The sequence below is a fragment of the Cervus canadensis genome, chromosome 9 (assembly GCF_019320065.1).
Source record: "Cervus canadensis isolate Bull #8, Minnesota chromosome 9, ASM1932006v1, whole genome shotgun sequence".
In the NCBI taxonomy this organism is placed as follows: domain Eukaryota; kingdom Metazoa; phylum Chordata; class Mammalia; order Artiodactyla; family Cervidae; genus Cervus; species Cervus canadensis.
In genome coordinates, this window is record NC_057394.1 from 69611151 (window position 1) to 69726660 (window position 115510).

General features: G+C 40.5%; 3 protein-coding genes across 4 annotated transcripts; all 3 read right to left on the reverse strand.

The window, feature by feature from the left end:
* Positions 1 to 258: 258 nt before the first annotated feature.
* NEK5 (NIMA related kinase 5) lies at positions 259 to 53507 on the reverse strand. Of its 2 annotated transcripts, XM_043477691.1 has the most exons (23): positions 53391 to 53507; positions 47004 to 47100; positions 41218 to 41315; positions 38206 to 38289; positions 38048 to 38118; positions 36882 to 36968; positions 34671 to 34725; positions 33186 to 33386; positions 33026 to 33107; positions 28852 to 28985; positions 26988 to 27172; positions 26388 to 26454; positions 25460 to 25576; positions 23949 to 24035; positions 21166 to 21258; positions 16826 to 16906; positions 16533 to 16601; positions 13839 to 13965; positions 9283 to 9417; positions 7447 to 7584; positions 6532 to 6555; positions 1691 to 1784; positions 259 to 1024 (listed from the first exon to the last, which is right to left on the reverse strand). In XM_043477691.1, exons 1-23 carry the CDS (start codon positions 53505 to 53507, stop codon positions 754 to 756), a joined length of 2514 nt encoding a protein of 837 aa, XP_043333626.1. In that variant the 3' UTR covers positions 259 to 753. The 2 variants fall into 2 exon arrangements, with proteins under 2 accessions (XP_043333626.1, XP_043333625.1); XM_043477690.1 differs by lacking the exon at positions 6532 to 6555 and having other exon boundaries at positions 16826 to 16912.
* An 11995-nt stretch (positions 53508 to 65502) lies between these two features.
* On the reverse strand, positions 65503 to 85259 carry NEK3 (NIMA related kinase 3). Its single transcript, XM_043477913.1, has 16 exons — positions 85163 to 85259; positions 82367 to 82537; positions 81588 to 81681; positions 81396 to 81493; positions 79803 to 79886; positions 79052 to 79119; positions 78867 to 78953; positions 76633 to 76687; positions 75287 to 75487; positions 74824 to 74896; positions 73013 to 73059; positions 69914 to 70016; positions 69098 to 69214; positions 68687 to 68821; positions 66554 to 66680; positions 65503 to 66097 (listed from the first exon to the last, which is right to left on the reverse strand). Exons 2-16 carry the CDS (start codon positions 82481 to 82483, stop codon positions 66016 to 66018), a joined length of 1488 nt encoding a protein of 495 aa, XP_043333848.1. The 5' UTR covers positions 82484 to 82537; positions 85163 to 85259; the 3' UTR covers positions 65503 to 66015.
* Positions 85260 to 92276: 7017 nt separating this feature from the next.
* Positions 92277 to 112985, reverse strand: CKAP2 (cytoskeleton associated protein 2). Its single transcript, XM_043477912.1, has 9 exons — positions 112827 to 112985; positions 111686 to 111770; positions 101371 to 101449; positions 100391 to 101250; positions 99509 to 99713; positions 97908 to 98078; positions 95919 to 95988; positions 94006 to 94261; positions 92277 to 93525 (listed from the first exon to the last, which is right to left on the reverse strand). The coding sequence occupies exons 1-9, from the start codon at positions 112894 to 112896 to the stop codon at positions 93270 to 93272; spliced, it is 2052 nt and encodes a 683-aa protein (XP_043333847.1). The 5' UTR covers positions 112897 to 112985; the 3' UTR covers positions 92277 to 93269.
* Between the last annotated feature and the right edge of the window lie 2525 nt (positions 112986 to 115510).

Below are 115510 nucleotides of genomic sequence, written 5' to 3' on the forward strand. Positions count from 1 at the left end.
AAAAAATGTCAAAAATCATGGTTTTATAAAATAACAGATTATTATTTTAAATGAATGAGTCTGTATATTAGTTTTCCATCACTAACAACAAATGACCACAAACTTAGTTAAAAACAACAAAAATGTATTATCTTACAGTTCTGTCAGTCAGAAGTCTAAAGTGGATTTCATGAGGCTAAAATCAAGGTGTTGGCAGGGCTGCATTCCTTTGGCAGGCTTTTGGGGTGAAAGCTTTTCCAGCGTCTAGAGAGAGGCTGCCTACATTCCTTGGTTTGCGGCCCCTTCTTCCATCTTCAAAGCCAGCAGTATCAAGCTGAATCCCCTCAGGTGCCACCTCTCTGGTTTGCTTCCTCTTCCACCTTCAGAGACTCTTGTGCTGACACTTAGCCCACCTGAATAATCCAAGATAACCTCCCTATTTAAGGTCAGCTGGTTAGGAATCTTAATTCCACCTACAGTGTGAATTCCCCTTTGCCAGGTAAAATATTCACATCTTTGGGTGTGCTTGGGGTTGGGGGGGAGTCACGTTACTATGCCAACCACATACATAATCCGAAAGATTTCTTAATAGGAATGTTAAAGGAAAAATAGGAATTTCTACATTCAAAAGTTAGTCCTACTGTCTAAATTGAGAGAAAAACTAATAAAGCATTGGGATTACTGGAAAACCCTTACAATAAATGAATATTTATGACTTGTTCCCAAAGAGACACTATAACACACACAAACATCATTTAAAAAAAAGCTCAACAGTCACAGTTGAATATTTTGACTGGTGGTTGATATTCCTTGATCTTCATCACCAACACAAATTTTGTCATCAGATGGAATAAAAATACTCTCCAAACCTTCATTTAATTCTGAATATTTCTGCATGCCTATCCCCTCTGTTTTTTCTAAGTTTCCAGCATCTTTAGAAGAACTAGAAACCTCTTCTCTTTTTTCTGCCTCATTGAAAGTAGCCAGTTTTTCCAGAGATTCTACTACTTCATTTCTCAATTCATCTTCAGATTCTTCAAAATTTCTGAAATAATAAACAGTAAAAATATACTTTGTGGTATCAAAACACTGATGAAGACATGTGAAAATGTATCTCTTCCTAAGCCCCACTCCCCAACTGAGCAATATGAAAATTGCTTTTTCACCCAGGTTAATAAATTGTTTATCAGTCTGGTTTTTCTTAGGATGATTAACATCCAATGTTGGGAGAATCAATATTTTGTTAAGCCAGACCTGTGTTCTATAACCGTTACGATATTTATTAATACCTATTAAACTCTTATGTTTAAACGAAGAGGCAGGAAGAGAAAAAAGATAATGAAATGTCTGCTATATATTGAGCCCTTCCTATGCCAGTGACTGCCCTAAAGCACTTCACATATACTATGTTTCATCTAATAACAATACTTGAGGTAGACATTATCATCATCAATTGACAAAGAAGCTGGGCTCAAAGAGATTTTGAAAAAGTGCCCAGGCTCTCACAGCCACTACCCAGAGACCCACCCATTCTGAAAGGGTAGGAATCGGACACGACAGCAACTCTCACGCACACGCACACATGCACACACTGGTCTCCTTAGCTGGGTCTTTGAGGCTATCTCTGATGCCTCGACAGCAGCATTTTAACTTTTTACCATTTTTACTATATTCCGTGCTTCATGTAGGCCTCTGTGAATGATCTACTTACGTATCATCGTCATCAGACCTTGGATCTGGTTGTTCTGCATCTACTTCAATGTCAGAGGCCACTTCCACCTTCCCCTCATCTTTCAGTGGTCCCACTGTTAAATAAATGACAGAGATTAAAGCATCCCAGCCTATACACCTCATGAGGGGCATGCACCTAGCGTTCTGTATTGAACATCAGCCACAATGGTAAAACCTTTGAATAATTCCATTAAAGCAGAGAATAAGACAGATAACAATGGACAGCAACTATTCCACGTTGTACTGAAAGTAGCAGGCAACGCCACAAGAGAAGAAAAAGGAAGTGAAAGGAATAACGATCAGAGATGAAGAGACAAACTAACCCCACTTTCGTGGTAGAAGCTTTGATTGTATAGAAAATTTAAGGAGATCTTGTAAAAATGTAAGACTTGCTAACATCACTTGTGCTCAGTCATGTCTCGACTCTTTGCAGCCCCATGAACTGTAGCCCATCAAGCTCCTCTGCCCACAGAATTTTCCAGGCAAGAATACTGGAGTGGGTTGCCATTGCCTGCTCCAGGGGATCGCTCCGACCCAGGGATCAAACCCCTGTCTACTGCATCTCCTGCATGGGCAGGCAGATTTTTCACCACTAGCGCCACCTGGGAAGTCTGCTAACATTATTGGACCACCCTTCACTGTTTTTATACACAGTATTCAGCTTATGGTTACAGTAAATCACTGATGTCTGCAGGGAAAACCCAAAGCACATACCCACAACTTTATCTTTTTTTTTGGTGAGGGGGTGAATTCATTGTTGTTATTTAAAGTGTACTTTTGTTCCTCTTGGGTAAAAGATCAGACTGAAGATAGTAAAATATTTCATTTCTTTACAGGAAGCAACATCCCCTCAACAGCTCTAAGATTTCAATGATTATAAGGTACATTTATTTTATACACTAATAACAAAGAAAACGTTCCCAATAAAATGGCACAATGTTTTCTTAGCCCTTAAAATTTATATTTTATAAATATAAATTACTATAAGAACTCTTTTAGTCTTAAGCACACATCTGGAGAAGAGAATGGCAACTCACTCCAGTATTCTTGCCTGGAGAATCCCATGCACAGAGGAGCCTGGAGGGCTACAGTCCTTGGGGTGACAAAAAGTCGGACGTGAGTGAGCAACTAACACTATACTACTACTATATAAGCACGCATTTTTAACCTTATGTCACTCTTGTATATTCATAAAAATGAAAATATAAGGTGGAATTAAAAGCAGAGATTTTTTGTTAACTGTTACATGATAACTCATGTATACACTCACAAGTAGAAATTTCACCACACTGTAATTAAAAGTTACCTATTTTTAATGAACACACACAGTTCATCCCAAATCATAGCTTGTATCACTTCCTAAAGTGCATGAAATAAATGAAGTAGATTCATACATCTCATTTATGAGTTAGTCTGGCTACTAAAACAGTCAGAGTATTCTTCTTGGTATGGGAATCTGATAGTTTTATTTTTACTTTCCTGTCTCAAGAAGGCAGTTTTAGGAGGCTCTTATTTTTGTTTAACAGGATAGAAGAAAGAGTGAAAGGCTAACTACAGAAATGTAAATCAGCTGTTATCAGGATGTGCCACTATGATGTTACCAAGGCAACTATGTAGCCTGAAAATGGACACAAGAAAAGCAGAGGTTACCTTCCCACCAAGGATTCCCTTGGAGTGGCTAAACTATAAACAAGATTACTGACCTGAATTAACTATGCACATGTTAAAAAAAAAATACTTGTCCTCCTTAAAACAGTGTAGCTTTTACTAGTAAGATTCATTTAAAAGGACTTTATACAGTCTTACTATTTTAAATTTTCAAAATGAGGACAGGGAGACAGAACAGACATGTGGTCACGGCGGGGGAAGGAGAGGGAGGGGTCAATGGAGAGTATCACTGAAACACATACATTATCAGATGTAAAACAGCCAGTGGGAAGTTGCTGCATAACATGGGGAGCTCAACCTGGTGCTGTGGGTCAACCTAGAGGGGTGGGATGGGTTGGGGGATGGGAGGGAGGTTCAAGAAGGAGGGGATATATGTATCCTTTTGGATGATTTATGTCGTTGTATGGCAGAAATCAACACAACATTGTAAAGTAATTATCCTCCAATTAAAAAGAAATTAAATAAAATTAGGACTAATTAAACATGTACTTGATAATCTTTCACTTTTAAATGGAATTTAGAACAAGATGCATCAAAGGAGTTTATTTTTAAGAAACTGGATGTTTAAGCTAAAGATATGACAGAGGATATACGAATCGCAGTTAAATGTGTGACAACGAATGCTTAAATGCCTTCATAAATTGTGTCTATTACACATATAATCAAAGTTATTAGAACTTACACATGCAGACAGTCTTCACAAAGAGTCTACAGAACCGCAAGAATAATTTTTAATGCTGTAATTTCCTTATCCAACTTGACAGCCATATGGCCACTGGCAAACCCATGCCTTTACATAAAGTGATAGTAAAAACTATGCTATGGCTGTATTCTCATTCAGAGAGACGGCGTCACCTACTAAGTTCTGGACATGGTAGCAGGCACTACGGATAGAGCGTCGGAGTGGGGTGGTGATCAAGACAAAGCTCTCAGAAGCTATAGCCTAGCAAGGAAGAAAGATATTTAAACAGAAAATTAACGTGAACTTGATTTTTATGATCAGAGAATTAGTGTCTTGTGGGATACGAGGCAGGGAACCCAATCTCAGATGAATACAAAGGAGACATGCCCTGATGTTTTCTCAAGCACTTAAACCAGTGGTTACCTAAGACTTCCCTGGTGGTCCGGTGGTTAAGACTCTGTGCTCCCAATGGAGGGAACCTGGATCCAATCCCTGGTCAGGGAACTAGATCCTGCAAGATGGAACTAAAACCCAGCCAGACAAAAGAAAAAAAAAAAAAAAAAGATTTTAAAATATTAAAAAAAAAAAAAATAAAACAGTGGTTGCCTGTCAGTGGTACACAGCAGCAGTTTAGCTGAGATCCAGGTTTTTCACAGCAATCAATAAAAATTCAAATAAAATCACTACTACATCTTCCTATGGCCTGAATTTACACAATACAAAAAGGAAATGTATTTCATGCACTTAACCAATATTTGAGTGTGCACGAATTTCAGTGTGACACTGAATGAACGTGAAACTGTCAGAGGTAGCTAACAGAAAAGTCAGAGGCAGTAGACAAATTTGAGGAGCTACAGAAAGCTTAGTAGAAATTTTTGGATTAAAGGGAAGCATGTCAATCAAGTTACTGGCTCTTGAACTCATTCATCCAAATTATTAACTTATTAAGAATCTTCTATATTCCAGACACTTCTGCCAGCTCTGTCTGGCTGTACAGGGAAAAGTGTGGAGGGAAGGGTAACTGCTGATAAAACATCGAGACAAAAGTGAGCAGGAATTCCATCAGAGAGGAATCTTAAGGGAGGATTACTTTGGCAAAGGGAAGAAGGCTTGCATTCTAAACAGAAGGAAGAACAGGTGATGAGACGTGCCAGACGCTCTGACGTTTGTTGGGAGCGGCCATTTGCTCTTAAAGGCACTTAGAGTCTGCAGAATCTGGGTTTTATCCAGAGGGTGAGGGAGAATCTTTTGCAGGATTTAAAGCAGAGAAAAGACTTGGTCCTTTTTAGTATCAATATTATCTGGCAGGGGTGCAGTGTGCGTGTGCATGCTTAGTCGCTCAGTTGTGTTAGACTCTTTGTGACCCCATGCATGAATCATAGTCCACCAGGCTCCCCTGTCCATGGGATTTTTTCAGGCAAGAAAACTGGAGTGAGCTGCCATTTCCTCCTCCAGGGGATCTTCCCAATCCAGGTCTCCTGCATTGCAGGCAGACGCTTTACCGTCTGAGCCACCAGGGGAGTCTTTACTGTCAAGTCACCAGGGAAATCCCAGGAGTGCAGAGGGATAGCTAAAGAAAGATGACCAGAGACAGGAAGTCAAGCTTGCTACTGGGATAGGAAAGATGAGGTGAGGCCAACCAGAGTTAGAGGCTGAAAGACCAATGAAAAGTCCAGCCAGGGACTTCCCTGGTGGCCCAGTGGCTAAGCCTTCTGCACTCCCAGTGCAGGGGGCCCAGGTTTGATCCCTGCTCAGGGAACTAAATCCCACATGCTGCAACTAAGAGCTTGCATGCTGCAACTAAAGATCCTGCATGGCAAAATCAAGACCTGGTACAGCCAAATAAAAAAATAAACATTAAAAGAAAAAGCACAGTTGGAGTGGGAGGGAGCGCCTGCTCCCTTAACAGGTTACAAAACAAAATACCCATGCTTTGCTTTGAACGCCACCCTGAGAGGCAAGTTCCTATCTTGTGTCCCACTTGTTGGATCAGTTACTCATGTATGCCTAATGTAAAGCCGTCCATGCAAAAATACAGTAAGTTCATGAATAAATTCATGTGGCATGCAAGATCATATGAAGAGTTTTCTATGACTCTTTCAAAGAATCGCAGGAGCAAATGCAAGAAGACACACCATAGCCACCAGCATGTTGCCATCAGTGTTCTGAAAGAAGGGCACCTCCATCCTACCTGGTCTGGGACCCCAGCCCTTGGCCTCCAGTCTAATCCAGGCCAGCCCAAAGCTTCCTCCCAACCCCCCAGCCTCCAGCCCCCTCTTACAGACAATGCCTTTATCCCAGGATAGAAGGGGAGGAAGCTGACCAGCAATCACACTGCAGCCTGTGATTAGAAGTTACTAGAAAGAAAGCCTCGAAGACAGAGAACCATTTTTCCTCTCTCTCCCCACCCTCTCCACCCAAGCCTTGAGTTTTAAGTGTGGCAGCTGAGATAAGTCATAACATCGAAGGACTCCATCTACTCAAGGACCCTGGCCCTTCTACTGCGCCTAGATTTTAGTCATACCGTCTTTCTCAGTCTCTCAGGTGGGTGGATCTGCAAGTCCTCCCCAACTGAAATGTTCCTTCGTCAATAAAATGCCGTCCATTCTTTAAGACTCACCTTTCACAGAGATTCCCCTTTTCTTGCACTTCACACACTGGCAGACTCACTCTTCAGAAACAGTCAGCTATTCCTCTTGCATTATTCTCTATATACTTTCTTGTTGTTCTTTCACTTTGTAAACTCTCATCAGCCTCCATCACTCTTGGGTTGGTACCCAGGCCCCCCTGCCCCCTCAGCCTTGCATCTCTGAAGCCCCAAAGCCCCGCCTGGGCAGGTGTTCTTTGTTTGACACCTGCATGTCCCGGTTGGTTTTTCTCGTGGCAGTTCACACCAGATCCTCACTGTGACGCAAATTCCCTCAACCTTTAGAAAACAACAATTTCTGAAGCCAGCACAAGCATAAGCTTGCTGAAAGTTAGAGGGAAAAAAAAAGAAATCCCCAAAGCCAAAATAACTATATTAAGATGTATTTTATTGCCCACCACATGGTAATTTGAGTCTGCTGAATAGCTGTCAGATTAAATGGACTCTGTCAAGTAGAGCTAAGCCCTAGCTCATCATCTACAAAGCCACCTGCCCTTCCTACCTAATTTTCATCACTCATCAACCGATCCCGTTACAGAAAATGATTCCACTTTTTTCAGAAGTTCAAGTCTTTCATTAATGCATCTGGAACAGGCTTGGACAAAGTAAATCAGCTTCTGAAAAGGCTTTGACACCCTCTCAATTCTCTCTCCAGGCTATTCTTATCCCCGTCCTGCATTTACATGTCTGACAAAATTCTGCAGGGGACTGGGGATGTACTTAGAAGTAAACTACATACCACATTCTCCATCACTGGCAGAAAGTGAGCTGCTGGTTAGCTGTGCTGCTGCCAAAACACTCAGTAAAGTTCCCGGGGCTTCTCGCCGCCACCGTCTCCTGTTTTCTGGACCGCCTTCAATCTCAATCACTCGGCCGTCTGAAAAGGAGACTGGATTAGTGACAATAAAAATGCTTCTTCAACGGAGCTTTTAAAATCACAGAATGTGAGAACCTTGGCGATAACCTAATCCCACCCCTCATTTTATGAGTAAAGAAGCTAAGAAAACTTCAGTGACAATATGACTGTCACAGAGCTATTGGGCAGGAGAGTCATTTTTTGCTTTGCAAACTGGTTATTTTGGTATGTTGACATTTCTATTCTATCATTTATTTTAAATTCAGTTTCCCTTCTTATTGTTTCACTGGCTTAGGATGGATTATGTTTACTATGTTTGCAAGCCCTTTTCTGTAAATTTAACGATATATTTTGTTAAGAGTATAAACATGGGTCCATTCACACACTTTTAGTTACTAACTTCAGTAATACACTTACAGACTTCAACTTATGGACATAAATTTCAGCTCTCCCTCAGCCCCACATGGGATTTCCAGGTGGTGCTAGAGATAAAGAACCAGCCTGCAATGTAGGAGATGTAAGCGAGTTTGATTTCTGGGTCAGGAAGATCCCCCGGAGGAAGGAAAGGCAACCCACTCCAGTATTCTTGCCTAGAGAATCCCACAGACAGAGGAGCCTGGCAGGCTACAGTCTATAGGATGGCAAAGAGTCAGACACCACTGAAGTGACTTAGCACACATGGCCCCACGTTATCAAGAACATAGGAAATAAGCAATAAAAATCTCCACCACCTGTAAGATCACACCCAGGTATTGCAGAGACTCTCTGATGAGGAAAGACTATGCCAGAAGCTCAGATGTAAACAAAAGAAGTTAGGTTGAAAATACCATCACATTCTAAACAGTCCCAACACTGAAACAGCACATTGGCTTACAAAGCAATTTAATGTGTATCTTTGCACTAACTCTCTAAACCTTGTGGGATAGCTAATATTTCGATTCTGATATTACTGATGAAAAAAAATGACCCTCCAAGACATTGCAAGGGAGTTATTGGGCTAGCACAGGAAAGCAAATGAAGCCTCCTTGAGAGGGAGGTGGGAGCCTGGATCTTTCCTCCCTCACATTCTCACAGCTACAGTGGTCAATTGTCTAGAATAATTAGTAGGCAAGTCTCTGCAGAGGTAGGACGTGGAAGTGTTAGTTGCTCAGTCATGTCTGGCTCTTTGCAGTCCCATGGACTGTAGCCCACCAGGCTCCTCTGTCTATGGGATTTCTCAGGCAAGAATACTGGAGTGGGTTGCCATTTCCTTCTCCAGGGGATCTTCCTGACCCAGGGATTGAACCTAGGTCTCCGCATTGCAGGCAGATTCTTTACCGTCTGAGCCACAAACCTAATCTAAAACAGTGTCTTTTGACAAGTATTGGATACAAATCTATAGGGACTATAGGGCTTCCCTGGTGGCTCAGATGGTAAATCATCTGCCTGCAAAGCGGGAGACCCGGGTTCAATTCCTGGGTTGGGAAGATCCCCTGGAGAAGGAAATGGCAACCCACTCCAGTACTCTTGCCTGGAGAATCCCATGGACAAAGAACCCTGGTAGGCTACAGTCCATGGGGTTGCAGAGTCAGACACGACTGAGCAGCTTCACTTTCTTTCTTTCGTTCTTATAGGGACTATACTGAAAAGTGAGAACTATCAGGTCAGAGTGAGCACTGGCATTTGGGGAGAATACAGCTGTGTCTGGGGCCTCTGTCTCCTCTTGCCGATGATTTTCACCCTCGGGCATGGTGGAGCAGGTGGAGCAGGTGGAGGTGACATCGGCCGAGGCCATCATTTGCGGCAGAGTCTGAGGGGCTCCTGGGGCCCACTGTCTCCTGTGCCCTGCAGCCGTGGCATCCGGAATGCACAACTCTGGGTATAAGGAAATAACTGGTTCATTTCAAAGCAGCAAAGCGTGACTAATAGCACCAAATGGTTCTTAGGAAACCTGGAATCCATCAGCTGGCACATTCAAAAACAAGTCACCACCATCCTTCTATACAGATTATCATGGACTGAATGTTTGCACGCCATCCCTCCCTGCCTCCCCGCCACCAATTCAAATGTCCAAACCTCATGCCCAAGGTGATGGTATTAGGAGGAGGGACTGTGGGGAGGTGATTAGGTCATGAGGGTGAAGCCTCATGAAAATGAGTAATGCTCTTATGAAAGAGGCCCCAGAGCGCTCCCTCATCTTTTCCACTAAGGGTTGTTGTTCAGTTGCTGAGTCCTGTCAGCGACCTCATGGACTGCAGCACACCAGGTTTCCCTGTCCTTCACTATCTCCTGGAGTTTGCTCAAATTCATGCCCACTAAGTCGATGATGCCATCCAACCATCTTATCCTCTGTCGCCCCTTTCTCTTCCTGCATTCAATCTTTCCCAGCATCAGGGTCTTTTCCAATGAATCGGTGGTCTAAGTATAGGAGCTTCAGCTTCCGCATCAGTCCTTCCAATGAATATTCAGGACTGATTTCCTTCAGGACTGACTGGTTTGTGAGGACATAGCAAAAAGATGGAATTAGACCCTCACCAGACCCTAAATCTACCAGCATCATGTTCTTGGACTTTTCAGCGTCCAGAAATGTGTGAAATATTGAATAAATGTTGTTAATAAGCCATCAAGTTTATGGTATTTGTTACTTCAGGCCACTGAACTTATAAGTTCTAAAGTTATAAATAGGTTTAAAATTGTTTCATTTTTATCATTAACATTTGATTGACAAAATATATTTGATGCTAAAGAAATATTAACAGCACTGAATGAACAAATTATTGAGGCCTTATGTGAACTTCAGTAGTTTCCACAGAAATGCAACTATTCCATTACTTTATTTTTTGGCCACACTGTGGCATTCGGGATGTTAGTTCCCCAATTAGGGGTTGAACCTGTGCCCCCTGCAGTAGAAGCGCATATTCTTAACCACTGGAGCACCAGCCAAGTCCCCGACCTTAATTTCAAAAGTAACACGGTTTTTTAAAAATTTGTTACTATGTTTCATTATAGGAAATTTGGAGATCAGATAAAGAAGAAAATGAAAATTTCCATAATCACACCGTCCAGAAGATGATTACAATTTCAGATTTTCCTTCCTGCATATTATTTTTGCTTCGTTTTGAAACAAAAAATGGGCCAAATACTACATATCCTTTTATAATGTGTTCTTTTCAATTAGCAAGATATCCTATCTGAATTATTAAATATTGCTCTATTAAAGCAAACTGGGTATCCTGTTTTATGGATACATTTTAACTTAAGTCTTTTTTGCTCGATTTTTAGATTGCTAGAATTTTTTACTATGATAAACAACACCATAATGGACTCATTTTTTACATTTATGGCTATTTTCCCTAGGTAAAATGTTGAAAATGACAATTCTAGGGGCTAGCAATATTTGTTTTACCAAAGCCTTTCATTGTTAAAGTTGAATCTATTACTAATTTATTCTGTGATTTTTTTCCCTACGTATTTTGAATAGCGAAGTCTTCCCTATTCAAAAAATACTTACATTTTCTTTCACTTTATTTTCTGACATATAGCTTCACTTTTAACATATAAACTCTTTGATTTTAGTTTGGAATTGGTTTTGCTGTATCATTATATAGAGTCTGATTTCACAATTTTCCCCAAATTGTTAACCAATTAGTTCTAGAGCATTTATTTAATTCTTTTATTTAATTCTTTTATTTAATTCCCATTGACATGATGTGACTTTTAGCATATGCTAAATTATTATACATACTAGAGTTTGTTCCTAAACTTTGTCTTTTTTCACTAATTTTTTAAAACTTTTGCTGCTAGTATCATATTGTTTTAATCACTGTAATTTCTATAATACAGTTTGATATTTGGAAGACAAGTACCACTCACTGCTCGTCTTTTCTAGATTTTTTGGCTAGTTAAGAACCTCCAACGGACTTCCCTGGTGGTCCAGTGGTTAAGGATCTGTGGTCCAATGCAAGGGACAGGGGTTTGAGCCCTGTTTGAGGAACCAAGATCCCACATGCCGTGGGACAACTAAGCCCTCAAGCTGCAACTACTGAGCTCGAGCACTACATCTAAGACCCGACACACCCACAAATAAATAAATATTTTTTAAAAAGGATCTCCAAGATTCTGCACTCTGCCAAGATCTGGTTACACCAGAAAAAACTCCGATCGCGCTTCTGATTGAAATTGCCAAAAATCCACATATTTATTTGGAATGACTGTTTCTAATATATAACAGCATTGTTGTTGTTCAGTTGCCCAGTCGTGTCCAGCTCTTTTCTCTACATTTATTCCGTCTTTAACTACCTCAGAGAAGTTTTATGCTTCCTTCACTTGCTCGGCATGATTCTGGTAGAGTTTATTCCCAAGTTATAAGTACACACACATACACACTCACACACATATTCGCTATTGTTACTGTCAATGAGATCTAAAGACCAGCTCGGGAAAATATGTGCAATAGGTGTTTCAGGCAAAGGTTCAACTTAAATGAGTCTTATGAAGAAAAAAAAAAACATGCCATATTCAGTAGAAAAATGGATAAAGGATATGAACACATAATTTACAACAGAAAGACAGGTGTCAATAAACACATGGTTTATAAAAACAAAAAACTGTTCAGCCTGAGTAATAATTACAGGAACCCAGTTTACATTGAGACCATTTCAGTATCAAACTAATGATTAGTATTGGGGTTCAAAAAGCAGGTTTTGTGCCTCCTTTCCCTGGTTCATGACAGTTCTGTGATTGTGAGGGCAGAGCCAGCTATCATTCATCTCTGAGGTCCCTTCCAACCTAGCACAGTCTGGCAGGAGCTGGGGATTCTCTGTAAGATGCCTGCTGAATTGAATACAGATTTTTCCAGGTGGAAGTGAGGCAAAGTATATTCTTCTAGGAAGAGGAAACAGCTGAGTCAGGCTGTGTAAATGCTCACATAGCTGCAAGAGAAGATGCGGTTCCAACAGGCTGTGTGGATCCCATCATCAGTGCAGGAAGAGAGGGGGGTGATCGAGCAGGATCAGGCCATGCAGCATAACATGTGTTACTTTGTGCAATGAACTGTATCCTATGAGCATTATCAAAACAAAATTTGAGCAGGGGACTCTACTCATATTTCATTTTGATAATGCCTCATTTCCACCTGGAAAAAAAGTATCTTTATTCGATTCAGCACAGGGAACTCTATTCAGACCTCTGTGGTGATCTAAATGGGAAGGAAATCCAAAATAGAGGGGATACATGTGTACATACAGCTGATTCGCCTTGCTGTACAGTTGAAACTAACACACCATTGTAATGCAACAATACTCCAATAAATATTAATTTTAAAAATTTGAGTAGGATAATAATACAACAAGATGACTATAGCAATATTTACAGAATGAAAGGGAAATACTAGAGAAAAGGAGGATGCATAGGAGAGTAAGGCAACTCAGGGGAAGGGAAAGGGAATATTAGGGAAATAGCATCTATTAAATTAAGCACCTAATATGTCCATTTTCACGTTAGCCTTCACAATAAGTCTGTGTGGCAAGCATTAGTATCCTCATTCTTAAGAGGAAACTGAGGTTCAGAGTTTTTGGGGTTCTTTTTGGCCACACAGCACATGAGATCTTAGTTTCCCAACTAGGGATAGAACCCCGTGCCCCTGCATTGGGAGTGTGGAGTCTTAACCACTAGCCTACCAGGGAAGTGCCTGAGATTCAGAGATTTGAGGTAACATGTGGAGGGCTGCACAACCAGAAAGCGGCACTACCAGCTGGGATTCGAACTCTGTCTCCAAAGCCCATGCACTTCCTACCACATACACTGCTGAGACAGGACAGGGCAGAGAGAATGAAGGAGGAGGAGGGAGACCCAGGGACGTCTCAGGGTAGAAACCACCCCAGGCATGACAGCAGGAGCGTCAGTCTGGTGAGGACATCGCCCAGAATAAAGACTCCCTGGGAAGAAAGGGCTCAGAAGATTGATCGTACACACACTGAGTCTGAGATGACAATGGGACTTGTCCCTGGAGCCATCCAGGAGACCCTGAGAAAGACAGATGAGTGTGGAGCTGCTGGTGGAGTGGAAGCTGAGGGGGCAGGTGAAACTGCCCTGGGAGCAGTGCGGAGCAGAGAGGAGGGTGGGTCTCGGGGGCTGTGATCTCTGCAGTGGGTGGAGTCAGGCCAGGTTCTGCCCAGCTCAGGGAGGGGTAGGGGGCAGGGGACAGTCAGGTCACAGGAGATGAGTGAGGAGAGAATATGAGATGGGTTATCAACAAAACAGTACCTTCTCATCTGCAGCCTTCAAGGGACACATACCTGCTTCTGGGCAACAGAGGTTTTCAAATGCTTTGTCTGTATAATCTTCCTGCGCCTTCATACATTTATGTTCCAAGAACTTCATGCCATCCTCAGAGGTCAACGTTTCATTCAGCATATCCACTGCCTAAAGCAATTCCACAGGGTTTCATGAGAAATAAGCCACATTTTGGGGGAAAAAGTCTAAAAATTATTCTGTATTCCCAGTAGTAGCATTTATCAAGATATGCAATGAGAATTCAATATATGTTTACTACATGAATCAGTAGGCCTTTAAAGCTGGAACTCTTTTGAAACAAGGTAGAAACAGGAATGTCTGTCCATTTCTTCTCCTTGTCAACAGTGACGAGCACTGATCCCGTGTCAACTAATTTGATGCAGACATCCTGCCTTTGATCTTATCCCCCTACTGGCTCCATGCTATGGAACTCTAAAGATGAGTTCATCCATGTCCTGCTTTAAGCTTTTTTTTTGCCAATCAGGTCCGTAAAACTGCTCCTAACATTCCATTATTAATATTAAAATGATCACTCTGTTTCAAGCATAACAAAGCAAAGAAGAACAAAGGATGGACAAATTGGTACATAAAACTTTGGGGATTCTATTCCTTTCTCTAGAAGGCCAACTTTGAAAGTGAAAGTGTTATTCGCTCAGTCATGTCTGACTCTTTGTGACCCCGTAGACAATAGCCCGCCAGGCTCCTCTGTCCATGGGATTCTCCAGGCCAGAATACTGGAGTGGGTTGCCATACTCTCCTCCAGGGGATCTTCCTAACCCAGGGATCAAACCCCGGTCTTCTGCATTTCAGGTGATTCTTTACAATCTGAGCCATCAGGGAAGCCAACTGCAGCACCTCATTTCACAGCACTGGAGAATCGGTCCTCAGCTTCCATTCCAGACCCTGGGTCCCCAGAGCTGCTCCCTCTGGTACTCACAGCTCCGGGACACATAGAGCCTAGCGGTTAGAGGTGAGCACTACCTACCACCATTCCACTGAAGTCTTTATATAGCAAAATGCTGGTAAAATCTCAAAACTTAGTGGAGCACAGAGGATTTTTAGGGCAGTGAAAATACTCTGTATGACTCTATAATTTTACTCTAAAATTTAAAAATATTATTTATTTTTATTTTATTTCTTAAACTTTTTATTTCATACTGGAGTATAGTTGATTAACATTGTTAGTTTCAAATGCATAGCAAAGAGATTCAGTAATATACATAGATGTATGTATTCTTTTTCAATTTCTTTCAGTTATACATATAAATGTATCTATTCTTTTTCAATGGTTCTATAATGATGTCATTCTACACTTGTCAAAACCACAGAATGAGTGAACCCTAACATAACCTATGGACTTTGGGTGATTAGCATGGGCCAGTGTAGGTTCATCAATATGCAATGAGTATTCAACATATGTTTATTACATGAATCAACAGGATTTTAAACTGGAACTATGTCGGAACAAGGCAGAAACAGGAATGTGTCTGTCCATTTCTTCCCCTTGTCAAAAGAGATGAGCACTGATCATGTGGCAGCCATGAATGTTCATTTGCCATGAATGTTCCACTCTGGTGGGAGATGCTGATGGTAGGGAAGGCTGTGTGTGTGTGTGTGTGTGTGTGTGTGTGTGTGTGTGTGTGTGTGTGGCAGGGCATGGGCAAGAGCTATATGGGAAATCTCTCTACCTACTGCTCAATTTTGCCATGAACCTAAAACTGCTCTAAAACATAGTCTATTTTTTTAAAAAAATGGACCTTCATCACACACACAAACACACAAATCTAAAAGAAATGATAACATTTAAAAAGTTTTAAGCCAATAAAAAAATGAAATAAAGAAATTGAGAGAGATACACATTCATACTTAACTTTCGATAATTTAAAAGGCCAATTTGGAGAGGTGAAATGGAAACACAAATCAGTTAATTTTCATATTGGTTAGCAGCTTTAGTAAAAATATGGGATTAAAAAAAGATGCTGAAATCAAGTCATAAAATGAGGTTTGAGTGTACTGTATTCAGGCAATTATTGCTGTTTCAATGAGATCCCTAGTACATAACTGAGATTTACCCAAAGACCAGTACAAAGTTATCAATAACTAATCAAGATCCAAAATAAATGTGCGTGGTTTCAAGATACCAGCTCACTTATTTATTTTTATTTTATTTTAAACTTTTTATTTCATATTATAGTTGATTATCAATGTTCTGTTAGTTTCAAATACATAGCAAAGTGATTCAGTTATACATATAAATGTATCTATTCTTTTTCAGTGTCTAACTAGGTTGTTACAGAATATTGAGCAGGGTTCTCTATGCTATGCAGTAGGTTCTTGTTGCTTATTCAATTTAAATATACATGCTCATTTATTTTAGGTGAGTTTATTAGTTGTTGACTATATATTAATATTATGTCTTCTATTTTAATCTGGCTATAATTTAAAAGTTACTGTTAGGAGGAAAATACCTTCTTTATAATAGCAAAGTAAAATGAAATAATCCATTTATATGAATAATCTCAAATTTAAGAAGAACAGAAGGCTAAGTATTTTGGAAGACTTTTCTGAACACTAGAGATCCTTCTAGGAAGATTTTAGAAAATTTTCCCTACCCTCTATGGGAAAATTTCATGAAAGTGCTATTAAGACACTCATTCTCCCATCTCTACTAATAGAAATTTAACTTAATGGCATACCTCTTCCTCTTGGAGGGTGTTTTCATCAGAAATGCATTCATCTAAATTAATCTCAAATTTTACCCCTCTCTAAAAGAAAGCAAGAAAAAAAATCTTAGTTTTGCAATCCAATGAAAACCTTAAAATTACAACTCCCCATATGACATTACAGATACTTAAAACGATTAGTCTAACATCACAAAATAAGGCAATTCCATAAAATAGTAGGGGGTGAAATCCTGTAGGCAATCCAGATTACAAGGTGCAGAGCCCCAGCCAGATTTTTAATACGAAAAAGACAAAATGTTTATTACCTGAGCTTTATGTTTTTGTTCCAAACTTTTACTTCCCTTTATGTTCTGAGATTTAATTTGTTTTAAGTCTCTTTCAATATCCTGAAACTTAAGAGAAAAAATAAAATCTAGCATTTACTATTGATCAAACAATTATATTTTCACAATTGCTGAATTCACAGCAGGGTCTATTTACATTATTTGATTTCTTGAATGAATCTGATGGTTGACTTGAGAATAAAAGCATGCCTATTGCAAAAGAAAGTTAATGATAGTCCACTAAAAGCTTGGGCACAAGGTCCATTAACTTGAAATATTAATGCATTTAACACCAGCATTGCAACTCTATGTTGTGACAATATTTATCACTTCAGTCCTACATAGTTCATACAACCTAATCTAATTTAAGAATGTAATTTGGGGACTTCCCTGGTGGTACACTGGACAAGAATCTGCCCGCCAATGTAGGGGACATGGGTTCGATCCCTGGTCTGGAAAGATCCCACATGCCTTGCAGCAACTAAGCCCCAGTGCCACAACTGCTGAGACCCGTGGCCCAGAGCCTGTGCCCAGAGCCTGTGCCCAGAGTCTGTGCCCTGCAACAGGAGACGCCCCCGCAGTGAGAAGCCCGCCCACCTCAGCGAAAACTAGCTCCCGCTCACCGCAACTAGAGAAGGCACGCAAGCAGCAGTGAAGACTCAACGCAACTAAAAATAAATAAATACAATATTTAAAAAGAGTGTACTTTTGACTATAAGATCCTTCCCTTAAGAAGCTTATGATCTTAATCAGGGAAACAGAAAATCACACAGCTCATGATACTACAAAGGAAGGAGGGGAGGGTCTAAAAATTAATGGTCAATTTAAAGGAGGAAGAGAAGACTGTAAAAGTACTGACAAGAATTTCCAAAGAATGGCCAAGAGGTGAATTTTAGACCTTGAGTTTTCTTGGGGTTCAGTCCTGGGTCTTCTGACATTCTCTTCTGCCGGGAGCCAGCACACGAGCTCCTACCCATGACAAGGTCATAAGGGAGAAAACCTGACGGGCAAGGCGGATCAGGTTTTCAAGGATTTCGCAAAGGCTAGCTCACGGGATCCCACCCATGACAAGGTCATGGGGAGAAAGCCTGACGGGCAAGGCGGATCAGGTTTTCAGGGATTCCGAAAAGCTGCCCCCGGCGCTCACCTTAAAGATGGTATCTGTTCTTCCGATGCTTGCTTTAATAGATTACTCCCTACTTTCTGTAACATAGGCAGAAGGCCTTCCCAGATTTCTTTCCAAATAAGAATCAATTTAGAACTTTAATCTATAAGTTTTTTGGGTGGTAGTATTTTATGAGATTATTTAGGGTGAAAGGAGTGTTTTAATTTAAGCTCCTTTGCTGGTAGTTTGTTAGCCAAATGCATTTATGCCCTTGGTACTAATATGCATGATTGCTTATAATATTTTAATCATAAAATAGCATAAAGAACCTGATTATATAAAAGCCCTAATAGACATAGAGCATTTTTGAGGGGTGAAGGAGTTTTATTAGAAAATATAAGAAAAAATTATTATAAAAGTGGTTATTGGGTTAACGTTTGTTTTTGCTTTTAGTGTGCTAAGGCTGTGCTATGGAAACCATTGTTAATATAGTTACAGATTTAGAAAAAGAAGAGCTTAGCCCTAGTATTGTAACAATGAAATAGTTGTTAATTATTAGCCAGGAGTGCTAGGCAGAGGCTGCCTTATTAGAGCCGCAGAGTCTGTATGGGGTAAAACTTTTAGATAAATTTAACTGACAACTTTTGCAGAAGAACTGATGTTGGTATTAACAGGGTCATATTTTTATTATGTCGTGACACGCTGTACTGTTGCCCTATGAGACTGTAACTCTTCTGTTAAGGTCACCACAGAAACAGAAAACAGGTTTACATTCACCTGACTTACATAAAATGTTAATAAGCCCTAAGGCCAAAAGATAATGTGTAAAGATTTATTATAGAAACGAAATGCAGAAAGCATCTTGTTCTTCCTTAAGGACAAACTGATGTAATGTAAACTAACCCTGTATAGACATGAGTGAGCATCTTGTATCCTGGATACATTCTGAGTGAGGGTATATAAACTGTTGTCAAAAAATAAAAGACTTGGCCCTATCAAGGCTGGTCTCATATGTCTTCTATCTCTCGACGACACCGTTCATCCTGAGGGTACCCCCTGGAACCTGCCAAGGCTGGACCCCGGCACTCTTCCTCAATACATGAGTGGTAGTGGTGGTGGTTTAGTCACAAAGTCGTGTCCGACTCTTTGCGACCCCATGGACTATAGCCCGCCAGGCTCCTCTGTCCATGGGATTATCCAGGCAAGAATACAGGAGTGGGTTGCCATTTTCCTCTCCACAATACACGGGGGTCTCAGTAATTTCCAGGAATTTAAATGCGATCTTTATGCAATGACTCTTAAACATGTCTTTTCAGGTTTGATCTTTCCTCCCCTCTGAGCTTCAGACTCACACATTCAGCTGCCTACTTGGTACCATCCTCACCTTAACATTCACCCCACAATTTCATATCAAGCGCCCACCGCAAACCAGACACTGCCCTGCACAATGGGATGGTGCAGAACGTGAACGTCCCTACTGACACACAGCTTACATTTTACTGGAGTAAAATAGGTAAATGAGTCAGCAAAGCAATGATGTCATTTCAGAAGGTGTTAAGTGCTATAAAGAAAAGAAGATTAGAGTAATAGCCTAGAAAATGAGTAGAGGAGGACAGTAAGTCAGGAAAAGTCTACCTGGCATTTGACTGAAGCCCTGGAATGGTGCTGGACCCTGGCTAAGGATGGTCTGTGGAAAGCGTGTTCCAGGTGGAGGGAACAGCAGGGCAGAGACCTGAAGCAGGGATGTGGTCTCTCAGATCGTCCTGACTCCACATGTCCAAAGCGGAGCTCCTGAGGGCCCACCCCCCGACATACAAGCTTGCTCACCACTCTTCCACATCTTGGTAAAATGTACTATTTCTTTCAAGCCAGAAACTTATGAGTCTCCATGTGTTTATATATATATATACACACACACACACATAATGTTTAATATATATTTATAAATATAAATATAAACTTTTATATATATATATATATATATTCCCCTGGAGAAAGGAATAGCAACCCACTCCAGTATTCCTGCCTGGAGAATCCCCATGGACAGAGGAGCCTGGCGGGCTACAGTCCATGGGGTTGCAAAGAGTTGGACACAACTGAGCGACTAACACATACCTACACATAGATGTTAATTACTGCCTCTTCTGTGGACCACACCCTTTGTATGTACTTCACATCTATCAGTTCGAATTGTTATTGGTTAGTTGCCCTGCAACCCTGGGAAAGGTGTTTTCCTGCTTTGAAATATTACACGCTCTGAAATAGGACTCTGACTTCTGTTATCTTACTTACATTTGTGAGGTTGGCTGTCTGATCTGACTGTGTAGTCTAATTGTCTCAATTGCATGAGAAGTGTCATATTGCTTTGTTTCCCTTTGTACGTGCATGCTAAGTCATTTCAGTCATGTTCGACTCCTCCAAGGGATCTTCCCGACCCAAGGATCAAACTGGTGTCAAACACGTTAGACCCCGAAGCTCCATTCACCCAACTGGGTAGAAAATTCAACCTCAGTCCACTTTAGAGCTCTGGGCACTGCCTCTTGTGAAGGTCCCTGGGTTTTCACAAAAAGAAACACTCAGGGAGGCTGTTCAGCCTTCACTTCACTCAACGTGGCTTCCTCTCACCTGCCCTCAATCAAGCCCTTGGGGCACCTCATTGAAGATGAAGGGGAAAGACCTCCCAGAGGAAAAAAGAAAAGTCCTTTGTGAGCCATTTGATCATTCAGCTCTGCCTAGTTCCTTATTAATGCCAAAAAGGTAAGTTTGAAGATAAACTGACTGTCAGATTCACTGAGAGATGTCTTTGAGACTCAGATTCAAACACCATCGGACAACAGAAATTTCTCCCACTCTGGAAGCAGCTCTCAAACTTGGTTGCACGAACTCACCAGTTAGCTCTTGATGACAAGATGCCTGGGTCCCACCACAGACCATTTGGGATGGGGCCCAGGTGTTTTCATTTTTTTTTTTTTTTGATCGCTCTGTTTTTTGAGTTTTTTGTGGAGTGGCACCCCATGCAACATGCCAGATCTTAGTTCCCCAACCAGGGATGGAACCCGTGCTGCCGCATTGGAGTCTTAACAACTGGACCACCAGAGAGGGTCCTGAGTGAGTTTTTTAAACTTTCCCACGTGGTCCTACTGCGCAAGGAGGGATGGGAACACCAGGCTGGCGCAGACTCACTGGGAAACGCAGCATCTCTAACAATAACCATCACCTGCACATGTGCTTCTTCCTCAGGTGCTTCATGGGGAATGGGCAGGCCACTCTTCTTCACCAAGTAGGTCTTCCAGCTCATTTTTGAGTCCTCCTTCAACATAAATTATACACAATCAACAAGGTTGGTTCTGCGTCAGTTCTGAAGGCCACTTGCTGACCCTCGGTTGCTAAACCTGAATGGGGTCTTGTGAAGACACTGGCCTAGGGAGGATCCGGGGGTGTGGTTGGAAAGAAACCCCTTATGGCCTCTGTCCTCTATGGCCGCCTTCGGTTTCCCCCCAGGGCTTCTTTCCTGGCCTCTCTAGAAAAGTCTGCTGTCTATCTTTCCCACACGCAGGCTTGCCATCCCAGACCTGCCTTAAAAAACAGGGCTGAGGATAACACGAGGCTCTCCACCATTAACCAAACCACTGCTCTGGGCTTCCCAGGTGGCGCTAGTGGTAAAGAACCCGCCTGCCACTGCAGGTAGAGGTAAGAGATGGGGGTTCGATCCCTGGGTTGGGAAGATCCCCTGGAGGAGGGCATGGCAACCCACTCCAGTATTCTTGCCCAGAGAATCCCATGGACAAGAGCCTGGAGGGCTACCGTCCATGGGCTCGCAAACAGTCAGACACGACTGAATGACTTAGCACACATGCACTGCTCTGGTGATAAGCATGTCCAGCCTGCCCCTCCCACGGCACCCAGGCCTGCAGCTTTGTGTGGTTCTTTCAGATGCCTTCCTCCTTAGCTCTGCCTCTCCAAACTCCACTCTGCTTCTCAGACCCAGTTTGGGCCCCATCTCTCTTATTCCAGAAAATTCCTCCACCTGCTCATCCTGCTCCTGTTTACTCCCATGCACTCACAGGGCTTAATCAGATTCAGTCTTATTCCATCACTGCTTCACACGTGCATGTCTTATCTTTCCAACTATTTATGGGTAGAAGTGTCTATGCTAGAAAGGGTACAGGTTTTAGAATCAGTTGCGTGTTTGTGTGTTGTGTGTGTTAGTCACTCAGTCGTGTCCTGCATTGCAGGTGGATTCTCTACCATCTGAGCCATCAGGGGGCGTTATATAGTCTGCCTTGTAATATCTAAGTGACTTGAATTTCTCCGTCATGGAAAGTAAAGAAGATGTGGATATCAAAGCTCTAGTTCAGAGCCCAGTACATACCACTGAATTGTACCTCTGCTCATTTCACCTGGAGAAGGAAATGGCAACCCACTCCAGTATTCTTGCCTGGAAAATCCCATGAACGGAGGAGCCTTGTAGGCTGCAGTTCATGGGATGGCTATGAGTCAGACACGACTGAGCGACTTCACTTTCACTTTTTTTACTTTCATTTCACCTATATTCATTTATCTATATGCCCTCAGAGATGGGGAGAGGGAAAGATCAATTTCAGCAGTATGGGCAGTTCTACACAATGAGTGTGTAGTTCAAGTATGCGTGAGACAGGCTGTGTCCTCAATGGGACTCGGTACCCCCTGGCCTCTCATAGGAGGAGCATTCCAGGGTCCCAAGGATGTTTCTAGTGTTTAAAAATTCATGTGTTTTTCACGCAATGTGGTCTCCAGACACAGGCCAGCCATCTCATCTGGAGTTCTACTGAAAAAGCAACCACCTAAGAAATAGAAGAATGAACCTCCAATGTGTCTCCTTCAAAGGATATTTCAAAAATCATCTCAACTGTACTCAAATGTTGCCTTATGTAGACTACCCCAGCATATGAGACTATTGCAGTGTGTGTGTGTGTGTGTGTGTGTGCACTCAGTCGTGTCTGACTCTGCAACTCCATGGACTGTAGCCCATCAGGCTCCTCTGTCCATGGGATTCTCCAGGCAAGAATACTGGAGTGGATTGCCATTTCCTCCTCCAGAGGATCTTCCCAACCCAGGAATCAAATCCACATCTCCTGCGTCTACAGAATTGGCAGGTGGATTCTTTACCACTGAGCCACCTGGGATTCCGATGTAGCTAAATTCAGTAAATACTCGTTGATTTTCCTACTTCACAGGCATGAACTCACTTCCTGTATCTAATCCAGTTCTGGAATAAAGTACCTGCTTGGTCAATACTTATTGACTGACTCACCGGGAACACGATCAACCATATTTAATAACAGGCACTCTTTACTGAGACTCTCAGCCCCATCACCTTGTGTAGCCTCAAGTAAACCATAATAAAGTGGGGCTTCCATTACATCTGACAGTTTTCCTATTTAAAAAAAAGTTTGCATGATAAAGCTTATCTTTTTGATGAGAAGATCATTACTCCCACGGGCCACAGCTAATCAGCCTGTACTCTAGAGTCTGGGAACTGCACCTACCAAGTCCACACACACAGCTACTGAAGCCCACACGCCCTAGAGTCGGAGCTCTGCAGGGAAGCCGGAGCGCTGTAATGACGAGGAGCCCCTGCTCGCCGCAACTAGGAAAAACCCACACAGCAACAAAGACCCAGCACGGTCAAAAATAGTTAAATAACTAAAATTAGTTTTTAAAAAAGATCATTACTGCTAACATCTGCTCGGTTTAGTTAGCTCTGAATCAATAGAGCAACACTTCACTTCCATTTTTTAAACATTTTTTTTAATGTGGGCCATTTTTAAAGTCTTTATTGAAATCATTACAATATTGTTTCTGTTTTATGCTTTGGTTTTCTGGCCATGAGGCATGTGGGATCTAAGTTCCCCGACCAGGGATCGAACCCACACCCCCTGCCTTGGAAAGAAAAGTCTTAACCACTGGACCGCCAGGGCAGTCCCTCAACATTTCCTTTAGAAGAATGAAATTACCTACCTCCAGTTCACACCCCATCTTCTTTCTAATTTCCTTCATGTCATGGTGATACTGTTGGCGTATTTCCTCTAACTGCTTCCAATATTCCTGGAAAGCAATCCCAATTCCGAAATGTTAAATGTTTGCGAACAACTTGACAGAATACTCTCTAGACAGCCTATGATTTTATTTTTATCTTATTTTTTATTTTTGGCCATGCCTCACAGCACGTGGGATCTTAGTTCCCCGATCATGATCAAACCCACACCCCCTGCATTGGAAGCATGGAGTGTTAACCACTGGACAGCCAGGGAAATCCCCAAGACAGCCTATGATTTTAGAAATGTGTGAAATGTAGTAAGGGAAAAGTCGGTGCTCCCAAAAATGATAATCTGCCTTATACTTTGCCTGTGGTACTTCCAGCAGTGAGGATAAGGTCTCTTGGAACAATCTCTTTTGCATATATAACCCCAAATGTGTTACTGACATACAATTACTCTACATATAATCCTGTGATAGGCTGAGTTTTGTCCCCTCAAAGAGATACTAAGCCCCAGGACCTCAGAATGAGATCATATTTGGAGACAGTGTCATTGCAGAGGTGAAGAGTTAAGCTAAGATGTGGTCACAACTGGGGCAGAGTGGGTCCCTAATGCATACAGCTGCTGTCCTGTTAAGATGGCCAGGGACTTCTCTGGCAGTCCAACAGTCTAACACTGTGCATTTCTAATGCACTCGGGTTTGACCCCTGGCCAGGGAACTAAGGGCCCCGCACCACATGGTGTGGCCAAAAAATAAAAAATAATAATAAGTAATATTTTTTTAAAAAGCAGCAGACTCCTTTTAAAAAAAGAAGACGAAGACGGCCACACGAGGAGGATGCCAAGTCCAGTGGCAGAGACTGAGTTGCGTCACTGCAAGTGAGGCTATCTGAGCATCACGGACCAACTACCTGAAGCCAGCAAAAGGCAAAGACAGACTCCCCTCCAGGGTTCAGAGGGAGCATGGCCCTGCTGACATCTTGACTTTGGACTTCAAGCCTCAAAAACTGTGAGACAGTAAATTTCTGTTGCTTCAAACTGCCCAGAGTGTTGTAAAGCAGCCCGAGGGAACTAATACAAATTCCAAAAATGTTCAGGATGGACAGTTACTTGATCAGTCCGAGGTAAAGAGCCTTATGAACTCAGCTACACTGCATTCTCTGAGAAGGGGAAATACACGTCTCTGTCTCCCAGGCCCTCAGCGCGGTGCTTCACACCGTGCATCCAGCAAGGGTTTGTGCAGTGAGTTCTCTCGGGTGCCCCACAGATGCTAAAAACAATAATGCCCTGCGTGTGTGCATGCTAAGCTGATTCAGTCGTGCGACCCTATGCACTGTAGCCCACCAGGCTCCTCTGTCCATGGGATTTTCCAGGCAAGAATATTAATATCAGAGTGGGTTGCGGTGCCCTCCTCAAAGCAACACGGTATTACGGTACAAAAGACAATGAGAGAAATACAGCGGTAGCCCTTGGAAGCAGACAGTTTCTAACCTGTTCCTTCATTTCATTTCTCCTGAACTGCAGCTCCCAGAATCTAGGTCCTTCCCCATCACTTCTCAGCTTTTGTCTCTGGTTGTAATTTGGCTCAGCAGAAGACGGACGAAGACCCTATTATTAGAACAAAGTAGTTTACCAAGTGTATTTGCATGCTGAAAACATGACTTGACCTGTACCTCATCCTTTAAGCAATAATTATATTATCAATCTCACTATTTGCTAATAATTATATTGAGTTTTTTTTATAGTGAGCAGAATTTTCTTAGATTAAGCATGAAACTTTTAAAAAAGTAAATGAATACAACCATTGGTATTGTTTAGTCTAAGCAATCAATATTTTATGCTACCATGTAAGACACCTAGATTCATTTTCTGAACTGGGAAACTGTACTTGTGGAATCAAATATCCATAAAAGTTCAGCAACCCTTGGAGCTTGGGATTAGGTAGGGGAAGAGAACTAAAGCTTTTGAGCAGCTCAAAATAAGAGCAATACAAATAGGATGTATATCCAATTTCACTCAGCCCCAGAATTTTGACACTATACTTAAGGGTAAAGTTTAACTTTCATTTCAAATAAAATATGATAATCTAGAATGTGTAGAATTCAAATAAACTAGAATCAAAGAAAAGCAGCACTGAAGGGGACCTTGAAGCCTATCTACAGCTTTTATAGAGAAAGATACTGAAGTTCAGAGAGGTTGCATGTTCTGCCTAACGTCACATAGCAAGTGATGGAGTCAGGGAAGGGACTAGGCTTCTCAGACCCTAACTGAAGCCTATTCCCAATATTCTTCTTTAGCTGTTAAAAACTAGTCTTAATCTTCTATGTGGAATGAACTTTGACTTAAGGAACCATGAATATTTGTGAACAGAGAAAGCGTTAGAAAATTTCTGATGGCCTCATATTTGGTTTTTACTTGCCAATTGCTTTTCCACTTTCAGCTTATATTGTTGAGCTTCACATTTCCTCTGAAGGTATTCAGCAAGCCTTAGGAAAGAGAAATGTTCAGCTTGAGTAGAAATTTTAGCTTGTTATAGGCAGCAATTTGACTAGTAGATTTTCAGCTTCATAATGAGATTCACAAATCACCTGTGACATTCTGAGTTCAAAGTGAAGAGTGAAAGTTGCTCAGTCATGTCCAACTCTTTGCAACCCCATAGACTACATAGCCATGGGATTCTCCAGCCAGAATACTGGAGTGGGTAACCTTGCCCTTCTCCAGGGGAATCTTCCTAACCCAGGGATGAAACCCAGGTGTCCCACATTACCAGAAAGAAGAAAGCAACACGAAAAATTTAAGAGGATGAATCTGTGCCTACAGTCAAATGGCAACATAATAAGATTAGTTACATCAAACTTGAGATAAAAAGTGTCAAGGGAACAGCGAATTAAGTATTTTAAATGAAGAGTCTGGAGATTCTTCCTGGATGTTTTAGGAGAATTTGGACAGACTTCAAAATAAATGCTGATATAGCGAGATATATCCAGAGGACGAAAGCTTAAGTTAGATTCTGACATACCATTGACCTGGAGGTGGGCTGTGGCTTTCTTCCTCATCATACCTCTCCTCAACTCTGCTATCTTTCTGAGGAACAAGGCGGTAATTTGGTCTGTGCGCTCTCTTCCTCAACAAGTCAAGTTGAGCATAAAAATGATCATAATGGCCACACACAGCAGCAAGTTTGGGCCTTTCTACCATTTTTACCTGAGGGATTAAAATGAAGAGAGTTTTTTTTTAAATACAGGATTAAAATCTATAATAACTGACTGCTTGATAGTGACCATAGCTAAGACAAGGCATAGAAGTTATCTTGTTGTTCTTGCTCTAGACTTGTTTTTCAGTAACCTTACAATCCCCAAATCCTAGAACTGAAAAGTGGTTTAGAAGCCAAAGTCCTGAGGCACCAGAGTTAATAATTTTGCTCAGGTGTGAATATGAGTCATGTATACTTCATGGCTGGTGTATCAGAAATACTTAGTGAGTATCTATCCAACCCAAGATATGAAACTAGACTGTGTTATTATTTCCTATTTTTCATAAACTTATTTGTTGTTGTTCATATACACAGGAAGAGCCCCTGGAGGAGGAAATGGCAACTCACTCCAGTATTCTTGCCTGGAGAATCCCATGGACAGAGGAGCCTGGCAGGCTACAGTCCTTGGAGTTGCAAAGAGTTGGACGTGACTGAGCACACACACAATATATATGTAAGATTAAATATGAAATTATAGATATTTGACCATCTTTAACTTACAAAAATGGCATATTCACGTAATCCTATTCAAATATTAAAGTAAATGTGTAAAATCTGGCTTATCAGTCTAAATACAAATTAAACATTTATTTTAATTTGAAAGTGTCAAGTCATTTTCTTAGTTTTATGATGTTTACCTATGTACAACCCAAAAGAAGGTACTACTATTTAGTTGAAAAATGGCTAGAAATACAGAAAAGTATTGGAAGGAAAAAACAGCTTCTTTAGGATTTTCTCTAAAATCCCAAATGGTAATAACAACATCCAAGATGGTTCCTGTGGAGACCTCCCATTTCACCACATTAGCAGAAGCTTTCTGAGGATTAAAGAACCAGCAAAATGTTCTCCTAATATCATCCTCCCAGAAATCTTTTAGATGTTTTTTCTTGTTTTTTTTTTTTTTTTGCCTCCTGCAGGTTTGCTACAGAGTATTCTAAATTACAGCATACTTTCAAAATTCTTTAATAAAATTCTATCAAATAAAGGGCAATAATTTAATAGTTTCAAAAATCTATCTGTACACCAACATATTTGCTAAAATGTTTAGATAGCAAGTAAACACTTAGGAAATGTACTTCAAATAGTCCTGTAATTATACCATGAGCCTTCTTTAAGAATATAATTCTTCAGTTAAAATACAACAGCCATTTTTATGTGCCAGAAGCATTTCACTAGCAAAAACTAAAAGATTCAACACTCTGATGAAATGGATTCAAATAACTGGCATAAAGAAACTCAGGGGAAAAAATCAATGATTTTATAATAAAAATTCCTCAATTACATACAACATTAGAATCAGGAGTATGAATGCGGAAAGTTTTCTGCTGCTATTCTACTCACTTGTCCTATATAGAAAAACCTTACTTATTTAAAGAAATTAAAAGAAATTGAATTACAAAAAAAACTAATACATACAATACTTATAAGAAAATACAGCATTGTTAAAAATATATATAATAACTAGAAGTTGTCCCATGAAGTACCACTTTAATGCTAATTACAGAATTTTATTGTAAGTACGAAACTCGTGAACCCTCACATCATGACCTCATACCTCATGAACTTGTGCAAGCAGTTCTATAGAACACACCATCTGCTGAAACAACAGGAATGGTTTAGCAAGACTTACAGATATGGGTGTCTGGGCTCCAGCTGGCGGTCTGCATTCATTTCTATGTAATACATCCTTCCTCTTATTTGGCACTGTTATCCTTGATCTTGGTAGGCACTTTTCCTGGAATCTCACTTTCTGTATTTTAGAATCTTATTTAACCAAAAGAAAACAACTTCATTTAAAAAAATTTTTTATACTTGTGAGAGTATAAGCATACGGAGCATTTCATAACACGCTAAGTTCACTGTAACCAGAAGCATTTATACTCACAAAGAGAAGGGCTGATGGAAAATGATTACGCATTTTCTTTGGACGGAGGAAATCATTCTTGCCAGGGTTCCTCTACACAGTTCTCTCTCTCTCTCTCTCTCTCTCTCTCCAGTCACTCAGTCGTGTCTGACTCTTGCGATCCCATGGACTGTAGCCCGCCAGGCCCCTCTGTCCATGTGATTCTCCAGGCAAGAACACTGGAGTGGGTTGCCATTTCCTTCTCCATACATAGTTCTAGTAATATTTAATTATTTAATCATCTACTATTTAAGAATTTAGGAGTTAATATTAACATTTACAGAAACAATGTGCATAACATAATGGCGTGTTTAGTAGTTCAATTATTAACTAAATTAATTACAAGTAATTAAATGTAGTCATCAGAGCTTGGGTTATCAGGCCACAGCGTTCAGGTTTCATTGTTGTTTGAAATGGATGAGTGGGTCTTCTAACATGTTTGTATTTATCACCTTCACCCATGTGTCCCTGTTTTCCCATCTGTCCTATATCAAAAATGTAGACAATACTTTCTTTCATGCTCTACTTATCTACTTTCTAAACATTCTCAATCTAGACCAATATATAATGATGTCAAATCAAATTAAACATAGCAGAATTACCCATTCACTTTCCCTTTATAAATTTCCTAAGTTTATAATAATTTCTCCATCACAGTGGGTAATATTTCCCTCTCACGGTTCTCCTCATCCTTGAAGCTGAGATATTTGGTTATGGCTAAAAATCCTGCCATTAAATTGAATGACTTAAATTGAAGAAAGTAGGGAAAACCACTACATCATTCAGGTATGACCTAAATCAAATCCCTTACCATTATACAGTAGAAGTGACAAATAGATTCAAGGGATTAGACCTGATAGACAGAGTGCCTGAAGAACTATGGACGGAGGTTCGTGACATTGTACAGGAGGCAGTGATCAAGACCATCCCCAAGAAAAAGAAATGCAAAAAGGCAAAATGGTTGTCTGAGGAGGCCTTACAAATAGCTGTGAAAAGAAGAGAAGCAAAAGGCAAAGGAGAAAAGGAAAGATACACCCATCTGAATGCAGAGTCCCAAAGAATAGCAAGGAGAGATAAGAAAGCCTTCCTCAGCGTTCAATACAAAACAGGGGAAAACAATAGAATGGGAAGGACTAGAGATCTCTTCAAGAAAATTAGAGATACCAAGGGAACTTTTCATGCAAAGATGAGCACAATAAAGGACAGAAATGGTATGGACCTAGCAGAAACAGAAGATATTAAGATGAGGTGGCAAGAATACACAGAAGAACTGTATGAAAAGGATCTTCATGACCCAGATAATCACAATGGTGTGATCACTCACCTAGAGCCAGACATCCTGGAATGTGAAGTTAAGTGGGCCTCAGGAAGCATCACTACGAACAAAGCTAGTGGAGGTGGTGGAATTCCAGCTGAGCTATTTCAAATCCTAAAAGATGATGCTGTGAATGTGCTGCATTCAATCTGCCAGAAAATTTGGAAAACTCAGCTGTGGCCACAGGACTGGAAAAGGTCAGTTTTCATTCCAATCCCAAAGAAAGGCAATGCCAAAGAATGTTCAAACTACCACACAATTGCATTCATCTCACATGCTAGCAAAGTAATGCTCAAAATTCTCCAAGCCAGGCTTCAGCAGTATGTGAACCGAGAACTTCCAGATGTTCAAGCTGGATTTAGAAAAGGCAGAGAAACCAGAGATCAAATTGCCAACATCCATTGGATCATCAAAAAAGCAACAGAGTTCCAGAAAAACATCTACTTCTGCTTTATTGACTATGCCAAAGCCTTTGACTGTGTGGATCACAGCAAACTGTGGAAAATTCTGAAAGAGATGGGGATACCAGACCACCTGACCTCCTGAGAAATCTGTATGCAGGTCAAGAAGCAACAGTTAGAACTGGACATGGAAAAACAGACTAGTTCCAAATCAGGAAAGGAGCACGTCAAGCCTGTATACTGTCACCCTGCTTATTTAACTTATATGCAGAGTACATCATGAGAAACGCTGGGCTGGATGAAGCACAAGCTGGAATCAAGATTTCCAGGAGAAATATCAAAAACCTCAGATATGCAAATGACTCCACCCTTATGGCAGAAAGTGAAGAAGAACTAAAGAACCTCTTGATGAAAGTGAAAGAGGAGAGTGAAAAAGTTGGCTTAAAGGTCAACATTCAGAAAACTAAGATCATGGCATCCGGTCCCTGCACTTCATGGCAAATAGATGGGGAAACAGTGGAAACAGTGACAGACTTTATTTTGGGGGGCTCCAAAATCACTGCAGATAGTGACTGCAGCCATGAAATTAAAAGACGCTTGCTCCTTAGAAGAAAAGTTATGACCAACCTAGACAGCAGAGACATTAATTTGCCAATAAAGGTCTGTATAGTCAAAGCTATGCCTTTTCCAATAGTCATGTATGGATGTGAGAGTTGGACTATAAAGAAAGCTGAGCGCTGAAGAATTGATGCTTTTGAACTGTGGTGTTGGAGAAGACTCTTGAGAGTCCCTTGGACTGCAAGGAGATTCAACCAGTCCATCCTAAAGGAAATCAGTCCTGAATATTCATTGGAAGAACTGATGCTGAAGCTGAAAATCCAATACTTTGGCCACCTGATGCAAAGAACTGACTCATTTGAAAAGACCCTGAAGCTGGGAAAGATTGAAGGTAGGAGGAGAAGGGGATGACAGAGGATGAGATGGTTGAATGGCATCACCGACTCAATGGACATAAGTTTGAGTAAACGCCTGGAGTTGGTGATGGACAGGGAGGCCTCGCATGCTGCAGCCTGGACTTGCAGAGTCAGTCACGACTGAGCAACTGAACTGAACGGAATTGAAAAATCCTGCTGTTCTTATTTCACAATATTAATTGAATTAGTAATTTTTCTCTTTAATGTCTGTCTCTCTTACACATACACACAAACATACATACAGTATTTCATCAGCTGATTCCTGACACTATCACTAAAGCAGCTCCCCTATTTCTCATTACCATAAGGTATCACCTGCTTTCTTTGGGGATCACATAGTAACAATTCTCCTACTGTTACCAATTAGGTCCAAGATCCTAACTTCAGCTCAAACCAGCCTCTGCAAGAGAACTCTTAATCTCCAGTCCATTCTCTCTAGTTCAAAAACATAAGCTTCATCCCATGATTCCGTGTCTGTCTGTGACCCTTCTCTGACTTGCTACCCCTTGCCTACACAAAAGTTAAGCTTGGGTCCTACCTCTTTGAGCATCTCTTTATCAGCAAATCCACTGCTTCATCAAGTTTTCCTGACTGATGAGAAGAGAGGAGAAGAATCCTCCAGGTCATGAATGAGCTAGATGTACAGGCACACCCACAGGTCACCACTCAACAAAAATTTTTCTCCTGTTTAGAGTGTTCGTGCATGCTAAGTCACTTCAGTCATGTCTGACTCTGCAACCCTGTGAGCTGTAGCCCACCAGGCTCCTCTGTCCATGGGATTCTCCAGGAAAGGATACTGGAGTGGGTTGCCCTGCCCTCCTCCAAGGGATCTCCCTGACCCAGAGATCAAACCTTCATAGGCCAATTTGGGCAGATTTTCTAGTTGCAGCTCATACGAGGCCTTGTAAAGGTAGACTAGAATTGTCTGGGTTTAATACAAAGATGTGTTGTAGGTCTCAGGCATTGAGAGTAATAAGAAATCATGCTATTGCTATAATAAATTCATCTCATGTCTCCTGCTTTGACAGACGGGTTCTTTACCACTAGCACCACCTGGGAAGCTCTGCTTATAGTGCTCCTATTTTTTAAATGTCCACATTCAATAAATCTGGAGGAATTTCCCTGCTAATGTTGTCAACCATATACTACAAATCACTATGTGAGACACACACAATAAATATCTTTTAATTGCACAGTTAAGTCCTTCTTACCAGGGGCCACCTTCCCAGCAGGTTGAGAAGCAGATGGTCTTGCTTTATGTAAGAGTGGGTGACTGAATTCTTCGTAAATGACCTAAAATATAACAGTGTATCAGGACTCACTAGCCAGAAATCTCTGTCAAAATGCAAACAGAATCACCTCCAAACTCACCTCGGGAGTCAAGTATTTGGCAATAAGATTCTCTAAAAAAGGCCTTTTCAAAATGGAATTGATGGATGGCCGATCTCGGGGAGATACTTCAAAGAGCTGGGATATTAAGAACTGTAGGTCACGGGAAAACCGTGGCGATATCGGAGGAACATGAGCTTGACAAATCTTCAGAACCAGCTGCTGTAAGTTGTTAGCCTCAAACTGAAAGGACAGGAATGGTGATACTAAATCAGAGAAAAATTCAGTGTGAATATTTAAAGGAATACCAAGAGGGACTTCCTTGGTAGTCCAATGGTTAAGAACCTGTCCTGCAATGCAGGGGACGTGGGTTTGATCCCTGGTCGGGGAACTAAGATTCCACATGCCACAGAGGGACTAAGCCTGTGTGGGGCAACTACTGAGCCCTCCTGCTACAGCTAGAGAGTCTGTGCAATGAAAGATCTTGCAAGCCACAACTTAAGACTTGACACAGTCAAATAAGTAAATAAATAAACATTAAAAATAAATAAATTTTAAAAAGAGGAGGGAGTGAAGTGAAAGTCGCTCAGTCTGTGTCTGACTCTCTGCAACCCCATGGACTGTAGCCCGCCAGGCTCCTGTGTCCATGGAACTCTCCAGGAAAGAACAGTGGAGTGGGTAGCCTTTCCCTTCTCCAGGGGATCTTCCCAACCCAGAGATTGAACCCATGTCTCCCGCATTGCAGGCAGATTCTTTACCAGCTGAGCCACAAGGGAAGCCCAAGAATACTGAAGTGGGTAGCCTATCCCTTCTCCAGCAGATCTTTCTGACCCAGGAATCAAACTGGGGTCTCCTGTACTGCAGGGGAATTTTTTTTTTTTATCAACTGAGCTATAAGACAAGGTATTTAAAATTTTTTTAATTTTTAAAAAGTAAAATAACTTACAGAAACAAAACAATGTTAAAAGCTTTCATTAAGAGTACCAAGGTCCACCCTGAATTTTTTCCATCAACATGTAGGCAGTTATTCAATGAGACATCATATTACTTAAAATAAGGGTTTTTTTAGTTTCTTTCTTATCAAAATGTTTACTCGTTCCCCAAAACTAGAAGGTATAGGAAATTATAAACAGGGAAAATACATACAATTCCACCACCCAGAGATATATTTTCTTCTAGTCATTTAAAAAATACTACTTATTTTACAAAGTTGAGATCGTATGATATGATATGAAATTTTATATCTTGCTTTTTTAAATGACAGAGGAGCCTGGGGTTGCAAAGAGTCAGACACAACTGAGTGACTAACACTTTTTTCATGCTCTATGTACTATTTTCCAACTTGGATTTTGTACTTAATAATGTAGCTTGGATATCATCCCACGTTGGAGCTATCATCCTTGTTAATATCTTGTTCATATAAGTTTTAACAATCTAATAAAACCAAACAAACTTTTTCTTTCAGAGGTTATTTTCATTTATATACTTTTCAATAATTCAAGATAATCTGATGATTAATATACTTACAGGATGTCTGAGTGTGCAGAGCTCATATAAGACACAGCCAAGAGACCAAATATCCCTGGGAAAGATAAGAGTTTATATGCCAAGAAATATTGATAATTCTCAATTTTAACCTTTATCCTTACAGTCAATTATATTTGTGTATCTTTACAATTTTATATAGGGTGGCCAGTTTTCACAAATGCTTTCAGTACATTATCAATTCTTACTAAGACTAGAGAAAAAAATTGTAGCTTGTCAGAGTCCCAGCAGAGAAAAGGTACACAAGCTTTGCTACAATCTGATGGCTCGATACTTACTTTAACTTCATGTGATGATGTCAAAGAAAATGTGTGCGTGTATGGAATTTTGAGCAATTTGGAGGAGGGAGGAAGAACTCAAATGTGGATTACCTGATTCAACAGGTAACATTTGGTTGATTTAGAAAGGAACGTTCTACTCGAGGCTATAGACAGAACCAAAGTTAGATTAAGTGATAAACAGAGTATCTGGTACTCAATGACCTTAAAATGTGCTAAAACTGGGCCTGTGCAGGTGTCCAATAAATGACCTTTGACCTCAGAGGGCCAAAAACAACCTCCCTCAGATCATGCTAAACATTTCCATTTTTGAACATGCATCCTATGAAGATGCATGAAACCCAGCTATGTCTGCACAGAACACCAGTTACCTCACCTCCAATCCCCTTTCCCCATGCCTAAAACAACCCTGCATTGCAGGCGGATTCTTCACCACTGAGCCACGGGGAAGGCCAGCCTAAGACCATGCTGCTTCTTCGTCCCATAAATATCTCAAATCCCTCGCCTTCAGGGAGGCAGATCTGAGACTTGTTCTCCAGTCTCCTCCTCTGGCTGCCTTGTGTATAAACCCTTTCTTCCTCTGCTGCAAACCTCAGTGTCTCAGCATTTGGCTTTCTGTGCATTACGTGAATTAACCCAGTTTGGTAACGATTTACTGCTAGGATCTTCCAGTTATTCAAAGCATCAAACCAACATATTTAAAAGTGGACTTAGATGCTTAAAAAGTAATGCAAGGCAACAAAACAATGCTGCTGAGCCAGGGGTCTCTCTTTGCAGCACTGAGTGCGCTCTGCTCTCGAAAGCCTGCCCTTCCACTCTGGCTACACTAGCTGCATTCCTGGTCAGTTTGAGGCCAAACTCCTTCTCTAGGTCAGAGGACATCTCCCAAAAATGCCCATTCTTCTACTATGTGGAGAAATGTTCACCACTCTTTAGGGCTTTGCTTTTCATTTATCTCTTTCAAAGTCAGTCAAACATCACTTGGGTACTTTTCTAAACACACAGACAATGAACGCCACAAAGGAACTTGGTCTTCCTGCAAAGCCAACTAGTTCAACTGGAAGACAGCTTTGAAAAGTGAAATGCTTTCCTTCTCCTTCCATGGAAGTAAAAACTATCTTGGCTTTATCTTTTATCACTGTGTATATTAATATTACGGCTGCCCTGGAGCTAATGGTAGAGAACCCACCTTCGAATGCAGGAGATGCGGGTTCGATCCCTGGGTCAGGAAGATCCCCTGGAGAAAGGAATGGCAACCCACTCCAGCATTCTTGCCTGGAGAATTTCATGGACAGAGAAGCCTGGCAGTCTACAGCCCACGGGGTCGCAAAGAGTCAACCATGACTGAGCGACAAACACTTTCACAAACTATATTAATATTACTCCTAAACAGTAGGCTCTAGTACCGCAAACGTCAAAGCTTGTTGATTTTAAAGCTGGAAGATGCCTTAACAATTTTAACAATTACCCAGCCAACACCCCCTTTGTTGAAGATAGGGGAACTGAGACCCACACAGATCGACTGACTTGGTCAAGTCGCTGACCAATTCAAGGTTAGGATTTCTGGTCCCTAAACCAGCGCTGTGTCACCAGACCTCACTGCCTTCCACCTGACCATCTACAACACTTTCCTGCAATAGCTAAACAGTGCTTAGAAAACATGAGAATCAAATACAAAGATGCTCATCACAGTGACCTCAATTTTCAATGTTATTCTTTCTATCACTTCTATCATCAAATGAAGAGACGTATCTCTTCTCTAAATAAATTTGAAAGCTTTAGGAAACACTGAAGTGGTCAGAGGCGGTCACAGCGATCCTCATTTCACAGGTGAAGAAAATGAAATTACAAATCACCATAAGAAAGAATCCATAAGATTTTACTGAAACTTTCAAACCAAAAGCCAGCAACTCACGTTTTATTGTTGTAGGGTTTATTCTGACAGATCTCTGGGGACAGGTAGTAAGGTGTTCCAACACAAGTTCTAGCAAGTTCCATGGTACTAGCAAAGTTATATTAAACAATAAAATAACAGTGTATTACTGAAGTAAGAAAAGGCTTAAGACATAACATACATGTAAGAAAAATATATAAAAAGTAACCCCAAATTTGATGTATTCATATATTAAAATAAAGCAAAACATATAGTATATTAATAATGTAGTAATAAAATTAATTGATTTTAAGCTTATAGTTCATTTCCCCAAAATCTACACAATAAAAAAAAATTTATGGCTTAAAGACTGCATGAAAAGGTATCATTGTTATTTTGCAAACTCTCACATGTAAAAATTTCCCTCATTCCAATGATGAAAGTAATGCAATCTCATGATTTAAAATTTGGAAAACAGAAAAGTGAATAAAGAAGAAAAAAATAACCAAGAATCTTACTACCCTCAAACAACTAGTGTTAAAATTCTGATATATTTCCTTCTTGTCTTTTTTTCCATGCATATTTTCCACATAGCTGTGATTCTATTGTATTTGAAATTCATAATTCCCTTTTTTAAAATTTAAAAATTTTAAATCTAATACAACAAAGTTTGTTCTCACATTATCAAAAAGTCTTCAAAATCATAAATGTCAGTGGCTATACAATATTCAGGTACATGACTGTGCCAAGTTTTATAAAATTTAACTATCTCTCAATTTTTAGGCATTTAAACTATTTCAAATTTCAAATTATTCCCTTAGAACAAATTCTCAGAACATTTAAAATCTCTTGGCATTTATTATCAACAAACTGTCTTTTGAAACAGTTGCATCAGTATACTCTCCTAAGCACGTGTTAATTTTCCTGTTTCACAAAATGCTCACTAACTTTACATACATTTCAGTCACATCTCATTTGATCAGCTTATATCACACTATACAGCATTGCCAACACCATTCTACTATGCCAAGATGTCTCTCAAATTTTAATCTCAACGTACCATCTGAATACTTTAATATACTTATATAAACAATTATCCAAAATTATTGAGAAACCAAGCTCTTAATACCCTCTTAATTCTTCATACCTAAAAATACGTATTTTGGCTTTTATGAACAGAAGGAAAAATGATTTTTAAAAGTACTTACTTGTTCAAGACCCTTGCAATACCAAAGTCCCCAAGCTTTGCAACCATTCCGTTCTTGCTAAGAAAAATGTTCTATAAATGGAGAAAAGGCTATGTTGTTGGAGATATTTCAAGAAAATAAAAGATCTATTCTTCTTGATTTTGTCTCTGAGCCGTTACCTGTGTTTTTATGTCCCTGTGTAAAACCTTCCTGTCGTGAATATGTTTCAGTCCTAGAGAAATCTGTACAAACCAGCTCAGAATCTGTAGAGGGAACATAAAACTAGTGAGCAGTCTGGTGATCACTGAAATATCTTCAATGATAGCATGCACGAAGAGAGAAACAATGTATTTGTGTGTGTGGTTACACGAATGAAGTGAAGAGATATACCATGATACCATACTATGTTCTCCTTACAGCTGGAAAAATGGAAGTGTGAAAAGGCGATCCAAACATGTTGGTATGAAAAGGAACACTGCACGCAGAAAAAGATAAACAGGGGACTTCCCTCGTGGTCCAGTGGCTAAGACTGTGCTCCCAAAATGCAGGGGGCTGAATTTTATTTCTTAGTTATGGTTTATTTCTTAGTTATGATTTTATTTTATCTTAGCTGACCATGAGTCTTTTTATTAAACTGTTCTGCTGCACTAAGTCACTTTAGTCATGTCCAACTCTCTGCCACCCCATGGACTGTAGCCCTGCAGGCTCCTCTGTCCATGGGATTCTGAAGGAAAGAATACTAGAGTGAGTCACCATGCCCTTCTCCAGGGGATCTTCCTGACCCAGGGATCGAACCGGGAAGGTAGATTCTTCACCACTGAGCCACTGTAGACAGCTTCCCAGGTGGTGAAGAATTTGCCTGCCCGTTCAGGAGATGCAAGAGACGCAGGTTCGATCCCTGGGTCCCGAAGGTCCCCTGGAGTAGGAAAACACAACTGAGCTTACATGCTTGCACTCAGATGCCTATAGAGATTTATTTAAACAATTTTAAAATTTCAATGGTTCTTTGTCCACCAAAAAGAGAGAAGAAAACAATTGGGAAAAAAACTCTATTCCAGGTACTAAGACTCACTTGTAATTTTTTTTTGGCTGTGCTGCGCAGCATGTGGACTCTTAGTGCCCAGTCCGTGTGTTAAGTCGCTTTAGTCGTGTCCGACTCTTTGCGACCCCATGGACTGTAGCCTGCCAGGATCCTTTGTCCCGGGGGATTCTTCAGGCAAAAATACTGGAGTGGGTAGCCATTCCTTTCTCCAGGGGATCTTCCTAACCCAGGGATCGAATCCGGGTCTCCCACATTGCAGGCAGATTCTGTACTGTCTGAGCCACAAGGGAAGCCCTTAGTTCGCCAACCAGGGATCAAACCCTTGTCCCCTGCAGTGGAAGTGTACAGTCTTAACCACTGGACCACCAGGAAAATCCATCAGTTGTAATTTTAGTTCTTTCTCAATCACGGGAAATGTAATTCAAACTTATGTAGAGAAAAGTATTTTTATTAAATGTGGCAAAGTAATAGATAAGGTAAGAAGAAAGGAGGTTTCTACAACTATAGAATTTAATATTTAATATCGATGAGCATAGGGAGAATGCTTGATTAAATTTACAGAGGTTAGGGATATTGATTCTTTTTTTTTTTTTTTTAAACATTTATTTTTATTCATTTGGCTGCATAGAGTCTTAGTTGTGGCATGTGGGATCTAGTTCCCTGACCAGGGATCGAACCCAGCCCCCCTGTATCAGGAGCGCAGAGTCTTAGCCACTGGACCACCAGGGAATTCCCTGGGGATATTGATTCTTTAATCACTCACACATTCACGACATTGAACTTTAAATCAAAGAGGAAATTATCAGGGCTTTTAAATGCTAAAAGAGAATAAAGAAGTAAAGGGCTTGAAGAAAGCTGGCGGGCCATTCTTGTTCCTGCTCGTGACCGAGGCCTTTCCCTTCAATCACACAGGCCGCGAGTCCAGTTCTTCCCTGCTACAAACATCTGTCTCCTTCAGGAGTAAAAGTTCCAAGAGGGTATCAAAGGATGCTCAAGGTACAGAAGAAAAATGTGTTTGTGCTCAGAGAAAATGGGAATTGAGGCCATTACTCTTCACCTTTTCTCTTCTCTTAATAACCAATGAAACAAAAGAGCCATTGCTAAAAAGAGCTTCTATCCTCCCCAGCAAAGTGGGAAATCTATTTTAAAACAGAGTACTCACTGGTAAAAGGAAGAAGAGTGAAGCTATAAATACATCACATTTTAAGTGGCTAAGGAACATCCTCATTCACTTTTTTTTCATCCACTAAGATCTATCTCAGGGGCAACCTACATGAGACTGTCCAAAAATAAGATACCGTCCTTTCTCAAGCAAAGTTCACTCTCAAACAGAGATTCAATTTAAGTTCAATTGCAAACATGTTCTAGGCTAGGTTAATTTCTCATTTAAATGCTTTCTTCTCTGCAGTCACCTTCTGGTTTTTCAGTCTTCTAACTTTACTGAGGCCTTCAACGGCTAAGTGGAAGGTCTCTCTTGGCAAATGTCAGACTGCACTTGAAAATATGTGGGTTATTTTCAAATATCTTTTGATATTGATTTTTAACATGATTCCACAGTGATAAGAGAACAGACTCTATATGATTTCAATACCTTTAGACTATGAAATTTCTGCACCTTGTTTTATGTCCCTGGATATATTCCAGTGGTCTCCTAGTTTATAGTGACTTGAATAGAATTTGTATCCTACTATTGTGTGAAAATTGTATAAATCTTAATTATGTTGAATTAGTTCATGGTTCTTTCCAGGTCTACCATATCCTCCCATTTTAGGTATATTCATTCTGTAAATTTTTGAGAGTTTGATGTTGAAACGCCCACTAAAAATCTTAATATAGCTATTTAAAAAAATAACTGTATTAATATATAGTAGGATCATATGTAACTTTGCTCTGAATTTTCCAAGTCTCCTATAAATGTGTTATCATATTTTTCTTTCTTTTTTTTCATACTTTTCATAATTTAAAAGATAAAAAGAAAAAGAAAAAAGAAATGAACATTGACATTGTAAAAAAAAATACCAAGCCATTATTTTTATAGTTTGAATTTCTCTTCCACCAATCATGCTTCATATGAACACAATCTATTACTTATGAAATTATAACTTTAATCCACAATATAAATAAACAGGCAAATTGGAAGAGTTTCTACCTGATCTTCACTAAATAACACTCCCCGTTGTCTTCTGATCCTTTTCATGAGATCCCCACCATCACAATACTCCATCACAATAAACAGTCTGTTGTTCTCTGTAAAAAAAGGCATCATTTGATGCTGGATAGGTTTCAGATATTTACTAATTACTTGCCTTTCAAATTCTAGAAGGTGGAGAATGCAACAGAAAAATGCAGAATATAATAGCTAAACACTCTGGCTGTAGAATCAAGATGGACTGGGCTCTAATCCCACTTCGCCACTTAAATTTCTTAGCTCTGTGACTCTGGGCAAGTTATTTTAATTTTTCTGGGCTTCATTATCTCATCTGTCAGATGAAGATGATAATGTAGAGACTCCTCTTGGGATTGCCTTATCTTTGTTCACTTCATCTTTTAAATGAGTTAATCCACATCACGTACTTAGAACAATACCTGCACATAATGAGAGTTCAATAAATGTGAGCAATTATTTTTAATACATTCCTGCAGGAGACTGGAAATGTGCTATAACAGAACAGCTGTGAATCATTTTCAACACCACTAAAAGAATGATCAGACCCTTAAATTTAAGTATAAACTTTTATTTATATTGTTGAGTACTGTTGACACTCTTTTTTAAATATTTTATTTATGTATTTGGCTGAGTCAGGTCTTAGCTGCAGCACTCGGAATTTCATTGTGGCCCATGGATGCTCTAGTTGGGGCAGATGGGCTCCAAAGAGCTCAACCCTAGTAGATGTGGTGCGCTGGCTTAGTTGCTCCACAGCACGTGGGATCTTAGTTCCCCCAACCAGGAATTGAACCTGCATCCTCTGCATTGCAATGTGGATTCTTAACTACTGGACCGTCAGGGAAGTCCCAGTCAAATTTCTTTTAACTGACCTCTGCCTGACCTACATCCTAGATTGCTGGGCACCCTCCACGACTGTTGCTCCTCAAGGTTACCCTGGTGGTGACTGGACTCAACTATGCTCCCTCTGCCCTCACTGATTCTTACCAGGATCATTGCATTCATTCCCAAATCTATTTGAAAAGACCCTGATGCTTGGAAAGATTGAAGGCAGGAGGAGAAGGGGACGACAGAGGACAAGATGGTTGGATGGCATCACCAACTCAATGGACGTGAGTTTGAGTAAACTCCGGGAGTTGGTGATGGACAGGGAGGCCTGGCGTGCTGCAGTCCATGGGGTCGCCAAGAGTCAGACACAACTGAGCAACTGAACTGAACTGAACTGATACTTTCTATTGTAATTTTTATATAAAGTGATGAGATGAATGGGAAAAGATGTGATCGTTTCTACAAGAACTACATTAAATGCCGTGAAGGACCCAGTAAAAGCGAGTAGCTTAAAAAAAAAAGTCATTAAGCTAAATGCTGGGTGGGACAAATGGAAAATAACTGGGAAGCTTTCAAAGGAATGTGCACAGAGAGAATATCTGTGAATTCTTACTCCGCTCTAAAGAACAGAAACTGGAAATTATAAATTGCAGATGAGGGGCACCTACAAAACAAAGAATGCTCAGAAGTCCAGTAAGTGGATTCATAATCAAAGACAAGGCTTTGATCTTACATCAAAAGTCTGGCAAATGATCGTGCATTTACAGATTAAAATAAGTTTGTATGGTTTTCTGCTTCACCAGCTTTTTTCTTTACCAAACAACTATTAGATGGGTTCTTACTAGGTTAAGGACTTCTACTAACTTGTTTGTTTCTCCCACTAGTTTGTTCCCTAAGGAGCAACTCCACACTTGGCTCTTCTGCATTCCCTGTACCTGGCACATGGAAGGAGCTTAATAAAGGAATCGCACAAAATAAGGCTTGCCACCAACTGTTAATCTTTCTAGCATCTTGCTCTGTAGTTATCTGAGTATCCACTAAATGTCAGACTCTTCTTGCCAGATTCTATCATTTGCTACCTTTTTCTTTCAAGTAGCTTAAATCAACTTTAAAGGGGTTATCAGGGACTTCCTGGATGGTCCAGTGGTAAAGACTCTGAGCTTCCAATGCAAGGGGCCAGAGTTCAATCCCTGGTCAGGAAACTAGCACCTAAATGCTGCAACTAAGAGCTCACATACTGCAATCAAGATCAAAGATCCTGCAGGCTACAACTAAGACCCCATGAGGCCATATCAGTAAAATATATTCTTTAAAAAAGAATTTTAAAAAACAAACGACATAATGTACTTACTAGTTGTATTTACATTTATTGCCTGTCTAGTGCTAGTGGTAAAGAATCTGCCTGCCAATGCAGGAGACATAAGAGACACGGAGTCAGTCCCTGGGTGGGGAAGATCCCCTGGAGGAGGAAATGGCAACCCACTCCAGTATTCTTGCCTGGAGAATCCCACAGAGGAGCCTGGCAGGCTACAGTCCATAAGGTCGCAGAGTCGGTCATGACTGAAGCAACTTAGCACAGAGCACCCTTCATTTTACCCCTGGAATGTGAACACCACAGCTGAAGAGCAGGCAGAACCCTCAGATGACCCTAATGCACACACCCTGTGAACTCTCTCCCCTTGAGTGAGAATGGAACCTGTAAGTACGGGATATCACTCCATCATATGTCACGTTGCATAGCAAAGAGGATTTGCTGATATAATTAAAGTTACTAAGCAGCTGACTTTGAGTTAACAGAAAAAGGAGATTATACACCTGGGCTTGACCTAATCACAAGAGCCACTTAAATCTGGATCTAGATGGCAGAAACAGAGAGGTGCCGTGCTGGAGAGGGCCTGTTGAAGGGGCCGTGTGACAGGGAGGGAGGTTGGTCTCTAGCAGAAGACGACCACCCCCAGTTAATAGTCTGCAGGAAGCAGACATCTCAGTCCTACAAGTGCAGTAAATGAAATCTCCCAACAACCTGCATAAGCCTGGGAGAGAACTCTGGGCCTCGGTGAGGCAGGCCGCAGACACAGTTACCATCTTGATTTCAACTATGGGAGAACCTGTGCAAAGAATCCAGCTAAACCAAGCCCAGGCTTCTGGAGGAGCTAGAGAAATTGGGAGGCGCCTGTTTAAGCTACTAAATTCCTGTTTGCTGGTTATACAGCCACAAAAAAGAGCAGTGCGGGGACGTGGACCCATTTTGCTCATTGATTTACCCCCAAGACCCAGGCTGTGTTCAGCCTATTAGAGGTACTTGATAAATGTTTACTGAAGGAATTTAAGTGGAATTAACTGAGCCTGATGGGGACTTCCCCGGTGGTCCAGAGGCTTATGACTCTGTGCTCCCAATGAAGGGGGCCCAGGTTCAATTCCTGGTCAGGGAACTAGAAGCCACGTGCTTCAACTAAGAGTTCACATGCCACAACTAAGACCCAGCACAGCCAAATAAATACATATATAAGTATTTTTTTAATTTAGCCTTAAGAAAATCTTACTGCATTCTCCTTATTCTCCTCCTGCTGCTTCAAACTTATAAAAACTTCTACTTTCCATTGACAAACATGTAATGCACTAGAGCCGCGGTTCTTTTGTTTAGAGATGAGCTGTTGGAGGATAAACAAAGGCTTTCCCCACACTCTCTACAGCCAGGTGTCACAAGGACCTCTGAGGCTTTCAGACAAGCTCAGTGTTTCAAGTTCCAACCATCTGCCAGGCAAAACGCAAAGGCATCACAATAGCTCTGGTTTTCCTAAACACAGGGGTGCTCTAGTTATGAAAAGGAAGAGGGAGTCATAAGAAAGTTTAAGTGTACAACATAAACAAAGTCAGCAAAGATTATTGATGCTGTAAAAAAATGATCTCTCATTTGATAAGGGTATCCAGCGTAAACCAGCCTCAGATGTCCAATTCACATGGAGTAAGGACAGACTCCACTCTCCTAAATGGTCCAGGCAGCAAGTACTCATTCCACTAATGTGCCTGAGCACCAACTATGTGCCAGATGCTGAGGAGCAAGTGGTGAGCAAAAGAATCCGTTATGTTTACTGTCTTAAAGGGAGACAAATATTAGGTCAATTCCTAATGGGGTATATGAATGGACACACTCACGGTACCGCAGTGCTGGCGAGATCAGCACAGGGGACTGTAACTTGCATTGTGCTCTTAGAGAAGGCCTGACAACGAGCGGAGACTCACCAGATGGAGACAGCCACAAAAATAACCCACAGAGTGAGGAAAAGGAAGGCTGTCATCCGGTGTCATTGTAGGAACCAATGAACAGGAGCAGAGGGCACCTTATTCAGTGGCTGCCCCTTAAAAGCTACTCGGTACAACTCGGTTCCCTGCTCACCTGTACTCTCGACTCCCAAAGACCTCAGAAGTGTCCTGAGCTGTCTTTTAGAGACTGTACCCAGTTTTCATTTGTAAGAAACACAGAAAGCTATTTTGCATGCAGTGGTTTAATTTGTAAGAAACACAGTGCCCAGCAGACTGCAGAAGCTCAAAAAAATAGCTTTTAAATTTTGTTGACTGGGGCTTCCTTGGAGGTCCAGTGACTAACACACTGCGTTTTCACTGCAAGGGTGTGGGTTCGATCCCTGGTCAGGGAACTAAGGCCCCACATGCCACAATGAAGCAAAGAAACAAAACTTTACTGATTTTTATTAATATACCACTGATGGTGCTTGAAGATATCTAGGTAACATTCCTGCTCCATGAACTACTTCCAACCTATGAATTCAAGTACACACCGCCCCAACCCTCATCCCATCCCGTGCTGGGTGTTGGCTGAACTGTGGGCATACACAGCCCCGACACAGCCTTGAAACACCAGACATGCTGCCTATGTGTTTACGGTCTGTCTCTTCCCACTAGAGTGTAAGAATCACAAAGGACAGGCATTTTTGTTTGTTTTCTTTGTTCACTGATGTATTCCTGGAACCTAGAAAAATGTATACAGTGAGCACTCAGTAAATATTTGTTAAGTGAATGAATGGTCTCTGACCATTGCGTTTTTGGGTTTTTTTTTTAACCTCTGGAGTCGAGTAATGGATGAAGGCAGAAGAAATGTACTCAGGTGCACAGAGAAGAAGGCTTGCTTCCTTCAAGTTTCCCCTCTATTCCGGCCAGCGGCCTGGCTGCCTCTCTGAAAGAGGACTGCACTGCCCCATTCTCTGCCCCCACACACACAGGGACTCAGAGTCAGGGCACCTCCCAGCACCGCCCCGTCCTCAGGGCTGGCTGAGGGTCTGCTTTGCCCCCCGAATGCGAGGACACGGGGGAAGGAAGAAATGTGCCCCATCCCAGCAGGGCTCTGAAGGTGAGGACGCGCTCGGCTCCGTGTCCTGCCCTATTGTTCAGAACAGCCTGCTTCCGACCCGAGCTGCTCCTTCAGCCGGGAGCCCAGACTTCAAGTCTCCATCAGGGAATTCCCGGGCGAGACCAGTGGTTAGAACTTGGTGCTTTCACGAGGTGGGCCCTAGCGGGGGAGAACTAAGACCCCATAAGCCGTATGACGTGGCCAAAAAAGAGTTTGTAATTAAAAAATAAAAAAGACCCCACCCAACCACAGCCAGCATGTAACATGAGTGAGACACAGATGGTATTCTTGTAGGCCACTGCAAGTTCTTACTGAAGCAAAGCTAAGACAACCATTATTAACTATTTGAGGGAGTAAAAATTAAAGACAGGTGGGAATACTTAAGGAAATTTAGGAAAACTGTCTACAAAAACTCAGTTGAGTATAAATCAAGATGATGAAAAATAAATTTAAGTAAATGGGACAATGAATCCAGTCACAGAAATTAATTTATACACAGTTCTCAGGATCCTATCTTATATGGATATCTACATGCTGACACTTTATTAAAATACTTTAAGAATATAAGAAGTCAAACCTTGAAATGAACTGAAGAAGGTTACAATGTTGGGATGTTTCATCTTTGCCAGAAGAATGACTTCTTTCTTGGAAGCTTCTTTTTCTTGGATGGGCATCTAAATTATATTAAGAGACAAAGTAGTCTATAAAGATAATTGCTTTCATGAATAGGCTTTCTGCTCACTGTCATTGAAAATTCTCCAGGATTTCACTGACTTTTAATGGCATTTCTGAAACTGATCTCTCAATGGCAGGAAATGACCTTTCTAGAATTAAGAGTCTCCTGTGTCTAGTCAACAGTTTGCCAATGACAATCAGAAACAAGAAAATAAGTATTTCTGGTAAAGTTCTGCTGTGTTATAAGCTCAGTTGAATTGGTGTACCGTGTCAATTATTTAGTCATCTCAAGGAAAGTTATTTTAATATTTATCTTTCAGCAGCAAAAGAATTGGTTTAAAAAAATGCAGTGTTCCAGCAGCAATCACAGCTGAGAAGAAACAAATGAAATCTAAAAAAATTAAATGTCACACATCACATAAATCAGACCAGGAAAGTTCTATGTTAAGATTACTACATTTTTCGTTTTCAAATAAAATTTGTCTCTTGTGACTTCATTTTAGATTTGACATATTTCCTTTTCTTTTTTTAAAAACTAATTAATTTGCTTTTATTATTACCTTTCCTCCCAGTTTTATTGAGATATAATAACATATAGCATTGTATACTTTTAAAGTATATAGCATAACGATTTGACTTACACACACCATGAAATAATTAAAACAATAAGTTTAGCAAACATCCATCATCGCATATACACACAAAATTAAAGAAATAGAAAAACAATTTTTTTTACCTTGTGACGATAATGCAGGATTTACTCTCTTAACAACTTTCATATATATAACAAACAGCAATGTTAATCATATTTATCATATTGTACATTACATCCACAGTTCTTATTTATCTTATAACTGGAAGTTTGTACCTGTTGACCACCTTCATCCAATTCTCTCTCCCCATACCACAATTTTGATCTTTTTTTCTGAGTTTGTTTTTGAAGTAAAATTGACCTGTAACACTATATCAGTTTTCATCACATAACATAGTGATTTAAAATTTCTATGCATTTCAAAGTGATCTTCATAAGTCTAGTTACCATCTGTCACTATATGAAGATATTACATAATTACTCACTATGTTCCCCATGCTGTACATTTCATACACATAACTGATTTATTTTGCAACTGGAGGTCTGTACCTCTTAATCTCCCTCACCTGTTTCTCTCCCGCCCTCACTCCCGGATGTATATTCTTATTCTATTACTCATCTATGGACAATATTTTTCGAATGTTTTGGTGCCAGTGACAGTGGCCACATCTCATTTCTACCTTTTCTTCCTCACTCTTGATACTTCATCATTTCTACACTGACTTCTGGTCCGGCTGTCCCACCCTCCGAGTCACTGGTCCTCCCCACAGTTCCCTCTGTAATAACCTTCAATATTTGGCTCACACATAATGTGTGAGTTCCCCCATTTCTCATCCTCATTTAGATTTAACAATTAAAAAAAAAATTAACATTCTCATTCCCAGCTTTACTGTCTCCTAGTTATATATCCTTCAGTAAATTACTTAAATCTTCTGAGCTTCAGTATCTTTCTCCCTATTTAAATTGCATAATTAGTACATATGAATTTCAAAATAAAAATAACTGAATTATGCCTACTGGATGAACAGACTTAGCTACTTAACTATGTTAAATTTATAACTACTATTTTTTCAAAAGAATATTATAAACAAAATTGAAAGGAAAACATAGGTATAGAACTGCATTTTTATAGTTAGGTAAAAATACTGGCAATATGTATGACAGATTTTTGTATTTATAACATCTAAGGAGTTCTGGCAAATAAAAAAAAAAGCAATTATGTATGCCAATAGAAATATGGGAAAATACATGACTAGACAACTCTCAAAAAAATAAAAGAAGTTAAAAATGGCTCAGAAATAGAAAGATTCAACCTCACTCAGTAATCAGAAGAAAAAAGACTAAAACAAAATTTACTATAATATTTCATCTGTGAAACTAGTGAAGACAAAAGAATGTTAATACTCATAGTTAACCAGAAAGCAGAAAATGGCACTTGTATATTTCTGGGGTAAATATTTATATAAGATGGTAAAAATCTTTCCAGGAAAACAACTTGTTAATGTCTAAAAGAGACTTTAAAATGCTCCTATTTTTAATTTATTAATGCTTCTAGAAATTTATCCAAAGAAAATAATCAAAAACATATGTGCCCAAGTGTTCTCATGCAAAAGCCTTCATTACAGTTCTTTACTATTAGGTTTTTTATTATTAGTTTTCAATTAACAATATATACTTATGATTTGAAAAAATATTTTAAGTCAGATAGAAGTGAATAAGACGAAAGTAAAACTTCCCCCTTTCCTTCCCACTGATTCCTTAAGAGTAATTGCTGTAAATTATTAGACCTTTTAATTTAATGTACATGTAGATAAACATGAGTACACAGTTTGCTTAAGAAAAGTAACTTCTATATATTAAATGCTATATAATCATAGCAAAAAAATCAAGTAATATAATTATCTGAAATAGAAAAAGAGTTAGATAAATTATGGTACAATATTTTGAACCTAATGTCACACTATGCAGTCATCAACAATCCAGGGAAGAACAGAGTTACAGCAGGAAGAACACGGGAAGAGTTAGAAGGGTCTGTTGGTCAGTAAGCAAATCACTTAACCTCACTGAGCCCCACCCCCGTCACCTGAACAATGAGGATAATGAGATCCATCTTTTAGGGTTGTTGTGAGGATTAAATAGATTAATATAAGTGAAACACCTGGGATAACTGACCTATGCTAGGTGTCCACTATTACTGTAAACATTTGATGTTACTATATGAGAACATTTTATTACATGAAAACATTGAAATGAGAAAATGTTTACAATATACTAAGAGTAAAAAGCTGATATAAAAGAGTATATCCAGCATGATATCAATCACTCTAATATAGTCTAATAACTTATAAGGTACGTTTATGCATTAAAAGTAGCCTGGAGAGAAGTTCACCATAATGTTAACAGTGATAAAGAGAGAGATTGTAAGTGATTTTTTATTTTCCTCTAAATAATCTTATTTTTCTCTACAGTTTTTTCAAAATTTCTTCAACGAATACTTTAGTGTTCACAATAAAAAGGATACATTTTTGAAGGCAAGATATAAAAGAATATGCTTGATAACGGTAGGATAAGAGAAAATACATAGCTTTTTGGTACCTGTAAAAAAAAATTGGCAATTTAAGTTCTGGAGTCTAGAGTTTGCTTCGTGGAGAGGTGCTGGAGAGCTGAGAAGAAATGTAAATTTCTCGAGATAAGAATGAAAAACTACATTAGGGTAGAAAGGAAGAAGTAATAAATATTAATTCTGTGACACAGATGTTGCCAGGCAAATTTGATAACACAAAAAGAAACAGGAAAATAATGATAACAACAGCCTCCCTCATATAAATTCTACTTATTTACAGCATGGAGACTAGGGTCTTCATGAGTGAAAAAATTCAGGGCTCTATTAGAAATACATAAAGTCAGTTTGTTTAATTACATATACTAAAGAGTGAGAGAGATGTTAAAAACGCATTAATATATATTTCTATAGAGGATTCACCTCCCACATGGCTTTTTCTTTACTTAGAATTTAAATGGTTTTATAATTTCTAACACTGGTGCTTTTGACGCTGAAGAATTGATGCTTTTGAACTGCGGTGTTGAAGAAGACTCTTAAGAGTCCCTTGCACTGCAAGGAGATCCAACCAGTCAATCTTAAAGGAAATCAGTCCTGAGTATTCATTGGAAGGACTGATGCTGAAGCTCAAACTCCAATACTTTGGCCACCTGATGTGAAGAGCCAGCTCATTGGAAAAGACCCTGATGCTGGGAAAGATTGAAGGCGGGAGGAGAAGGGGACAACAGAGGATGAGATGGTTGGATGGCATCACAGTCCATGAGGTTGCAAAGAGTCAGATACGACTGACCGACTGAACTGAACTGATCATTTCTAAGACGCTTGCTCCTTGGAAGAAAAACTATGACAAATCTAGACAGCATATTAAAAAGAAGAGATATCATTTTGCTGACAAAACAATGTATAGTCAAAGCTATGATTTTTCCAGTAGTCACATATGGATGTGAGAGTTGGACCATAAAGAAGGCTGAGTGTCGAAGAATTGATGCTTTCGAACTGTGGTGCTGGAGAAAACTCTTGAGAGTCCCTTGGACTGCAAGGAAATCAAACTAGTCAATCCTAAAAGAAAAAACCCTGAATATTCATTGGAAGGACTGATGGCTGAACCTGAAGCGCCAATACTTTGGCCACCTGATTCGAAAAGATGACTCATTGGAAAAGATCCATTGAAGGCAAGAAGAGAAGGGGGCAACAGAGGATGAGATGGTTGGATGGCATCATCGACTTACTGAACAGGAGTCTGAGCAAACTCCAGGATATAGTGAAGGACAGGGAGGCCTGGCGTGCTGCAGTTCATTGGGTGGCAAAGAGTCGGACACAACTGAGCAACTGAACAGCAACAGCAAAGTATGTACCAGCTTAACAATAGGGCTAGAAGGCCTGCAAGTATCTATGCATTGAATTATCAATCCAATAAGGATCTACTGAACCGCTACTGGTGCGAAGCATTCTTAGCTGCTGTTTTGAATACCAAGATGAAAAAGACACAGATTCTGCCTGCAAAGAACATACAGTTTAGAGGAGAGGGTACAAAATAAACAGCTTAAGCACAGCAAAGTAGAAAACATTCAGTTTCATAACTGCATTATGAATAAAATCTATGGAGCTGACAAAGAAAGGGAGATTACTTAGAGTGGGAAAGTCCTGGAAACTCTCCCAGGGCTCAGCCCTGAACAAGTCAAGTCTTCCTGGGCAGGCAAAAACCTTCTTGGAAGAAAGAGCCCCTTGGGCAAGCACAGAGGCTGGAGTGGGAGGGATCTGTATGTAGGAAAAAAGAAAAGGATGTGAAGAGGAGGTTGAAATGGAATTTGCGAACAAATCAGAGAGGGCTGTCAAAACTAATCCGCAGACTGAACTGATACAAAAGCACAAGGTAAAAATTACTCATAACCCACATTCCACCTAGATAAAACTACCTAGTATGTTTCTTATGCCTATGAGAATATATCTGTGGGAATATACATACCTATATCCAGAGATAATGCATATATTTTTACGAAAATTGTGTCACTCTACACATGTTGTCGTTCAGCCGCCCAGTCATATCCGACTCTTTGTGACCCCATGGACTGCAGCGCACTAGGCCTCCCTGTCCCTCACCATCTCCCAAAGTTTGCCCAAGTTCACATCCATTGCATCGGTGATGCCATCCATCCATCTCATCCTCTGATGCCCTCTTCTCCTTCTACCCTCTATCTTTCCCAGCATCAGGGAAAGACTGAAGGCAGATGCCCTCTTTTCCAGTGAGTCAGCTGTTCACATCAGGTGGCCATTCTACACATACTATTTTCCTAATTAGCAAAAGTTTCTAGGGAATTTAGCCAAAATAATTCCTCTTAAATTAAATATATTTAATTATTCTCCAAAAATACCAGACTACTAATAATATATGGTTTCCTTCCATTCCTTCAATGCATTTCATAAATACTTCTGAGCAATATTTTTGAGCAATATTATGTGATGGCATGGTTCTGCATGCTGGAGGAGACAGATAAGAAATAAATGAACAGAGTAATCCCAGATCATTGTAAATGCTACTGAGAAAATAAACCAGTCTGGTGTGATAAGGAGTGATTAAAGTCAGGGAGTTGTCTTAGATAGGATGTTTGGGGAAGGTCTCCTTGTGGAGGTCACCTATATTAGGATGACAGAGGAAATGCACCACCCTTGTGCAAAGTAGAGGAGTCAGAGCTAGGGAGGAGGGGCCTCCCATAGACATGCCATAGGATATTAAAAAAAGATGTTATCACTGTAAGGAGTACCATAGTAGACAGGGTGATGACATTGTTTTTTCTTTCCTTTTGAAAAAAAAAAATCATTTCAAACTTCCCTGTTGGTCCAGTGGTTGACTCCCTGCTTCCACTGCAGGAGGCCTGGGTTCAATTCCTGGTGGGGGAAATTAAGATCCCCCATGATGAGAGAGGCGGTCAAAAAACAAAATAAAATTTTAAAATAAAAATAAGATCACTGGTTGCTGTTTGGACAATGGGTTTAGAAGACTGAACAAACAAAAGTCAATTCACTCATACTTGTTTTAAAAAAAAAAAGAAAAAGATGCGTTTCCTTGACAAATTGGATTAAAAGCTAGCTGAATATAGCACTGAAAATGAACAGGAATTGTAACTTCTTAACTTTACCTTTTCAAAATTGATCTCTTTTATAACACAGTGCTCACTATCCGATTTCCTTTTGGCCAAGTACACTTTCCCAAAGGCACCTTCCCCAATGGCTTTAATCACGTCATATTGATCCATGGTCTCCAACACATGGAGTTACCTGAAATGAGAGCAATGAAATTTTATTGCACATGAAGTCAGAAAATTGACCACTACAATGTAACAGAGCTTGTTTTGCTAAAACTTCATTCTAATCTTACCAAGACTAAGTCATCTAACTTTCCTTGTGGCTACAGGTAAAACGACCAAAGTGAGACAGAGCCTCTTAGCCGGACCGGAGGTCAGACTTGGGCTGCAGCTCACCCTTGATACAACCTAGTGTGGTGATCTCGGGCAAGTCACTTAACTTCATAAAACCTCACTTTCCTAATTTCTAAAATGGAAATAACAATTCCTGTTTTCCAAGTTTGTTCTGAGAAAGAAAAATATAATATCCTGATCTTGGCACCTCTAGGAAGCACAAAGCTTCTGCTTATGTGGTTTTACAGTTGCCTTTCTCAAAGGGGAAGCACTGCCCCCTACGGGACATTTTGGAAACTTCCAGAGTTTTTCCCCTTCCCAGAGATGGGAGAGGCAGATACTACCTCATTTAGAAGCCATTGGCTTCCCTGGTGGCTTAGATGGTAAAGAATCCGCCTGCAATGCAGGAGACCTGGGTTTGATCCCTGGGTTGGGAAGATCCCCTGGAGAAGGAAAAGGCTACCCACTCCAGTATTCTGGCCTGGAGAATTCCATGGACAGAGGAGCCTGGCAGGCTACAAGTTCATGGGGTCTCAAAGAGTCAGACACGACTGAGTGGCTAAGCAGAGCCCAGCAAGGTCTGAGATAGGACTTCCCAGGCGGCTCAGTGATAAAGAATCCACCTACCGATGCAGGAAACACAGATGTGGGTCCAATTCCTGGGTCGGGAGGATCCCCTGGAGTAGGAAATGGCAATGCATTCCAGTAATCTTGCCTGGAAAATTCCAGGGACAGAGGAGGATAGCGGGATACAGTCCACAGGGTCGCAAAGAGTCGGACACGACTGAGCACGCGCACACACACACACACACACACACAAGGTCTGAGATACTAAGATTCTGTGATGCAAGGGACGGCTCTGCATAGTAAAGGATTATCCAGCAGCCTCACCACCTTAGAACGTCTCCGAACACATTCGTGTGCATGGAAAAATCGGTTTATAATTGTCTGTGGCTACTACCAAACTATTTTACATCTAAATGCAAAATACGTTTAGCGCAACTTTAATTAACACTGAATTTTCGGGGAATGCAACTACGTGTCAATCGAGGCTTGACTGGACCTTGTTTTGCTCGGATATTTACCAAGAACTGTTCACCGTTTTGGAAAAATCATTCCTCCACTGGCCAGACTGCTCCTGGGAGCAGAGATCTAAAAGTTTCTGGCTGTCCTTGTTAGGTGACTCCCTGCTACTTCACTACTTCTTCATAGTAGTACCAAGCACTGACAGATTGAAGTATTGACTTGATGATAAAGACAGGCACTATGGCATTTAGATTTACCTGATAAGATTCAGGATGGCAAGGGGGCACAAAAGCCCCATCCACGCCTACTGGGTCAGTTATCTTCAGTTTTTATTATAAGGCCTGAAATTCCTTTTGGCACTTAAGCGCCTTTGGTTTGGGTTTGTCACCCTCAGCCTGGGATCCTGGCTTCTTGAGCAGGGAAGGTGAATTCCCCCTGGGTAGTAAGTGGGGTGATCCCCTTTCCTCTACTATCTCTCGGGAAACACTGTGCTTGTAACACGGACACACCGTCAATAGCCCGTGGGCAAAAAGATGAGCCAGTGATTCCCTTCGGGGTTGATTCTTTTCTTTTTTTAAAATTTTATTTATTTTGGCTGTGCTGGGTCTTTGGTGCTGCCTGGGCTTTTCTCAAGTTGCAGAGAGCAGTGGCCACTCTACAGCGGCGGTGCACAAGCCTCTCTTTACAGGGGCCTCTCTTGTTGCAGAGCACAGGCTCCAGGGCACGTGAGCTCCCGGGGATCTAGAGCACAGGCTCAGTATTCGTGACTGACCGGTTTTGACTGCTCCCCAGCACGTGGCATCCTCCAGGGCCAGGGAGGTGAAATCATTTACCTCGAACTGGGACTTGAACCCACGTGGCTGGGACTCAAACCCAGCCAAAACCCACAGTACCTGGTTTCAGGACCTAATGTAGCTCAGGTTCTTGATGCCTCATCGCTGAAAGAATTAAGTGAGAGACAAAGTGATAGGTAAGAAGTGGATTTATTCAGATTCAGAGAGAAGTGCACTCCACAGAGTGTCGGCCATCGCAGAGGGCGAGTGTGGCTGTGAAGTGTGGCATGGTTAGTTTTTACAGGCTGGGTAATTTCATATGCTAATGAGTGGGAGGATTATTCTAAATATTTGGGGGAGGCGGGTGGAGATTTCCAGGATTTGGACCACTCCTTGGTCTTTTGACAGTGCCTTGGAACTGTCAGGGCACCTCTGGGTGTGTCATTTCACTTGTCTGCCATCTTGGTCCCATTTGATTCTAAATGGTTTATGTCGTATCCTTGGGCTATCTCATTCTTTCAAAAGTTGTGCCCTGCTCCTTTCTCTCCTGTTACAGAGGGACCAATCCCTCCCCTGCGTTGGCAGGCCACTGAGCCACAAGGAAGCCCCATAGGGTTGTTTCTGAACTGTCTCTGGCAGGTCCTGGAGGCCCAGCACTTGGCTCTGATCACCTCCCACCTCTCTGAAAGCTGCCTGGTCTGGCGCCCCTCTGCCAGCCGCCAGCCTTGGGGGCTTTGGGTAAGCTGTTCCATTCCTTTTTCCCATTAGACTATGGTAGCCACTACTTTCTTTGTGTCTCAGACAGCAAAAAATTTGCGCAATGACAGAGACCTGGGTTCGATCCCTGGTTGGGAAGATCCCCTGGAGAAGGAATGGCAACCCACTCCAGTATTCTTGCCTGGAGATTCCCATGGACAGAGGAGCCTGGAGAGTTATAGTCCACGGAGACTAACACCACACACACACACACACAAAATTAGACTACGGTTAGGGCATCATGCTGATTTTAAAAAACTGAGTGAGAAGACAGGTTATGTTTCTGAGTAATCTGTCAGTGTAGGAAGAGGGGACGATTAGGGGTATAGAATGGCAGCCAACTCCGCAGCCAGGAGAGGGGACACCTGAGGGCCCGGTGTTGTGGGAGGCGGACGCGGAATGGGAACTTAAAGCCACCAGCGCGGGGACTGAGCGACTGAGAGTCCCCCGCCCAGGAGGCACCAACGGGTGGAAGCCCCTAAGTTTCGGGGTCGGGGGAAACTCTCGCTCCCTTAGGAACACTCCGGGTGGCAGCGGGCTGGAGGGCTGCAGACCTCCGCTGGAGCCAGGAGCCCGGAGCGCAGCGCGTTGCCATGGAGACCGACGCGGCGCGGGACCCAAGGCAGCTCCCCAGCAGAGCGCGCCTTCGCAGGCGGGGGCTGCAGCCTTCCCCGCGGCTCCCGGAGCCCTGGGGGGCAGCTCCGGGTCTAGACTGAGGGCGCCGCCCGTTGCTTACCTGCTTCGCTGGGCGAGAGAAGCGTCCTGGGTGGGGCAGGGTTCCCCCGGCTGTGGCGCCTCCGGGAGGGCTGCCGGGGCGGAGCTGCGCGGGGGAAGGCGGGAGGGGCGCGGGGCGCAAGCGGCGGTGGACGCGCCCACACGGTCCACCCGGAAGAGGGCCGGGGAGTTTGCTCGGTTGTCTTAGGTCCGGACACCTCTGCTAACACTCCACAAGCTGACGGTGTACCAGATGCTTTGCATATATGATCTCTATACTTTGCAACAACCGAGCAAGGAAGGTAGTAGTAGTTACCCAGTTTTACAATTGAGCGGGACTGAGGCAGGAAGAGTTTCTCGTGCAGGGTCTCAAATACTGTCAAGAGATGGCGACTAGAGCGGAGCCCTGCTCTTTTGGCCGCAGCGGGCGGCCTCCATGGGGTCCCGTTAGGAAACTGGCTGCTGCCCCGTGGTCTACAAAACACGCTCCCTCAGCACCGCCCCATCGCCCTGCTTCCAATCCTCTCTCCCACTGTACATCAAGCTGCCGTCGGAAACGTTTCATTACCTGTTTAAGGAGCTAAAAAGATGTAATTTCCAGCAATTATAAATACTGACACAAGTGAAACATAACCAACGGAATGTAAATACCATGGCGATCTGAAACCGGGCATCATCTGTTAAGTTAATAAAAAAGGAAGCTGTCCTTAAAGAATCAGAAGCTTTCCTTCAGAACATCATTCCTTTCTCATTGAACTCATATTTCCATACGTAATGTTTTTCATGACTCAAAAGCTTCCTGATCACCCTATCATATAAATGGAAGTTAATTTCTATTTCCTAATCATATGCTTTAAAAAATTCATTAAAATTAGTGGTCCAAAGGGTGATAATGTCAAAGTAACATATTGACAGTTAACATAGTCCAACATGATTAAGAAAGAAACGTTATCCCCTTGCTGACCCCAAGAGAAAATTGCCATTTTGTTTGTGTTTTTGGGGGGAGCAGACATGCCTGTGTCTTCTGAGGGGACCTAAGGTATAACCCACAAACACAATACTCACTGAAAAGGGGGCAGTGGTCCAAACTGGCAGAGAGAAATTTTTATGTTTAAATTGTTTCTTATCCTGCCTTAAAAATAATTTTATTTCATTAATTCTCACTTTAATCTCTCTTTTTAAGCTGCAAAAGTCCTGAAAAGCCTCATTCATGTCAGTAAATGGAATTGAAAGTTTTTGCTAAAAGTGATTCTCAATTCTTGCCTAGTTGTATGTCAAGAATCATATAGTAATCTATCACTAAAATTATGTTCTAATCATCCATTAGAGTTTCTTGAAATTCTATTATAAGCCAAACCCTTGTAAACTATCTTTCCCATCAGAATTCATTCAGCCACTCAGTAACTATACAGTTTCAAGTTTCCTTTGTTGATTGGTTTGAAAGTGTTCCCACCCGGGACAGTGCTAAAATTTGAGATAACTAAGAGGTATCAAATACAGTATTTATGGAAGCTGATTACCTGGAAATATCCTTAAAACCATCCCTGCCTACATTAATTGTTGAATGTCTTCAAGATCAGTCAGTTCAGTAGCTCAGTTGTGTTCAACTCTTTGCCACCCTGTGAACTGCAGCCTGCCAGGCTTCCCTGTCCATCACCAACTCCCAGAGCTTGTTCAAACTCATATCCATCCAGTCAGTGATGCCATTCAACCATTTCATCCTTTGTTGTTCCCTTCTTCTCCTGCCTTCAATCCTTGCTGGCATCAGGGTCTTTTTCAGTGAGTCAGTTCTTCCCATCAGATGGCCAAAGTATTGGGACTTCAGCTTCAGCATCAGTCCTTCCAATGAATATTTAGGACTGATTTCCTTTAGGATTGACTTGTTTGACAAGTCAAGTCACTTGACTTGCAGTGCAAGGGACTCTCAAGAGTCTTCTCCAACACCACAGTTCAAAAACATTAATTCCTCGGTGCTCAGCTTTCTTAATGGTCCAACTCTCACATCCATACACGACTACTGGAAAAACCAGAGCTTTGACTAGACAGACCTTTGTTGGCCAACTAATGTCTCTGCTTTTTAATGTGCTGTCTAGTTTGGTCATAGCTTTTCTTCCAAGGAGCAAGCGTCCTTTAATTTTATGGCTGCAGTCACCATCTGCAGTGGTTTTGGAGCCCCCAAAAATAAAATCTGTCACTGTTTCCACTGTTTCCCCATCTATTTTCCATGAAGTGATGGCACCAGATGCCATGATCTTAGTTTTTTTAATGTTGAGTTTTAAGACAGGTTTCTCACTCTTCTTCTCTTTCACATTCATCAAGAGGCTCTTTAGTTTCTCTTCAACTTCTGCCATAAGGGTGGTGTTGTCTGTATATCTGAGGTTATTGATATTTCTCTTGGCAATCTGGATTCCATCTTGTGCTTTATCCGGCCTGAAATTTTGCATGATGTACTCTGCATATAAGTTAAATAAGTAGGGTGACAATATATAGCCTTAACGTACTCCTTTCCCAATGTGGAACCAGTCCATTGTTCCATGTCCAGTTCTAACTGATACTTCTTGACCTGCTTCTTGACAGATTTCTCAGGAGGCAGGTCAAGTGGTCCGGTATTCCCATCTCTTGGAGAATTTTCCAAAGTTTGTTGTGATCCACACAGTCAAAGGCTTTAGCATAGTCAATAAAGCAGAAGTAGATGTTTTTCTGGAACTCTCTTGCTCTTTCTATGATTCAGTGGATGTTGGCAATTTGATCTCTTGTTCCTCTGCTTTTCTAAATCCAGCTTGAACATCTGGAAGTTCTTGGTTCACGTACTGTTGAAGCCTGGCTTGGAGAATTTTGAGCATTACTTTGCTAGCGTGTGAGATGAGTGCAATTGTGTGGTAGTTTGAGCATTCTCTGGCATTACCTTTCTTTGGAATTGGAATGAAAACTGACCTTTTCCAGTCCTGTGGCCACAGCTCAGTTTTCCAAATTTGCCAGCATGTTGAGTGCAGCACTTTCACAGCATTATCTTTTAGGATTTGAAATTGCTCAGCTGGAATTCCATCACCTCCATTACCTTTGTGATGCTTGCTAAGGCCCATTTGACTTTGCAGTCCAGGATGTCCGGCTCTAGGTGAGTGATCACACCATCATGTTTATCTGGGTCATGAAGATCTTTTTTGTATAGTTCTTCTGTGTATTCTTGCCACCTCTTCTTAATATCTTCTGCTTCTATTAGGTCCATACTGTTTCTGTTCTTTATTGTGCCCATTTTTGCATGAAGCATTCCCTTAGTAACTCTAATTTTCTTGAAGAGATCTCTAGCCTTTCCCATTCTACTGTTTTCTTCTATTTCTTTGCACTGATCACTGAGGAAAGCTTTTTTTATCTCTCCTTGCTATTCTTTGGAACTCTGCATTCAGATGGGTGTATCTTTCCTTTTCTCCTTTGCCTTTTGCTTCTCTTCTTTTCTCAGCTATTTGTAAGGCCCCCTCAGACAACCATTTTGCCTTTTTACAATTCTTTTTCTTGGGGATGGTTGATCACTGCCTCCTGTACAATGTCACGAACCTCTGTCCATAGTTCTTCCGGCACTCTATCAGGTCTAATCCCTTGAATCTATTTGTCACTTCTACTGTATAATAGTAAGGGATTTGATTTAGGTCATAACTGAAAGGTCTAGTGGTTTTCCCTACTTTCTTCAATTTAAGTCTGAATTTGGCAATAAGGAGTTCATGATCTGTGCCCCAGTCAGCCCCCAGTCTTGCTTTTGCTGACTTTATAGAGCTTCACCATCTTTGGCTGCAAAGAACATAATCAATATGATTTCGGTATTGACCATCTGGTGATGTCCACATGTAGAGTCGTCTCTTGTGTTGTTGGAAGAGGGTATTTGCTATGACTAGTGCATTCTCTTGGCAAAACTCTGTTAGCCGTTGCCCTGCTTCATTTTGTATTCCAAGGCCAAACTTGCCTGTTACTCCAGGTAACTCTTGACTTCCTACTTTTGCATTCCAGTCCCATATGATGAAAAGGACAGTAGTAGATGTAACGGTCATCTGAATTAAATTCACCCATTCTGGCCCATTTTAGTTCACTGATTCATAAAATATCGATGTTCACTCTTGCTTTCTCCTGTTTGACAACTTCCAGAACTATGGACAGAGGTTCGTGACATTGTATAGGAGGCAGTGATCAACCATCCCCAAGAAAAAGAAATGCAAAAAGGCAAAATGGTTGTCTGAGGAGGCCTTACAAATAGCTGTGAAAAGAAGAAAAGCAAAAGGCAAAGGAGAAAAGGAAAGATAAACCCATTTGAATGCAGAATTCCAAAGAATAGCAAGGAGAGATAAGAAAGCCTTCCTCAGTGATCAGTGCAAAGAAATAGAAGAAAACAATAGAATGGGAAAGACTAGAGATCTCTTCAAGAAACTTAGAGATACCAAGGGAACATTTCATGTAAACATGGGCACAATAAAGGACAGAAATGGTATGGACCTAACAGAAGCAGAAGATATTAAGAAGAGGTGGCAAGAATACACAGAAGAACTATACAAAAAAGATCTTCATGACCCAGATAATCATGATGGTGTTGATCACTCACCTAGAGCCAGACTTCCTGGAATGTGAAGTTAAGTGGGCCTTAGAAAGGATTACTATGAACAAAGCTAGTGCAGATGATGGGATTACAGTTGAACTATTTCAAATCCTAAAAGATGATGCTGTGAAAGTGCTGCACTCAATATGCCAGCAAATTTGGAAAACTCCACTGTGTGCTCAAAATTCTCCAAGCCAGGCTTCAACAGTACGTGAACCATGAACTTCCAGATGTTCAAACTGGATTTAGAAAAGGCAGAGGAACCAGAGATCAAATTGCCAACATCCATTGGATCATAGAAAGAGCAAGAGAGTTCCAGAAAAACATCTACTTCTGCTTTATTGACTATACCAAAGCCTTTGACTGTGTGGATCACAACAAACTGTGGAAAATTCTTCACGAGATGGGAATACCAGACCACTTGACCTGCCTCGTGAGAAATCTGTATGCAGGTCAAGAAGCAACAGTTAGAACTGGACATGGAAAAACAGACTGGTTCCAAATTGGGAAAGGAGTACGTCAAGGCTGTATATTGTCACTCTGCTTATTTAACTTATATGCAGAGTACATCATGCAAAATTCCGGGCTGGATGAAGCACAAGCTGGAACCCAGATTGCTAAGAGAAATATCAATAACCTCAGATATACAGATGACACCACCCTATGGCAGAAAGCGAGAAGAACTAAACAGCCTCTTGATGAAAGTGAAAGAGGAGAGTGAAAAACCTAGCTTAAAACTCAAAGTTCAGAAAACTAAGATCATGACATCTGGTTCCATCACTTCATGGCAAAAAGATGGGAAAACAGTGGAAACAGTGGCTGACTTTATTTGGGGGGGCTCCAAAATCACTGTTGATGGTGACTGCAATCATGAAATTAAAAGACGCTTACTCCTTGGAAGGAAAGTTATGACAAACCTAGACAGCATATTAGAAAGCAGAGACATTAGTTTGCCAACAAAGGTCTGTCTAGTCAAATCTCTGGTTTTTCAAGAAGTCATGTATGGATGTGAGAGTTGGACTATAAAGAAAGCTGAGTGCCAAAGAATTGATGCTTTTGAACTGTGGTGTTGGTGAAAACTCTTGAGAGTCCCTTGGACTGCAAGGAGATCCAACCAGTCCATCCTCAAGAAAATCAGTCCTGAATATTCATTCGAAGGACTGATGCTGATGCTGAAACTCCAATACTTTGGCTACCTGATGCAAAGAACTGACTCATTGAAAAAGACCCTGATGCTGGGAAAGATTGAAGGAGTGAGGAGAAGGGGAGGACAGTGGATGAGATGCTTGGATGGCATCACCGAGTGAATGGACAGGAGTTTGAGGAAACTCCAGGAGTTTGTGATGGAGAGGGAGGCCTGGTTTGCTGCAATCCACGGGGTCACAAAGAGCCAGACGCAACTGAGCGACTGAACTTAACTGAATTTACCTTGATTCATGGACCTAACATTCCAGCTTCCTACGCAATATTGTTTTTTTTACAACATTGGACTTTACTTCCATCACCAGTCACATCCACAACTGGGCATTGTTTTTGCTTTGGCTCAGCCTCTTCATTCTTTCTGGAGCTATTTCTCCAGTCTTCTCTGGAACTATATTGGGCACCTAATGACTTGGGGAGTTCATCTTTCAGCGTCGTATCTTTTTGCCTTTTCATACTGTTCATGGGGTTCTCAAGGCAAGAATACTGAAGTGGCTTGCCATTCCTTTCTCCAGTGGACCATGTTTTGTCAGAACTCTCCACCATGACCCATCCATCTTGGGTGGTTCCACATGCATGGCTCATGGTTTCACCGAGTTAGACAAGGATGTGGTCCATGTGATTAATTTGGTTAGTTTTCTGTGATTGTGATTTTCATCCTGTCTGCCCTCTGGTGGATAAGAGGTTTGTGGAAGCTTCTTGATGGGAGGGACTGGCTGTAGGGCATTCTGGGTCTTGCTTTGATGGGCAGGGCCTTGCTCAGTAAATCTTTAATGTAATTTCCTATTGATGGGTGGGGCTGAGGTCAACTATGGTAGGGGTAATGGTGACCTCCTTCAAAAGGACTTCTGCCAGCAGCTCCCAGAACTATTGTATTCCATGCCCCTGACCCTGCAGCAGGCCACTGTTGACCCATGCCTCCACTGGAACCTCCTGGAAACTTACAGGCAAGTCTGACTGATAGTCTTTAAGATCGTGATTTAAAAAAAAGAAAAAAAAAGCTAACATAAGTCATTCTGGGAAATGGTGTTTTGACTAGAAACTGTAAGGCTAAAGACAATAGGAGCAAGACATAAACTTTACTTTAGTTGGTAAATTGTTCCTCACAAGGGTGAAGGTTAACAGTTTGGAAACTGCTTTATATGCATACTGGAGTTGAACAACTAAGTAGGTGGATGGTGGATGATACAAGCCAAATTTCTCACTGTCAAAGAGAAGATACAGAAAAGCAAGGGGTGTGCGGGGTGGTGGGGAGCGGGGCGGGGGGAGGAAAGGTTAGAGTGAGCCCAATGGTACTGAATCAGAGTCCAAGACATCGATAACAAACCCATGTTGAGCTTTAAAAAAACAAAATACAGATGGAGAGATACAGAAGTTGCCTCTGGATATGTGTGAAAGTGTTAGCTGCTCAGTCATGTCCAAATCTTTGTGACCCCAAGGGTTGTAGCCTGCCAGGCTCCTCTCTCCATGGGATTCTCCAGGCCAGAATACTGGAGTGGGATGCCATTCCCTTCTCTGCTGGATCATTCTGACCCAGGGACTGAACCTAGGTCTCCTGCATTACGGGTGAATTCTTTACCTTCTGAGGCACCAGGGAAGCCTCAGGGAAATGAACCCAGGCTTCGGCGATGAGAGCGCCGAATCCTAACCACTAGACCACCAGGGAGTGTCACACACAGGGACGTGTGTACACACAGGATAGGAGAGGATATACATGTATTTCCTAGCTCTGTCTGCTTAGAGGGACTACAAGCAGTGACACCCCAGTAGCAACAACCACACCCAGAACCCAGATCCTGGTTTCTAAACCCATAAAAGGAACCAGCGCTCCTCAGAGAAATGGCTGATTCCGGGGCTGAGGCAGAGAAGGCACTAGATGACCATCTTGTAGTGCCAGAAAGTAAGGAGTTGCTCAAAACACAAAAGGATGAGCGCATGTCAAAGGGACATAGGAGTCAACCTGAAATAATTCCTAATGGCCAAAGCTAGAACAAATCAAGCCACAAAGCAAATGACTTAGTATTGGATTATCCACCCTCTTCAGGAGGTGGGGCTTAATTCCTGTCCACTTGAATATAGGCTGAACTTAGTGACTCTCAGACACTCAGAGTGACTAGAACATGGAAATGGAAAATTAGTAACTTACACTGGAGACCTTGGTAGACAAAGGACAACTAAATGCCTGAGTATAAATAATGGAGAGGGGGTGGGGAGGTCTATACCTGTTTTTGTACATTAAGATTAAAAAAATACATTTAATTATTTCAAAGATATATGTATCCCACATTTGAGAAGATCTTTATTAATGATCCTACTACAGTCTCACAACTCTTTCCCCCTATGTTGACTTGAGCATTGTTCCCTACACCAGGCCAGGCTGATGCTATTCTCATAATTGCCTATGTGGGGGCCCCTGGAAAGAGTCAGTTTCTTTAGTAAAGTCTTCTCCTCTCACTAAAGCATCACAGCATGAAATGACAGGGCCCAGAACACGTGTCATGGTGACCCATGCATGCTGGGGTCCTGCCCCCTCCATGAGTTCCACAACACTCTGGTTTCTGCTACTTCCTGTATGGACCCCTTACCTTTGGCCCCATTCCTTTCTCATATACAGGACCACCAACTACTGACCAGATCTGTACCTTATCCCACTCTTCCCATGGCTGATCCTCTGATCTGGGCTCTTTTGTACATCCTGTGAGGAGCTGTATTTAATGACAGTGGGTGATCACTGAAGATGATTGATGACTACCCAGAAATAGGTCTTATAGAAAAATCACACACATTCTGATGTTATAACTAGATATATTTAGATCCTCAAAAATTTTAGGAGATATAAAAAGAGCTATATAGTAATAAATCATAATAAGGTAATAAAGCAGAAATCATAACATGCAAATAATATTATGGGTTGTCATGATGGTCTAAGGTCAGCATCCGTATGAGGTAGGCATTGTTTTCCTCATTTTGTAGTTGAGGAAATTCAGGCTCAAAGAGGTTAAGCAATTTCTCAAAACCACGCAAGCAGTAGGTGGTAGCATTCAACATCTGTTCTGACTGTAAAGTCTAAACCCCATACCCATTGTGCTATGCATTGTCCTCTGAATTAAAAAACCTAGATTTTTTTATACCCTATCTTACTAACCAGGAATAATTTTAAATATTCACAGTTTCCCTCTCTTCACTCTTCCTTTGTTTCCAAAGGAAAATACGTATCCTGTGAGTTAAGTATTATTCAAATATCAATTCCTCCTGTTAAACATCCCCTCCGGGTGACTAATGAATATTTCCTTGGGCATTATCCATCAGATACTCCTTGCCAGCCAGTTCGCTGCTTCAGTTCTGATACCCAATCGGCACTGTCGTCTTCCTCAAAGTCCCTGTGAAAAAACAATTTGGATATTAAGCCTCCATTTAAGAAGCACAGTAAATATTTGTTAATGGGATCAAAGCAGAATACCACCATGACAATACTGACATTTTTGAAAAATGAACTCCATAATGAAACTGAAGAGAGGAAAAAAAAATGGTTAGCCTTCCAAAGGTTCACTTCCATCATTCTTTCTCTAAATGTTTCAATATAAAATCTGTCTTTAAAAAAAAAAAGAATCTCCTCTACTAAAAAGTAAGTCCAAGCTGATTATAAACACAGAGCTCGGTCAAGAATTCTACGAAAATACCATAGCACATTACCTGTGCCAGATAGACGATCAAGATATACACATTCATTTATGATGTAAAGTAACATAACCAGCTCCTACTAAACCAGGAATTATTAAGGTACAACTTAAATGAACACGCGCACACACTGCCAACTGTCTGGGTACTTCACGTACGTATCCTCTTCAGCCAGTTCAGGTTCAAGTCTCTCTGGATCCAAAGTGACAGAATCCCACCCTCCATCAACATCATCCGATGCTTCTGTTTCCTCAGACAGCGGGCCTTTCAAGAATCCTCCTGCGCCTTCAGAGGAATAGTAACAGAAATTATGCCAAGTTAAGCTGTCTTTATTTATTTCATGCGCACTTTTGCACTAAATTCCTCCAAAGGTTTGCTGGCTAATTGAGAGCACTGCCAGGCTCTGAGGTTTTCTGTGTATGTGCGCTCAGTCACATCCGACTCTGTGACCCCATGGACTGGAGCCTGCCAGGCTCCTCAGTCCATAGGATTTTCCAGGCAAGAATACTGAAGTGGGTTGCCATTTCCTCCTCCAGGTGATTTTCCCAACCCGGGGATCAAACCCAAGTCACCTGCATTGACGGGTGGGTTCTTTACCACTGAGTCACCATGGAAGCCAGCATATGAACCCATATTAAAGCATTAAAAGTTGTCTTTGGACAGCTGGATAGCAGTTGACTGTTTCTCCTTTGAGCTCTTCCCTCTCCCTCAAGTTTTCCCAATGGAGGGGAATAAAATTAGGGAGTTAAGGGCACATGCACACTATAAAAAACTTTTTTCCAGATGGTATTATAATTACTTTCAGGTTTTTGCTTACAAAACAATAACCTAACATAAAAATGTGGGTTCAGTCTTCATAAAAATCCTTTCACAATAGAGCTGTAATGCCTTTTTTACATAGTAACTTTCTTGAAATGACAAAAACTTTATCATTGGATCAGAGACAAAATCTGGGACCTATGCTGCTAAAATGAAAGTCAATCATTGGGAATTCCCTAAACATTCAGTCCTTAGGACTTTCTGGGGTCCAATCCCTAGTCAGGGAACTAAGAGCCCGCATGCCAACAAAATAAAAGTGCAATCATTAGCCTTGCTTAACACCTGTCTCCCCGGCATCCACCTCTCCTTGGGCCCATAACAGTCTTCACACAGCTCTATCAGAACGTGTGACACAAAGCTCTACAATGCTCTGCTTGTTTGCTGGTCCCCCAAATTACAAACTCTCTCAGGAAAGGAGTTATATTCTTTAAAAAAAAAAAAAAAATCTTAACCTAGTATATGTTAGGCACTCAATAAACACTGACCAAGTAAACAATACAGTGAATCTGTTATAATACATAGAATTGAGACTTGCCACACCATGACATGCTCTACTTGGCACAATTTATCTTAGATCTTAAACCAAGCAAGATGGCTTTAGTAACTGCATTGTGAAAATTACACACACATGCACCCCCCATGTACACACCCTTAATGTAGTCCTTTGGCCTAGATTCCTAAGGGTAGTATCATAAAACATTATGCTGTATAACTGTACTGAAAATGTCTGTTGAAACAATAAAAAAAAAAATTAAATCCTAATTGTTCACCTTCTTCTGTGTTCTATTCAAGATAACAATTCAAGTACAGAGCCAAAGAAATCTTGAAGTTCCTCAGTTTACCAGGATGAAGTCTGAACTGCAGAGCCGAGAAAGTGGGGTGTATTTCCATGATAAAAACGGACAACCTTCAAAGTGGTTACGAGATTATTATAAGCAAACAGGGACTTCCCTGGTGGTCCAGTAGCTAAGAATCCATGTTTCCAGTGCAGGGGGCCTGGGTTCGATCCCTGATGGGAGAACTAGATCCCACATGCCACAACTAAGACTTGGCACAGCCAAATAAAATAAATAGAAATATTAAAACAATAAAATAAGCAAACAAATGAGCAAATGGAAGGAATGAAGCACTATAGGAAATTTTAATTATGGCCTCAGACTGGCTAGAAAAGAGTCAAGGAAATCGAAAAAGACAATGCTCTGAAATATTTTATAACTTTAAGATTGAAGGGTTTCTGGGAGTGGGAAACAGGGAATCATCTAATGGGTACAGAGAATTATCTAAGGGGTACAGAGTGTCCATTTTGGAAAAGTTCTGGAGATGGACCGTGGTGATGGCTGCACGGTGTGAATGGACTCCATGCTCCTGAACTATGAGCTTAAAAGTGGCTAAGATGGTAACTTCTATGTCACATATATAATTTTTTTTTTAAATCAAAGGATTTCCACAATTATGTAGCAGACATGAATCACCTGGTCTATATATCGTGTATGTTTGAAAGGCCAAGCTGAGGTCGGCATTCTTAAGGATGTTCAACAGGGTTTCAGGGGTCTCCTTGAGCCACTGCTTACGGGTATTGTTTTCACTGTACTTTATTACAGAACCACCTAGTTGGGAAAAGACAAAAAAATTCGTGTCAAGTAAAAAAGATTTCCAGCACATAATATCTCCTAGATTATATTAAAGCCCCATATTTCAAGTGAAACTAATTAACTCTCTATGATCTACTTCACTTGTCTGTATAAGTGAAATACACGTGTTCTCATGTGTGACACCAAATACCCTTCAAAGAGTGACATTAAAAAAAACACAACTCTAGCTCATTAAACAACAATTAGAGAATGTTCTATGATAAAATAATAGGATTCAATCTGGCTACTAACCTCTGTCGTCTTCTGCCGTTAAACTGGAGGTGAGTATGGATGCGTTTTCCAAAGCCCTAAGTGCTGTACTGGGTACGTTTTTCTCCCACTGTCGCCTGAGAGGACCTGGTAAACTGGCTTTTAAAGCATAAAGAAGAAATGCTGAGCATATTCTTTTACTTATTCATCTATATCCACACACAAGTTCTCTAACAACACTACAGAAGTTATTTCTTTTCTCTTTCAAATTCGGATCTAACACTCTTCCAAGTCTAAGTTCAGTTCAGTCGCTCAGTCGTGTCTGACTCTTAAGTAGTAAAGGGAATGAAAAAATCCAAATGGAAAGGTAAAGTTAATCATTAAAGTGAATTTTTAAAAATATTATGTATATACTCACATATTACACAATATATAACAATAAAGGCCCAAGAGGACTTACAGGTACATGCTGTATGCCGTGCTTTTTAAAACAGTTTTTGGCTGCACCCCACAGCATGTGGGACCTTCATTCCCTGACCAGGGATAGAACCTATGCCCCCTGCCTTAGAAGTCTTAACCACTGGACCACCAGGGAAGCCCCTGTATGCTGTGCTTTTTATGGTAAAGGGCACAACAAACATTATTAATACTTTTTTCTGAAGGCTCTTATTAATAAATACAATTTTTTAATAGGTAAATAAAATATCTCTGTAACATTAAATAAATTACTCGATAAGCAACTATAAATATGCCTGTCTACTTGCTTATGATATCTCTGACCGAGTAAGGTAGAAACTGGTATTCCCTCTATAGCCCCAGTTTCCCACCTATACAATGATTAGAATTTGAATAACTTACCTTTCTCCTCTCTGTTTACTATCCTCAGTGCACTTTCAACCAAATTTTTATTAATGCTTTCTAAGTCAGTGTGGCTACACTTTCCACCCGGTTCTTCCCTTTGCTTTAAAAGAAATTTAAAACAAAGATTAAGACATTCTTGAATTGCTACCAAAAAAAGGTAAACAAGTAGAGATAAACAGCTACTTAAACTTTAAAGATAAATGAATTAAACATTAACAACCAGAGAACCTCATACACATATGTACATTAAGAGCCATAACATCATATATGTGTGTATATTAAAAACCATGTATGTGCATATACATAGGCATACATATATGTATGTTAAGTCATATACCTTAATAGACATTAATATCAGTCATTGCAAATATGAAGAAGATATATAAAAATGACAGAAATATTTGAGAGGTCTTTATAGAGAAAACAAGCAATGAAAAATTTCAGTATGATTTGCTATATTGGGCTTTTCAGGATGGAAATACCAAAATGAAATATTTTATAAAGTTCCCTTGGGGCTTTCCTGGTGGCTCAGCAGTAAAGAATCTGCCGGCAGTGCAGGAGATGCGGGTTAAATCCCTGGATCAGGAAGATCCCCTAATCCCTAGGTCAGGAAAATTCCCTGGAGGGCATGGCAACCAACCCACCCCAGTATTCTTGCCTGGAGAATCCCATGGACAGAGGAGCCTGGCGGGCTACAGTCCACAGGATTGCAAAGAGTTGGACATGACTGAGCGACTGAGCATGTATGTACACAGAAAATTACCTTACAGATGGCCCTGGAATTATGATGGTCTAATTTATTATTTTTTCACTTTATGATGGTGTGAAAATGATAAATACTCAGCAGAGACTGTATGTCAAATTATGAAAGTTGATCTTTTCCCAGGTTAGCAATATGTCATATGATACCCTCTTGTGATGCTGGGTGGTGGCAGAGAGCTGAAGCTTCCACTCAGCCATGTGATCACAAGAGTAAACAGTAAACAATTCACTTACAGCCGTTCTGCACCCAGACAGCCTCTAATTTTCACTTTCAGTTCATTATTCAATTCAGTTCGTGCTGAATTCAAAATTTAACAAGACTATCTCACGTCAAACTATCTCATGTTGACATGAGATAGTCAGCACTTTATTATAAAATAGGCTTTGTGTTAGATGATTTTGTCCAACTAGAGAGTAATGGAAGTGTTCTGAGCACATGTAAGGTAGATTAAGCTAAGTTAGGAAGTTTGGTAGGTTAGGTGCATTAAATGCATTTTCAACTGGGGGGATGGGATTTCTACATCTTGATTGTGGTGCTGGTTATATGACCACATACAATCACCAAAATTCATCAAATTGCAAGCTAAAAATGAGTAAATTTTATTGCATATAAATTAGGCCTCAGTAAAGCTGGAAATAAACAGATATTATGTAAATAAAAAAAGCATGGGGCAGAAGAGATTCCATTTGTAGCAACCTAATGGGGTATGGTGTTATTTATTTACAACCTAAGGTTCACTCAAAAATTTACAAGTTTAATTACTAGTATATTCCATAAAGAGAATTGCGTGTTGTTACTACATCTTTTCCTTTGAGAGTTAAAAAAGGTGGGTCAAAATGATGAAGAAAGAAAAAATTATCAATAGGACATGAGTTACTGGGGTAGGTGTGGCAACTGGAAGTGGATTGGCTGTTACTACTCATGACTTAACTGCAGTTAACATGTAAAAGGGCACAGATGCCTAAGTCCAAACGAGATGAACAGGACCTTGAAAACCAGGCTAAAAAATGTCCACTCAATTTATGGGATAATAGTGAGTGAAGTGAAAGTCACTCAGTCATGTTGGACTCTTTGCGACTCCATGGACTAAAGTCCATGGAGTCCTCCAGGCCAGAATACTGGAGTGGGTAGCTGTTCCCTTCTCCAGGGATCTTCCCAACCCAGGGATCGAACCCAGGTCTTCTGCATTGCAGGAAGATTCTTTACCAACTGAGCTATTAGGGATAATGGAGAGGCACTAGAAGTTTTTGAACAGAAAAATGTCAAGACCACACTGTTGTTGTTCAGTCACCAAGTCATGTACAACTCTACGTGACCACATGGACTGCAGCAGGCCAGGCTTCCCTGTCCCTCACCATCTCCCAGAGTTCGCCCAAATTTATGTCCATTGCATCGGTGATGCCATCCAACCATCTCATCCTGTTGCCTTCTTCTCCTTCTGCCTTCAATCCTTTCCAGATCCCACATTAATGATCTACATATTATTTAGTCATAAAAAGGAAAGAAATTCTGATACACGCTGTAACATGTATGAACCTTGAAAATATTAAGCTAAGCAAAAGAGGCCAGACACAAAAGGACAAATATTGTGTGATTCCAGTTATCTGAAATATCTAGAATAGGCAAATAATGTTTCTTTCATAGAGACAGAAAGCAGAAAAGAGGTTATCAGGGCCTGGAGTGGGAGTTGGGGTACAGAGGAATGGACAGTTACTGTTCAATGGGTTTCTGTTTGGAATGATGAAAAAGTATTGTGAATGTAATTAATGTCATTAGATTCTATGCTTAAAATGGCTGAAATGATAAATGGTATGTTATATATATTTTACCACAAGGAAACCAACTAACCAAGGCTAAAATGAGACTTTCATGACTGTAAGCAGGGCTAAGTTGGTTCATATCTAGATTGAAACCACTTGTCATCAATGATTAGAAATGAAAAAACAAAGTAAAATGAAATGCTGGTCTAAAGTGGCTTGGCTGGCAGCACAGAAAACAGCCGTCAATTACTTCACAGGCCCAAAGACAAACAACCCCTGAACTCAGGGACCAGGCAACAGACTTCCAAATATCTCACAGCACCCATTAATGCCAGGTACCCCAGTAGATGGTTTCAGAAATTTAACTTTTTTTTAAAGATTTTTTTTTATGTGGAAACATTTTTAGTCTTTATTGAGTTTATTACAATTTTGCTTTTGTTTTATGCTTTAGTTTTTTGGCCACAGGCATGTGGGATCTTTGCTCCCAGGCCAGGGATCGAACCCACATCCCCTGCATTAGAAGGCCCTGGACTGCCAGGAAAGTCCCGGGAAATTTACCTTTAAAGCACTTACCACTGTGCTTGCTTCATTTTCCAAAGTTATTCTGGTTCTGCTGGGATCTGCTCAAAGAGAAAATAGAAGGTAAAAAGAAAACAAAAAAGGCTTCTAATGTGACTTGTATAAAGCTTGAGAGACAAAAGGAAGCTTTTAAAGTCAAAGAACCGAAGCATTAGCCTGTATAGTGATAGCAAGTTTTAATCGCCTAATAACACACCTCAGCTGTTAAAGAGATTATTTCTGCCGTTTTATTCTGACTGTGAACATCTGAAAGTTAAGACACCTCGAATTCATTTATGCCAACCCATTTAGGCATCAGGAGGTAAGACACTACATACTCAAAAGGTCATTAGCACCTTTAGCACAAGAGCTACCCAGTCTGTGATTTTCCTGACAGCTATGACAGCAGGTGGAACAGCTAACCCTCCCAAAGCCAGATGCTTATTCCATGACGAGGAGCCAGCAGCAGTCATGGGAAACCCCGGCAACCACCCCTTGGTTGAGGATGGCTCTTGTCTGATTATCTGCTGCCAGAGCCTGGGGTCTGTGTTTCCCCATTCATTCAGCATTTTAAGCAGTTGCTACTGAGCATCCATGATGACGGTACTGAGGCCACAACAGAGCAAATCTGACACAGTCTCTGCCCTCACTCAGCTTTCATTGTTCTGACATCTCACTGTCTACATTCTCGATGGAGATGCCACCCGACACATGCTCTGGACATGGTGGCCCTGCCCACTGGCTTACTCTTTTCTTTTAGAAATTGTAAGACTATACTTTCCTGTCTTGAAACTACACTATCTTGAAACTTTTCTTAGACTGTTTTTGGTGCTTCTGTTGCCCAGTATTTTAAAATTAATTTCCCATTCCCCTGGGATGTGAACCGAAGTTATGAAATGGTACATAAAATAAAATAAATACTGAAACAAACTGCTGAAGCAAAGCTAAGTGGCTACCTCCTATGTAAAGGAGAAAAGGCTGAATTGTAAGACTGGATGATTTACGTTTTACAAAAGGAACATTTAAAATTTGACTTTAAGAAAATAGTATAGTTTAGAAAAGTTTCTGTTGAAACCAACAGGACACAATAAATCAACGATACTTAAATTTAAAAAAAAAACATAAAAAATAAATAAAAATGTTTCTTTTGTGGTATAGAACACTAAGATAACAGGCACTAATAATGGAGGTTTTACAACATCTGCCTACAGAGGGTGACCTTTTACTCATCTTAACTCTTCTCTCTTATTCTGGTCATTGTTAGATTTCTTCAGATTGAAGATCTGAGTCACTGATGTCAAAGGAAAAGGAACAAAAATAACTTTGAAAAAAGAGATGACAACTTCCAAGAGACAATAAATTACATGTGAAATTTGCTCAGGATTGACTATGGGTGTATGGAAATTTTATGCAGTTGTAATGTGCACAGTTCCAACTTTCAAAATGACTTCATTAAAAAAATTTGTTTATAAGATAGTTCTTAGGGATACCATTTCTGTTATATTTTCAGGGTTAGATTCCTAGCTGAGGCCACAGAAGCCTTCTTTCTGACCCAAAACAAACTAGAGTAAATACAGTTCTAATAATGAAGCAGAGAACAACCTTTACATCACCACAATCTCCAAACTAGGCTTTTTTTTTGATCCCTGGCAAACTAAATGTGTAAGATTCAGCATAGATTTATGTCTGAAGGAACAAGTAGAAAATTTTGATTTGAGAAGTACCTCTGAAAATCATCTCTAATAACTTGAAAATTATATTTTTTTTCCTTTTTGTTATACTATATTTTAAAAGAACACTTAAAATAAGCTTTTCAAAATTCTTACCCTTTTTTCTTGGTGTACTATGCATAGATTTTTTGGTTTCTTCTAACACCTGTTCACCGTATTCTGTGATGATCTGAAAGTTTAAAGCAGAGAATTTAAAGACATGAAAGATGCTTTTCTTTAGATACCACCATAATGTCATTCAATTATCAATGTTCTTCCCCACAGTAATAAAGTTGAAAAGGAAAAATGCCATTTAAAAAATCCAAGTAATTTAGATAGACAGATAAACAGACATTTATATATGTCCAGGAAGATCTGGAAGGTTAATGCAAACTATATCCATGATTATATTTGAGGAATAGCATTGTGAAAAGAAGAGGGAAAGGAAGCTTCAAGCTTTTAATTTTTTTTAATACACATCTGCGTTATTTGAATTGTTAAGAGCATGTGTAACATGTAATTGTGTTTAAAAGAAAACAAACACTTGAAAACTGTTCACAGTCAGTTCCACACACTGTACCTCTGGGGGCAGGCACTTCTGGATAAGCCGAGCTAAAGAGCCTCTAGAGAGAAGCGTTGTAGCTGAAGGACGATGTGAGGGATTCTTTTTAAACATCTGCTTGATCAGAAGCTGCAGCTCATAGGAATAATGGGATGGCAGTGGGCTCATGGACCCCTGACATATTTTGAGGATAAGACTTTTCCAACTATTTGCCTGAAACTAAAAAGCAAAACTGAACTGTAAAAGCAGATACAGGGAAAGAGAATGGAAATAAGAAAATACCAGCTGAACTGAATTCATATGAATTATTTTAATTAAAAAAAAATTTCTTTCTAGAGGTGTTGTTAAGGTACTATTCTGAATTTTTTTTTTTTTGCTAATCATACTTTTCTTAGTACTTTCAAAAATTGTATTTTATTGAAGTATAGTTGATTTACATGGTGTTAACTGCTGCTATATAGCAAAGTAATTCAGTTATACATGTGTATACATTCCTTTTTATACTATTTTCCATTATGGCAAGCCACTCCAGTATTCTTGCCTGGAGAATCCCACGGACAGAGGAGCCTGGTGGACTGCAGTCAATGGGGTCGCACAGAGTCGGACGTGACTGAAGCAACTTAGCACCAGCACCATTATGGTTTTATCACAGGATACTGAGTATAGTTCCCCATGCTATATAGTAGGACCTTGTTGTTTAATTCAAATGTAATAGTTTGCATCCGCTAGTCCCAAACTCCCCCACCCCCCACCCCAATACTATTCTAAAATCTTACAGTTGTTCAGGAGAAAGGTAAACATAAACAGCAAATGATGTTCCCATCTTGAGGAAGTCTTACCATCAGTCCCAGCTTGGGTACTTTATTACTCAAATCAGTGTTTTTGCAGATACACATTTTTAATATATTTTAAAAATCAAAGCATCAATAATACATATATATGGGCTTTTAAAAATTCAAATGACCCTAGGGCTGATAGTAACTGCAATGTTTCTTCACTTCCCTCCTCCTCAAAAATCCCCAGGTCTGCTCCCTGACAAAATGCACTTCAGACTTTTCCCATTTTAAACTTCTGCTGCAAAATCCTTTTTACCTTTCACGTCACCAAGGTAGTTATTATGGTTTGACAAGTAGTAGAGTGGGATAAAAAATGACACACCAGAATAACATTTTAAGTTTTCACTGTATAATAAACATACTGCAATTAACACCAGGTTTCATCCTTAGCAACACTTATGTAAGAACATGATGGCATTCTGCCTTGGGGGTGTATCACCCTACTAATACATATAAGTGAAGATATGAAAAAGGACTTAGACCAACACAACCAAACGCTGCCTTTTCCATGCTGCTTGCCATACTTACTGGATGCTTAAGGGTACAGAGTTCATAGAGAATGCATCCCAAGGACCAGATGTCACTGGAAGCAAAAGAAGCAATGTAATGATGAGTGGGTTATGAGTTATCATACAAAAATATATGTATTTTCCAATACCCCAAAATGAAAAATTACTCTACCTTTAATAAGAACAGATATCATAAGGACTTCTTAGTTACTGAATAAAATATGCGGCAAGTTTGATCTAACACTTAGACCACTTACTCACAGTGATGTTCACAGAAAAACTCCCTGCTCCCCAAACCCTGCCCCTCCAAATCCAGTGGTTCAGGTATCACTTCAGTGGTACTTGGGGCAAGAGGAATATCCATGGACTCAGATTACCACAGTTGGAAGAAGGGCTTTAGAAGTCATCCTGTACAGACTCCAGACCATCTGGGCTCAGCAGGCCTTTGGTCTCACCTCGACTGACAGCTCAATGTTCCCCCTAGCTGCCTCTAGGGGGCGCATTCTTATTCTTCTATGAAAGAGCTCTTCAGAGCTCAGCAGAGTTCTACACTTTGCCCTACACGCCCACCCTTCTTCAAACTAAACACCTCCACTTTCCTCCATCATTCTCACCACCTAGTTGTCATCCTCCAGACTTTTTCTAGATGATAGTCTTTTCACTTTAACAAGGTTTTTTAAAAACCAATTATTTCCCCCAACTTTTAATTTTTCAAAGCTTGAAACCTACAGAAAAGTTGTAAAGGCCCAAACGCTCCTTCCTAATATCCCCAGTCACTAGCATCTGCCTGCTAGCCCCTCTTCTGCCTACACTTGAACCTCTTGAAAGAAAGGTTTCAGACGTCAAACACTTCATGTCAGCATATACAGCCTAAGAGCAAGGACACTCTCCTGCATGAATACAGTACCATTATCATATCCAAGAAATCGAACCTTAATTCAATACTATTATCTAGTATTTTGTTCAAACTCAGGTTTCCCCAGTTATCCCAGGAAGTTCCTTCATAGCTGTTCTGTCTCCAATTCAGTCAACTTTACCTTATAGGAGTTTATTTAGTATGGAGTGTTGTTGTCGTTTTTAGTTGCTAAGTTGTATCCGACCCTTTTGCAACCCCATGGACTGTAGCCCGCCAGGCTCCTCTGTCCATGGGATTCTCCAGACAAGTTGCCATTTCCTTCTCCAGGGGATCTTCACAACCCAGGGATCAAACCCACATTTCCTGTATTGGCAGGTGGATTCTTTACCACTGAGCCACCTGGGAAAGCCCACAGTATGGACTGCCATACCCTTTTTAGAAAGCAACTTGGCAGGAGGTAACAAAAGCCTTTAGGTGTTTCTACTTCTAGGAATTCATGCCAAGAATGTGACACTTTTATGTATTAAACGGCATAGTAATTCAGAGTCTGTGGTAATTTAGAACACTGAAAACTAGAACCATATCAAAAGCCAACAACAGAGGAATGTGAAATAAATTTTGGAAGAGCCATATATTAAAATATTATGCAATCATTAACAATAATCATGAAGAGTATAAATACAGGGTAAAATGAATATGATATAATGCAAAGTGAAAAAATAGGATACTAAATTATATAGAGTATATAAACTAAGTTTAGGGGAAAAAGAGAATGGATGGGGAAAAAACCCAAAATGTTATTAGTAGTTTCTGTAAAACTGGGTGATCGCCATGTCCTTTCTTTATCTCTACATTTCTAACCCACCCACTGCCCATCCATTCCATCAATGAGCACATTTTACTTAGATTCAGAAAAAAAATTACATTTTAAATTATAAGGACTTCATACTGTCTTCCCATGATCAACAAACCTATCAGTCAAGCGCTTATTATCCAGCCCTTTACATGTCAACTCAATGCCATCTGGTTCCCAAATTTTGGTGCACGTAGGAATTACTTGGTGATCCTGGAAAATGATTGATACCTGGTTCCCACTCCCAGACATTCATATTTAACTGGTATGGCTACAACCCGAGCTTCAAGATTTTTAAAGTTGAGAGCAGCAAAGTAAAAGAAGCAGTAACATAATTCATACTATCCCAGAAATGATTAACTTTTCTTTCGGCATTTACATGTAGCTCCTCTCAGCTCTGAACAGCTGGAAAATTTATGACTTTCACTTAGAGGCCTATGAACTTCAATTCTACGCTGCTTTCTTTTAACAACCAAACTTCATCTGTAGGCTATAATACTATCACCAAATGGTCACCCCTTCCCCAACTACATACATCACTTACCTTTTATTGTTATAAGGCATGTTTTCCCAAATTTCTGGGGGCACATAATAAGGCGTTCCCACATATGTACAAGCAAACGCCATGGGGCTAAAACCATAAAAAGATACAGAACGATTACAGAGCATTTCTGAATAATGATGTTTTGGCAACAGTCACTACTACAGGAGAGAAAGAGACATACATACCTCGAGAGAAGACGGGCAGATCCAAAATCACCCAGTTTTACTTTTCCATCTTGGGTGAGGAAGATATTCTGCATTGAAAAAGAAGAGCTTAGATCACATCTGCCATCTTTCAAACATAAGGCAGAGAGCTCCAAGAGAAGCTGTCTTTCAAAGCCTGCTGATGGTGGAGATTATATGCAGAAATGCTGATAGCCAAGTCCCCGAATGGAACACAAAACGACGAGATATCCTCTGGACAGCAACATTCCCCTGCTTGGGAATTCAGGATGACTGCTTAGAAATCTAAGGCAAGCGTCACACCGTATCAGCAGACCCTGATCAGCTGAGCAGGGAGCCTGTTCAGGGTAACTCCAGATGGCAGGCTCCAGTCTCAATCATTTTCCATCTGAGAATACATGGCCTTAGGAAGCAGTCTCTAAGAGAGCTGGAACTTATTAACATACACTACTAAAGAGATTTACTGACCCATTTTCAGGTCGTACCTTATTGTGCTAGCATAAATATTATATTAAGAAATATTTCTGGACTTCCTTGCTGGTCCAGGGGTTAAGAATCGGTGCTGCCAATGAAGGGCGCATGGGCTCAATCCATGGTCGGGGAACGAAGATACCATGTGCCTCGGAGTGCAGGCAAAAAAAAGAAATATTTCTAAAGATTAAAATGCACCCAAAAGAAAATAGAATAACACAGAAAAAGGATTGAAAGAAATAGTTTTCAATTTTTTTTTAGGCCCCAAATGTATTGCATTCACCTTGGACTTGATGTCTCTGTGTAACACACGTTTCTTATGAATGTGATTTACTCCAAGACACATCTGTGTAAACCAATGAAGTATCTGTAAAAAAAAAAAAAAAAAAGCATGCAAGAATGCAATAACTGGAGCATGGTAACCCCAAATTCCTAAGAATCATCTTTAGGCCTTAGCTGACCTGGGATTACATAATGTAAATACAGAACTCCTAAAAATTACATAGTTCAACTAAGATTCATTGCTGTCTGGAGAAACTGAGAAAAGCTGTGAATCAATCCCAATGCATCATCTTCTCATGAATGATCCAAATAACTATTTATTTATTTATTTATCTGGCCCTGCCATGCAGCCTGCAAGATCTTAGTTCTCTGACCAGGGATTGAACCAGGGTCCTCGGCAGTGAAAGGGTGGAGTCCTAGCCATCGGAGAGCCAGGGAATTTCCAACAATTTATTTTAATAAAACTCCCACTATATTTTTCTTGTATTTAACCAAATAAAAATATTTCTTAAATACACATATAAAAGTAGTTCACCACTTAAAATGAATATGCTATAACTTTTTATAGTGTAATCATTGCATCAGATTTCATTCACTTTTCCAGAATATTCAGATATTAACATTAAAATATTTCATTATATTTCCAACAATCTTTGGAAGCCAAGGCTGGCCTCCTACAATGGAACCCATATTCTTAGCAACACAACTTCTAAATGAAAAATATTTATACTAATATACTCTTAAAACATGTTATACCCTATATTAAACTTAGCCCCAGTAAAGCTGTTTATTTATTTTCCTTGGTCATTTCATTCCAATAATATTTAATATGCAACTTTCCACTAAAAACACACTAAGCATTTAAAGAGAATATGCTAAACTGTGAAAGAAAAGAGACGAAGAATAGGGACTCTTGAAAAAACAGAAATGCAAGTTTCACTCTTCAGATGATGGAGAATTACAAAAGAAATCCATGTGCTTTCTAAAATTTCAATATAAAAAGTAAAAATTTTAAATATCTAGTACAAAATATGATGGATATACCTACTTTACCTACTTTACCTCTTAAAAACACCCCAGCCAGTCACATCCTGACAACACACTAAAGAACATCATGTATACACAAAGTCATTTCTAACTAATGTGCTAGGTAACCACAGATAACAATGTTTTTAACTTATTCAAATTTTAGAGCAAAGTTGCTTCTAAACCTTGAGGGGAACTTGGGGACTCCCCTGGCGTTTCAGTGGTTAAGACCCTGCTCCCACTGCAGGGTTTGATCCCTGGTCAGGGAACGAAGATCCTGCATGCTGCCTGCTGGGCTTCCCTGGTGGCTAAGCTGCAAAGAATCCACCCGCAATGTGGGAAACCTGGGTTCGATCCCTGGGTTGGGAAGATTCCCCTGGAGAAGGGAACGGCTACCCACTCCAGTATTCTGGCCTGGAGAATTCCATGGACTGTATATAGTAGTCCATGGGGTTGAGAAGAGTTGGACACCACTGAGCAACTTTCACTTTCACGCTTCCTGGTATGGCCGGAAAAAAAAAAAAAAAACCAAAACTTTGAGGGCAACTTATGTAAGTTAGTCTCTTACCGTATCTTCAGGAAACAACTTCCCTTTCTGATGTTTAATCTTCTGCATTAGGTCCCCTCCATCACAATATTCCATTACTATGTACAGATGTCCTTCAGCTGCAACAAATTAAAGACTCTTAGGAAAGTCCCAGTGGCCGTGTATTCTGAATGAAATTCAGAAATGCATGTATTGGGGGAAATTCATATTTACCTTCAAATGATTCTTTAAAGGCAACAATATTGGGGTGTTTCATTTTGGCTAACAGAACAGCCTCCTTCCTAGAAATCCGTGTGTCAGACAAAGACTAGAAGAAGGTTTAAAGAAGTGTAAATGTAGTATTTCATTTAAAAACTGACAGTATGATAGTAAAATGGTATTATAGTAGCTTGTATATTTTAACGTGACACAATTGAAACTGTGTCTCTTTCAATCAGACATAATTTTATAGCACTGTTCAGTTCAGTTCAGTCGCTCAGTTGTGTCCGACTCTTTGCAAGCACTGTACTTTGACCCAACTTAAGGTTTATCAAATCCCAAGAGGAAACATGTGGGGATTTTTCAACTATGGCTATATGTATTTTGCCTGCTTAAGCTGACCTCTTATATCTTTACAAGTATAGAATGTAAACTAGCTTTAACATCAACCTAAGCATAAGCTGACTTGGAGGACAGTATGCCATCAACCATAGGAGCTTCCTGGGTGGGGAATTCCCTGGAGGAGGGCATGGTAACCCACTGAAGTATTCTTGCCTGGAGAATCCCATGGACAGAGAAGGCTGGTGGGCTACAGTCCATAGCATGGCAGAATCAGACACAACCGAAGTGAGTGAGCATGAGCAGGAAGCACAGAAGACAGATCAAGACCTTGTAAAGCTGATGAATAAACCCATTAAATCCTTTGCACAGAAGAACGATCCCATGTTAACTTTCAAGAACTTGTACAAACGACATGTACACTTTCAACATGAGCTAACTGCTTTAGCAGTGACCTTGGGAAGCCTTATTTCCTTCATGGCAAACATCCGATTACTGCTCTCCTGCTGAACCAAAAGGGCTCTGCCGAAGGAGCCCTCGCCGATGACTCTCAGGACCGTGTAGCCATCCATGCCGGGCACCGCACAGCTGGGTCTACTCCTGCAGCCACCACTGGGTCTCCCAACCTGCATTCAAAATCAGAAACAACGGGGAATTCAATTTATTTTCAAAAGGCAGAATGAATTCAAAGTAGCTCTATCCCCAAGATAGAACAGCTTATTCCCTTTATTCATTCAACAGGTGGACATGGAGTATCCACGCCAGGTTTTATAATCCTGAATAAATCTCTCACGGCCCCAGCCATCACTCACATTGCAGGTGAGACCACAGACCTCAAAAATGCAGGACAGCGGGTCTTACAGGAAGAGCCATGCTGGCCTCTGGTAGAGGTATCCTGGGGAATTAGGAAGATGATATTCAGGCTGAAGCCTGAATGGAAGATATCTAGCAAAGAGGAAGGGTGATGGAGGCAGGAGGGAATAGCCGATTTAAGAGCAAAAGAGATTGTTTCAATTCAAGGAATTGAAAGAGGGCAGTAAGGCAGGTGAGGCAGACTGGGCCTAGTAAGCCAAGCTCAGGTTGGTGGATTTTTATCCTGTAGTGAAGAACAGGCTCTCTGAAGGGTTTAAACTGAGAGAGCAGATTTACATCTTAGAAAAATCACTCATGCTGGCTGCAGAGCAATGGACCAGACAGGGGAGAGAGGAAGAAGGCCAGAGCAGGACTCCTACCATAGAAAAGGCAGGAATATGATGAATGGAATAGAGCAGTGGCAATGGGGATGAAGGGGGATTCCCAGATGGCTCAGTGATAAAGAATTCGCCTGCCAATGCAAGAGACCTGGGTTCGATCCCTGGGTCAGGAAGATCCCCCAAAGAAGGGAATGGCAACCTACTCCAGTATTCTTGCTTGGGAAATCCCACGGACAGAGGAGGCTGGTGGGCTACAGTCCATGGGGTCGCAAAATCTGGCACGACTGAGCATACACACACACACGAAATGGGGATGAAGACAACAGGAAAGAAACATGTGAAAGAACTGGCAAGATTTTGGGTAACGGATTTCTGGGGGACAAGTAGGGAGAAGGAGACTAAGGAGACTCTGGTTTCTGGTGTAAATTGGGCAAGTATTGATACCATTCTCTAAGAAAAAGGAAAGGCATGATGGTTGCATGCCTGTTTTTTTGGTTTGATTTTTCTGACCTTGGGAGTCTGGTAGGGTGTGGTGGGGAAAGATGTGGAGAAGACGTGCTTCTTTGGGGATATGCTGAGCTGGAGGTGCCTGGGACAAAGAAGACATGTTAAACAGAGTCCTTGAACCTCAGTCTTCCTTTATATTTCCTGGGTGGAGCAGCTTGCTGGATCTCCTAATACATTAGAGAAGATGAATATAAAGTTCCTAATACTTTGCCTGGTACATAGGGGGCCCTGAATAAATGGCAGCTATTATTAGTATTTGGGGGCTTCCCAGATTATTTACCTAGTGGTAAATAATCACTGTCAATACAGGACACAGGAGACACGGGTTCCATCCCTGGGTCAGGAAGGGCCCCTGGAGAAGAAAATGGCAACCTACTCCAGAATTCTGGAAAATCCCACAGGCAGAGGAATCTGGTGGGCTACAGTCCCCGGAGTTACAGAGTCAGACACAACTGAGCACATATTATTAGTATGAAACCTTAGAAAGGGGATTTTTTTTTTTTTCATTACCAAAACACACTGAAATGAGCTTATTCGATTGTCACAAAACTTACATGGAGTGTTTTATTTTCATAAAAATCATACCACAAAGATTTATGAGGTCCAGAGAGTACAAGCAGGTAAAGCCAAACCAAAACCTACAGTTCTCACTAGGAAACTCTAGAAATATTTTCTCCATATAAGGAAATCAAGTGCACAGTCTTCAAAAACAATTCCTTTCTAAGACAGTTAGGTCTCTCAGTATATGACCTGAAGGGAAAAAGTTCTCTGTCGCTCTTCTAAGTGACCCCTGGCATTACACGATTTGACAAGATCTAGCCTTCCCATACATTTTGTTGTTGTTGTTTACTTCGGGTCTTTATTCCATGAATGGGCAATAACTGATAAGCAAGAGCAACCTCTGCCTTTTCTTAGTTGAAAATTACATTTGGCCCTTGCTGCCTACATTTGCCCCTGTTACTCAATGATACACCCCTAAACTCATTAAGGGCTTCCGCAGTGGCGCAGCCAGAGGTACAGAATCTGCCTGCAATGCAGGGGAGCGGGGTTCGATCCCTGGGTAGGGAAGATCCCCTGAAGGAGGAAATGGCAACCCACTCCAGTGTTCTTGCCTGGAGAATCCCATGGACAGAGGAGCCTGGCGGGCTACACAGTCCACAGGGTCGCAGAGTCCCACGCGACTTAGCGATTAAACAACAAACTCTTCAAAAAAAAAAACCAAAAACAAAACTGTACAGTATATGCTCTGAATGTGACAAAAACCGTTCCTTCCCAAGCCTATACCGATCAAAAGCTAATACAGTGATTTGCAAATGAAAATATAGGATGCAGTATGGAAGGGGCGTGCGGTCCGACCCTCACTCCCCGAGAAGCCGCTCCGCCTCGCAGCCCGGCCCGCGCTGCCCCCGCGACCCCCGGGCCTGGGTCCGCAATCGCCGGAGCACGGGTCCCGCTTGCCCCCTCCCCGCGTGTGCGCCGGCCGCTCCCAGCCCCAGGCCCGCCGGCTGCTCTCGCGCCCGCGGAGGGGATTTGTCCAGACGGACCGCTCACCCGCTTCCCCCGCTCCCCGGGTCGGTCGGCTCCGGGTCCCGAGCCGGGAGCGCTTCCGGAGGGCGGGGCAGCGGGCCGTCTCTCGGGTTGCCGGCGAAGGAAGCGTCCCGGGTCGGTCGGGCGGGCGGCGCTGTTCTCAGCTCAGCCCGGCCCACGAAGGGTGCGTTTTCAAAGAGCTGTTCCACGTCGCTCCAGAACAATGCCAGTAATATTAAGCAGAAGTGTCCTTCTCATAACCCAAATTCTGTCTCCAGTTTAAGCCAACAGTGCATGTAGGTAAGTTCATGGGCGCAGCACTCAACTTCACCAGTTGTGTGAACTTGGGCCAGTCTGGAGGACACATCAGGGGTCCCCTATAAATAGCCACACCTATCTATTATTATAAATAACATATACAAATTATGAGGAGCAGATTCTGTTTAAGTGAGTTTTACATGTAAAGTGTGTAGAATAGGACTAAAGTGTTAGCTGTTAACTCAGTCTTCAAAACAGCCCTAAAGGTAGGTACCATTATTATTTTAGGTCCCACAACTGAGTGGTAGAATTAGAATCCAGGCAGTTTGGCTCCAGAGTCTGACACTGCAAGAATGTCAGAGACGTTGCAATGATCAACAGTCTCAAAAGATGGCCGAGTTACAAAGTCTGAAGAGAGCATATCGTGTTTAGCAACAGAACGTCATAGGTGATCTTGAAGAAAGTAGTCTGGATGCGATGAGGAAGAAGATTACAATAGTTGAAGTGGGGCTGTCAGAGGAATCAAGGAGCATAAGATATTTTCAAGATACTTGGCCATAGGGACTGGCCGTGTGGTCCAATGGTTAAGACTCTGGGCTCCCAAAGCAGGGACCCAGGGTTTGATCCCTTGTCAGAGGAATAGATCCCACTTAGCGCCACTAAGACCTGGAGCGACCAAATAAATATTAAAAAAAAAAAAGATACTTAGCCATAAAGAGAAGGAGAAAGGGTGATAACCATGGGGTAGAGGAAAGCACAAGCTTATATACAAGTATTCTGTTAATGGGGAAATTGTAGTTATGTGTTGATGGATAATATAAACCAATGGGAAGGAAAGAGAGGCTGAAAATGCTAGAGGCAGGGGAACCAGGAATGTCTAGTTGAGATGAAGAGGTGGCTTCCAGAGCCCAGGAAGAGGATTAGCCTTGGACTAGATGAGGAGCAAACACGTTTGCTTCGGAGACCAGCAGAGGAAATAAAAATGTGGATGGATGTACATAATATTAGAGAAAAAAAAAGGAGACAGAATCTCGACAGTCTCCATTTTCTCTATGGAATAAAAAATTGTCATCTATAGACTATGGAAATCTTGAAGCAGAAGATTTTTTTAAGTCAGGATTTTTTTACTTATTTATTAGTTCTTATACTTCTTTATTTTATATAGTAAAATTCTGAGTGGTGAAGTTTTGGGTATGTTTTCAAAACACAAGGTGAAGCTATTGTGGTCAAAGGTGATAGAGCAGCTGAGGGGTGATTCCAGTCCACAGTTATGTAGTTGTTTCCAGGAGTGAGAATTTTGAATCATCCTGATCCTGGGATTATGCAGTTAACAGAATTATACTAGGACTGGGCTTCCCCAGTGGCTCAGCAGTAAAGAAACTGTTTGCAATGCAGGAGACCCAGGAGACACAGTTTTCAATCCCTGGCTCTGGAAGATTCCCCTGGAGGAGGGCATGGCAACCCACTCCACTGTTCTTGCCTGGAGAATCCCATGGACAGAGGAGCCTGGCGGGCTACAGTCCATGGTGTCGCAAGGAGTTGGACACAACTGAAGCTACCGAGTACAAGCGTGTTAGGACTGGGGAGCTAAGGGTGCTGATATTGGGGTGACTGACGTGACACACCTCGGGGTCTAGACCGAATATCCCTGTGAAGGAAGTGAGTGGGGAATGGCACCGTCCAGGCGGTAGGCTCTACTCATGCGTGGCTCCTGAGCACATGAAAAGTACTGCTGGTGCAAATAGAAATGTGCTGTAAGTGTAAAATACACACAGGATTTCAGAGTGCCCCAGCACTTAAGAAAATAAAATCAGGTGGTGATGGCTGGCCACAGAATTCCTCCCCACTGGTTGGGAACAAGGCAAGAGTTCTTGCCAGCCCATTCCTGTCAGCATTTCACCGGGGGATTTTAACTTGTTCATAAGAGAAAGAAAGAAAAGGTATAAATATTAGAATGAAAGAAATAATATTGTCATTGCTCACAAATGATAAGATTATATGTGTGAAAAATAACCTAAAAATGTTAGTTACTAAATGAATTTGGCAAGACTAGTAGATGAAAGATAATGCTCAAAATTGTATTGCATTTATTTATGCCAGTTTAGAAAAAAGTAAAATACCAAAGAGAAAGCGTCAGTTGCTCAGTTGTGTCCGACTATTTGCCACCCCATAGCCTATAGCCTGCCAGGCTCCTCTGTCCATAGAATTCTCCAAGCAAGAATATTGAAGTGGGTTGCCATTTCCTTCTCTAAGAGGATCTTCCAAACGCAGGGATCAAACCTGGGTCTCCTACATTGCAAGCAGATTCTTTACTATCTGAGCCATCTGAGCCAAAATTAAAAAAAAAAAAAAAAGAGTAAAATATTCCATTGATCATTTTGTGTATTGATTAACGAGCTTCCTTGGTGGCTCAGACAGCGAAGAATCTGCCTGCAATGCAGGAGGCCTGAGTTCGATACCTAGGTCAAGAAGATGCCCTGGAGAAGGGGAATAGCTACCCACACCAGTATTCTTGCCTGGAGAATCCCATGGATAGAAGACCCTGGCAGGCTACAGCCCACGGGATCACAGAGACGAACATGACTGAGCGACTTCACTTCATATTGATTAATACTGAACTGATATTTTGAATAAAACATGATGAAATTTAATTGTATCTGGGTTTTTTTTGTTTATCTTTTAAAAAATACTAGAGGGAATTCCTGGTGGTACAATGGTTAGGGCTCTGTGCTCTCACTGCCAAGGGCTCATATTTAATCTCTGGTCGGTAAACTAAGATCCCACAAGCTACTTGGTACAGCCAAAAAATAGAAATAAATGAAAATAGAAATTGGCCTAAATGGTCTCGATGATGAACTAGAAGGTTTGAATGAAGTCAAAGAACCACCGTGGAGGGAGCAAGGGAGACAGCTGGCAGGAGAGGAGTCATGAAGAGAAAGGGACCATAGTCTTAAGATTTTGGAGGTGGTGCCATTCTTTGGGACCCAAAATCCGTGTAGGAATTGCTGAAGTGGGAGGCACAGTTCATTGAAGTGAAAGGTGAGGTTCAGTGGAGGGCATTACCAGGGAGAGACAAGCTGGTTCAGGGTTTCTCTCTGTCTTGTTGACGATTTGGACTGGGTAATTCTTTGTTATGGTGTGTGTTGGGGGGGGGGGGGGTTGCCTTGTGCTTTTAGGTTCTTTAGCAGTATCTCTAGGACTTCCCTGGTGGCTGAGGTGGTAAAGAGTCTGCCTGCGATGCAGGACACCTGCGTTCGATCTCTGGGTCAGGAAGATTCCCCTGGAGAAGGGAATGGCAACCCGCTCCAGGATTCTTGTGTGGAGTATTCCATGGACAGAGGAGTCTGGTGGGCTATATCTGTGGGGTCGCAGAGTGGGACACAACTCAGCAACTGAACAAGACACAACAATCTTATCCACTAGTCCACCAGGGTAGTCCTCCATACGTTTCAAAAGGACCACCAGTGTACCTCTAGGAAAAGAAATGTTCTTTAGGTGATAATAACATAGTAGGCAATTGCACAGTAGGCTTCCCAGGTGGCAGCAGTGGTAAAGAACCCACTTGCCAGTGCAGAAGACATAAGAGACCCGGGTTCGATCCCTGAGTCAGAAAGGTCCCCTGGAGAAGGAAATGGCAACCCACTCCAGCATTCTTGCCTGGAGAATCCCATGGACAGAGGATCCTTGCGGGCTACAGTCCATGGAGTTGCAAAGAGTTAGACACGACTGAAGTGACTGAGCAATGCATGCAGACAGTTGCAGGCAGCACCTTCAGCTTTGCAGCAAATGGGTGTACAATGAGCAAGTAGGAACCAATTACAGCCTAGTTTCTCTCCTGATAAGCCATGTAGATAAAACATTTTCAAAATATTAAACTGATATGATGTCTAATGACCTTTGAATCTCAAAGTTAATTTCCCTGAGTTCCTCATGAGATAATAGTTTCAAACTGCAGGTCTTATTGAAAAAAAAAAAAAAAAGATTGTCTTCATTTTATAAGCTCCACCCTGGAAGCGATGTATTCAGAAATGACGAAGATCAGAAGGGCAGTTTCAAGCAAGCATGAAACTTCTGAACTTCTGAAACACTGATGAAAAGGAAGAGAATTGTTCAGACTTGAGGGTCAGCCCCACTGGGTGTCAGCTGGGGTAGCTTGAAGGCTGGGAGCTGCACTCCTCTGAGAGCTTGCTCACCCATGTCTGGCACTTGGGCCAGGGGGCTAGCGTGGCTGGCGCTAAGCCTTCTGGCTCCATGTGCATAACTCTGGAGTTGAAAACCCCATCACCCACAATACCCGCTCCTCCATAGTGGCTGGAGTTACATTTTTATTTTTCGGTTGGGATCCTTGTGTTTTTAAATATAAGGGTATACTCTTTAGAGGTATTGTTGTTGTTTTAGTTGCTTTGTCCTTTTTGCAACCCCAGGCAAGAATATTGGAGTGGGTTGCCATTTCCTTCTCCAGATCTTCCCGACCTAAGGATCTAACCCACATCTCCAACCACTGCAGGCGGATTCTTTGTCAGTTCAGTCGCTCGGTCATCTCTTTGCGACCCCATGGATAGCAGCATGCCAGGCTTCTCTGTCCTTCACCAACTCCTGGAGCTTGCTCAAACTCATGTCCATTGAGTTGGTGATGCCATCCAATCATCTCATCCTCTGTTGTGCCTTTAATCTTTCCCAGCATCAGGGTCTTTTCCAATGAGTCAGTTCTTCACATTGGAAAACAGGTGGATTCTTTACCACTATGCCACCTGGGAAGTCCATTTTGAGGTATATTTTACATATAATAAAATACTCCCTGGATTTACATGTAAATCCATGGCTGATTCAAAGAATAAAAAAAAAAAATAAATAAAATAAAATAAAATAAAATACTCCCGTCTTAAGTGCACACTTCAGTGAGTTTTGACAAAAGCATAACTGTGTAACTACCACTAAGGTATAGAACATTTCCATTTTTCCCACTTTCATCTTGTCCTTTTGCAGTCTCCTGTCTCAGCCTCTGGCACCAGGTAACCACTGATCTGCTTTGTCAACATGGAAATTCTATCTTTTCTAGAATTTCACATAAATGAAATTATATAGTATGTAATTTTTTCTCATTTCTTTTACTTAGTATATTTTTGAGTCATCTATATTGCTGTGTTCGGTAGCTTCCTTTTCTTAACATCTGTTTTCTTTTGCTTAATTTCCATCAAATGGATATAGCATATAATGGTTTCTGTTTTCTCAAGCACCAGTTGATGGGCTTTTGTGTTTTTTTCCAGTCTGGGCTAATATAACAATTATGAACAGCTTTGTGTACAGCCTTTCTGAGGGCATGTTTTCATTTCTCCAGATACTTAGGGATGGAATTGAGGGGTCTTACCCTTTCATTTTATATTTTTAACACTTAAACTGCTACTAGATGATGAGAGTAAACATGAATTTCTGTATCCTGCACCCAAACATGACAAGCTTGTTGGCAAGATAATTAGTTTCAATTCTTTTGTTTCTTCTACACCTCTCCTGTTGAAATCATTGGAGTATTTTCATTTTATATAATGTTTTATAGTCTATGGTTAGGTAGACTTCAGTTTTTTTGATTTGGTGTACTTAATGATTCTTTTAAATTTCACTGGAATAAAACCTTTAAGGAGACTTTCAGGTAAGATCATGAGCGGTCAAATGAATCTTTCTATGTTTGAAAATGCCCTCAAACTTGAATAATAACTTGGGCATAGAATTCTAGCTTCAGACTCCAGAGGAGAGATTTTGAATGTAGGTCTGTTGGGCTCCAAGGTTCATACACCATCCATCACAATCTTGGGAGATATTTAGCTTGGAACAAACCTAGATCAGACAGGTGTTAACTGTTCTTAAGCATATGAAAAGAAGTTATAACTACATCTCTAAGTGTTAGAACTATGACTATTTAGGTAGATTTCCCCTCAGTTGAAGGAAAAAAACCCACTCTGTGAAACCTGTTCAGAGAACAGTTTTGCTGAGATATTCGCTTTCACTGAGATATTATAAGCTATGTTACATGGCCTAACGAACCATATGGTATGGATTGTATAAAGGTGACAGTGTAGGCCAGCTACATTTTGAAAATTTCTTTCAAAATGACATATTTTGTACCATTTATATAAAGTATGAAAAAAAGAATAAGGTAAAAGTTTTGATAAACAGATTAATTTTTCAAAAGGAAACACACCATTAAACACACACTGTTTTTAATTAGTGTTGAAAAACCTAAAGTCCAGTCTGACTGTAATGTATTTCAAAGGCAAGCATTCGGAGAAGGAAATGGCAACCCACTCCAGTATCCTTGCCTGGAGAATTCCATGGACAGAGGAACCTGGTGGGCTACAGTCCATGGGGTCACAAAGAATTGGACAAGACTGAGTGACTAACACACTTTGAAACTGATTATAGATACTATGATGAAAACAACCTGGACCAGATGGTTTACACTGTAACTGAAGTTGGAGCGGACTTTATGCAGAATGCTACTGAGACACTGAGGCCCTCTGTGCTCAGGGTCACTGACTGTGTGGGCCAAGAAGTCATGACAATGCAGAGACCTTTCAAGTGCACGTGCTTCTGCTGTCCCTCCTCTGGGCAAGAGGTCAGAGAATGAAAGTCTAATCCATTGTTTCTTCCTGATCCAACTCTTCACCACATGGTTGTGCTCTTTCCAAAACCTCGGAGATGGGGATTGTCACTGGCTCTGACAAATCAGTATGTAAGAAGATTTGGGGAAGGGGGAAATTTAATTAATTAATTTAATTAACTCACCTAAGGAAAATAAAAAAAAACAACAACAAAGGCAAGCATTCACTTATTCACTGTGCTTAAATTGCATTTTGTATTTGTTGACAGAAATATCATTCCAATATCATTATATATTTTACTTTATTGTATACATATTAGATACATAGTTAAAAGGAATAAAAATCCTACTCTCTAGAACATGAGACAATAAATAGAACAAAGATTGGCACTATTATATAAACGGAATTCATGAACATAAATAGGTAATGTGATTTTTAACTATATTCATACTATGCAGTTTTAAAACTAATCTTTTACAATGACCAAATCCTTACTTGAAACTGTAGGGTTGATAAAGGATATATGCCACTTAAGTATTAGTTTGGAGACTTACAAAACAGTTTTAGTGGTGGTATTTATGTGTGAAAAGAGTCCTACTACTGTGTATGATTATCATGTTTTAGGAGACATGATTTAACAGTGAAGTGTTTATATTAACATTACAAGGAAGAAATCAGTTTTAAGTTATTAGTTATTTTAGAAATACTACTTAAACTACAATGACATTTATGAAATAGTATATATTCCTTCTCTAATTCCATTTTAATAGTCTATATAAACTGTTACCAAACGAAGCAATGGGGTTAAAAACTTTTTAGCATTTTACATAGTCAAGTTAGAAAAGGAACTTAAGAAAGGAACTCAGATTTAAAGTTCCAAAGACCCATCAGCTTTGGCATGTTTTCTTTCTTACCACAAATCATTTTCTCTTAGAAATGGAGTAGTTAACTATCCTTCTTATGACCTTGGCTATAATAAAAAAGAAAGAGGTCAAGAGACCACAGATGCAGAGTCACTGGCCCTGATGGAGAGTGGCAGCGAACAACCAGGGACACGGAGACCACAGAACTGGGTGACAAAGGAAGCTAACTGTCTTAACAAATTACCTAGCTCAGAGAAAAGCTCAGTCTGTTGAGATCAACAAGGTAGGATTAACTTTCTGCCGTGAATACTTAGGTACTTGGCAACTCCTGACCTAAACGACATACAGAACCACAACCAATCAACCAGCCAACCACTCTTGGAATATAACATAACCCCACTCCTTATCAGAACCTCACTCCTCTTCTGTCGGGTCAGGCTCCGAGAACATGCCGCACAGGGCTGTGTTGGGGCGGCACACGAAAGCATCAGTTTCACGGCCCAACTCTGTTAATTGTTCCAATGAAGACACGCAAGGATAATGGTCTTTTAACATATCTGGCAATTTAGAAGTCTTCTCTTGAAGACGTCGAGAACGTCTAACTGGTGTTAGAAACTTTAGCTCTTTATATGCTGAATTTGTTTCATCAAACTGCATCTTCTTTTTTACACTAAAAAAGAAAGACCCACAAAATTATTCCCATTTTCACTTCATACTTTTATACTAAACATTTATCCATGTGACTTGTCCTACAGAAAGAGGGCCTGCCAGCTCCCTGAAGTCAGGAACTTTTTCATTTCTCCATTTGTTGTTTGTTACAACTTGTACACACTAGATACTTGAATACCTATAGAATTGGCTAATTGTTCAATTTCCAAACCCAGTGATATTAGTAACACACAGAAATTAAAGTTTTTCTTTTTTAAAATGGTAATATTTAGGAAAAAGCAAAGCAAGTACAGGAATGTTCCAATTTCCAATGTACAATTCCAATGTTCCAATTTCCAATGTACAGAAATGTTCCAATCACATTTTGTTTGAAATCTTTCTATTAACAAATAGTTCTAGTCGGGAGCTTAAGGATTTCAAAATACCACATGCACAATCCCTAAGCACAAAAACAAGAGCACATTACATTTTAAAAGTTTACCTTTGCAAGTATGGCGTAGTGGACACATTATATTTAATTAAGCAACCTGCCCTAGTGTTTGTACTTGGGGTTTTAACATCACTGGTTGGGTCTTTTACTTCGTCATTTTGCTCTTTTTCACAATCTTGAAACACCACATTTCTAGGATGCTTATTTTCCATTTCCAGTTTTTCTGATTCTCGATCAACATCTGTATCATCAGTGTGGGCTTCTTGGATTTCTTCTTTGGTTGCACAAGTCTCCTCAATATTTTCTCCTACGGAGAGATTTATAGATGAAGCTTTTGTTTGAATATAAAGAACAAATTCAGAAGACAAGGTTATTTACAGTTAGCCAAATTTGCAAAATCAAAGAACCACACTGCCATCTTGTAACCATTTACTTTTTCTAAGCAGATACTGCTAACAATTATTTAACAAATATCTAATATCTCCTATGTGTCAGGGATTCAGAAATGAATACCAAAAGGCAATCATCCCCACCCTTTAAGAAGTTCACATTCTGTGGAAGAGACATGCTTTAAAATAATTATGTGGAAAATGCTATACATGAGGTTAAAAAAACAAAGGGTCACAAGAACTCAAACAAAGAAATAACTGAGTTTGCTTGAGGGACAGGGAGATGGCAAAGGAAGGCTTCACAAATGACATTTCCATGGGGTCTTGAAAAATGAGTACAAGACAGAAGGAAGACAATCTTGGTACGAGCTTAAATATGATCCACTAAGACAAAATTAAAGGGCAAGCATGCTTAGAATATATAAATTTTTTAAAATTGCAGTATAATTGACATATAATATTTGTTTCAAGTACACAATATAATGATTTAATATTTGTATATATTGTAAAATGATGATCACAATACATTGTGAAATGATTAACATCTGTCCCCACACAGTTACAAATCTTTTTCCTTGTGATGAGGACTTCTAAGGTTTACTCTCTCAACAACTTTCAAATATGCAATACAGTGTTATTACTTCAGATACCACACTGTGCTTTGCATCCCCAGGACTTATTTATTTTATAACTGGTAGTTTGTATCTTTTGACCTCCCTTCACCCATTTCAATGGGTTGGGCTATTCTTAGACCTTCCTCTGCCTTTGGTTTGTGATATACTAGTCTTTCCTGGTTTTCCTTCTGTCACCCTGATCATTCCCTCTTACGTGTGTGTGTATTAGGTTGCTCAGTCATGTCCGATTCTTTGCGAACCCACAGACTGTAGCCTGTCAGACTCCTCTGTCCACGGGATTCTCCAGACAAGAATGTTGGTGTGGGTTGCCGTCTCCTTCTCCAGGGGATCTTCCTGACCCAGGGATCAAACCCAGGTCTCTGCACGGCAGGCAGATTCTTTACCATCTGAGCCACCAGGGAAGCCCATTCCCTCTTAAGCTCCTTCATTAAATACAGCCATTAAGATCAGATCATATACATCTCCTGTATGTCCCACTGGTACTTTTAACAGCAACCATAAATAGAAATATTCTCTGTTGAACTAAAAAATCTTTATAGAGATCATCTAGTCAAAAAAGTTAAAGTATTAGTCATGTCCAACTCTTTGCAACCCCATGGACTGTAACCTGCCAGGCTTCTGTCCACGGGATTCTCCAGGCAAGAATACTGGAGTGGATTGCCATTCCCTACTCCAGGAAACCTTCCTGACCAAGACAGGAAAAGGCTTAGAGAGGTAAGGTAACTTTCACAGATACATGATAACGATTTTGAACCAGATCTCCTAGTTAAGAATTATTTACACTATGTAGAGTCAATGAATTTCAGAGATAAGTCAACAGGAGTATGAGGAAAGAACCAACTTAAATATTTTAAAAAGTTTAAAAGATAAAAATAATTCAGAAAAGAAATTTAAAATTAAATCACAATTCACCTGAAGGAAACAAAAGAAACTAACTTACCAAATTTAAGTTTTTCTTGACTCTTCATTGTCAGAATTTCAACAATTGTATGTCGCATCTCTTCAATGGGCTTAATTTTTTTTTAATGAAGAAAGCAGACCCATATAAGTTTTATATTCTTAGACATTAACTAGGTTATCCAAGTAGAAAATATTAAATCCAGTGATTAAATTACATATTTTAAAAGAAAGCAATGGTTCTTAGACCATTTTTCTCAGAATTCTTGCTACTCAAGTTGAAAAACATGACTATCTTTTCCAAATAAAAATAAACTTAAAGAAAAGAAAGTGAAGTCGCTCAGTCATGTCCGACTCTTTGCGACCCCATGGACTGTAGCCCACCAGGCTTCTCTGTCCATGGGATTCTCTAGGCAAGAATACTTGAGTGGGTTGCCATTTCCTTCTCTGGGGGATTTTCCCAACCCAGGGATCCCACATTGCAGGCAGACACTTTACCCTCTGAGCCACCAGGGTTAAGGGATAGAATTTTATCAATTTAAAAAATTTCCCTGTTAATTTTTCTTAACCCTATGGTAACTATTACTGCTTGCTTGACAGGAATAAAATGAATGAACAAGTAGCAAATTAAGACTATTAATATCTATCAAAGAGCTGATTATATTGTTTACTCTAAATTTGTATTACTTTATTCCTTTTCTCCTTCATTCCAGCCCATGGTTATATTTTTGTTTCACATGCTATTAAATGCATCTTTGAAGAGTTCAAGGTTGATTAGTCTAACATTTCATTCATTCAAAAATTCAGCAGTTCAGTAACTATGCATTAAATGTCATATAGTGTAAGTACTTACTATATTCCCTTGAACCACAATGCCTGCTAATGGAGTATATTCAAAGTATGATACAAAAGGGAAGTTCAGGGTCACATTCTTAATTTTTGAACTTAGTCCTAAAGGACTCACCCATCAGGTGTTCAGTTTTCTTGTCCAATTTTGATCCCTGTTTCCCAACTTCTGCTCTGGTCTCACATCTCTCTCTTGACTGCTTTCTCTATGAATGCCTGGCTCTAGTTTTGCATCCTAGCTATACTGTCATAAACACCATTAAGTAACGTCCCTTCTGGCTCAATGAAGTAGGGACCTAACATTCTCTTCCAGGTGAAGTTCGGTGGAATACAATTATCCTTCAGCAAAGTGTCTTACACATTTAGAGAGAATACCTGCTAAATATATGATATGTTAATTCAGGTGAAAGATCAAATAGTATTTGTTGGCTTTGCTGATACTAAAGGATATAGACCTTTCTTAAGGAAAGGCTGAAAAAGCAAAGTTTTTAAAAACTCTGTAAACAATTTCCAAGAATGCATTTCTGAGAAACTTGGCCAAAAGGAAATACATTTAGGAATATCTGCCCATAAAAACAAAATAAACAACCAAATAAAAACTCAAGATATGACTTATTCTATGCCCCAGGGCTTTTTTGTAGCAGCACAATGGGAAGAGGTAACAGATATGATATTAAACCACTATGGTGCTAATGTCAGAGAAATTAGTTGATTGCCATTTTCTATATGTGACTGGACCAAACATATGGCATATAAATGTGAGTCCATAAAGATAAAAAGTGAGAGTTCTCTGGTAAGAGAGCTTGCTAACATTTTTTAAAGTTAATTTAATTCCATTTGCTTTCTATTAAATACTTTTTAATACCGAAAATTCAGTCTTTCAGTAGATTTCTCCACTAGACGATGTCCAAAATGACATGCTGTGGTAAACTATTTCTCACATCACATTTTAGGAAATGCATATTTCAGCTTATATCCATTTTCTAAGGTCTGACTATCCCTAGTACATGAGCAAGTTTTAGAAGGGAGAAAAACAGCCTCTATAATATGTAATTCTGTAGTCTTTAAACATTCATTACTGCCGCATAAATAAGCAAAATTGTATCAAGTTATATGGTGACGTGTTCCAAAATAATTCTGAATTATTTACACTGAAATAATAATGACCCATAAGTTATCATCTCACCTGAGCTCCTGCCAGAATGGCCTTCTCATAGATTGCGATAATATTTTCAATAGGACTTGTGAGTGATTCAATATGTGCAAGGCATATCCAATATTTAACAAGCTTTTTGGCATCCGGAATATTTTTAATCAGGTCGTTTAGTGTAACTAATACTTCTTCTTTTGGACACCCCTAAAACAGCAAGAAATAAAGTGAGTGATGCTGTTTAGTCTACAAACTATGAACAATTAAGTAAGCCTACTACAATCAGGATCAGTGATAAAGAGAAAAAAAGGTTGGTAGAAAATTATTCATATAATAGTCACCATTGTTTTCCTTACTCCAAACTTATTCTGAATGGTTAGCAAGAAGTAGGTCAGTCAAGAGTTAGAAAAAAGAAACACTAGTTGAGAAAAAATAAGTAAAAAAAGTGACTAACACGCTACTCAGTCTTTATGTTTACCCTCTTGTATGCTATGGAATTCTATTTGTTGATGTATGTACATACACACTTCTTTCCGCCTGTGCCTGTTCTCAGTTGTGGCTTGCAGGATCTTCTTGTTGAAGCAAGTGGGATCCAGTTCCCCGAGCAGAGATGGAACCCAGGTTCCCTACCATTGGGAGCGCAGAGTCCTAGCCACTGGACCACCAGGGGAGTCCCTATTTGTTATTACTTTATTTATAATTTTTTAACCTACCAAATGCTTATGGAAACAGCTCGCTAGTTTTTTTTTTTTCCTGATTATCTTTGTCAGGTTTTGATAGTAAGATTAAAAAAATGAATCTGTAATGGCTTATATAATTAACAGCTATATATAGGTAAATAGTAGGGCAGAAAATTCCACAGTATCAATAAAAAACCCCAGTAGAGTAGATAGGAATAGAATCAGTTTCCCTGACCATAATTTTCACTGGCTGTCAGAACTACAAAAAGTTTACAGATATTCATAAAGACTAGAGAAAGGTTTGAAATCACCCTCTGTATATTCATCACTCTTGCTATGTTTAGACACCAGTGAGTGACCAAAGCAAGATTAAGGAAAAGTCAGGAGGAAAAAATACACACACACACACTCTGAAGTTGATTATCATTCCCATAAAATTCTGGTCCAAATCATTAAATTCTACAGTTCAAGACCATGTTGGTTTAGAGTAATGGGATTTGGTTTGCAAATATTTTAGTTAAATTTAATCTGTGATAATAATTTGTGCTGCTAGTCTTTGGTAAAGTATAGAAGGAGTAGAAAAAATAATTTGTAAATACGTTGACTGAATGTAAAAAACAGAAGTATCAGAGCAAATACCCACCCCCAGTCCACTCTATATTAATATCTTAGAGAAATACAATATTTATAAACTCAATGGAAAAAAATCTAAGAATCCCTTTGATACATTTATAGGAACTCAATTAGAATGTAGCCCATTAAAGGCTAAAGAGAAACAATCTCACAATTAAGTCTCCATGACACTGATGACACATTAATTGGTCAAAAAAGACTGATGATATAATTTAATGAGATAACACTGATGAAGGTAATTTGTAAGCTATAAACTTAATTTGTAAGCTATTAAGCTATAAGCTATAAAGCTATAAACAAATATAAGATAAACACTCTATCTACCTCATTAATCAGCTTCAGGCATTCAGAAAATGTCTTGTTTACTTTTTCAGTAAACAGTCGTTGCTCATCTTCTTCTGCCATGGTAGTCCAGAAGGATCCAACAGGTTGTTCATCTTGTGTTTCAGGCTCAGGCCGGGTAACTGCTGAGCTTGGAGGCCGTTTCAGAATTCTTCCTTTGCCAGCTTTCCACTCACTCAGACGAGCTCTACAGTTAGAAGCAGCATATAAACATTACTGTGACACTGATGACAGAATTCTGTCAAACACAGTGAAAGCTGAACAACACTTCCAGTCTTTAATTCTACACTAGTGGCACATATATAGTTCACCTTTTTGAAGATAAAGAGGGAACATATCAATGTTAACTATATGCGCCAAGACCCCAAGAATGCATTTTTAAATGGAGAGGTTATAAAACATTTCCCAATTTCATTAACCATTTTACCTTTGATTACATAAAACAACCTAATTAAACCTGTTTTGGTTTGGTTTTAGTTGCTAAGTCACATCCGACTCTTTTGCGACCCCATGGACTGTAGCCCACCGGGCTCCTCTGTCCATGGGATTACCCTGGCAAGAATATTGGAGTGGGTTGCAATTTCCTTCTGCAGGGTTTCTTCCCAACCCAGGGATCAAACCTGTGTCTTCTGCATTGCAGGTGGATTCTTCACCACTGAGTCACCAGGTAAGCCCAATCAAACATACTCAAGTATAGTAACTTAGGATATACTGTTCCACAATATAAATAGCCTTAGGCTGATCTGCATATGAAGAGAATCCATGTACAAAAACCTCAAATACTCTAGTATCAAGGAAATGATAAGCCGAATTCACAAATGGTACTCTACTGAAAACTGAGCTAATAAAATTACATCTACTTACTTTCTCTCTTCCGCAGTTTCTTTGGGCCGAGTCCATCTACTGTCGACAGCTGCTTTCACCGTAGTGTGTCTGCGCTGGTCAGTGCTTTTTGACTTTTCTATCAGTTTAGTATTAGAAGATGAAGCAGGCCTGGCTACCATTTCGGCTGTCATGCTTTTTGATAGTGTCTTATTTCCTTTTGTGTCCTGTGAAGAACTGGTCTTGATGCCAGATGAAACTGTATTTAACTCTTTCTCTCGAGGCCCCTTCCGGACTGTAACATTGGCAGACATCCTGCTGCTGCCCTGTTTCATGGCGTCCTGGGTTTCACTGTGCTGACTTCTAATAGGAGGTCGCACAAGGTGTCGGATATGAGATGTAGTGTTTGCAAATTTAGTGGCAGTTGTCATATGTGAGGCTCTATCACTTTTTACTGTTATGCTGCTGACGTCTCCAAGCTGAGGCTTTGTGGCTTTAGAGACAGTCGCTGGAAGTTTCTTGGTTGTTGTAGAACTGTCATCTTTTACTTGCAGTGGTTTTCTAAAGGAATTAATCTTAGACTGAACAATTTGTCCACGATATGCTCCAAGCACAGGTTTCTTGGGCACGTTAGCATCGTGCTTTGGTTTTTCTGTAATCACTGTTTTTTTCTTACTGTTGTTTTTAAGGTGAAATGTTTGGCTTAATGTTCTATGCTGACTTTGGGGGTCATCTTTAACTGGTAACAATGGCAGAGTTTGATTATTATCCTCAGAATTAGGTGGATCCGTAGCTATAGTTGAATTGGTTAATTCATTAGAAGGTTTTAAAGGAATACAGTTTTTTTCCACTGTTAAATTATTTTTGATCCCGGTAGGTCTACCAACATTCTCTTTATCAGCCTAGAAGAGTTATTTAAGACAAATCAGTATTTTAGAATTCCTTTCTTTCAAAAAGAGTTTAGGGAAAAAACCTTCTTTAGGGATGAGGGAAAAGGGATGGAGAACTACTCCGTATCTTACCATTTTTGTCTTTATTTTCAGAACTTTTTTCCCTTCTTGGATCTGGCCTTCAGATGTCCTGACTCTCTGATCTCCATCACTTAAAGAAAAGAAAAGAAAATCCACATGCTTTTAGATAATGCTTCCTTTTTGAGGGGAGGTATAGGAGGATATAACCACTCTCCGACTTGATAGTTCTAAATTGAGGCAAGAACTGAGCTGAGGTTGACTTGTCCTAAGCAAAACTTTTCTTTATTGTAGGGTGATTTAAAGCATAAACAACATAGCTAGGAAAAGTAAAGATATTTTCTTACAAGATCTTAAACCCTCCCCCCATAGTCTCATTCTAAACCATTCTCTAGTTGTTCAAACAAGTCTTCAAAAATCTTTGTTAAGCAACACTTTCTTTGGTTAGTTTTAAGTACCTGGTACCAGACTTACCTTGGAAAAAAACAGCTCTCCCAAAAGAAATCCAAAAATTTTCAAACACACAATTAATTTATTAATTAATGTGGATTTTAGTTTCTAGATGGCACTGCATTTAGACTATACATCCCAAGCAAAAGGTTCTTCAAGAATTAAACCTAGGAACAAGATGGCGGATGAGTAGGTGGATGTGGAGTCTCTCTCCACGGATACATCAGGAATACACCCTCAGACATAGAAGTGCATGCAGAACACCAGTTGAGAGCGGACAGGAGTACCTGACCAGCAGAAAAGGATATACAGACCCACGCAAAACTCGGTAGGACAAAGGAGCTAGAGGGAAAAACAGGAGTGTTAGTTAGGACTGGGCCTGCCCTAGGCGGATGGGGGAACTGAAACAGGGGTCTGATCCCCACACTGGGGCAGTTGTCTGAGTCAGAGGAGAAACATTTAAGGCTGAGAGTCAAACAGCTGATCTGTGGCAGGCTAAATGGAATGAGAATCAGACAGTCCTTAGCGCAGCCATACGTACCCTGGACAGGGATGTAATCCCCTGGAAGGTGCAGCGGCTGGGAGCTGGAGTTTAGGGATTGTGGAGCAATCCCAGGGCAAGGGCTGCTGTTGACTGCAGAGAGATGGATCGAGGGGATGTGAGGGAGGAGACTGGTGGGAAATGCCTGTGGAGGGAAGCCAGGCAGCTATGGATGCAAGGCGATACTGCTGAGTCACACGTAGGGGGTGGACCCATCACCATAGCCTCTCTCCCACCACGTGCCAGCACTGGCCGCTGAACAATAGAGAGGCTGGCCCATCAAACGCCTGATGCACTGACCTACCAGAGTAGGACCCCACCCAGGGTGCTCCTTTAAGTGACTGATGCGCCCAAGTACAGAGTAGGCAACCACCCAGAGGACCCCAGCCAGGGGTCCCCTCTATGTGCCTGATGCACGGAACAACAGAGAAGGGCCCCAGGCAAGGGAGCCCTCTAAGCCTAAACGCGCAGAGCTGCAGAGAAAGACTGGCCAAAGAAGCCTTCTGATCACCAGCTCCGAGAGGCCTGAGAAAAGACTGTGATAGGGCCCCAACTCCTGCGACAGAGGCAGCCCGTGTCCCTGCACACTTGGCACCACCAGGGTTCCCCAAGTCAAGCAGCTGCGCCACCTTCACGCTCAACTCTCACTGGGGCAGAGCTGCCACAGGCAAAAAAGCCTTGCATCTTTGTGCACAGGGTTGCTTTGGTAGCGTCCAACTCTGCAACCCTGTAGACTGTGGCCTGCCAGGCTTCTGTCAGGGAGGGGTTCTCCAGGCAAGAATACTGAAGTGTATTGGCCAGTGCAGGTGGCATACCCTTCTAGAGCACGGTATTTCCTGCTGCCCTGGCCGCCAACTCCCGAGTACCTGGTGCTGTCAGAACCCCTGCGACCTAAGCAGCTGCACCACCTCCACACCTGGCCCTCACGGGGGCAAACCCAAGTCCTCCAGGGCAGCCTCAGGAGCAAACCCCAGTGGACGACCCACATGCAGAGGTGGAGATAAAACCACAATTGAAACCCAGGGGCAGTGTGGCTAAGAAGAAGACCCAAAACCTTCCCACCAGCTGTATAGCTGCAGATTATATCAACACGATTAAAAAAAAAAAAAAAATTCACACGATCAATTATGTAGACTCTATCTACAGAATATATAAAAGGTCACTGAGAGCTCCCACAAAAGAAAATGCACTAGCTGTGGACACTGGAGGTAGGAACACAGAGGAGTAGGAGCAGGTTGTTATAAACCTCTGCCTCTATTTTGGGCTTTTGCAGTTCTAGAGTTTCCTTTTTTTTTCTTTTCTCTTTAAAAAAATTTTAAACCTTTATTATTTTTCCTACATTTATTCCTTTGTTGGCTTTTTCTACTGTTCTTTCTTCCTTGCAGTTAATCTTTAATGTATATAAATCTTCTCTATCTACCTCTATTTAATTCTGCATATCTATTCTTTCTTTCTTTTCCTCTCAACATATTTGTTAGTTTTATTTTCATTACTTTATTCCCCAATTGGCACCTTGCTTTAGTTTTGTTTTCCAGTTTGTGATTTAGTTAGTTTTGCTCTGGTAGATATAATTTTTGGTTTCCTTTGTTTGCAGGGTCAATCTACTGTACTTTATTTTTGTTGGACTGTTTTGATTTTGCTTATGGGTGTATATGTGTATATGCAGTCACACTTTTAATTTTTATTATTGTTATAAACCTCTGCCTTTGCATTAGGCTTTTGCAATTCTGTTGAGTTTTCCTTTTTTTTCCCTTTCTTCTTTCCTCTTTTTTTCTTCTGTTTTTTTTTTCTCTTTTTTATAATTTTAACTTAAAAATTTTTTAAACCTATTATATTTTCCTACATTTATTTCTTTGCTTGCCTTTCCTACTGTTCTTTTCTCTTGCAATTAATCTTTAATAGATATAAATCTTCCTCAAATACCTCTATTTAACTTTGTATATCTATTCTTTCTTTTCTTTTCTCTCAACATATTTGTTAGTTTTGCTTTCATTGCTTTATTACCCACTTGACACCTTGCTTTAGTTTTGTTTTCCAGTTTGTGCTTTAGTTAGTTTTGTTCTTAACTGGTAAATATAATTTTTGATTTCCTTTGTTCGCTGGGTCAATCTATTGTACTTTACTTTTGTTGGACTATTTTGACTTTGCTCACGGCTGTATATGTATATTCCATTATTGTAATTATTATTTGACTGATTTTGTAACTGCCATTTGTCTACAGTGCATCTTTGGTCCCTCGTTTTTGGATATTTGTTTTAATCTCACTTAATGCCATAACAAACCACTTGTAGAATCTTTGATCCTGACCAGAGATCCAGCCCTGAGCCTTTGGAGTGGTAGCACTGACCCAAAGACCCTAGACTACCAGAGAACTAACCCTAGGGGGTATCAAATAAAGAGAACTCACACAGAGGAAACCACTTGAATACAATTGCCGGCATCACCCAACCACCAGTAGCACACTATGCAGGAGGCCTCATCTAAACAACAAACAAAACAAAAATACAAACCCAATATCAGCAGACAGGATTACCACCTCACTCAGCCTTGCCCATCAGAGGAAAAACAAAGACTCAGCACAAATCTCACCCTTTTAGAAGCTTACATAAACCACTGGGCCAACCTTAAGAAGGGCAGAAACCAAAATGAAGAAAGAATTTAACCTTGAAGCCTGGGAAAAGGAGACCTCAAACACAATGAGTTAAAAAAAATAACGAAAAGGCAGAGAAATACTACACAAATAAAGGAACAAACCAGAAACACAGAAGTCCAAATAAATTAAGAGGAAATAGGCAAGCTACATGAAAAAGAATTCAGAATAATGATAGTAAAGATAATCAAAAAACAAAATGGAGAAAATGCAAGAATCAATTAACAAAGACCTAGAAGAATTAAAGAATAAACATACAGAGACAAACAACACAATTACTGAAATTAAAAATACTCTAGAAGGAATCTATAGCAGAATATAGGAAGCAGAAGAACGAATCAGTGAACTAGAAGATAAAATGATGGAAATAACTTCTGAAAAGAACTGATAGTCTCAGAGACCTCTGGGACAATATCAAACGCACAAACATTCAAATTGTACGGGTCCCAGAAGAAAAGAAAAAGAAAGGGTATGAGAAAATTTTTGAAGAGATTATAGTTGAAAATTTCCCCAACGTGGAAAAAGAAATAGTCAATGACATAAAGAGTCCCATACAGGATAAACCCAAGGAGGAACATGCCAAGACACATACTAATTAAACTAACAAAGACTAAACACAAAGAAAAACTATTAAAAGCAGCAAGGGACAGGCAACAAGTAACATACAAAGGAAACCCCATATGCTTAACAGCTGATCTTTCAGCAGAAATTCTGCAGGCCAGAAGGGAATGCAGGATATATTTAAAGTACTGAAAGGGAAAAAGAAAAATCTACAACCAAGATTACTGTACCTGGCAAGGATCTCATTCAAAATTGATGGAGAAATAAAGTTTCTCAGACAAGCAAAAGTTAAGAGAATTCAATACCACCAAATCAGCTTTACAACAAATGTTACAGGGGCTTATATAGTCAAGAAATACAAGAGAAAGAAAAAGATCTACAAAATCAACCCCAAACAATTAAGAAATGGCAATAGGAACATATGTATCAATAATTACTTTAAATGTAAATGGATTAAATGCTTCAACCAAAAGACATAGACTGGCTGAATGGATAAAAAAACAAGACCCATACAAATGCTGTCTACAAGAAACCCACATCAGACCTAAAGACACATATAGACTGAAAGTGAGGGGATGGGAAAATATATTCCATGCAAATGGGAAGCAAAAGAAAGCTGGAGTAGCAATCTTCATATTAGACAAAACAGACCTTAAAATAAAGAATATTATAAGAGATAAGGAAGAACACTGCATAATGATCAAGGGATCAGTCCAAAAGGAAGACATAACAATTGTAAATATCTATGCACCCAACGCCGGGTTCGATCCTTGGGTTGGGAAGATCCCTTGGAGAAGGAAATGGGAGCCCACTCCAGTACTCTTGCCTGGAAAATCCCATGGACGAAGAAGCCTGGTAGGCTACTGTCCATGGGGTCGCAAAGAGTTGGACACGACTGAGCAACTTCATGCACCCAACACAGGAGCACCTCAGTACATAAGAAACACTAACAGACACAAAAGGAGAAATGGACAGTAACACAATAATAGTAGGAGACTTTAACACCCCACTCACACCAATGGACAGATCATTAAAACAGAAAATGAATAAGAAAACAGAAGTCTTAAATGATACATTACATGAGATGGATCTCATTACAAACACATGGAGATTAAACAACACATTTCTAAAACCAATAGGTTCCTGAAGAAATCAAAAATGGAAATCAAAAAATTTCTAGAAACAAATGACAATGAAAACACAACAAGTCAAAACCTATGGGAGTAGCTTTTGCTGCAGTTCTAAGAGGGAAGTTTATAGCAATACAGTCCTACCTCAAGAAATAAGAAAAACATTGAATATAGACAACCTGACTTTACACCTAAAACAACTGGAAAAAGAAGAACAAAAAACCCCAAAAATTAGTAGAAGGAAAGAAACATAAAGATACAAGCAGAAATAAATGAAAAAGAAATGAAAGAAACAACAGTAAATATTAATAAAACTAAAAGCTGGTTCTTTGAGAAGATAAAATTGACAAGTCTTTAGCCAGACTCATCAAGAAAAAAAGAGAAGAATCAAATCAACACAATTAGAAATGAAAAAGGAGAGGTTACAACAGACAATGCAGAAATACAAAGGATTATAAGAGACTATTATGAACAACAATATGGCAATAAAATAGATAACCTGGAAGAAATGGACAGATTCTTAGAAAAGTTCAATCTTCCAGGACTGAACCAGGAAGAAACAGAAATTATGAACAACCCAATTACAAGCACTGAAATTGAAGCTGTGATCAAAAATCTTCCAAAAAACAAAAGCCCAGGACCAGACGGCTTCACAGGAGAATTCTATCAAACATTCTGAGAAGAGCTAATGCCTATCCTTCTAAAACTCTTGCAAAAAATTGCAGAGGAAGGAACACTTCCAAACTCATTCTATGAGGCCACCATCACCCTGATACCAAAACCAGACAAAGACAACACACACAAAAAAAACTACAGGCCAATATCAATGACGAACATAGATGCACAAATCCTCAACAAAATTTTAGCAAATAGAATTTGGCAACACATCAAAAACTCATATACCATGATCAAGTTGGGTTTATTCCAGGAGTGCAAGGATTCTTCAATATACGCAAATCAATCAGTATGATACACCATATTAACAAACTGAAAGATGAAAACCATATGATAATCTCAATAGATGCAGAAAAAGCCTTTGAAAAAAATTCAGCACCCATTTATGATTAAAATTCTTCAAAAAATAGGCATAGAAGGAACCTACCTCAACATAGTAAAGGCCATATATGATAAGCCTACAGCAAGCATTATTCTAATGGTGAAAAACTGAAAGCATTCCCCCTAAGATCAGGAACAAGACAAGGGTGTCCACTCTCACCATTATTATTCAACATAGTTCTGGAAGTCCTAGCTACAGCAATCAGAGAAAAAAAAGAAATAAAAGGAATCCAGATCAGAAAAGAAGAAGTAAAGCTCTCACTGTTTGCAGATGACATGATACTGTACATAGAAAACCTTAAGGATAGTATCAGAAAATGACTAGAGTTAATCAGTGAATTTAGCAAAGTTGCAGGTACAAAATCAATACACAGAAGTCACTTGCATTTCTATACATTAACAATGAAAAATCAGACAGAGAAATTAAGGAATCGATCCCATTCACCACTGCAACAAAAAGAATTAAATATCTAGGAATAAACTTACATAAGGAGACAAAAGAACTGTACATAGAAAATTATAAGACACTGATGAAAGAAATCAAAGATGACATAAACAGATGGAGAGATACTCCATGTTCCTGGGTAGGAAGAATCAATATTGTGAAAATGACTATACTACCAAATGCAATCTACAGATTCAATGTGATTCCTATCAAATTACCAATGGCATTTTTCACAGAACTAGAAAAAAAAATTTCACAATTCATATGGAAACACAAAAGACCCCAAATAGCCAAAGCAGTCTTGAGAAAGAAGAATGGAGCTGGAGGAATCAACCTTCCTGACTTCAGATTATACTACAAAGCTACAGTCATCAAGACTGTATGGTACTGGCATGAAAACAAAAATATAGACCAGTGGAACAACACAGAAAGCCCAGAAATAAACCCAAGCACCTATGGGTACCTTATTTTTGACAAAGAAGGCAAGAATATACAGTGGGGAAAGACAGCCTCTTTAATAAATGGTGCTGGGAAAACTGGACAGCTACATGTAAAAGAATGAAATTAGAACACTTCCTAACACCATACACAAAGATAAACTCAAAATGGATTAAAGACCTAAATTAAGATCAGAAACTATAAAACTTTTAGAGGAAAACATAGAATACTCGATGACATAAATCAAAGCAAGATCCTCTTTCACTCACCTCCTAGGGTAAAGGAAATAAAAACAAAAGTAAACAAGTGGGACCTGATTAAACTTAAAAGCTTTTGCACAGCAAAGGAAACTATAAGCAAGGTGAAAAGACAACCCTCAGAATGGGAGAAAATAATAGCAAATGAAACAACTGACAAAGGATTAATTTCCAAAATATACAAGCAAGTCATACAACTCAATACCAGAAAAACAAACAACCCAATCAAAAAGTGGGAAAAAGACCTAAACAGAAATTTCTCCAAAGAAGACATACAGATGGCTAACAAACACATGAAAAGATGCTCAACATCGCTCATTATTAGAGAAAAGCAAATCAAAACTACAATGAGATATAGCCTCCCACCAGTCAGAATGGCCATCATCAAAAAGTCTACAAACAATAAACGCTGGAGAGGGTGTGGAGAAAAGGGAACACTCTTGCACTGTTGGTGGGAATGTAAATTGATACAGCCACTATGGAAGACAGTATGGAGATTCCTTAAAAAACTAGGAAGAAAACCACCATATGACCCAGCAATCCCACTCGTAGGCATACACCCTGAGGAAACCAAAATTGAAAAAGACACATGTATCCCATTGTTCATTGCAGCACTATTTACAATAGCTAGAACATGGAAGCACCTAGATGTCCATGAATGGATAAAGAAGTTGTAGTACATACACACAATAGAATATTACTCAGCCATGAAATGGAACGCATTTGAGTCAGTTCTGATGAGGTGGATGAACTGAACCTACTATACAGAGTGAAGTGAGTCAGAAAGAGAAAGATAAATATCGTATTCCAACGCACATATACAGAATCTAGAAAAATGGTACTGAAGAATTTATTTACAGGGCAGCAATGGGGCTTCCCTAGTGGCTCAGAGGGTAAAACATCTGCCTCCAATGTGGGAGACCTGGGTTCAATCCCTGCGTTGGGAAGATCCCCTGGAGAAGGAACTGGCAACCCACTCCAGTTTTCTTGCCTGGAGAATCCCACAGACAGAGGAGCCTGGTAGGCTATAGTCCACGGGGTCGCAAAGAGGAGGACACAACTGACCGACCTCACTAACGGAGACATAGAGAATAGACTTATGGACATGGGGAGAGGGGAGGAGAGGGTTAGATGTATGGAAGTAACATGGAAACTTACAGTAGCATATGTAAAAGACAGCCAATGGGAATTTGCTGTATGGCTCAGGAAGCTCAAACAGGGGCTCTGTATCAACCGAGAGGGGTGGGATGCGGAGGGAGGTTTCAAAAGGGAGGGGATATATGTGTACCTGTGGCTGATTCATGTTGGGGTTTGACAGAAAACAACAAAATTCTGTAAAGCAATTATCTTTCAAAAAAAAAAAAAGAATTAAACCCAAACTTCCTTTTACAGATACAGGCTAGTTAGTACAGGCCATGAGACTCTCTTAGCGAGTGATTTCGTATTCTGTGAACAAAGTGGGGGAAAAAAGGGTCAGTTGGACATGCCTTTGATTCTAAGTCAGATTTCAACTTTAGAGATATAAAAAAGGTGAACTAAAGGTATATTTTAGGGTCAACAGAGGTTGAGAGCTCTATAGTTGAGTTTAGAATGTTCTTTTCTTCCCATTGTGTATAAGAGTACTCTAAACCCCATAACCCAGTTGGATTCCTTATTTAAATAAGTAGTTGAGAGTCACAGTCACATTTGAATTAATGTTCTTTCTCTGCTTTCCCTCTATTAATTTCATTCCACCTCAAGGTTTTAAATAAATACCATCTACACACAGACAACTCCCAAGTTTTTATCTCTAGTCCAATTCTCACCCCTGAACTTCACACACATCACTGTTTGGCATCTCCACTTAGATGTCTTCTTGCTACCTCAAACTTATCATGGTCAAACAGAGCTCTGGATTCTCCCACTCCTCACTCAGGCTTCCCATCTCAATATATAGGATCACCATCCACCCAGTTATTCAAATCAAAAGTCTAGGATCATCTTTTTGTCTTGAACAAAAAAATTGGGATTTGTGAAAGAAAATGTTTATTATAAAGAAACTAATTAATATAAAAAATTTTTTAAAATTTTTATTTGGGAACAATGCCAAACTTATATAAAGTTGCAAAATTATAAATAATTTAAAGAATATCCATACATTCTTTACCCAGATTTGCCTTTTGTTAACATTTTATCCCATTTGCAATATCATTTGCACTCTTTCTGAACATGTCTATGTGTAGAATATATACAACTTTTTACCTGAATCTTTCAAATTAAGTTATATATATAATGGCTCTTTACCACTAAATGCTTTGATGTTTATTTCCTAAAAACAGGGATTTTATATACTCACAGAACAGTTATCAAATTCATAAGTTTACCTTGATTTACCACCTTATTGTTCACAGTTGAAAACTGATCTAATAATGTCCTTCACAGTATTTCCTTTTCCACTATCAAACACAGTATAATGGTCAGGTATTGAACTTAGTTGTCATATTTCTTTAGACTCCTTTAACCTGGACATTCAGGATCATCTCTGACTCTATTTTTTCTTTTATATCCCACAGCTAATCCATCACCAAGTCCTGCCAGCTCTATCTCCTAAATATAAGCATAAGTTTCCACCCTGGAGAAGGATATGAAGCATTCATCAAGAGAAACTATATCAATAAATACAGTACCTATTATAAAAAAATGCAAATTAAAATACTGGATTAAATAAAAGGTTATTAAAATTCATTTCTTCTTTAAAAATGTGGCTACTAGAAAATTTTACATTACACATGTGGTTCACATTACATCTTTACTGGACAGCTCTAATTTGACAGAAGTGAATTGAAAAACATTTGATCTCACCTGAGTAACATCTGATTTTCCTGTTTGCATGCAAAGGAAGTTTTTCTTTTTAACAGCTGCTCCTTGAGTTTTTGTCTTCTTTGCTCTAAACAACAAAAGAGCTACAGGTCAGCATCATATACAATAACATCAAATAAAATATTGATTAAAAAAACATACTGATTTAACTTCGAAAAATATTCTACTTGAGATCACATATTGTCTATAACCGAAAATTTCCCATTTCAGTACTGCCTTTGAGAAATAATCATATTTTTAAATGACTGTTGCTATAACTAGTCCCCATAACCACTCTGAACAAGAATAACATTCCCTACTGTCCGAAAGTGAAAAGTCTGGAGAGCATCACTGTCGACATACAGCTCCTGAAAGCCAAGTGTCAAGAGCTAAACGGTAGAGATGAGACACCTGACTCCAAGTTCTAATTTACCAGAAGTGGGTGAGAATTTGTTTTCCTATCCATAGGCCAAGAAATAGCTATTATTTCTGAAGATCTGGATCACTCGAGATTTCTCTGAACTCGAAGGCAACATGCGTTCAATCTGAAGCATCAGATGCGCACACCCTTCGCTCCAGAAATGAACTCCCGACTCGGGATGCGGGAGTGGACAACTCTAGATTTCTCTTAACTCGAAGGCAACATTCCTTGAATCTGAAGCATCAAAAGTGCACACTTTTCGCTGCAGAAATGAACTCCCGACTTGGGAGGCGGGAGGGCCCTGCGCAGGCGCAATCCTCTCCCCGGGCGGACGCGGCCCCGCCCCGCCCCCACCGGCCCGGGAGCCCCGCATACTCGCTTCTACCCTGCCCAGGGCTAAACGGATTCTCTCACCTGAGACGCGTCTCCCCCACCAGCCGGTCACGACCGCACGCAAGGAGCTCAACCCGTACACTAACATCGCACAGCGGGCACCACTCCGATTGTCCAGTTCATAAACGCCGAGAACGCGGCCGCGAAAGGCCGAGCACCCCGTGCGGGCTTCTCACACAACCGTGCCGGGTTTGGGAGCGGGGGAAGCCGGTCTGCGGCCCCGCGGCCCTGACGGCCTTGCCCGAGCCTTCCCGCCCCCGTGGCCGCCCCGGCCCCTCAGGCAAACGATCCGAGTCGGGCTCGCGCCGCTCCCGCCACGGTGGGCCTCACCTCTGAACGCGGACTGGGCCCTCTGACTCGGGTTCAGCTGCAGGTCCTGGGGGATGGCTGGGGTGCTCATCGCAGCTCGAGGCAGCGGGGTACGCGTCTCCGGCGTAGAGTCCCTGCGGACGCCGCCGCTGTTGTCTGCCTCTGGGCGCGCGGGGCTCTGCCTTAGACAGCGCGGCCGCCCATTGGTGCTCGGCGTGAATTGAACGAGCCAATGGGCGCGGAGGGGCGTGGCCTGAGCTACGGTTGCAGAGGCGGGGCTTGCGGCTCTCGACTTCGGTTAGGACCGCTCTGGACTGAGTCCGTGGGTTTTCAAACCTAAACAGCGTGCATGGGGTTGGGCTTGGGCTTGGACTTGGCCATGTGAGAGGAGTCGGCCTGCTACGTCTCTGCTCGGTAGCAGATAGAGCTCTTCTTTAGACGCTCACACTGCATTGAGGAAGGCAGAGGAGAAAAGTGTTGTCTGGTGTGTTTACTGAGGGTTGTAAGTGTCCACTGCTGTACCCAGAGCGTGTGTATTTCCCTTTCACAAATATTCATTGCCGCATCACCACCCTGAAGTGGGAAGTTATCAGGCTCAGTAGTTACATGTCCACGTTGGCACAGATTGCAAAGAGGAACTGAAATGAGGGTCTACTCTTCCTGCAATGCAAGAGACGCAGGTTCCATCCCTGAGAAGATTCCCTGGAGAAGGAAATGGCAACTCACTCCAGTACTCTTGCCTAAAAATGCCATGGACAGAGGAGCCTGGCCGGCCACAGCCCAAGGGGTCGCAAAGAATTGGACACCACTGAACGACTAACACTTTTCTTTCACTTTTTCCTCTGTACTACACAGTTATCAGATGTACTACACAATTATCAGAAAAAGAGGAGAGAAAGAGAAAAGTTTAAAATGAGGATAAACCCTTGTTTTATAATCCTGTGAAGGCAAAACCAGCGTTTCTCATAGGCATTTTGTGTATTTGTACGTTTAAGTGTGCTGCCATAATCTTTCAGTCCTCATCCAAAAATATTAACTTCATAAAACACTCACAAACACCTAATGGATGAGACAAAATGAAATAATTTAGACCTAGATGGTTTTCTGAATGATGAGGAGTGGGTGGAGAGAGAGAGTTCTGGGCTGTGCCTTTCTGGTTTTGAGTACAGTGATCATACCTTTTCTCTGCCTTGCTTGATCACTGAACCTAGGTTTGGCTGGAATGTTTCAGCCAGATTTTAAAGGTGAAGAAAGAGACAGGAAGATGTAATTCCAATCTTCCCTGCCCATGTTAGAGGGCCTCCACAGATGGCTGTCAACTGTGGTCAGTTTTTCCCATCTTTCTCTGCTTTTTTTCCTTCAGGCATTTTATGCTAGAATCTTTCTAAATTAGTTTGGGAGGTTAGTTTGGGATATTTTGTAGTTTTGTTTTGTTTTTTTCTTGATGAAATATCCCATTTTTAGTGTAACTTTGCCTACACTTAAGGCCATCTTTGGGAGAACCAACAGTCAAACAGCACCATCACCAGCCCTAAGACCTCACTGCTGTTTAGATATTACTGTGAATATTGTTGATTATTTACTAAAGTTTCACTGGACAGGTTGGGTCACCAGGGATTCCCATTAAGTGGCAGAAAACAGTTTAACAAAATAGAACAGTTAAAGAGTGACTCGACCCTCCAAAGCATTATGCTAAATGAAAGAAGCTAGCCACAAAAAGTCACATACATGGTATGATTCCGTTTACATAAAATATCCAGAACAGATAAATCCATAGAGACATAGGGCTTCCCTGGTGGCTCAGACGGTAAAGAATCTGCCTGCAATGCAGGAGACCGGGGTTTGATCCTTGGGTTGGGCAGATCCCCTGAAGAAGGGAATGGCTACCCACTCCAGTATTCTTGCCTGGAGAATTTCATGGATAGAGGAGCCTGGCAGGCTACAGTCCAAGGGGTCGCAAAGAGACATAACCCAGATTGGGGGCTGCCAAGAACTGGAGTCAGAGGGAAATTAGGACAGACAACGTGTTAGGGGCTTTACTTTGAAGTGATGGAAATGTTTTGAAACTAAGTAGAAGGGCTGAAATTTTCAAGCTTCCATTCATGGCTTGGTCTTTCTGGTGATCAGCCCTCATTCAAGAGCCATCCAGGAGCCCACCCAGAGTCCTCTGATTAGAACAAGATATACTCCTATTGCTGTCATCACTATGGAATTTACTAGGGTTTCAGTTCTATGCCAGGTACCTGGGGCAGAGACCAATATGTATTTTCTATCTGACAATGGATGCATCTCAAAAACAGGACATTATGTTTAAGAAGTCAGATACAAAGGACTACACACCTTATAATTTCATTTATATGAAATTCTAGAAAAGGCAAGACAATAGTGATAAAAAAGCAGATCAGTGATTCTTAGAGGCCAGGAAGTATGTGTGGGGGGATTTGAATACAAAGGGATCCAAGGCAACTTTCTGGTGTGATGGTAATATTCTCTGCATAATGGCTACACACACACACACACACACACACACACACACACATATGTATTGGTAGTTAAAACTCATGAAATTGCATATTTAAAAACTGGTAAGTTTTATTGTATATAAATTATACCTAAATAAATAAAAGAACCCAAAAGAGAGGAAGGAAGGAAGGAACTTGTGCTCAACCGCATTTTTGGACAAGAGTCTTAGTGTTGAATTGCAT

Coding starts and splice junctions, on each gene's coding strand:
- CKAP2 (XM_043477912.1), bottom strand. CDS start 112,896: ATGAGCACCCCAGCCATCCCCCAGGACCTGCAGCTGAACCCGAGTCAG. Junction 95,989..97,907: donor CCATTCTGGCAGGAGCTCAG/GTGAGATGATAA, acceptor AAAAAAATTAAG/CCCATTGAAGAGATGCGACA. Junction 93,526..94,005: donor ACTACGCCATACTTGCAAAG/GTAAACTTTTAA, acceptor TTTCTTTTTTAG/TGTAAAAAAGAAGATGCAGT.
- NEK3 (XM_043477913.1), bottom strand. CDS start 82,483: ATGGATGGCTACACGGTCCTGAGAGTCATCGGCGAGGGCTCCTTCGGC. Junction 70,017..73,012: donor AAAATGAAGCAAGCACAGTG/GTAAGTGCTTTA, acceptor TTTCTTTTAAAG/CAAAGGGAAGAACCGGGTGG. Junction 66,681..68,686: donor ATACACGATATATAGACCAG/GTGATTCATGTC, acceptor ATTCCTCTGAAG/GCGCAGGAGGATTCTTGAAA.
- NEK5 (XM_043477691.1), bottom strand. CDS start 53,507: ATGGATCAATATGACGTGATTAAAGCCATTGGGGAAGGTGCCTTTGGG. Junction 16,602..16,825: donor AACAAAAACATAAAGCTCAG/GTAATAAACATT, acceptor GCTTTCTTTTAG/AGAGGGGTAAAATTTGAGAT. Junction 6,556..7,446: donor TGCCAGTGATGGAGAATGTG/GTATGTAGTTTA, acceptor GCGCAGTAGAAG/GGCCAGGGTCCTTGAGTAGA.